This window comes from Nomascus leucogenys, chromosome 23, assembly GCF_006542625.1.
Source record: "Nomascus leucogenys isolate Asia chromosome 23, Asia_NLE_v1, whole genome shotgun sequence".
Classification (NCBI taxonomy): Eukaryota; Metazoa; Chordata; class Mammalia; order Primates; family Hylobatidae; genus Nomascus; species Nomascus leucogenys.
Genome location: NC_044403.1, coordinates 34029788 through 34151683, shown reverse-complemented (window position 1 = coordinate 34151683; position 121896 = coordinate 34029788). Strand labels below are relative to the sequence as shown.

General features: G+C 55.6%; 9 protein-coding genes and 1 long non-coding RNA gene across 25 annotated transcripts; 7 read left to right on the top strand and 3 right to left on the bottom strand.

Moving 5' to 3' along the window:
- The first annotated feature begins 9637 nt into the window (after positions 1–9637).
- SPATC1 (spermatogenesis and centriole associated 1) lies at positions 9638–46102 on the top strand. Of its 2 annotated transcripts, XM_030804658.1 has the most exons (5): positions 9638–10785; positions 38805–39359; positions 39463–40002; positions 40127–40266; positions 45614–46101. In XM_030804658.1, exons 1-5 carry the CDS (start codon positions 10575–10577, stop codon positions 45941–45943), a joined length of 1776 nt encoding a protein of 591 aa, XP_030660518.1. In that variant the 5' UTR covers positions 9638–10574; the 3' UTR covers positions 45944–46101. The 2 variants fall into 2 exon arrangements, with proteins under 2 accessions (XP_030660518.1, XP_030660519.1); XM_030804659.1 differs by lacking the exon at positions 40127–40266 and having other exon boundaries at positions 45614–46102.
- LOC115832904 lies at positions 23584–40901 on the bottom strand. 2 transcript variants are annotated; one of them, XR_004028306.1, is made up of 4 exons: positions 40674–40901; positions 40099–40283; positions 38022–38145; positions 23584–23999 (listed from the first exon to the last, which is right to left on the bottom strand). It is a non-coding gene; the product is annotated as an uncharacterized LOC115832904 (long non-coding RNA). The 2 variants fall into 2 exon arrangements; XR_004028307.1 differs by lacking the exon at positions 23584–23999 and adding an exon at positions 36171–36210.
- Positions 46103–46951: 849 nt separating the features above from the next.
- LOC115832896 lies at positions 46952–50180 on the top strand. The gene is made up of 4 exons (XM_030804611.1): positions 46952–47037; positions 48106–48245; positions 48369–49076; positions 49319–50180. The coding sequence occupies exons 1-4, from the start codon at positions 46952–46954 to the stop codon at positions 49363–49365; spliced, it is 981 nt and encodes a 326-aa protein (XP_030660471.1). The 3' UTR covers positions 49366–50180.
- An 87-nt stretch (positions 50181–50267) lies between these two features.
- OPLAH (5-oxoprolinase, ATP-hydrolysing) lies at positions 50268–63176 on the bottom strand. 7 transcript variants are annotated; one of them, XM_030804652.1, is made up of 27 exons: positions 62847–63176; positions 59010–59233; positions 58747–58938; positions 58121–58220; positions 57914–58037; positions 57637–57832; positions 57195–57360; positions 56967–57105; positions 56820–56887; positions 56412–56677; positions 56172–56284; positions 55910–56080; positions 55579–55716; positions 55346–55484; positions 55108–55220; positions 54748–54899; positions 53984–54144; positions 53747–53848; positions 53497–53671; positions 52146–52330; positions 51920–52066; positions 51704–51838; positions 51424–51573; positions 51155–51312; positions 50902–51062; positions 50715–50812; positions 50268–50474 (listed from the first exon to the last, which is right to left on the bottom strand). In XM_030804652.1, the coding sequence occupies exons 1-27, from the start codon at positions 63079–63081 to the stop codon at positions 50328–50330; spliced, it is 4155 nt and encodes a 1384-aa protein (XP_030660512.1). In that variant the 5' UTR covers positions 63082–63176; the 3' UTR covers positions 50268–50327. The 7 variants fall into 7 exon arrangements, with proteins under 7 accessions (XP_030660512.1, XP_030660515.1, XP_030660511.1 ...); XM_030804655.1 differs by lacking the exon at positions 62847–63176 and adding an exon at positions 59766–60274; XM_030804651.1 differs by having other exon boundaries at positions 51155–51573.
- An 11821-nt stretch (positions 63177–74997) lies between these two features.
- On the top strand, positions 74998–78917 carry EXOSC4 (exosome component 4). 2 transcript variants are annotated; one of them, XM_030804528.1, is made up of 4 exons: positions 74998–75735; positions 76774–76980; positions 77073–77399; positions 78832–78917. In XM_030804528.1, the coding sequence occupies exons 1-4, from the start codon at positions 75565–75567 to the stop codon at positions 78895–78897; spliced, it is 771 nt and encodes a 256-aa protein (XP_030660388.1). In that variant the 5' UTR covers positions 74998–75564; the 3' UTR covers positions 78898–78917. The 2 variants fall into 2 exon arrangements, with proteins under 2 accessions (XP_030660388.1, XP_003281213.1); XM_003281165.4 differs by lacking the exon at positions 78832–78917 and having other exon boundaries at positions 75001–75735; positions 77073–77479.
- Positions 78918–79199: 282 nt separating this feature from the next.
- GPAA1 (glycosylphosphatidylinositol anchor attachment 1) lies at positions 79200–83074 on the top strand. Of its 2 annotated transcripts, none has more exons than XM_030804527.1 (12): positions 79200–79660; positions 79983–80162; positions 80248–80359; positions 80572–80719; positions 80797–80898; positions 80992–81188; positions 81271–81467; positions 81580–81733; positions 81901–81996; positions 82147–82337; positions 82431–82601; positions 82740–83074. In XM_030804527.1, the coding sequence occupies exons 1-12, from the start codon at positions 79587–79589 to the stop codon at positions 82981–82983; spliced, it is 1866 nt and encodes a 621-aa protein (XP_030660387.1). In that variant the 5' UTR covers positions 79200–79586; the 3' UTR covers positions 82984–83074. The 2 variants fall into 2 exon arrangements, with proteins under 2 accessions (XP_030660387.1, XP_030660386.1); XM_030804526.1 differs by having other exon boundaries at positions 82416–82601.
- A 7783-nt stretch (positions 83075–90857) lies between these two features.
- LOC100604545 (cytochrome c1, heme protein, mitochondrial) lies at positions 90858–93805 on the top strand. 2 transcript variants are annotated; one of them, XM_003281179.4, is made up of 7 exons: positions 90858–91491; positions 92096–92292; positions 92387–92513; positions 92600–92757; positions 92847–93007; positions 93298–93398; positions 93503–93805. In XM_003281179.4, exons 1-7 carry the CDS (start codon positions 91363–91365, stop codon positions 93605–93607), a joined length of 978 nt encoding a protein of 325 aa, XP_003281227.1. In that variant the 5' UTR covers positions 90858–91362; the 3' UTR covers positions 93608–93805. The 2 variants fall into 2 exon arrangements, with proteins under 2 accessions (XP_003281227.1, XP_030660323.1); XM_030804463.1 differs by lacking the exon at positions 90858–91491 and adding an exon at positions 91516–91936.
- Positions 93806–93908: 103 nt separating this feature from the next.
- SHARPIN (SHANK associated RH domain interactor) lies at positions 93909–100359 on the bottom strand. 5 transcript variants are annotated; one of them, XM_030804459.1, is made up of 9 exons: positions 99860–100359; positions 99368–99542; positions 96217–96357; positions 95988–96129; positions 95795–95903; positions 95562–95715; positions 95366–95490; positions 95151–95279; positions 93909–94359 (listed from the first exon to the last, which is right to left on the bottom strand). In XM_030804459.1, the coding sequence occupies exons 1-8, from the start codon at positions 100055–100057 to the stop codon at positions 95163–95165; spliced, it is 1161 nt and encodes a 386-aa protein (XP_030660319.1). In that variant the 5' UTR covers positions 100058–100359; the 3' UTR covers positions 93909–94359; positions 95151–95162. The 5 variants fall into 5 exon arrangements, with proteins under 5 accessions (XP_030660319.1, XP_030660320.1, XP_030660318.1 ...); XM_030804460.1 differs by having other exon boundaries at positions 93909–94356; XM_030804458.1 differs by lacking the exon at positions 93909–94359 and adding an exon at positions 94920–95073.
- Positions 100360–100765: 406 nt separating this feature from the next.
- Positions 100766–103911, top strand: MAF1 (MAF1 homolog, negative regulator of RNA polymerase III). Its single transcript, XM_003281144.3, has 8 exons — positions 100766–101158; positions 101948–102074; positions 102176–102304; positions 102383–102548; positions 102650–102771; positions 102855–102974; positions 103136–103264; positions 103389–103911. Exons 2-8 carry the CDS (start codon positions 101992–101994, stop codon positions 103408–103410), a joined length of 771 nt encoding a protein of 256 aa, XP_003281192.1. The 5' UTR covers positions 100766–101158; positions 101948–101991; the 3' UTR covers positions 103411–103911.
- An 85-nt stretch (positions 103912–103996) lies between these two features.
- Positions 103997–113639, top strand: WDR97 (WD repeat domain 97). Its single transcript, XM_030804464.1, has 24 exons — positions 103997–104161; positions 104358–104494; positions 104615–105243; positions 105348–105469; positions 105634–106333; positions 106413–106555; positions 106640–106876; positions 106948–107038; positions 107162–107294; positions 107401–107522; positions 107726–107786; positions 107932–108081; positions 108188–108445; positions 108516–108626; positions 108724–108807; positions 109717–109794; positions 109934–110158; positions 110251–110436; positions 110552–110749; positions 110831–110952; positions 111026–111188; positions 111617–112140; positions 112225–112295; positions 112375–113639. Exons 1-24 carry the CDS (start codon positions 104053–104055, stop codon positions 112575–112577), a joined length of 4857 nt encoding a protein of 1618 aa, XP_030660324.1. The 5' UTR covers positions 103997–104052; the 3' UTR covers positions 112578–113639.
- The last annotated feature ends 8257 nt before the right edge of the window (positions 113640–121896 follow it).

Sequence of the window (121896 nt, the reverse complement as noted above, 5' to 3'; positions counted from 1 at the left end):
AAAAGGAATATAACAGAAAAGCTAACAATAGAACCACACCCATTTTAAAGATGAAACTGGGTAACTACTTCAAAATAAAAATCCACCATTGTTGGATGAAGAATACAAATCTCAAAAGCAAAACTTTACAACTTCTGTCTTGAGACACACAAAAGCACTAATTACAAAAACATTTAACACTATTTAAATTAAGAATTTCTGTTCATCAAAAGATACCTTAAATAAAATTGAAAAATAAAAAAAATAAGGGAGGCCAAGGTAGGAGGATCACTTGAGTCTGGGAGTTTGAGACCTGCCTAGGGAATATAGCTAGACCCCATCTCAAAAATGAATTAATTAAATTGAGAAAACAAGTTAAAAACTGGGAGAGATATTCATAATACATGCCATAGACAATGGATTTCCATCAAAAATGTAAAAAGAATTCCTACAAACCAATGCAGGACAATCAATTTTTAAAATAAATATGGAGACTTCCGGCCACAAAGGACTGAGACAGAACCAGGATTTACACGCACACTCCACTACAAACAACTAAAAAATGTTATGAAACAGCCGGGCACGGTGGCTCACGCCTTGTAATTCCAGCACTTTGGGAGGCCAAGGCGAGTGGATCACTTGAGGTCAGGAGTTTGAGATCAGCCTGGCCAATAAGGTGAAACTCTGTCTCTACTAAAAGTACAAAAATTAGCCAGGCGTGGTGGCGCATGCCTGTAATCCCAGCTACTTGGGAGGCTGAGGCACAAGGATCGCTTGAGCCTGGGAGGCGAAGGTTGCAGTGAGCCAAGATTGAGATCGCACCACTGCACTCCAGCCTGGGTGATAGAGCAAAACTCTGTCTCAAAAAAAAAAAAAAAAAGTTATGAAACAGTGATTTTCAGAAATTATACAAACATTTTGTAAAACTGTCCTGTGATGCAACAGGCAGCACAGGACTGTGACCCGGAGATAGGAGCACTATGATCATCCTGGCTTTCTGCCTAGAGGCACATTTCAGGCCACGTGACAGAAAACAGTCCCAGGCAAAGCAGTGGCATCTCCCTGAGATAAAAATCAGGTTGGAGAAGCTGAAGAAGCTAAACATAGTTCCAGGACAGAGTTCTGGAAAGGAGGCAACTCTACATAAAAAGAGAGCAACAGAAATCTGCATAGGGGCCGGCGCAGTGGCTTACAGCTATAATCTCAGCACTTTGGGAGGCCAAGACAGGAATAGCTTGAGCCCAGGAGTTCAAGACCAGCCTGGGCAACATAGTAAGACCCCATCTCTAAAAAAAAAAATAAAATTTTTTTTAATTAGTCAGGTGTGGTGGCACATGCCTATAGTCTCAGCTACTCAGGAGGCTGAGGCAGGAAGATCATTTGTGCCTTGGAGGCCGAGGCTGCAGTAAGCCATGATTGCACCACTGCACTCCAGCTTGGGCAACAACAACAACAACAAATGCCAGCGTGGTGGCTCATGCCTGTAATCCCAGCACTTTGGGAAGCCAAGGCAGGAGGATCACTTGAGGCCAGGAGTTCAAGATCAGCCTGAGCAATATAATGAGACCCTATCTCCACAAAAAATAAAAACAAAAAATTAGCTGGGTATGATGGCGCTTGCCTGTAGTCCTCAGGAGGCTGAGGCAGTAGGATCACTTGAGCCCAGGAGGTTGAGGCCCTGTCTCAGAAAAAAAAGGAAGAAATCTGCATGGTGTCCCCCTTAAGTCTTAAGAGACAGAAAGTAGAATGGTGGGGGCCAGGACTGCAGGGAGGGGAAGCAGGAGTTATTGTTTAATGGGGACAGTTTTAGTTTTACAAAAATTAAATCATGACCAGGCATTCACTGGCCTCAGTGCCTACCAGATGTCCTCTGTCTGACCCTTAGGACAAACTGAGTGTAGGTGTCATTGTCCCCACGCCCACAAGTGAAGTAGCCCCACCTGCCGGCACCTCACACTGCCAACTCCACACAGCAGATGGAAGACTGGGCTAGATTTAAACACCACTCCCCAGGCTAGGGCCTAAACCAAGCCCCTCTGTCTCCTTCCCTATGTGCACAGAGATTCCTGATGAAAATTCCTTTTTTGGAGTCTATGCTGATTCAGTTGAGCTGAGGACTGGGGAAAGGACCAACTCACTCTCCACTCAGGAACAGACTGTCTGAGAGACGGTGCCTCACAGGTCGGCGCTCAGCTGTGGGGTCCAGCAAGGATAGGACAGAGGCACCAAGTCAGACCCAGTGTCCCAGAGCAGGAACAAGGCACAGACTGGGAGCAGGGCAGGCTCCTGGGGTGAATGGAGTGGGCACAGTTGAAAAGCTACCAAGAGGCCAGGCACGGTGGCTCATGCCTGTAATCCCAAAACTTTGGGAGGCCGAGGCAGGCTGATCACTTGAGGTCAGGAGTTCGAGACCAGCCTGGCAAACACGGTGAAACCCCATCTCTTCTAAAAATACAAATATTAGCCAGGCGTGATGGCGGGCGCCTGTAATCCCAGCTACTCAGGAGGCTGAGGCACGAGAATCACTTGAGTCGGGGAGGCAGAGGTTGCAGCGAGCTGAGATCACACCACTGCACTGCAGCCTGGGTGACAGGGCAAGACTCAGTCTCAAAAAAAAAAAGCTACCAAGAGAGGAGTAAGGAGAGCATCGAGGAGGGACCAGCATCCACCACGTCCGAGGTGAGCTGCTGAAGGTGGATAGAGATACAGGAAGTGAGAGGAGAAAGCAAGGAGGCCTGGAATTTACCCTGAGGCCTCAGAGCAAGGGAAGCAGACAGGCCCAGGCAGAGCACGTGTATTTGCTCCACAAACATTTACCAAGCGCCTACAGAAGTGCTGGTAGTGGACTTGAGCCACCTAACAGAGGCTACTATCCTGCAGCCCCAGGGCTTGCCAATCATAATCATATGAACTGGTTGTTAAAAATCAGGACAGTTCTTTGAATGAGGATAGCTCCTCCCACTCCCTAGAAACCCTCGTAGCCTTTCCATGTCACTGAATGTAAAATCCAAAACCTCATCTCAGCCTACAGACTCCATCCCATGCTTCTCTGGCCTGGCCGTCCCCTCCCCACAGTGGCTGATTCCCCTCCATCTCATTGGTCTCCTTGACGGTCTTCAAAAACACACCAAGCCTGCTACCCACCCCAGGGCCTCTGCACTGGCTGTCCCCTCCGCCTGGAAGGCTTTGCCCCTTCTCATTCCCTGCTTTCTTTCAGGTGTGCTCCCAAGCAGCACCTTGTCAAGGAGGCCTCCCAACCACTCCATACCAGACAGCCCCCTCCGCTCTTGCCCCTGTCCCCTCCTCCACCTTCCGCACGGAGCACAGGCCACCACGTTGACCATCTTCCAAGTACCCACTGTCCTCCAGAATGTCAGCTCCAGAGCCTTTACTGTTCTCCCCGCACTGGTAAAAGATGGTGCTCAACACTGACTGAGTGGGGACCCTCATTCAGGCCTGTCAGATCCTGGGGCCCCCCTAACCCCAGTGCTCCCCAGTCCTCTGATCAACTTCCAGCCTGGCTGCCTTGGGCATTTCCTGGCAATATAAACAGAGCCAGAGAGGCCGGGCGCGGTGGCTCATGCTTGTAATCCCAGCACTTTGGGAGGCCGAGGCGGGCGGATCACGAGGTCAGGAGATCGAGACCACGGTGAAACCCCGTCTCTACTAAAAATACAAAAAAATTAGCCTGGCGTGGTGGCGGGCGCCTGTAGTCCCAGCTACTCGGAGAGACTGAGGCAGGAGAATGCCATGAACCCGGGAGGCGGAGCTTGCAGTGAGCCGAGATTGTGCCACTGCACTCCAGCCTGGGCGACAGAGCGAGACTCCGTCTCAAAAAATAAAAATAAAAAAATAAAATAAATAAATAAACAGAGCCAGAGAGAGAGCAATGGCTCCCACATGTCTGGCTGTTCCCCACTGTGTCCTGCGGGACCCGCGATGTGCCTGGCACCTAGCAGGTTTTCAAGATCTATGGGTTGAAGAGAAAGTGTGTTAAGCTTTACTCTGCCAGCCAGTGCCTTCTCTGTCTTCCACGCAACACCGCATCTCACACTCACAATGACAGCAGGAGGAGGGAAGGTATCCCCACTTGACGGATGAAGAAACAGAGGCACAGAGAGGTTGGGGGCCTGCCCCAGGCCTATAGCGAGAAAGCTGGGAAGTGGTGCTTCTAGTTCCCCTGTGCTACAGCTGAAGGGTGGGCACCAGTCTGATGAAGACTGATGAAGACTTTGGGGGCCCTGAGGGGCAACACACAAGCAAAGGTCTGAAGGAAGAGTAGGAATTAACCAAAGTTTGGGGTCAGGGGGTAACATGGTCTGAAGTTGGGGCTCTGGAGTCTGCTGTGGACTAAATGTTTGTGTCCCCCTCAAAATGCATGTGTTAAAATCCTAATCCCCAATATAACGGCATTAGGAGATGATTAGGTCATGAGGGTGGAGCCTTATAGAAAGATCACTGAGAGCTTGCTTCCTCTCTCTCTCCACTCCACCATGTGAGGACATGAGAATGCAGACATCTGCGCGCCAGGAAAGGGTCCTCACGAGACACTAGGTCTGCAGGCACCTTGACCTTAGACTTCCCAGCCTCTAGAACCATGAAAAATCAACGTTTATTGTTTAAGCTGCCAAGTCCATGGTCATTTCCGGAGTCTGAGGGGCTGGAAGCCCAACCACACACCTCCAGCAGGCCTTGGTGTCCACCTGCTCTCCATTCCACCCTTCCTGGTCTTCGACTCCCAGCCTGAATGCCGCCCCCCTGCTCTGCCCCACCAAACATTGTTTGCTGCCCTCCAAACAATGCTGTGTAAACAGCAGAAAGGAACCAACAACACAGAGAAGTTAGCAAGGCTCCAAAGCCTGACAAAGCCCTCCTGGTCTCTGTCCCTGGCTTTTAGTCCCTGAGCCTTTTATGAAGGGTACCTGGATGACCCCTGGGGTTGATGACCAAGTTCATATTACCAAAAGTCTCTACTTCTAGCAAGACCTCAGGAGCCTTTCCTCTGAGGCCACTCTTCCCAGCTCCTGGCTGGCAGGGCCCGGGTAGACAAGCAGATATCCCTCCTCTTGTGGTGACTGTCTGCCTCCCCAGGGCCCTCCAGACTAATCAAAGGGATATTGGTTTCCTCAGAAACCAGGGGCATGTCCTCAGACACTCAGAAGCCATTTATTATCTTGTCTGTTTCAACTGCTGGTATACAGCAGCTTCTCCAGCTTCATGGTGCAATTCCTTTAGAAAAAAGAAAAAGGTTGAATAAAAATGCATTCCTATATTTACTGAGCACCTGCCATGTGCCGGGGCCTGTGCTGAGCTCGGGGATGTAGAGCAGAGTTTGCTGTGGCCCTTGTCCTCTCCTGAGATATCACTCTAAGCCCTTCCTCCGGGCAGAGCCTAGCTCCAATGGGGTGTCCGAAAGACACACCCCCCACTCTTGGCAGCTGTGCAGAGAAGCAAAAGAGGTGAGGCTAGAGGCGAGAAGAGCAAATGCAAGACTAGGCTGCCTGCACCAAGCCCTGACCTTGACAGCTGGGAAAATGTTGAAAGACCCAGGGCCCATAGGAGAGCCCAGGTACTTGACATGGCCATACCTCAGTGGCCCTGCCTGCTGGATGGGGTACTACCTGCCTCAGGGGCTTGTTAGGACTGTCACAACAGTGCCTGGTATACAATAAGCGCTCAATAATGTCGGCCATGGCCCTTTCATCATCTGAAGTGTAGGAGAGCAATGAAGAGGAGTCACTGCCAACTTCCCGGAGGGCACTGGAAGTCAAATGCCAGCTGAATCTGTGGGAGCACAGACTGGACAACTCCCTCCCAGCAGCTCCTCATCAGCAACAGGCAGACCCGGAGGTTCAAAAGGGCCACAACAGGCAGGATTGAAATGTTCGCATGGCCAGTACTGCTAGGACATGTAGCTGATGGCTGCTTCCCAGGAGGTGCCTCTCAGTGCACCCAGCATGGAGGCAACACGTTGGGGCCTGTCAGGTGGATGGAACAGAGGGCTCCCGGCTGCAGGCCCCCGTTCTTCGGCAACTTTATGCCTTGAAAAGACGGCTTCAGAAGGAAACTTGTTAAAAAGATCCCTGAAGGCTTTGCCAAGCTGAAATGCTGAGCGGAATCAAATGAGGCAAATTTGAATGGGGACAAATTGTGCAAAAGCCAGTGACCCAAGACGGGAAGGAAGAGATCTGACTCAGCAAAAGCAAGTGGGACAACACTGGAGGTTTGTTCACAGTGAGCCCCTAATGGGCCAGGAGGAACGCAAACCCTGAGTGCACCCCAGGAGGTTCCTGTCACTCCTGCGGGCCCAGCCTCCCTGCAGCCAAGAACCGGGACTGTTCCCAAGTGACACTGTCCAAGAGCTCAGAAGGGCAGGACTGAGAGCAGCATAGAGAGGCCCAGTGTCTCTCACTCCCCAGACTCTAGCCCCCAGACATATCATCCAAATGGATGTGGATACATTTTTGGATGAATCTCACTCCCAAACTTGTGGTATTCTTTATACCAAGCTCAAACCCAATAGACTTGGATACCAAAGGACACTTTGTATATACAACATAACAAAAAGAAAAAGAAAATGCGAATGAAGAGGAAACAAAAGTAGGGGGAGGAGAGGTAGCCTGGCAGAGGCTAATTCAAAGAAAGGAGCAGGAGGCTGCAGCTTAACATTCTGGGGGACCCTGGGGGTGTTTTGAGGGCCTCTACTGTGCACTGTGACTCTAAGGAGGGGCTGGAAGCAGCAGAGGCATGGTGGGCCACAGTCTTCCCTGGCACCAGGCTACAAGAGGAGGAAGAGAACAGTGAAGGAGGAACCTGCCTGCAGCTCTGCCGGCACTTCTCCATACAAGCAAACCTCTGGGAAGGACTGTGTGTGCCCTCTCTCCACCTTACCCTCCCACTCACTTTTCAGACTTGTGAATCTGGACTTGGCCAAACCACTTCACCCAAACAGCCCTTGATACATCACCAATGACTTCCAAGTCCCTAAAGCTGACACACATTTTTTCGGTCTTCGTCTCATCTGACCTCTCAGCCTCACTAGATACCACTGCTGCTTCACATAACCGTGAAATATCCTCTGCCTGTGGCCTCCCAGCTCAGCCTTCTCCGGTTTTCCTGTCGCTGTGGGCACTTCTGCTCTATGTCCTCTGCAGCTTTGTCCTGGCTCTACTAGGCACAGTGGGATGAAGGCTTATTCTCTCTCATTCATTCCCAATTCCTGGGCAACCTCATCCGCTCATACGGATCCAGTTGCCATCTAGGAGTTGATACCTCTAACGTGTATCTTTCCAGCCCACATAGTAGGTTCTCATCTAGGAGCTGGAGCAGTACCCCCTGCCTCCTGGCTCATCTTCTTAACATCCTGATCTCAGCAGCACATCCAAACCTGACTCCAAATATTCGCTCTAAACTTGGTTTTCCTTCCAATTGGGTTGGTATGACCAGAGGCTCCACCACCCACGCCAGAAACTGCAAGGCCATCCTGCCCTCATTCTCGCCTTCATCCTCGCATCCAAGCCAACTCCAAGACCAGCCCATCCAGTACCACCAAACATTTCTCAGCTCTGGCCACTCTCTCCACCTCCATGGCACCACCTGTGAACCAGCCACCCTCATTGCTTGCTTGGATGACTGCAGTGGCCTCCTTACTGTGTGTCACTCAGTAGTTTCTTCCCTTTAATCTGTTCCCACATGCCCTTCCCTAAAGATCAATCAAGATCACAGCCACAGGCCCTGTCCCAACTGGGCCCTCCATCCCTCCCCAGCACATACATCCACCCCGCTCATTCTCTGCTCCACCACACTTTTGGTTTCTTTGGTGAAGCACACTCCCCGACTGGATCTGGTCCACTTGCTGTACCCTCTCCCAGCACCAGTGCCTCTCCCAGGCAGCATTTATCACAGGGTAAACTCAGCATTTATATATGATCATTCAATTCATGGCCACTCCCCACTAGCTGGTAAAGTCAATAAGGTGGGGACAATGCCTGCTATGACTAGCATTGAACCCCCAATTCCTAACACAATGCCTGCCACAGTTGGTGGCCAACATATGTTTTCAGACGAAAGAACACTGGCATATACAAAGGGAAACAGAGATGGTGCATCAACCCGAGTTCTTTTATATTAGGAGATTTATTTTAAGGGCTTGGTCACATAATTGTGGAGGCTGGCAAGTCCAAAATCTGTAAGGCAGGCTGGAAACTCAGGCAGGATTTCTATGCTACAATCTTCAGGCAGAATTCCTTATTTTCCAGAAAACTTCAGGTTTTTTTCACTCTTAAGTTTTTCTGCCAGGCACAGTAGCTCACACCTGTAATCTCAAGCACTTTGGGAGGCTGAGGCAGGAGGATTGCTTGAGCCCAAGAGTTTGAGGCCTGCCTGGGCAATGTGGTAAGACCCCCATGTCTACAAAAAAAATGTTTTTAATAAAAATTAGCCGAGTGTGGTGGCACACACTTGTAGTCTCAGCTACTTGGGAGGCTGAGGCAGCAGGATCGCTTGAGCATGGGAGGTCGAGGCTGCAGTGAGCTATGATGGTGACACTGCATTGCAGCCTGGGCAACAGACTGAGACCTTGCCTCAAAAAAGTAAATAAATAAATAAACAAATTTAAAAATTAAAAAAATAAATTTTTAAAAAGTTATTCAACTGAACAGATGAGATCCACCCAAATAACTGAAGGTAATCTCCTTTAAAGTCAACATCTTGTAGCTATTAATCACGTCTAATAGACGTCTAATAGACGTGATTAATAGCTACAAGTATATAATTGCTTCACAGCAATATCTAGGCTAGATTTTGACCAAACACCTGGACACTATAGCCTCAAAAAATTGACACATAAAATGTAACCATCAGCCAGGCGCGGTGGCTCACGCTTGTAATCCCAGCACTTTGGGAGGCCGAGGCGGGCGGATCACGAGGTCAGGAGATCAAGACCACGGTGAAACCCCGTCTCTACTAAAAATACAAAAAATTAGCCGGGCGTGGTGGTGGGCGCCTGTAGTCCCAGCTACTCAGAGAGGCTGAGGCAGGAGAATGGCGTGAACCCAGGAGGCGGAGCTTGCAGTGAGCCGAGATTGCACCACTGCACTCCAGCCTGGGTGACAGAGCAAGACTCCGTCTCAAAAAAAAAAAAGAAAAAAATGTAACCATCACAGACTGCATCAACCCAAGAGGCCAACAGTGAAATAAGACCATGATAAGCTAATTTTCACATGTTGAAGGAAAGCCCAACAGAGACACTCTACAAAGTTAGAGGGGTGACTGAAGAGACCTCAACTCTGGTTCTTGGGGCCTCTGGTCCCTGGGGCCAGAGTGACTGAGCCAGGATTGCAGTCTGAAGCATTAGAGGAGGGGTGGGGGTAGGCCCCCCATTGTGAGGTCCAGGTAGAATGCTCAACTCAGACCGATCCCAGCCCTGGCTGACCTTCTTCCCCTTCCTCATTCCCACATTCTACCAGGAGTCTGTCCTCTGGCCTGCACCTGGACTTCGCTATCCTCTCCCTGCCCCAAAAAGAGGTTTGAGGGAGAACAGCCACAGAGCCAATGGAGGCCACGAGGACACGGCCTCACTCAGTACTCAAGGTCAGTACCATAGAGTTATCTGTAGATAGCTCTAAGAGAAGGGTAGAATCATGAGGACTGAGTCCTGAGTTCTTAGAACCAAGTGAGGGATGCAGTCTTTGGTTCCTGAAGGACTAAAGTCAGGAAAATTCAAGGAGCTGGGGAATAGAGATCCAAGTGCGGAGAAGGCAGCGATGGGAGATTTGGAATAGGGAACGCTGAGTCACCAGAAATGGAAACTCCAAGTTATAGAGAAGCTCCTGGACCAGCGGAAGATAGAGACTCTGAGCACCTGGGTCAGAAGAAATCATGGGCGAGTGTCCAGGCCTTCAAGACACAGCAACCAGGAGAAGGCTGAGAGGCCAAACCCAGGCATGTTCAAGATCACCAAGAAGGGGCATCCTGGCCAGGAAGGTGGAGTGGTGGGTTTTCATTCAACAAATATTTACTGTTTACCTACAAACATTGTGCCAAGCCTTTGCTGGACACTGGGGTTTCCAGGAACGTGTTACAATCCCTGACCTCACTGTAAAGCCAGTGGACAGTGTTAAGGAGCTAGCACAGAACTGGAACCAGGGGAAGTACTATGACGCAGGACACATCTGCTAAGCCAGTGGACAGCGTTAAGGAGCTAGCATGGAACTAACTGGAACCAGGGGAAGTGCTATGATGCAGGACACATCTACTGGGGAAACCCAGCGGGCAGCAATTAACTTGTGGTCGGGGAGAGGAAGCTTCACAAAAGAGGCACCATGAGGGTGAAGTTGGCCAGACAGAGAAAGGGTCAGGACATTCTAGGCCGAGGCAAGGCCTGTGTACAGGCCTGGTGGCACGGAGAGCTGAGTGTGTTAGAGCAGAGAGGGCAAGGAGGAGAGCACAGCCTCTGACCTCACAATACCCAGGGCCTGCTGGGCCAGCCTTGCAGACTCTGCACCCTCCTTCAGCCCGGGGAAGGCCTGGGGCCCTGGGCAGCCTCCAGGTGCAGTGCCCTCCCGTGGGCCGCACCCTTCCCACTGCCCCAGGGCATGTCTCTACTCACCAATTATGAGGGGCTTCGGCATCAGATAGAGAGGCTGGTGCGGGAAAATGAAGAACTGAAGAAGCTGGTGCGGCTCATTCGGGAGAATCACGAGCTCAAGTCAGCAATCAAGACTCAGGCAGGCGGGCTCGGCATCAGCGGGTTCATGAGTGGGCTTGGTGAGGCAACAGCAGGTCTTCCCTCACGCCAGAACAATGGTAAGAGGCCTCGGTCTCAAGAGAGTGGGGAGGGAAGTGGGGACTGCACCAGAGAGGAGAGACTCAGTGTGCTGAGGTCTCAGGAGGTCATGGAGGGAGTGCCCTTCTTGCCCTCTCTGCTCTAACACACTCAGCTCACCCGACAATGTGCTTCCTGTCCTGGAAGAGACTGCATTCCCTCCTGTCCAGGGTGGACCTCTCCACAGGTGCTCAGTCCACCCCTGCAGTGACCTGCCTCCATCACAGGCTCTGTACCTTGCCCTCCTTACCTGGCCCTCTCCTCTGTCCACCATCAGGTATGAAATCTTCCTCCTTCCCTGAAAGGACACCTCTGCTCTTTCTGGTCTCTGCCTATTTAAGCCTCTACAGCTTGGCAACGAACCCTGACACCACTGCTCTAGAACAGTCACAAGTAGCTTCCTAGGTGCTGCATCCTTCTCCACCTCTGCATGGCATCTGAGATCGATAGCCCTCCTCCATGACCCTCTTTCTGAGTTCCCAAACCATCTTGTCCATCCCCCTGGCTCATCTTAATTGAGGCTGCTCCCAGGCTCTGGGTCCAGGCCCTATCCCTCCACCCTCAGCCAGCCTACCCACAGCGCAGCTTCAACACTCCACTAGAAGTCAAGATCCCCTCCAGATCCTGCAGGCTCAATGAGTCACTGGAACTTAGCTCACTCCAAACTAGACATGTTTCTGACTGATCACTTGGGTCTTTCCAGCAGCTAAAGCCCTACAGGCTTGTGCTCACTCCCCTCCTGTCTTAATTCCCTGCTCCCTACCCACTGGGTTCCCTGCCATACAACCTGAAATGTGGCATAGGGCTGGTATTCAGTTCCCCCTTACTGATCATGAGCACACAGACACCTCTAGGTTTAAATGTTATACCTCCAATGACACAGAGACAACAGACAGGGTAAAAAAAAAAATACACATGGGGCCAGGTGCGGTGGCTCACACCTATAATCCCAGCACTTTGGGAAGCTGAGGCAAGCAGATGACCTGAGGTCAGGAGTTTGGGACCAACCTGGCCAACATGGCGAAACCCTGTCTCTACTAAAAACACAAAAATCTTCTGGATGTGGTGGTTCATGCCTATAATCCCAGCTACTCGGGAGGCTGAGGCAGGAGAATCACTTGAACCTGAGAGGTAGAGTTTGCAGTGAGCCAAGATCACACCACTGCACTCCAGCCTGGTTGACAGAGCGAGACTCCATCTCAAAAACTAATAATAGGCTGGGTGCAGTGGCTCAGCCCATAATCCCAGCACTTTGGGAGGCCAAGGTGGGTGGATTACCTGAGGTCAGGAATTTGAGACCAGCCTGGCCAACATAGTGAAACTGCATCTGTACTAAAAATACAAAAAGTTAGCCGGGCGTGGTGGCACATGCCTGTGGTCCCAGCTACTTGGGAGGCTGAGACAGGAGAATCCCTTGAACTGGGAGGCAGAGGTTGCAGTGAGCCGAGGTTGCGCCACTGCACTACAGCCTGGGCAAAAAGAGCAAAATTTTGAAAGAAAAAGGAGGAAAGAAAGAAAGAGAGAGAGAAAGAGAGAAAGGAAGGAAGGAAGGAAGGAAGGAAAGAAAGAAGGAAGGAAGGAAGGAAGGAAAGAAAGAAAGAAAGAAAGAAAGAAAGAAAGAAAGAAAGAAAGAAAAATCTTCCTGTTTAAGAAGCTAGACTCTGTTTTCGTGCTCCCAGGCAAACCAAGCAAGCCCTCTCCTCCCACCTTTCATTCTTTTTTTTTTTTTTTTTTTTTTTGAGACGGAGTCTTGCTCTGTCGCCTAGGCTGGAGTGCAGTGGGGCAATCTCAGCTCACTGCAAGCTCTGCCTCCCGGGTTCACACCATTCTCCTGCCTCAGCCTCTCCGAGTAGCTGGGACTACAGGCGCCTGCCACCACGCCCAGCTAATTTTTGGGAGGCTGAGGCGGGCGGATCACAAGGTCAGGAGATCGAGACCATGGTGAAACCCCGTCTCTACTAAAAATACAAAAAAATTAGCCACCTTTCATTCTTAAGGGAATCCTTGGACCACTTACTTCAGATCTTCCAACTCCCAAAAGGTCAAGCTTTGAGGGTTAGGAAAGACTTCCTGGAGGAAGCCAACTGGTTGTGAAGGGGAAAGGAGCATGCCACAAGTAGAAGTGACTCATACAAATGTCTGGCCCTAGGGATTGCAGGAATGAGAAACAGATGTGCAATTAAAGCCCCGACCCGTGTGTGTGTGTGTGTCTAATGTGGGTGTGTGTGTGAATGTGATATGAGAGTATGTGTGGTACACACTTATGCACCGCACATACTCTGTAGTGTGAGTATGGAGTGTGTGGTGTGGGTGTGTGAATGAGTGTGTATGAATGTGTGTAGGAAAATGTGCATGATGCTGACTCTGGGCATACTGCCTAGGAGTTAGCCTTGCTCTCAAGGAGCAGTGCTGTAAAAAGAAAATTAAATGTAATTTTTAAATATTTAAAAATTTTTAAAAATAAAACATATATAAAAAAAAAAAAGAAAAGAAAAAGAAAATGTGGGCCGGGCGCAGTGGCTCACGCCTGTAATCCCAGCACTTTGGGAGGCTAAGGTGGGCGGATCACCTGAGGTCAGGAGTTCAAGACCAGCCTGGCCAACATGGTGAAACCCCATCTCTACTAAAAATACAAAAATCAGCCGGGTGTGGTGGCAGGCGCCTGTAATCCCAGCTACTCGGGAGGCTGAGGCAGGAGAATGGCTTGAGCCCGCAAGTCAGAGGTTGCAGTGAGCCAAGATCACGCCCTGCACTCCAGCCTGGGCAACTGAGTGAGACTCTGTCTCAAAAAAGAAAAGAAAAAAGAAAAAATAGGCTGGGTGTCGTGGCTCACGCCTGTAATCCCAGCACTTTGGGAGGCCGAGGTGGGGGGATCATGAGGTCAGAAGATTGAGACCATCCTAGCTAACACAGTGAAACTCCGCCTCTACTAAAAATACAAAAAATTAGCCGGGCGTGGTGGGGGCGCCTGTAGCCCCAGCTGCTTGGGAGGCTGAGGCAGGAGAATGGCGTGAACCCAGGAGACGGAGCTTGCAGTGAGCCGAGATCAAGCCACTGCACTCCAGCCTGAGCTGGAGACTTTTGAGACTGTCTCAAAAAAAAAAGAAAGAAAGAAAAGAAATTAGCCGGGCATGGTGGCAGGTGCCTGTAATCCCAGCTACTTGGGAGGCTGAGGCAGGAGAATCGCTTGAACTTGGGAGGCAGAGGTTGCAGTGAGCCTAGATTACGCCATTGCACTCCAGTCTGCGCAACAAGAGCAAGACTTCATCTCAAAAAAAAGTGCATGTGTATGTGAGAGGATATGGTGTGTCTGCTTTGACAGTGTGTGATTTGTGAGTGAATGTGTGCATGTGGCTCTGTGTGAGTTGCTGTGTGTGTGTGTGAATGTATGTAAGAGTGTGTGTGGTATGTATGTGTTATGTGGGTGTTTGAATGTATTTTAATGTATGTCTGATTGTGTGAGTGTATATGGTGTGTGTGTGGTGTGTTCATGTGTGACAGAGGCCAGGGAGAGGTGAAAAATGCAGCTAGAGGGGTCAGATCACCAAGGACTGCAAATGACATGCTGAGGAGCTTGGACTTGCTCCTAAAGGCACTAAGAAGACACTGATTTTTTTTCTTTTCTTTTTTTTTTTTTGAGACAGAGTTTCGAAGTTTCACTCTTGTTGCCCAGGCTGGAGTGCAATGGTGCGATCTCGGCTCACCGCAACTTCCACCTCCCAAGTTCAAGTGATTCTCCTGCCTGAGCCTCCCGAGTAGCTGGGACTACAGGCATGCACCACCACGCCCGGCTAATTTTGTATTTTTTTAGTAGAGACGGGGTTTCTCCATGTTGGTCTCGTGTCGGCCTCAAACTCCCGACTTCAGGTGATCCGCCCACCTTGGCCTCCCAAAGTGCTGGGAATACAGGCATGAGCCACCACGCCCACCTGACACTGGTGGTTTCTAACAAAGAATAATCATGTTTGTGCTTCAGAAACGTTATCCCAGATGCTATGGGGAAAATGGATTGGAGGGAGAGTAGGCTGAGACAGGGAGATGGATTAGACTGAGGCTGTTGCAGTCATCCAGGTGGGAGATGACAGCATGAGCTACAGGTAGAGAGAAATCCATTCACGTTATTTAATAAGAAAAAAGAAACCCTAACTGCGTGGATGTGAGGGATGACAAAGAGAGCATCCAGAATGTATCTGTTGTCCCAGCCAAGGCAGATCTCTATAGTTGCCTTGGAGAATCTTTCTCTGGCCACTTCCTCAACCTGCCTGTTCTCTTGGCCATCCCTTGTGACTGGCCTCCTTCATAAACTTGGGTTCTTATTCTTGATTTGCCCTCATGACCTCGGGCCTTCAATTCCTCTTTCTGGGCCGACCCTTCTCCCTTATGCTCTGTGCACAGCCCTACCTCTGAAATCCCCCTGGTCCAGAGATCTGGCCCAACCCCATTTAGGAGGAACACAGGAGGAAACAGCTTGGGAGGTATGAGCAGGGCTTGGTCTGGTGGGCTGTGGGTGTTTATAAGCATGTGCACCAGACTCCTCTCAGTGCAGGACAGACCTCAGACGGGAAGAGAAGGGGTGCAGAAGGGCAGGGCCAGGGGACCAGCTGTCTCCAATCTACCACATCCTGGCACAAAACTCCAGAGAGTACAAGAATTTCAAATTCAAATCTGACCTTCCAGGTTGTTACAAAGGTTTATTTGTCAGGGTAGGAAAATAGAAAGTAGTGTAACAGTTAGCCTGAGTGGTAACTTTTAACTACTCTGACACTTGGTAAATGGGCTTTCATTTATACTCTTGCCCATAGCCCTGCAAATGTTAGAGGTGAGCCTGGGAGAAGGCAAGGCAGTTTTGGAGGAAGAAAATGAGTTGTATTTTGGACAAAATTATTTTAAGATATCCACACAACATCCATGTGGAGTGTCCAGAAGAAGTAGCACTATGAGCCTGAAGCTCAGAGAAGTCAGGTCTAGAGAGAGAAGATTCAAGAGTTCCTGATACTTCAAGCTGAGGTAGCGGGTGAGGCCATCTGGGAAGAGAGTGCACAGTAAGAGGCTGAAGGACAGATCCTGACTGAGGACAGGTAGAGGAGTTGGCAAAGGAGCATGCAGAGAGACAAGGGAAACTTCAAAAGCAGAATGTCACAAAAGCCAAGAGACAGCTTCGAAGGGGACAGTGTCAGCAAGGTAAAGGCTGCCAAGAGGTCAAGCAAGAAAAGTGCTAAAAATATCCATAGCAGTTAGTGGACAATTCATGACACTGGCATTCATGACCTTGGTTAGAGTGATTTCAGCCATCACAGGTGGAATGGCCCACCAGGGTGAGGTGAAAAGTCAGTGAGAAAATGGAGATAAAAGGTGATGGAGATACTTAATTCAAGAAGTTTGTCCTTGGGATGAGGGGAGTGGACAGGGAGAGGGCAGTAGCTGGGAGGGCATGGGGTCCAGAGCTTCTTTTCAAGGCGGCAGAGACCTGAGTTTGTTTATATGTGGAAAGAAGAGGCCAGAAGAGACTGTTGGAAAACACGCAAGATAAAAGAGGTACATTATGGGGTGGGGGGGGCCCTTGACTGAAGGAAGAGAGTCTCTTCCACTGTCCTGGAAGGGAAGGAGGAAGGAGAGCATGAGTGTGAATGTCAGGTGGTGGGAAGCTAAAGGAACTCCAGACCCGTGGCTTCAATTTTCTCTGTTCAAATGTTCTTCTCTGAGAGCAAGGATGGAGCAGGGAAGGTCTGAAATAGAGTAAAAATAGGGGGCTGGGCACGGTGGCTCACGTCTGTAGTCCCAACACTTTGGGAGGCCAAGCCAGGCAGATCACCTGAGGTCAGGAGTTCGAGACCATCCTGGCTAACATGGTGAAACCCCGTCTCTACCAAAAATACAAAAAAAAAAAAAAAAAAAAAAAAAAAAAGAAGCTGGGCATGGTGGCAGGCGCCTGTGGTCCCAGCTACTCAGGAGGCTGAGGCAGGAGAATGGCGTGAACCTGGGAGGCGGAGCTTGCAGTGAGCCAAGATCGTGCCACTGCATTCCAGCCTGGGCAACAAAGCGAGACTCCGTCTCAAAAAAAAAAAAAAAAAAAGGGAAGGGGAAGGAACTGAAAGGAGAACTTGGAGGGTCTGTCTGGATGTATAGTGGGCTGAATGGCGCAACCATCTATGGGATTTGCAAAGGCAGCAGCCATCAATCTGCCTTCTCCAGCAGCATTTGGCAACCTGAGGGCAGGCATGGGGGAGGCAAGCAGGCAGTGCTGAGGATGGCGCAGCAAGAGTTCAGGCACAACAAAGCTGCTCTGGCTGAGAGGGCAGCCAAAACCAGGAGTGCTGTCAGATGGAGAGAAAATAAAGAGGCCAGTGGACTAGCGATCTGGAGAGGCTCAGAGACCAGGTGGCCAGGAGTGATCTCTGACCGAGACAGAAGGTACAACTGTGTGGTCAGAGTGGGTAATCTGAAGAGGCAGGAAATCAGAAAATGTTGGCCGTTGGCCGAATTAACTTCACCGGGACAAAACAGGCGCCAAGAGCTTCAGACTTGGCCCAGTGCACAGGGCAGGTGGGAGGTGCAGCATTCAGACTGCAGGGCGGCCTGCTCCTGAGGGCTCAGGGGCTTGCAGGGAGATAGGGCTGCTGGAGTAGCTGGGGAGACAAGAAATGAGGGCCAAGATGGGAGCTCAAGACACTAAAACAGTAACGGCCCTGAAAACTGGCTCCTGCCCCTACTGGTCAGACCTGGCTCCTCCACACAGAGGTCAGGTGACAGGTGGGACAGCCGTCAGCATGGGACAGGCAGTCAAGAAAGGAGGAGTGAGGGCCTGCTCTAGCCACCAGCATCCTCCTCATCCCAGCCCTCACCACCCCTCCCTCACCCGAGCCCATTCCCCTACCTGAGGATCCTCTCCCCTCAGGGCCACCTTGTCCTGCTCTCCCACTGCCTCCCCCACGGGCTGCAGCAGGTTTCCTCCGGCAGGGGGCAGTCTTCCCTTAGTTCCGGGGGGCCTTCCAGCACTAACGCCCGCCCCCATGTCACAGTTTCCCTCACACGAGAACCTGTCTTGAATTCAGGACCCGCAAGCCCCACAGATGCGTCCGGCCCCTCAGGACCCATCAATACCCCACAAGACTCTACCCCACAAGAAACACGTTCCCGCTCAAGATCTGTCCCTCCCTGGCCGGGCGCGGTGGCTCACGCCTGTAATCCCAGCACTTAGGGAGGCCGAGGCAGGCGGATCACGAGGTCAGGAGATCGAGACCATCCTGGCTAACACGGTGAAACCCCGTCTCTACTAAAAATACAAAAAATTAGCCGGGCGTGGTGGCGGGCGCCTGTAGACCCAGCTACGCGGGAGGCTGAGGCAAGAGAATGGCGTGAACCCAGGAGGCGGAGCTTGCAGTGAGCCGAGATCGCGCCACTGCATTCCAGCCTGGGCGACAGAGTGAGACTCCGTCTCAAAAAAAAAAAAAAAAAAAAAAAAAAAAATCTGTCCCTCCCTACTCAGGACACATCCCTCCCGTCTCAGGACCCTCCCCGCTCAGGACGCACTTCCCTCAGGACCATTTCCCCTCAGGACGCTGTTCCCTCAGGACACTCTTCCCTGAGGACCCTCTCCACTGAAGAACCTCTCGCCTCAGGACCCTCTTCCCTTGGAATCTCCTCCCCTCAGGACCTTCCCCCTCAGGACCTTCCCCTTCAGAACTCTCTCCCCTCAGAACCCTTTCCCCTGACGACGACCTTCCCTCAGGACCCTCTTCCCTGATGACCCTCTCCCCTCAGTGCCCTCTCCCCTCAGAACGCTCTTCTCTCAGGACCACCTTCCCGCAGGACTCTCTTCCCTCAGGACTCTCTTCTTTGAGGAACCCCTCACATCAGGACCCTCTCCCCTCAGAACCCTTTTCCCTGAAAACCTTCCCCCTTCAGGACCCTCTTCCTTCAGGATCTTCTCCCCTGAGGACCCGCTGCCCCAGGACCACCTCCCAGGACCCCTCCCCTCAGGACCTTCTTCCCTCAGGCCCCCTCCCCTCAGGACCCCCCCCCCCCCCCCCCCCCCCCCCCCCGACCCCTCCCTCAGGCCCCCCCTCCCCCTCCCCCCCCCCCCCCCCCCCCCCCCCCCCCCCCCCCCCCCCCCCCCCCCCCCCCCCCCCCCCCCCCCCCCCCCCCCCCGGCCCCCCCCCCCCCCCCCCCCCCCCCCCCCCCCCCCCCTCCCCTCAGGACCCTCTTCCCTCAGACCCCCTCCCCTCCTCAGGACCCTCTTCCCCTCAGGACCCTCTTCCCTCAGGACCCTCTCCCCTCAGGGCCCCCTCCCTCAGGACCCCCTCCCTCAGGACCCTCTTCCCTCAGGACCCTCTTCCCTCAGGACCCTTTCCCTCAGGACCCTCTCCCCTCAGGACCCTCTTCCCTCAGGAACCCCTCCCCTCAGGAACCCCTCCCCCAGGACCCTCTTCCCTCAGGACCCCTCCCCTCAGGACCCCCTCCCTCAGGAACCCTCCCCTCAGACCCCTCCCCTCAGGACCCCCTCCCCTCAGGAACCCCTCCCCTCAGGACCCTCTTCCCTCAGGACCCCCTCCCCTCAGGAACCCTCCTCAGGACCCTCTTCCTCAGGACCCCCTCCCCTCAGGACCCCCTCCCCTCAGGACCCCCTCCCCTCAGGACCCTCTTCCCTCAGGAACCCCCCCTCGGACCCCTTCCCCGGCCCTCCCCTCAGGACCCCCTCCCCTCAGGACCCCTCCCCTCAGGACCCCTCCCTCAGGACCCCCTCCCCTCAGGACCCTCTTCCCTCAGGACCCCCTCCCCTCAGGACCCTCTTCCCTCAGGACCTTCCCCCAGGACCCTCCCCTCAGACCCTCTTCCCTCAGGACCCCTCCCTCAGCCCTCCCCTCACCCCCCTCAACCCCTCCCTCAGGACCCTCTTCCCTCAGGACCCTTCTTTCCCTCAGGACCCTCTCCCTCGACCCTCTTCCCTCAGACCCCCCCCTCAGACCCCTCCCCTCGGCCCTTTCCCTCAGCCCCCCCCTCCCCCCCTCAGGACCCCCCCTCGGCCCCCCTCAGGACCCCTTCCTCACCCTCTCCCCTCAGGGCCCCCCCCCCGGCCCCCCCCCAGGACCCTCTTCCCTCACCCCTCCCCTCGCCCTCTCCCTCACCTTCTTCCCTCGGACCCTTTCCTCCCCTTCCTCAGGACCCTCTTCCCTCAGGACCCCTCCCTCAGGGCCCCTCCCCTAGACCCCTCCCCTCAGGACCTCTTCCCTCAGGACCCTCTTCCCTCAGGACCCTCTTCCCTCAGGACCCTCCCCTCAGGACCCTCTTCCCTCAGAACCCTCCCTCAGGACCCCTCCCTCAGGACCCCTTCCCTCAGACCCCCTCCCTCAGGACCCCCTCCCCTCAGGAACCCCTCCCCTCAGGACCCCCTCCCCTCAGGACCCCCTCCCCTCAGGAACCCCTCCCCTAGGACCCCTCCCTCAGACCCTCTTCCCTCAGACCCTCTCCCTCAGGACCCTCTTCCCTCAGAACCCCTCCCTCAGACCCTCTTCCCTCAGGACCCTCTCCCCTCAGGACCCTCTTCCCTCAGGACCCCCTCCCCTCAGGACCCCCCTCCCCTCAGGACCCCCTCCCTCAGGACCCTCTTCCCTCAGGACCCCCTCCCTCAGGACCCCCTCCCCTCAGGACCCCCTTCCCTCAGGACCCCCCCCTCAGGACCCTCTTCCCTAGGACCCCCTCCCCTCAGGACCCCTCCCTCAGGACCCCCCTCCCCCTCAGGACCCCCCCTCAGGACCCTCTTCCCTCAGGACCCCCTCCCCTCAGGACCCCTCCCTCAGGACCCTCTTCCCTCAGGACCCCTCCCCTCAGGACCCTCCCCTCAGGACCCCCTCCCCCAGGACCCCCCCCCTCAGGACCCTCTTCCCTCAGGACCTTCTTCCCTCAGGACCCTCTTCCCTCAGGACCTTCTTCCCTCAGGCCTCTTCCCTCAGACCCTCTCCCTCAGGACCCCTCCCTCAGGACCCCCTTCCCTCAGGAACCCCTCCCCTCAGGACCCCCTCCCCTCAGGACCCTCTTCCCTCAGGACCTCTTCCCTCAGGACCCTCTTCCCTCAGGACCTCTTCCCTCAGGACCCTCTTCCTCAGGACCCTCTTCCCTCAGGACCCCCTCCCCTCAGGAACCCCTCCCCTCGGACCCCCTCCCCTCAGGACCCTCTTCCCTCAGGACCTTCTTCCTCGGACCCTCTTCCCTCAGGACCCTCTCCCTCAGGACCCTCTTCCTCAGGACCCCCTCCCCTCAGGACCCCCTCCCCTCAGGACCCCCTTCCCTCAGGACCCCCTCCCCTCAGGACCCCCTCCCTCAGGACCCCCTCCCCTCAGGACCCCCTCCCCTCAGGACCCCCTCCCCTCAGGACCCCTTCCCTCAGGAACCCTCCCCTCAGGACCCTCTTCCCTCAGGACCCCCTCCCCTCAGGACCCCCTCCCCTCAGGACCCCCTCCCCTCAGAACCCCTCCCCTCAGGACCCTCTTCCCTCAGGAACCCCTCCCCTCAGGAACCCTCCCCTCAGGACCCTCTTCCCTCAGGACCCCCTCCCCTCAGGACCCCCTCCCCTCAGGACCCCCTCCCTCAGGATTCAGGACCCTCCCCAGACCCCTCCCCTCACGGACCCTCTTCCCTCAGGACCCTCCCCAGGACCCCCTCCCCTCACGACCCTCCCCCAGGACCCTCCCCTCAGACCCTCCCTCAGCCCCCTCCCCAGGACCCCTCCCTCAGGACCCCCCCCCCCCCTCCCCACCCCTTCCCCAGACCCCCTCCCCTCCCCCCCCCCCCACCCCTCCCTCGCCCCCCCCCCCCCCCCCCGCCCCCCCCCCCCCCCTCCGCCCCCTCCCCCAACCCCTCTTCCCCCACGACCCCCCCCTCAGGACCCACTTCCCTCACGACCCCCTCCCTCAGACCCTTTCCCCAACCCCCTCCCTCAGGACCCTTCCTCCCCCCCTCCCTCCCCCTCCCTCAGGACCCTTCCCCTCAGGACCCTCTTCCCTCACGACCCCTTCCCTCAGGACCCTCTTCCCTCACGACCCCCCCCCTCAGGACCCTCTTCCCTCAGGACCCCCTTCCCTCGGACCCCTTCCCTCAGGACCCTCTCCCCTCAGGACCCCCTCCCCCAGACCCCTTCCCTCAGACCCTCTCCCCTCGACCCCCTCCCCTCAGGACCCCCTCCCTCAGGACCCTCTTCCCTCAGGACCCCCTCCCCTCGGACCTCTCCCCTCAGGACCCTTCCCTCAGACCCTCTTCCCCGCCCCCTCCCCTCACACCCTCTTCCCTCAGGACCCTCTCCCCTCGGACCCCTCCCTCAGACCCCTCCCCTCAGACCCTCTCCCCTCAGGACCCCCCCCTCAGACCCTCTTCCCTCAGGACCCCTTCCCCTCAGGACCCTCTTCCCTCATGACCCTCTTCCCTCAGGACCCCTTCCCTCAGACCCCCTCCCTCAGGACCCCCTTCCCTCAGACCCTCTCCCCTCAGGACCCTCTTCCCTCAGGACCCTCTTCCCTCAGGACCCCCTCCCCTCAGGACCCCTCCCCTCAGGACCCCCTCCCCTCAGGAGCCCTCCCTCAGGACCCCTCCCCTCAGGAACCCCTCCCCTCAGGAGCCCCTCCCCTCAGACCCCCTCCCTCAGAGCCCCTCCCTCAGGACCCCTCCCTCAGCCCTCCCTCAGGACCCCTCCCCTCAGGACCCCTCCCCTCAGGACCCCCTCCCCTCAGACCCCTCCCTCAGGACCCCTCCCCTCAGGACCCCCTCCCCTCAGGACCCCCTTCCCTCCAGGACCCCCCCCTCCCCCCCCCCCCCCCCTCAGGACCCCCTCCCCCCCCCCCTCGGACCCCCTCCCTCCAGGACCCCTCTCCCTCAGGACCCCCTCCCTCAGGACCCCTTCCCTCAGGACCCCTTCCCTCAGGACCCTCTTCCTCAGGACCCCCTCTCCCCCTCAGGACCCCTCCCCTCAGGACCCTCTCCCTCAGACCCTCTTCCCTTAGGACCCTCTTCCCTCCGGATCCTCTCCCCTCAGACCCTCTCCCCTCAGACCCCCTCCCCTCAGGACCCTCTCCCCTCAGGACCCTCTTCCCTTAGACCCTCTTCCCTCCGGATCCTCTTCCCTCAGGACCTCTCCACTTGAAACTCCCCTCAGGATCCCCCTTGGGATCCTCTCCCCTCAAGACCCCCTTCCGTCAGGACCCTCTCCCCTCAAAACTCTTTTCCCTCAGAACCCTTTCCCTAAGGACCCTCTTCCCTCAGAACCCGCTCTCCTGAAGAACTTGTCCCCTCAGGACCTTCCCCCTCATGACCCTCTCCTCTCAAGACCCTCTCTCCTCAGGAAACTTTTCTCTCAGGACCCTTTCCCTGAAGACCCTCTTCCCTGACGACCCTCTCCCTGAAACTCTCCTTCCCTCAGACCCTCTCCCCTCAGACCTACCCTCTCCCCTCAGCACCCTCTCCCTGAGGACCCTCTTCCCTCAGGACCCTCTTCCTGAGAACTCTTCCCTGGACCTTCCTCAGGACCCCCCACCTCAGTCCCTCCCTAGGACCCTCTCCCCTCATGACCCACCCTCTCTCCTCAGGACCCTCTTCCTTCAAGATCCTCTTCCCTCAGGAGCCTCTCATTTCCGAACCCTCTTCCCTCAGGACCCTCCCCCCCTCAGCAGCCTCCCCGCTCAGGACCCTTTTTCCTGAGGACCCTCTCCTCTCAGGACCATCTCACCTCAGGACCCTCTCCCCCTAGGACCGTCTCCCCCTAGGACCGTCTCCCCTCAGGACCTACCTTCTCCCCTGAGGAACCTCTTCCCTCAGGACCCTCTTCTTTGAGGATTCTTTTCCCTGAGGACCCTCTCCTCTCAGGATCATTTCACCTCAGGACCCTTTCCCCTCAGGGCCCTCTCCCCTTAGCACCCTCTCCCTTCAGGACTCTCTTCCTTCGGGACCTTCTCCCCTCACAATCCTCCCCTTGGCTTAAGTGATCCTCCCATCTTGACCTCTCAACGTGCTGGGATTACAGTCATGAGGCCAGGGGTCTAGCTTTTGCTTTTCTTTTTAACTTCAATTGTTTGATGTAACAAACCTTGCTGAGAGACCTAAATAATTAAATAATCATATAAATGCAGTGAATCTGAAGTCCTCTTCAATGTTCTCTTCAAGTTCTTTTCAAGGTGCTTGTACTGGAGCCTAAGATTTTCAACTCACAATTCTAAATAAATTAAACACAATTATCAAAAGGTTAAGAAATCACTTGTACATATTGCATTGGAATATCACGCGATGGGACTGAAATCTCTTAAACACAAGCTAACAGTGGGTGTCTGTTAGCTGAGGACTCTCCCTCCACCCATGGCATCCTGCAGTCGTGAACCCAAACCCCTGTCTCCTGACCAGGGACCTTGGTAAGGCAGCTGCTGAGATCTCATCAGTGATTCTGATGGGTCGTAGACTGAGGCCATCCCAGTGTGAGCAGGGCATATACTCCTCATGGTCTGTGCCTGCAGAGCCTGTAATGCCTCCCAGGTATGCACTAGATTGGCCCCTGAACCATAAATGTGCCTTTTCTGCCACAATAAATGCCTGTGACCCCAATGAATCTTTTTCAAATGACAGCTTCACTGAGATGTAATTCATATAACCATACAATTCACCCATTTAAAGTGCATAATTCAGTGGTTTTTAGTATAATCACAGGTATGAACAAACATTACCACAGTCAATTTTAGAACACTTTCATCACCCCAAAAAGAAACCTCATCCCCTTTAACTATCACACCCCTACCCTCTCACCACCCCCTCCCCAGCTCTAAGCAATCACTAATCTACTTTCTGTTTGTATGAATTTGCCCATTCTCAACATTCCATAAGCATGGAATCACGTATGCGGTCTTTTGTGACTGACTTCTTTCACTAAGCATAATGTTTTCAAGGTTCTTCCATGCGGTAGCATGAATCAGTACTCCTGGCTACAGTTAGGGTTTTTTGTTTCGTTTCGCCTTTATGGCTGAATACTATTCCAGTGTATGGCTATACTACATTTTGTTTATTCATTCATTAGTTGGTGGACATTTGGGTTGTTTCCTCCTTTGGGCTATTATGAATAATGCCGCTATGAACATTCATGTACAGATTTTGTGCAGACGTTTTCATTTCTCTTCGATATATCTAGGAGTAGAATTACTGGGTAATATGGTAACTCTATGTTCAACTGTTTAAGGAACTGCCAGATTGTTTTTCAAAGCCACTGCACCATTTCACATGCCCACCAGAAACGTATGAGTGTTCCAATTTCTCCAAATCCTTGCCAATATGTGTTATCATCTGATTTTTTAAAATTATAACCATCCTAGTGGGTGTGAAGTGATATTACAATGCGGTTTTGATTTGTATTTCCCTGATGACAAATGATGTTGAGCTTCTTTAGGTGTGCTTATTGGTATATCTTTAGGTGTGCTTATTTGTATATCTTTGAGAAATATCTATTTAGATCCATTGCCCATTTTTATTTTTTTAATTTCTTTTTTTTTTTTTTGAGATGGAGTCTTGCTCTGTTGCCCAGGCTAGAGAGTGCAGTGGCGCGATCTTGGCTCACTGCAAGCTCCACCTCCCAGGTTCATGCTATTCTCCTGCCTCAGCCTCCCGAATAGCTGAGACTACAGGCGCCCACCACCATGCCCGGCTAATTTCTTTCTTTTTTTTTTTTTTTTTGTATTTTTAGTAGAGAAGGGGTTTCACCCTGTTAGCCGGGATGGTCTTGATCTCCTGACCCCATGATCCGCCTGCCCCGGCCTCCCAAAATGCTAGGATTACAGGCGTGAGCCACTGCGCCCAGCCTATTTTTTAATTTCTGTATAAAAATAGAGACAAGGTCTCACTATGTTGCCCAGGTTTGTCTTAAACTCCTGGACTCAAGTGATCCTGCCACCCCGGCATCCCAAAGTGGTGGGATTTTAGGCACGAGCCATCCTGCCCAGCCCATTGCTCATTTTTAAATTGGGCTGTCTTCTTATTGTTGACTTGTAAGATTCTTTATATACACTGGATATAGTCACTCCTCAAATATATCACTTGCAAATATTTTCTCCAATTGTTTGGGTTGTCTTTTCACTTTCTTAATAATGTCTTTGAAACATAGAAGCTTTTGATTTTGATGAAGTCCAATTTATCTATTTTTTCTCTTGTGTTCATGCTTTAGGTGTTATAGCTCAGAATCCACTGCCAAATCCAAGGTCATGCAGTTTCATCCTAAGTTTTATTCTAAGAGTTCTATAGTTTTAGCTCTTACATTTAGGCCTTTACTCCATTCTGATTTAACTTTTGTATATGGTGTGAAGTAGGGGTCTAACATCATTCTTTTGTAACGTGGATATCCAGTTATACCAGCACCATTTGTTAAAAAGATTATTTTCTCAGGCCGGGCACAGTAGCTCATGCCTGTAATCCCAGAAATTTGGGAGGCCAAGACAGGCAGATCACTTGAGGTCAGGAGTTCGAGACCAGCCTGGCCAACATGGTGAAACCCCATTTCTACTAAAACTACAAAAATTAACTGGGCGTGGTGGCACACACCTATAATCCCAGCTACTCGGGAGGCTGAGGCAGGAGAATCACTTGAACCTGGGAGGCAGAGCTTGCAGTGAGCCAAGATGGTGGCACTGCACTCCAGCATGGGTGACAGAGCGAGACTCCATCAAAAAGAAAAAAAAAAAAAGATTATTTTATCAATTGAAACTGGACCCCTTAAACCTTATACAAAAATTAACTCAAGATGGATTAAATACTTAAATGTAAAACCCAAAACTATAAAAACTCTAGAAGAAAATCTAGGCAATGCCATTCAGGACATAGGCACAGACAAAAGATTTCATGACAGAAACTTCAAAAGCAATTGCAACAAAAGCAAAAATTGACAAATGAGATCTAATTAAACTAAAGAGCTTCTGCACAGCAAAAGAAACTATCATCAGAGCAAACAGACAACCTATAGAATGGGAGAAAATTTTTGCAACCTATCCATCTGACAAAGGTCTAATATCCAGAGTCTACAAGGAACTTAAACAAATTTACAAGAAAAAAAAACCATTAAAAAGTGGGCAAAGGACATGAACAGACGCTTCTCAAAAGAAAACATTTAAGCAGCCAACAAACATATGAAAAAAAGCTCATTATCACTGGTTATTAGAGAAATGAAAATCAAAACCACAATGAGATACCATCTCACACCAGTCATAATGGCAATTATTAAAAAGTCAAGAAAAAACAGATGCTGACAAGGCTGTGGAGAAATAGGAATACTTTTACACCGTTGGTGGGAATGTAAACTAGTTCAACTATTGTGGAAGGGAGTGTGGCAATTCATCAAAGACCTAGAAAATGAAATACCATTTGACCCAGCAATCCTATTACTGGATATAAAGGAATATAAATCATTCTATTACGAAGAATTCATGCACGCATATATTCATTGCAGCACCATTCACAATAGCAGAGACATGGAATCAACCCAAATGCCCACCAATGATAGACTGGATAAAGAAAATGTGGTACATATATACCATGGAATATTATGCCATAAAAAGGGATAAGATCATGTCCTTTGCAGGGACATGGATGGAGCTAGAAGCCATTATCCTCAGCAAACTAACCCAGGAACAGGAAAGCCAAACACTGCATGTTCTCACTCATAAATGGGAGCTCAACAATGAGAACACATGGACACAGGGAGGACAGCAACACACACTGTGGCCTGTCGGAGGGGTTGTGGGAGGGAGAGCATCAGGAAAAATAGCTAATGTATGCTGGGCTTAATACTTAGGTGATGTGTTGATTGGTACAGCAAACCACTGTGGCACACATTTACCTATGTAACAAACCTGCACATCCTACACATGTACCCCAGAACTAAAAAAAAAGATTTTCTCCCATTGAATTGTCTTTGCACACTTGCCAAAAATCAGTTGGTACAGGACCAGGCACGGTAGCTCACGCCTGTAATCCCAGCACTTTGGGAGGCCGAGTTGGGCAGATCAGTTGAGGTCAGGAGTTCTGAGACCAGCGTGGGCAACATGTTGAAACCCTATCTCTACTAAAAATACAAAAATCTGACAAGTGTGGTGTGTGCCTGTAATCCCAGCTACTCAGGAGGCTGAGGCAGGAGAATCACTTGAACCTGGGAGGCAGAGGTTGCAGTGACCAGAGATCGCACCACTGCACTCCAGCCTGGGTGACAGAGTGAGACTCCATTTATTTCTGGACTCCCAGGCTATCTCATTGATCTATATGTCTGTCCTTATGCCAGTGCCACTAAGATTACCTAGCTTTGTAGTAAGTTTTGAAATCCAGAAGTGAGTCCTCCAACTTTTTCTTTTTTCTTTTTTCTTTTTTTTTTTTTTTTTTGCACTGTTGCCTAAGCTGGAGTGCAGTGGTGCGATCTCGGCTCACTGCAAGCTCCATCTCCTGGGTTCACACCATTCTCCTGCCTCAGCCTCCCAAGTAGCTGGGACTACAGGCGACTGCCACCACGCCTAGCTAATTTTTTGTACTTTTAGTAGAGACGGGGTTTCACCCTGTTAGCCAGGATGGTCTTGATCTCCTGACCTTATGATCCGCCCACCTCGGCCTCCCAAAGTGCTGGGATTATAGGCGTGAGCCACCACACCAGGCCAACTTTTTCTTTTTCAATATCACTTTGGCCACACTGAGTCCTTTATAACTCCATGTAAATTTTAGGATATGCTTGTCAATTTCTACAAAGAGGTCAGCTGGGATTCTGAGAGGGATGGCACTAAATGTGTATATCAATTCAGGAAGTATTGCTCTCTTTACAATGTTGTCTTCTAATCCACGAACATGGGTTGTTTTCCCATTTATTTATATCTTCTTTAATTTCTTTCAACGTTTGTAGTTTACAGAGGGTAAGTTTTACATTTATTTTGTTGTTTATTCCTAACATTCTTTTTGATGTTGTTTTCTTGATATAATTATTAGTTTATTGCAAGTGTATACAAATACAATTGATTTTTTTTTTTTTTTTTTTTTTTTTTTTTTAGATAGAGTCTTGCTCTGTCGCCCAGGCTGGAGTACAGTGGTGCAATCACTGCTCACTGTAGCCACATGCTCCCAGATTCAAGTGATCCTCCCGCCTCAGCCTCCCGAGTCTCTGGGACTGCAGGTGTGCGCCACCATACTCAGCTAATTTTTGTATTTTTTGGTAGAGACAGGATTTCACCATGTTGGCCAGGCTGGCCTCAAACTCCTGACCTCAAGTGATCCACCCACCTCGACCTCCTCCAGTGCTGGGATTACAGGTGTGAGTCACCACAACTGACCATGCTGCATTTTCATTTTCACTTGTATCAAAGTATTTGCTAACTTATCTTATGATTTATTTGAGCTGTTGGTTATTTAAGAGTGTGTTGGCCAGGTGCGGTGGCTCACACCTGTAATCCCAGCACTTTGGGTGGCCGAGGCAGGTGGATCACCTGAAATCAGGAGTTCGAGATCAGCCTGACCAACACGGAGAAACCCTGTCTCTACTAAAAATACAAAAAAGTTAGCTGGGCGTGGTGGCGCATGCCTGTAATCCCACCTACTCGGGAGGCTGAGGCAGGAGAATCACTTGAACCTGGGAGGTGTAGGTTGCAGTGAGCTGAGAGCGCACCATTGTACTCCAGCCTGGGCAACAAGAGCAAAACTCCGTCTCAAAAAAAATAAAAATAAAAATAAAGAGTGTGTTGCTTAATTTCCACAGTTGTGAATTTTACAGATTTCCATCTGTTATTGATTTCTAGCCTCATTCTTATGGTCAGAGAAGATACTTTATATGATTTCAGTATTTTAAAACTTAGAGACCTTTTTTCGTGATCCATCCTGGAGAATGTTTCATGTGCACTTGAGAATAATGTATATTCTACTGTTGTTGGATGGAAATGTTTTGTATATGTCCATTAGAGCTAGTTGGTTTACAGAAAGGTTTGAGTTCTCTGTTTCCTTACTGATCTTCTGTCTAGTTCTATCCACTACCGAAAGTGGGGTGTCCAACTATTATTGTAGAACTGTCTATTGCTGACTTTGATTCTGTCAATTTCTGCTTTATATATTTTGAGGATCTGTTATTAAGTGCATGAATGTTAATAACTGTTACATTTTATTGTACTGAAACTTTTATTAATGTATAATGTTCTTCTTTGCCTTTTGTAATAACTTTTGATTTAAAGTCTATTTTGTCTGATATCAGTATAGCCACCCAGCGCTCTTTTGGTTACTATTTGCATGGAATATCTTTTTTTACCCCTTCATTTTCAACCTATGTGTGTCTTTCGATCTAAAGTGAGTCTCTTTTAGGCAGCATATAATAGGAACATGGGAGTGCTTTTTGGTTGACTGTTTTATCCATTCTGCCAATCTCTTACCTTTTGACTGCATATTTTAATCTATTTAAAGGAATTCCTGATAAGAAAGCACTATTTCTGTCACATTGCTGTGTATGTATGTATGTATGTATGTATGTATGTATGTATGTATGTATTTATTGAGACAGGGTCTCACTCTTTCACCCAGGCTGGAGTGCAGTGGCACGTCTCAGCTCACTGCAGCCTCCGCCTCCTGGGTTCAAGCAATTCTCCTGCTTCAGCCTCCTGAGTAGTTGGGATTACAGGAGTCAGCCACCATGCCCGGCTAATTTTTATATTTTTAGTAGAGACTGGATTTCACCATGTTGGCTAGGCTGGTCTTGAACTCCTGACGTCAGGTGATCCACCCGCCTCAGCCTCCCAAAGTGCTGTGATTACAGGCATGAGCCACCATGCCTGGCCTGCTGTTTATTTTCTGCATGTCTTATGTCTTTTTTCCCCCTCAATGTATCTTTTATTGTCTTCTGTGTTTAATTAATTTTTTCTAGTGTATCATTTTGATTCCTTCTCCTACTTTTTTTTCCTGTACATTTTAAAGTTATTTTCTTAGTGGTTACCCTGGGGGTCACAATAAACATCTTAAATTTATAACAGTCTAGTTCAAATTAATAGCAACTTAGCTTTAATAGTATGCAAAACATACATACAGTATATAAATAATATATAACCCTGTCCTCCCCCTTTATGTTATTATTGTCACAAGTTACATCTTTATACAGTATGTGCACATTAGCATAGATTTATAATCAGTTTTATACATTTGTCTTTTAAGTCATATAGGAAAAATGGGAGATACAAACCAAAAATACAGTAATACTGGCTTTGACATCAGCATATGTAGTTACCTCTATTGGTGTTATTTTTTCATATGGCTTCTAGTTACTGTCTAGTTTCCTTTCATTTCAGCCTAAAGGACTCCCTTTAGTATTTCTTGTGGGCAGGTCTACTGGCAATAAATCCCCTTAGCTTTTGTTTATCTGGGAATGTCTTAATTCCTCCTTCATCTTTGAAGGATAGTTTTATGGAATATAGAATTCTTCTGTGATCTTTTTACTTTCAGCAGCTTAAATATGTCAAACCACTACCTTCTGGCCTTCATAGTTTCTGATGAAAATTTTGCTGTTAATCTTATAGAGGATCCCTTGTACATGATGAGTCACTTCTCTCTTGCTGCTATCAAGATTCTTTTTTTTTTTTTTTTTTTTTTAGAGAAATAGGGTCTCACTATATTGCCCTTGCTGGTCTTGAACTCCTGGCCTCAAGCGATCCTCTGGCCTCAAAGATTCTGTCTTTCAACTGTCTGATTGTAATGTATCTCAGTGAAAATCTCTGTAAGTTTATTCTACTTGGAGTTCATTGAGTTTCTTTGATATGTGGATCCATGTCTTTCACTAAATTTAGAAAATTTTCAGACATTATTTCTTCAACTATTTTTTCTTTTTCTTTTTTTTCCTTTTTTTTTTTTTTTCCTGGAGACAGGGTCTCACTCTGTCACCTATCATGCAGTGGCATGATCTTGGCTCACTGCAACCTCCACCTCCCAGGCTCAAGCAATTCTCCCGCCTCAGCTTCCTGAGTAGCTAGGACCACAGGCATGTGCCATCATGTCCGGCTAATTTTTTGTATTTTTGGTAGAGACAGGTTTTGGCCATGTTGCCCAGACTGGTCTTGAACTCCTGGGCTCAGGTGATCTGCCCACCTTGGCCTTCCACAGTGCTGAGATTACAGGTGTAAGCCACCATGCCTGGTGGATTTCTTCAAATATATTTTTTTTCTGCTCCTTTCTCTTTATCCTCTTTCTCCTTCCAGGACTTCTATTAGAGTATGTTGCTATGCTTGATGGTGTCCCAGAGGTCCCTTAGGCTCTATTCATTTTTCTTTCTATTCCTGAAACTGGATTATCTCTATGGACTTAGTTTCAAGTTTGCTGATTCATTCTTCTGCCTGCCCAGATCGGTTGAATCCCTCTCGTGAATTTTTCATTTTAGTTATGGTATTTTTTATTATTTTATTTTATTTTCTGAGATGGAGTCTTGCTCTGTCACCCAGGCTGGAGTGCAGTGGCACGATCTTGGCTCACTGCAATCTCTGCCTCTTGGGTTCACGCCATTTTCCTGCCTCAGCCTTCTGAGTAGCTGGGACTAAAGGTGCCCGCCACCGCACCCAGCTAATTTTTGTATTTTTAGTAGAGACGGGGTTTCACCATGTTAGCCAGGATGGTCTCAATCTCTTGACCTCATGATCCACCTGCCTCAGCCTCCCAAAGTGCTGGAATTACAGGCCTGAGCCACCCCACCTGGCCTTTTGAATGCTTTTTAGCTTTTTGAAAACTAGACATTTTAAATATTATAATGTGGTGACTCTGGAAATGAGATTATTCCTCCCTCCCCAGGGTTTGTTGCTGCTTGTTATGGGCATACTTGTTTGTTTAGTGATTTTTCTAAACTGTTTTCTGTAAAATATTGTATTTTTTGTCCATATTGCCATATTGCTCCCCCTCATGCCAGCAAGCCACACCAGGAAGGCAGACCAACAACCTTATGGCCATCACTGATCCAAAGAGTGGGAGATATTAGGTGTCTGTGAGGATAGTGACTTCTGTGTGTCATATGCACAGACAGGGATTTCCATGAGCACACACAACAAAGAATACAGTCTTTATAAAAGTAGTTTAGAAAAGTCACTAAACAACAACCAACTACAACCCACAAAAAGCAGCAACAACAAAGCCTGGGGAGGAGGTGAATCTCATTTCCAGGGTTACCAAACTATAATATTTCAAATGTCCAGTTTTCAACAAACAGCAAAAAAAAAAAAAAAAAAAAAAAATTACACGGCATGAAAGAAAAGTTAGTCTGTGCACAGTGGCTCACGCCTGTTATCCCAGCACTTTGAGAGACCATGGCAGGCAGATCACCTGAGGTCAGGAGTTTGAGACCAGCCTGGCCAACATGGTGAAACTCTGTCTCTACTAAAAATACAAAAAAGTTAGCTGGGCATGGTGGCACGCACCTGTAAACCCAGCTATTTGGGAGGCTGAGGCTGGAGAATCGTTTGAACCCAGGAGGAGGAGGTTGCAGTGAGCTGAGATAGTGCTATTGCACTCCAGCCTGGGCAACAAGAGCGAGACTCCATCTCAGAAGAAAAAAAAAGAAAGAAAGAAAAGTTAAAATGCCTATGTTTTCCTCCCAAAATTTAGTAGCTTCATTAAGCATTCCCCTGGTTATTGTAAGATTTTTATTAGATTCTGGAGACCCAAAAAAAGTTTACTCTGATCATTTTTGCCAGCTTAATTGTGGCTTTGGTGGAGGGCTGAAATTGTGGAGCTCTCTAATCCTCCATTTTCAGCTGCTACCTGTCTGGCTAGTTTGAGTTCAAAGGGAAAGACAAATGCAGCACACACATCCTTACCCATGGGCAGTGAAAGCAGATGTGACTGGCCCTGCAGACTGGTGTGGGTGGCATGCACTGGCCTCAGTGACTTTGCGTGTCCAGTGCCTCATCTGGGGTTTGGTTTTATGCTAACATTGGCTTTTCTCAGTCCATGCTGAAATATGTTGGGAATCACCACCAGCAGAGGCACAGGGACTTGGGAGAGGGGACCACATCACTGTTCAGCACTGGCAGGCAAATCCCATCTGAAAAGGAAGGAGAGGCCAAGGAGTCCTGATAGGGAGGTAGTCCTTGGGCTCTCTGCTCTACGTGAAAGAGCTGAGGTTGCATTTGTGCTGGCGGGATGCAGCCAGGCCACTTGGGTTTGAAAATCTCCTATTTTTCAGGGCCTAAGCTTTACTTCTATCAATCTGAGTTCTTCCCCTCTCTCTTCTGCAGTTGGCCTATTTACAGGGCCCTGCCCAGTTGACCACAAAGGCCCAGCATTGGCCAGGGAAGGCAGGAGGGCTCCTGGGAAGGTGCACATTGTAGAGGAAGTGCCGGAGGACAGGGAAGCCAAAGGTGCCACAAACACGGGCACGCACGGGCCTCCATGGCACAGGCCGGGAAGGAAGCACAGACCCCTCTCCACATGAGGCTGGGCTGCCCCTGGACCAGCCTTGCCTATAAGGGCCTGGCTTTGTTTGCTAAGTGTGAGCAGGGCTGTGGCCCCTCCTGGTCTCAAGACAAAACCAGGCAGAAATGCATTTTTTTTTTTTTTTTTTTTTTTTTTAGAAAACACTTTTCTTCATAAAGTTTGTTTTTTAAAATACATACTCATATTGTGAAAATTTTAGAAAGTACACGAAAATATAAAGAAGAAAATAATTAACTTGACATTCACATACACCCCTTAAAAGTCACCACCAGACCCATGGGGAGTATTTACCCACCTCTTTTTCAGAGTGGAGAATGCAACTCTCAGCTTTTATTTATTTATTTATTTATTTATTTATTTATTTATTTATTTATTTATTTTTAGACGGAGCCTCACTCTGTCGCCAGGCTAGAGTGCAATGGCACGATCTCGGCTCACTGCAACCTCCGCCTCTAGGGTTCAAGCAATTCTCCTGCCCCAGCCTCCTGAGTAGCTGGGACTACAGGCACGCACCACCATGCCTGGCTAATTTTTTGTATTTTTAGTAGAGACGGGGTTTCACCATGTTGGCCAAGGTGGTCTTGATCTCCTGACCTCCTGATCCACCTGCCTCGGCCTCCCAACGTGCTGGGATTACAGGCATGAAACACCGCGCCTGGCAACTCTCAGCTTCTAATCCACATTTCTACACTTAATGTTACAATTTTAATATTTACTATAAGCATTTCATTGTGTTCTCATATTTTCTTTACAAATAGTACTGTAAATTATTTCACATCAAGCTATTATACATTTGAACATTTCATGATTTGCTGAACAATTTTTCAGTGGTTGGTTGTGCCAGGTTTTATCATTAACAGACAAACAGGATGAGTCTTTCTGAGGCCTGGCATCTGCCCCCTGCTCTCACAGGCCCTCCTCCCCAGGCCCGCCTGCCCTCCCCCATCAACTCTGTCCACATTCTTCTGTCTCTGATCTGTACTTGGCCTTCCCTGGAGCCCTCATTCCTGGAAGCATGAGGGCAGCATGGGAAGAAAGTGGGTAGCACTTACTGTATTTGGGTGAGGGGTAGAGGGTACCAATAGCATCCAGCTCACGGCAGCCACACCACCCTCTCAGTGTGCAGCAGCACATTAGACAGTAGACTGGCTTTGTAATTCCACCATCTGTGTCTGCACCATTGTTCCTTCTGTCCTGGACCTTGACAAAGCTACCACTCCAGTGCCTCCTGGGAGTCCCCGTGGCTTCTGCTTTATACATTTTGGTGTTAGACTTTCTGTGAATTGCTCCCTCGGTTACCTTCTGTGTGCTACGTGATGGTTCTGCCTGGAATCCAACTTGGTTGAAAAACAGACTGGGCCATTTCCCTCTGGGGACGAGGCCACGGCCTGTCCAGTGCTGTGCTCCCTCTCAGCCCTGACCGGCTGGTCCCTCCACAGCGGTCATCTTCCCAGAGCAGGCGGCAAGAGGAAACATTTGTCCTGTCTTCTCGCCTGACCTGGCTGCTTCAAACATTAGGACCACCGGCGCTCCTTAGGCTGCCCTGGCTGTGTAGGGACAGTGGCCCCTGACTGCCTCTCCCCAGCCATCCTGGAGATGTTGCCCCCAAGTGGTCCTTTCCCACATCACCCAGACCCTGGGCTCTTCTAAGGAAATGGAGGCCAAGCAGGACAGACAGCCGCACTCTGAGCTCCATCCTCCACCTCACACATGCAGCCCATCCCTCCTGTCTGCCCCACTCTGTGCTCCCTCTCCTTCAAGTCTGTCCTCTCCATGGACTGCTTGCCTTTGGCCTGCAAGCTTTATTGTCTCCTGGGTCCTAAAACAAAATTTCCTAAAAAGTCAAAAAAAGAAATCATAAAAGGCCAGGCTGGGAGTGGTGGCTCACAACTATAATCCCATCACTTTAGGAAGCTGAGGCAGGAGGACTGCTTGAGGAGTCTGAGACCAGCTTGGGCGACAGAGTTAGATTCCCATCTCTAAAAATAAAAATAAATACATAAGTAAAAGAGCAGTTGATTGGATTGTGCAATTTTGATTTATTTGTTTGGAAAGGGGAACTTAGAAGTTTTTGGGTTTTTATGAGACAGGATCTCATGCTGTCACTCAGACTGGAGTGCAGTAGCACGATCACGGCTCACCACAGCCCCGACCTCCTGGGATCAGGTGATCCTCCCACCTCAGCCTCCCAAGTAGCTGGGACTATAGGCGCACGCCACCATACCCGGCTAATTTTTGGATTTTTTGTAGAGACGGAGTTTCACCATGTTGCCCAGGCTGGTCTCAAACTCCTGAGCTCAAGCGATCTGCCCATCTCAGCCTCCCAAAGTGCTAGGATTACAGGCATGAACCACCACACCCAGCCCAGAACTTAGAATTCAAAAGGCAAATAAAGTGGCAGAACATCTCACCACATATCACAGAGGATTAGCTCTGAAGAGATAGAAGTAGTGCACCGAGAGACTTCCTGGGGAACATCACAACACTTCTGAGGAAGCCTCTAAAATGTCTATTTCCAGGAAAAAAATCAATTATCAAGACTTACGTCATAGGGCTTTTGTCATGCGGAACACGGGAATCAATTTAAATGCCCAATCACTGAGATAAGCTCGGTAAAAAAACAGCATGTCCGTAAGATGAGGCCTCTGCAGCTACAATAGTGTCATTCGCAAAGAATCATGATGCCAGAGCTGCCATGGTGTGGGTCCCGTGAGAAAAGGCAAAGTACAAAAGGACATGTGATCTATGCCACCACCACCTTTGTACACAGCCTGTTAAGAATGAATTTTACGGCCAGGCACGGTGGCTCACGCCTATAATCCCAGCACTTTGGGAGGCCAAGGCAGGCAGATCACGAGGTCAAGACATCAAGACCATCCTGGTCAACATGGTGAAACGTCGTCTCTACTAAAAATACAAAAATTAGCTGGGCGTGGTGGCGCACACCTGTAGTCCCAGCTACTCAGGAGGCTGGGGCAGGAGAATTGCTTGAACCCGGGAGGCAGAGGTTGCAGTGAGCTGAGATTGTGCCACTGCACTCCAGCCTGGGCAACAGAGCGAGACTCTGTCTCAAAAAAAAAAAAAAAGAAACATGAATTTTACTTCTTTAAAATTATTATTTTGAGATGGGGGTCTCACTCTGTTACCTAGGCTGGAGTGCAGTGGCATGATCATGGTGCAATCATGGCTCACTACAGCCTCAACCTCCCAGGCTCAAATGATCCTCCCACCTCAGCCTCCCAAGTGACTGGGGCTACAGGTTCATGCCACCATGCCTGGCTAATTTTTGTGTTTTTTGTAGAGACAGGGTCTCTCCACGTTGAGCAGGCCGGTCTGGAACTCCTGGGCTCAAGCGGTTGAATTGTACATTTTTAAATGGTTAAAAGAAGACTACTATTACGTGACACATGAAATCCAAAATGTAGTATTCATCTATAAAGGTTTATTGCCATACACCCTCCCTCATTCACCTCCGGGTTGCCTGTGGCTGCCTTCTCAAGGCAACGGCAGGCTTGAGCGGTTGCAACAGAGACCATATAGCCGGCAAAGGTGGAAGTATTTACCTCCAGACCTTCACAGAAAATGCTTGCCAACTCCTGATCTATATACACATGGTAGAGAAGGTCTCCAAGGCAACAAGCGGCTCCTCAATAGAGACTAACTGTGGGGTGATGGAACTATCTGTGGCTTTTCATCTTTTTTTTCTGTATTTCCATTCTTTCTCTATAATGAGCAGGTACTGCATTTATAACAACAAAAGTGGAAGTTTTCAATGAAATTGCATACTCACAAAAACCTTCTCTGCACTCCCACCACTCCTGCCAGCAGCTGCACCCCCAGGGGATCAGGGGGCTTCTCCCCCAAACAGTGGCCAGTAAAAGGAGCACTCCTCCAGGACCAAGGAAAGCAGGCTCCTAGGGGCAGGGAGAGAGCATAAAGCAGTGTCTGGGACCGGGGTGTGTGACCGGCTCTGACTGCATCCCTGTTTAGGCCACAGCAAGCCCCACAGGGCAGGGACCATGCAAGGGTGCCAGGCCACACGAGGCTCTGCCCATTGCAGCACGGACCCCCTGAGGAGCCCCCACGTGGTGGGGCTTATTCCCCACCACAAAGACAGTGATCAGGAGGCCTGGGCCCTCTTCCGTCCACCGAAGAACAGAGGGGCCAACTTGGTGACCTGAGAGTCCAGCTGCTTGGAGACCCTCTACTGGGCAAGGGGTGGGCATGGTTGAGGAAAGGGCAGCGGGACGTCCCCATGGCTGGGGGCAGTGGGCAAGTGGTCAGAGAAGTGAGCCTGGGAGAACTGACCCAAAAATCAGGGCTGGAGATGAGGCCCTGGGGAGCCACTCCCAGGCTCCTCTGAGCAGACACAGACTCCCCACAGAGGCAGAGAGGCCATCACCCTGGGCTGCCTAAGAAGTGAGGCTCAGAGAGGCCAGGTCAGACCAGTCAGCTCATCGGGGACAGATGGGCACTGTGGCCAGGCCCTACCACAGTGAGAGAGCCTGCGACCACCCTCCCCTTGGTCTGAAGGGGCTACCCTGGGGTCTCAGTGCTTTCTCTATGTTCCCAGGTGTCTTCCTGCCCCCGTCCCCAGCAGTGGCAAACGAACCAGTCCTGGAAGAAGTGGGGATCATGGCCTTGGCCCCCCTGGCTGAGATGCTAACCAGCTTGCAGCCCAGTGCCACGCCGGGCTCACTCATGAGCCCCCTGACAGGCACCCTCACCAGGCTGCTGTCCGGCCCAGCACCCATGTCACAGAGCAGCCCCCTCACCGGCTTCCTGACCAGCCCCATGGCGGGGCCCCCAACGGGCACACTGGCCAGTTCCCTGGGCCTGCTCTCCACTGGCCCCCTGCCTCCCAGCAGCCCCCTGGCAGGCCCTGTGGCTGTGTCCCAGAGCAGCCCCCTGATAGCCCCTGTGACGGGCACGGTGGCTGTCTCTCTGAGCAGCCCCCTCCTCAGCTCCACTGCCACCCCACTAGGGGTCTCTCAGAACCTGCTGGCCAACCCCGTGAGCAACGTGGTCCTGCCAGAGGCCCCAAGGCTGCGGCTGGCTGAGCCACTCCGCGGAGGCCCCTCTGGGCCCCACTCCCCAGCTTGCATGGTACCTGCTGCCACCACCAAAGGTAACGGGTGTGGTGGGTGGTGGGTGGCAGAGTGGGGGGGGCAGAACCCTCCTACCTCACTCTAATCCCCCTCTTTTCATTTCTGTCCCCTCCACATCACTAGTCCCACTCTCCACTGGGCCCCCCCGGTCGACCCAGGACCCAATGCCTCTCAGCATGGCGTTTGCAGGCGCACCCCTCCAGACCTCCACCCCTATCGGAGCCATGGGCACACCTGCTCCCGAGACGGCCTTCTCCTTCAACACTTCGGACACACAGGCCCAGCCCAGTGCCGCCCAGGAACAAGTGGTCCCTGCATCTGTCCCCACCCCCCCCACCACCTCTCCCACAGTCACCGTCCTTGCCTCTGCCCCTGCCCTTGTCCCCCAGGTTGCCACCAGCTACACACCCTCAAGCACCACCCACATCGCCCAGGGTGCCCCCCATCCCCCTTCCCGAATGCATAATTCCCCAACCTGGAACCTGCCTGCCCCCCACTGTCCTCCACACAACCCCCACTCCCCACCTCGTACCTCATCCTCCCCAGCTTCAGTCAATGACTCTCGGGGTCCACGCACCACAGAACCGTCGAGGAAGAGCATGATGGAGGTGGAACGGAAGCTGGCCCACCGCAAGACCAGCAAGTTCCCTGAGAGCCCCCGAGGTCAGTGACACTGCGGGCTCCACGTGGGTTGGGCCCCCAGGCCCTCTCCCTGCTGCCTGCCTGGGCTGCTGAGCCCGGCTCCTCTCACCCTCTCACCTGGGCTGACGAGACCCTGTGTCCCCAGAGTCGAAGCAGCTGGCCTGGGAGAGGCTGGTGGGTGAGATCGCCTTCCAGCTGGACCGCAGGATCCTGTCCAGCATCTTCCCAGAGCGTGTGCGGCTCTACGGCTTCACTGTCTCCAACATCCCGGAGAAGATCATCCAGGTGTGTGGCCAGGGATCCTGCAGGGACAGGGGGCAGGCTGGCCCATGAGGGGCCGTGGGGACCCTGCACTCTGGCCAGGACAAACGTGCCAGGACCTGAGGAGTCCCTGCGATAGAGGAAGCTGACTGCTCAGTGCCAACAGCCGGCAGGTGTTGGGGCGTCTGGCAGTGGGAGCCCACGGTCCCCTCCGAGGAAGGCAAGGTGGGGGCTTTCAGCATGTCGGGCAGCTCTCCCCCTTTGCCACCAGGATGGCCTCCTCTGTGGACGCACATGGAGGATGATGCTTTGCCAACACGCCGGAGTGTGTGCGTCTGTGCCATGCATGTGGCAGGCTGTAGAAGGCACGGGGAAGCTGGGTTGGGGCTGTGTGGCTGCTGGGCAGGGAGGGCGGCTGCATCCCTACCTACCACTTGGGCTTCTCTTGAGAAAACAGCCCAGCTGCATTCCCGGCCGCTTTTTCTCTCCAGCTGTGTTTATCTGTGGATTGCAGGCCTGTGTGTAGCCTGAGCAGGAGCTACTGTGAGCTGCGTGGGTCCAGGTTGGAGCTTTGCCTCTGGTTAAAGCATCCTTGGGTTAGTTTTGTGTGTGTGGGTTTTTGTTTGTTTGTTTTCAGATGGACTCTCGCTCTGTCAGCTGCCCAAGGTGAGCTGAGATTGAGCCATTACACTCCAGCCTGGGCAACAAACGAAGACTCCACCTGAAAAAAAAAAAAAAAAAAAAAAGTACACAATAGTGAGTGTACCCAGCTCACTGCAACCTCTGCCTCTCATTTCAAACAATTCTGCTGCCCCAGCCTCTTTTTTTGACACAGCCCAGGCTGGAGTACAGTGGCATGATCCTAGCTCACTGCAACCATGAAACTCCTGGGGGTTCAAGCCTCTCAAGTAGCTGGGACCACAGGTTTACACCACCACGCCCAGCTAATATATATATGTGTGTGTATATATATATATATATGTGTGTGTGTATATATATATATATATATGTTGTTATATATATATATATATATATATTATATATATATTTTTTTTTTTTTTTGAGATAGTGTTTTGCTCTTGTCGCCCAGGCTGGAGTGCAATGGTGTGATCTCGGATTACCACAACCTCTGCCTCCTGGGTTCAAGCAATTCTCCTGCCTCAGCCTCCCGAGTAGCTGGGATTACAGGCATGCGCCACCACGCCCAGCCAACTTTTTGGTATTTTTAGTAGAGACAGGGTTTCTCCATGTTGGCCAGGATGGTCTCAAACTCCCAACCTCAGGTGATCTGCCCGCCTCAGCCTCCCAAAGTGCAGGGATTACAGGCGTGAGCCACCGCGCCTGGCCCTGAAAGGCAAGCTTTTAAAGACACAGGCATCCATGTAAGCTGCCTTGAAACCAAGTTCAGAGGTCACAGAAGCTCACTGCAGTGGCCTTGTTCATTGGTGAAGGCCACTGCTAGGCAAGTGGCCCTGAGCAAGCAGTGTCTTGGAATCCTGCACTCCTGAGGACGTTTTTATGATAAATCCTGTTACAGGCCTGTGTGCGAGAGGACCTCTTCACGGCCTTTCTCGATTGCAATTTTTCTTAAGATGAGGTCTCACTCTGTCACCCAGGCTGGAGTGCAGTGGCATAATCATGGTTCACTCGAGTGGCCCTCCCATCTCAGCCTCCCTGCTAACTGGGACTACAGGCATGCACCAACACACCTGGCTAATTTTTATTTACGTATTTATTTATTTTTATTTATTTATTTATTTTTGAGACAGAGTCTTGCTCTTGTCACCTAGGCTGGAGTGCAGTGGTACAATCTCGGTTCACTACAGCCTCCGCCTCCTGGGTTCAAGCAATTCTCCTACCTCAGCCTCTCGAGTAGCTGGAATTACAGGCACCCGCCACCACACCCAGCTAATTTTTATATTTTTTTGGTAGAGATGGGGTTTTGCCATGTTGGCCAGGCTAGTCTCAAACTCCCTGCCTCAAGTGATCTGCCTGCCTCTGCCTCCAAAAGTGCTGGGATTACAGGCGTGAGCCACCTCGCCCAGCCTTAAATTTTTTTTTTTTTTTTTTTTTGGAGACAGAGTCTTGCTCTGTCACCCAGGCTAGAGTGCAGAGGCCCGATCGCGGCTCACTGCAACCTCCGTCTCCCGGGCTCAAGCGATTCTCCTGCCTCAGCCTCTCAAGTAGTTGGAATTACAGGCGCACATCACCACGCTCAGCTAATTTTTGTATTTTCAGTAGAGATGGGGTTTCATCATGTTGGTCAGGCTGGTGTTGAACTCCTGACCTTGTGATCCGCCTGCCTCAGCCTCACCCGGCCTTAAATTTTTTATAGAGATGAGTTCTCACTGTGTTGCCCAGACTAACCTTGAACTCCTGGGCTCAAGTGATCCACCTGCCTCGGTCTCCCAAAGTACTGGGATTCCAGGTGTGAGCCACTACACTGGCCTACTGACATTTTTTTTTTTCTGACATAAGTAACTGTTTTGATACCAGCAACTTTCACAGGGGTTTTTGGCTGTCTTTGGATTGATTTGTAATGCACCCGCCCTGTGTTCAGACAGTGATTCTGTGACACCTGCTGCCACTCCCTTGCCGTGGAGCACGTGGCAGTGTCCCGGGTGCTGCATAGGAAAGGTCTGGGTGCTGAGCACAGGCACACGCCTCCGAGGACAGTGTGGACACGGTCACGTGTGCACTCCTCCACATCCCATTGACATTGGGTCCTACAGACTCTCCCGCTGCTCACTTCTCTCATCCTTCACACCTTCCGCTGGTCCAAACTGCTGTCACCTGCTCCCTGGTCCACAGCCGCCTTCTCCCTGCACCCACTCACTCCTGACTAGTATCGAGCCAGGTGTACACCAGGCAGTCCTGAGTCAATCCACTCTCTCCTGGGGGCGGGCATTCAGTAAATGCATAAAGCAATACATCGATAATAGAGGTGATGCATGCTCTGGGAACAGGGGAGCAGAGAGAAGGTGGTCCTGCCTCGAAATCTCCCCACCCAGACCCTGGCCTCATACCTGAGCATCTTGGAGGCCCTGCCTTCTCTATTCCTGGAAGGAATTTTTTTTTTTTTTTTGAGACGGAGTCTTGCTCTGTCGCCCGGGCTGGAGTGCAGTGGCGCGATCTTGGCTCACTGCAAGCTCCACGCCACGGGTTCATGCCATTCTCCTGCCTCAGCCTCCCAAGAAGCTGGGACTACAGGCGCCCGCCACCACGCCCAGCTAATTTTTTTTTTTTTTTGTATTTTTAGTAAAGACGGGGTTTCACAGTGTTCGCCAGGATGGTCTCGATCTCCTGACCTCATGATCCACCCACCTCAGCCTCCCAAAGTGCTGGAATTACAGGTGTGAGGCACCACGCCCGGCTCTTGAATGAATATTTTTAAGACAGGGTGATACTTGTAAGACACAACTGACACACCTCAGCCAGGCGTGGTGGCTCATGCCTGTCATCCCAGCCCTGTGGGAGGCTGAGGCGGGCAGATCACCTGAGGTCAGGAGTTTGAGACCAGCCTGGCCAATGTGATGAAACCCCTTCTCTACTAAAAATACGAAAACATTAGCCGGGCGTGGTGGCATATGCCCGTAATCCCAGCTACTTGGGAGGCTGAGGCAGAAGAATTGCTTGAACCTGGGAGGCGGAGGTTGCAGTGACCCGAGATCGAACCACTGCTCTCCAGCCTGGGCAACAGAGTGAGCCTCCGTCTCAAAACAACAACAACAAAAAGACACAACTCGCTGCACTGTGAGATGTGACTGCACTGCCATCCCCCATGGTGGGGGCCCCTGCGTGACCTGGTGCTCAGTGCTCACTGGGGCCGCCGCCTGTAACCCCCAGTACACTCCTGCAGGTGGCACTGTGATTTCCTTCACATCCCAGCAGGGAAACTGAGGCTCAGTCCCAGTGTGATGCAGAAGCAGCCGTTGAGCATGGCTGTCCACGGGCCCTTACTCCTGCACTGAACCTCGATGGTGCCTTCCTGCACCCCACAACTGTGCATATTACTCGTTTGCCTAGAAGGCTCAGGGGCCAAGAATCTCCAGCTGGGGAGAGACAGGCGCATCCCAGGCACGTCTCAGGCAACAGGGGTGCGGAGCGCAGGCCCTGGGAGCACCTAGCAGAGGTTGGCATCACATTAACTCTGTGCACACGACCGGCCTGGAGCCTTCCCCGAGGGGTGGTGCCTGAACAGCTTGTCCGGGCAAGGAGTGGGGAAGAGTATTCCCTGCAGGTTGGGGACCACCACGTCAGGCATCTGGGACACAGTAGGACGTAGCTGGAAGAGGGGTGCAGAGACAGATCGGGGGACAATGGAGGGTGGCCCTCCCCCAAGTCTTGGAGCAGCGGAAACTGCAGGAGGAGCTCGGGTAGGGGATAGCCCATCCAACTCCACCTCGGACCCGTGGCTCTGTGGGCCTGTGCAGAGAGCGGGCAGGGCCAAGCCTGGAGGCAGGGGCAGCTGCACCTGAGACAGGCTGCAAGATTGGCAGGGCCCAGTGCAAAATGAAAATAATTCAAAACTTAGAACTTCAGGATGGTGCCAAGAGAGCATTGAGCTGGGCACTAGGCTTCCCACAACTGCCCAGGTCACACATCCAGGGGGCAGTGGCAGGCGGGCTGGGAGGGGCTGCCTTCATGATTACATGCCTTAGGGTGGGACCCAGTCACTGCCTGGCTGGTGGGAGGACACAGGGCATGAGGAAGTGAGTGGAAACTGACCCAGATGTGCTGGTTCCCAGGCCCTGGCCCCAGGCCCAGGAGGAGGCAGATGAAGGGGACAGGCCCCTCAGCTCTGGGGCCAACACTTGGCTGGGGTTGTCAGTTCAGTGATGGGGGAGGAAAGGGAATCCCCTAGGGGGTGTGCAGGCTAGAGGGTGCTGAGGATGGAGGCCAGGGTAAGGAAGGGGGGGGCCTTCAGACGCTGAAAGGGAGCAGAGCCGGGAGCCAGGAGGAGGCCTGGGAAAGACCCCAGACTCCTGGGTCCGGGGACCCTGTGCACCTCCAGATGCCTAGCCACGCCCCCTGTCCTCAGTCCCTGGAGGCCTCAGCCCAGTTGCAATCCCTGGTGGTGGGTGGAACAGATGACAGGGTTAGGGCATCCTCTTCCACCCTGTGGCTGAGGCCCCACTGGGGAGCTTTGAGAGCCACCTGCCCTGCCCAGATCAGGCCTTGGGGACCTGTCAGGCTCTGCCCACTGGGTTCCCCTGTCCTAGACCCTTGAGGTCTCTCACAGAACCTCCCCACCGCACACCCCTCGGATCCTGGCCGTCTTGCAGCCTCAGCTGCCCCTTGGTCTTCCCCTTACCTGCCTGTGTGTGGAGGTGTGGCAAGGGAGGGTCCCTGATGGCCACTGTCCCCGCAGGCCTCTCTGAACCCCAGTGACCACAAGCTGGACAAGGAGCTGTGCCAGACGCTCACACAGCGCTACGTGAGCATCATGAACAGGCTGCAGAGTCTGGGCTATAATGGGCGGGTGCACCCTGCGCTGACCGAGCAGCTGGTGAATGCCTATGGCATCCTGCGAGAGCGCCCGGAGCTGGCGGCGTCCGAGGGCGGCTCCTACACTGTGGACTTCCTGCAGCGTGTGCTGGTGGAGACTGTGCACCCTAGCATGCTCACCGACGCACTGCTGCTGCTCTCCTGCCTCAACCAGCTGGCGCACGATGATGGCAAGCCCATGTTCATCTGGTGACGCTGGAGCTGGGAGGTCCAGGCTCGCTCAGCCCCACAGCCCTGTGCACGGCCATTAAAGCTTCCCACAGACACTGGTCGCTGGGACTGCGCCAGCACTCCTGGGTGGTGCTGCCTCCTCTGGGGTGGCTCATCGGGCCCCTGCACCGTACCCCTTCAGCCCTGCCTGCCCTGGAGGTCAATGCCCATCCCGGACCCTCTGCGAGAGCCCGAGAGGCCAAGGGTCAGCAGTAGTCTGCAAGGGGTTGGTCTGAAGGCCCCCAGGCTCCCCTCCCATGGCACTGAGAGCAGTGGGAGCTCCTGGGACTGGGATGGGAAAGGGTAGGAACCAGGAAGGGGTGGAGCACGGAGGGAAGGGCCGTGGCTCTGTGCCTGCCACAGTGGTGAGGGGCATGCAGCTGGCAGAGGGGCATGCAGAGGCAGCTGGGAGGAGACAAGGATGTGGGTGTGGGATCCCTGCCCCCATACTAGGCAGGGGCTGGGTGAGGGGCGGGGGCGGGGGGTCTTCCAGGCCTTGAGGACAAGAGGACATTCAAGGGAGAAGAGGCAGGAGAAAGCAGTCTCACCCCAACCTGGGCATAGGGCAGCCCAGCGAAGTGCCGGCCCCTTCCCAAGACAACCAAGGCCATCCCACACGTCCTGGAGACGCTGAGAGGGATTCAGAGCTGGCAAGGACAGACCCCACCTGCTGCAGGAGCTGAGGAGCACAAGCAGGATTTGGGGGCAGGCCAGGGGCCACCCACAGTGCACTGAGGGCAGATGGGGTGCTGGGAAGGGCTTGTGGAGAGTGCAGGAAGCTGAGGGGGCCAGCCAGGATAGGAAGTCCCTGGGGAGGAAGACATGGGAGGGGAGAAGTGCAGTATGGGAAAGCCCAGAGGGGCCGCGGCCACAGGCTGAGACAGGAGCAAGCCTGCACGCAGGAAGGCAAGGAGGCCGGCTGCGATGGGAGGGGAAGTAAAACCCCAACTGAGGAGGGTCCTGGAGCACCAGCGCTTGCCAGCCAGAGAGGATGGCAGGAGGCAACAGTGGACCCACAGGGTCTGAGTTCCAGTGGGAATCTTTCAGCAACCAGCAAGGAGTCCGGGGACGGAGAGGGTATGCCAGGTGTGCCGGGCCCTCCGGGGATGCCTGGGATGCTGAGCTTCCTGCCTCTGCCCTCCCCACTCCCAGACCTCCAGGGAATCCAGCCAGACACCAGCCTCTTAGTCCCTGGGAAGGGCAGGGAAGAGCTCCTGCCAGAAGCCCCTCCACCTTCCTGCCCTCCAGCAGGAAGGGCAGCCCTGACCCAAACTCCTAAGGCTATTTAAGAGACGCTTGCACCCAGCTGACCGCGGAAGTGTGTGCTGGTTCACAGGCCCAATTAGAAAGATGGGAGGCGAGCAGAGCCTGGGAGCTACTGGCCGCCCTGTCCTGGGAGCTCCTGAGGGGATGCCAGAGGGCTCCACGAATGGGGAAACGCTTCCGTCGCGTGCCCAGGCAGAGCTGCGCGCAGGGCAGAACCAACGGTCCCTCCCCTTAGATTGGAAGCTCCATGGGGTAGGGCCACAGGGCCGTCACCACTGCGGGCTGGCCTTTTGGGGTACTTTGCGGGGCGCTGGGCGGGAGTCCATCCCTCCTCAGGTGTCAGGTCTTTGAACTCAGGCGCCCGACACCGCGGGGCCGCAGAGGCGCAGAGAGACGTGTAGGGGGTGGGGTGGATTCTACCGTCTGGGCAGCTGGAGTGCGCGGCCTATTCCATGCTGACCTGCGTCGGGGCGGGTACAGGGGAGCCGGAGGCAGCGCACACTGTTTAATCCTCACCAGCGCTGCGCCGCCCGCACTCAAGAACGGTCGTCCTCCACGTGCCGCTGGCTGCATCCCGATCCCGCTTGCGTCCGGCAGGGCTCAGAGGTTCCCGGTGCGACCTTCGCGGGTGGATGGGGCGGGGCAAGGAGGATCCAGGGTGGGGATTTGAGATCAGGTCCCTTTCGGGTTTTCTTTTTGGAGCGCCCCTCTGCCTCCGCCCGCGCCTCCGCCAGGCTCGCTGCGTCAGCATCTCACCGGCTTTGCACACAGGCTGTGCCACGCGGCCTTCACCCCTGTGACTCCCCCGCAGGGGATGCACCGACGAGTCAGCTTGTCCTCTGGAAGCCAATGAGTCTCCCCGGCGCCCCGTGGCCGAAGAGCTAGGTATACCGCCGACTGGCCCCCGGCGACCGACGCCTTGCGGCCCTCGCCCTTCCTGCCCCCGGCGCTGCACGCCCTCCACGGCTTGGCCCGCGCGCTGCTCTTCCCGGCCTACTGGGCCCTGGACCAGCTGCTGGGTGGCTGAGGAGGGCGGCGGGCGGCGGGCGGCGCTGCTGCTGCTGCTGCTGCTGCTGCTGCTGCTGCTGCTGGTCGGCCTGCCCCTGGCGCTACCCGGCCTGCCGCTCTGGGTGGTGCTGCAGGTTTGGCGCCGCCCCTTCTGCTACCGCCCCCCTCCGCTGTGCTGGGCGCCGCCCGCGCTCTGGCGCCCGACTGCCGAACCCGGGCGCTGCTTCGTCTTCCTCACAGCCAATCTGTGCCTGCTCCCCGACGGGCTACCGCGCTTCAGCAACCTACCGCACAGCCAGCGACCGGCCGAGGCCATTGTCGCCGCGCTGCTGGCCGGCGCGCGGCCCGCGCTCCACAGGGCTACGGACTGCAGCCAGCCGTGGCCCAGGGCGCCGCGCAGGGCGCTGGTGGCCTCGCTGCCCGTGGGTCTGGACTTCGTGTGCCTGCAGGAGGTATTCGATCTGCGCGCGGCTCGTCGCTTGGTGAATCGCCTGGCGCCCAACCTGGGCCCGTTACTGTACGCGTGGGCACGCTCGGCCTACAGCTCGGGCCGCACCTCAAGCTGCTGGACAGCGGGCTGCTGCTGGCCTCAGGCTACCCGCTGCTGCGCGCCACCTTCCGTTGCTTCCCCCACGCACGTGGCGAGGACGCTCTGGCCTCCAAGGGACTATTGTCTGCACAGGTACTGGCCTACCCGGTGCGGCCCGCAGAGGGGGCAGAGGTTCGGCCGAGAAGGCGGAGGAAGCTGGGGCCGTCCGTTGTGTTGCGGGCGAGGCTGGGCAGCCTGGACGGGCGCCGCATCGTGGGATTCTCGCACTGCACGCATTTGCAAGCACTGGCTGGTGAGCCGTGCGGATGGGTCCTCGGAACAGGTCCCGCCTCTTCGTAGCGGTTGCTGATCCCTACATTCGCCTGCACCCCGCCCCCCACCTCCCACCCTTTGTTCACTGCTCCCAGGCACCGGAATTCCTGAGAAGTGCCTGTCGGGGCTCACAGATCAGGAACTGGGGAGACGGGAGCTGACTGTCCAGGATGCGGGTCCGAATCTGGAGCCAAGCCCACCCCACCCCCCTCCCCCGCGCAGAGGACGGGCCTTTGCGCAGCAAACAGCTGACGCTGCTGCTGGACTGAGCCAAGTTTGAGGCCGACAGAGAACAAAGTGGAGAGGTCGTGGCTTTCAGCGTGCTCCTGGGCGACCTAAACTTCGATAACTGCTCGAAAGGTCCAGCAGGAGGAGAGGGCGAGAGGGAGGGGCGGAGCCAGGAGGCCCGGCCCCACCCACCGCGTGCCCGCCTCTCTCTGCAGACCACCGGCTGGAGCAGGAACACGAGCTCTTCCGCTGCTTCCAGGATCCCTGCCGGCTGGGAACGCACCAAAAGCAGCCCTGGGCCCTGGGTATCGCGCTTAGGGGGAGGGTACCCCCACCGGCTGGGCACCCGCCAAGAGCAGCCTTGGGCCCTGGGTATCGTGCTTAGGGGGAGGGTACCGGAGCGGGAAGTGGACCTGGGGAGCGCCGTCGGCCGAGGCTCTGGCTGATGCCGCCCTCCCCCGGATCCCCCAGGGACCGCGCTGAGCACCTCCGTGCTCCACCACTCCGTGGCCTCCTCCCCCAACATGCCGAGGCGGTGAGTGGCGACCTGGAGGTAGGCACTGCCCGCCCGAAGCGCGCAGAGGGGCCCTGGCCTTGATGACACCGCCCCCCCCAACAGGGCCCTGGAGCAGGAGAAAGGGCGCCACCTCTACCTGGCCGGCCCTCCCTGCAGAAGCCGCCGAGCTAAGCCCTGGAGAGGTCGGCGCCTGGACTACATCACGTACCGCGGAGTTCCCGGGTGGCTGGGCCTGCGGCACTGGGACGACCCTCAATCTGAGTCCCGCCCCCAGAAGGTGGAGCAGGTGACATTCAGTACCGCCCTGGCGGGGCTCACGGACCACCTGGCAGTGGGCCTGCAGCTCCGAGTCTCAGTGTCCTCCTAAGGCAAGCACAGATGACAGGCGCGCGGCAGGCGCGCACAGACACGACTCGGAGCACGAACTAGGCGCGGTAGCCGCGTCCCCAGAACCGGACGACTTAAGGCATCTTTATTGCGGGATTCTCACACGGCCTCCTGGGCCCGACGATACTCATAGACGCTGCCGTGCTCAGGAAAGGCCAGTGCTTGAGGGGGCGACCCCGGCGGTGGGGCGGGGTCCTCCGGGTCCCCATAGCCACCGCCGCCGGGCGTGTGGAGACAGAACACATCCTGTTGGGGGGGGCGCGGGGGAGGGCTCAGTGCAGGCGTGGCCCCTCCCTGTCACCTGCGCAGTCCCCTCCCCACCGGGCAGCGTCCATCACCCGCCCCCATGGACCACGGAGGCCGGGTACACGCCCCCTTTCCTTCCGGGGCCAAATTAAACTCGGCCTCTGGTCATGTCTACAACTGTTCCCCCTCTGTGGGATGGGGCCGGGAGGGGAGGGGGACAGGACAGGCCGCGGCCCTTACCCCGGGGTACACGGTCACCGACGTCTTGCCGCCCAGATTCACCGTCCGGCCGTTTTTGCGGATCAGCAGGTTTAGGCCGCGGGCGCCAGGCTCGCCCCCTGCGGAGGGAGGCGAGGAGTCTAGAGAGACCAGGGGTGGGGGTGGGGGTGGGGGCGGGGAGGGCCGCAAGGGCTGGGGAACCGCGCACCGTGGAGCCCGTATGGCCGAAAGGCGCGGCGCTCGGTCAGCACTGACAGCAGCGCCTCCTCACGAAAGAGCAGCTCGCGGGTGACGCCGTCACCGCCCCGGAAGCGGCCTCTGCCCCCCGAGCCCCGCCGCAGCTCGAAGCGGCGCAGGATGACCGGGTACCTGCGAGGGCGAGGGCGAGGGCAAAGACTCAGTGTGGCCCGAGCCCCGGCTCCCACCCGGCCGTGCCCCCAGCCTCTGCGCACGCCGCTCACCGGCTCTCCAGGATCTCAGGGTCGGTGATCCGTGTGTTGGTCATGTGGCTGTGCACGCCGCTGCGCCCGTGCCAGGTGGGACCTGCGCCCGCGCCGCCCGCCACCGTCTCGTAGTAGCCCATGTGGGCGTTGCCCAGGGTCACGTTGTTCATGCAGCCCTGGTGAGGGCACCTGGTCGCTGCGCTGGGCTGGGGCAGGGCGTCCCCACCTCGCCCGCCCGCTCCTACTCCAGCCTGCCCACCCGAGCCGCGCCCACCCCACCCCCGCACCTGGGAGGCGGCGCAGGCCCCAAAGGCCCCCAGGATGACATCCACCACGCGCTGCGACGTGAGCACGTTGCCGCCCACCACCGCGGCCTCGGGCGACGGGTCCAGGATGGAGCCTCGGGGAATTACCACGCGCACTGGCGCCAGGCAGCCCTGTGCGGGGCGGGCGGCTCTCAGGGGCTCTTGGGGTGGGCTCCAGGAGAAACAGCACCCCACCCCCCGCCCTAGCACCTCTGGGGTCGGTCCGTGGCTGGGCCCCCCTCGCGCACACACCCCTGCGAACCTGGTTGAGTGGGATGTCGCGGCCCACCAGACAGCGCAGGCAGTAGATGAGGGCGGACAGGGTTATGGCCCGCGGTGCATTGAGATTACCAAACACCTCCGGCCCAGTGCCGCTGAAGTCAAACACAGCGCTGCCCTGCGCGCCCAAGGGAAGGGAGAGGCTGTCAGCGGCCGCGCCATGCCCCTGCCGCCCAGAGGCGCTCTCCCCAAGGCCCACCTGACTCAGGTTGATCTGCACACGGAGACGGATGGGGGAACCGTCGTCCATGTGGTCTTCCGAGGACACCTCCAGGGACAGGCCCCGGGCCTGCCGGGACGTTCCAAAGGCACGCAACATGTCGCGCACGGCCAGCTCAGCGTTTGCCTGGCAGGAAGCAGGATCAGTGGCGGCCAGGTCACCTGCAGGATGGCCCCGCCACCCACACTCCTGTGCCCAGGCCCACCTGAATATGGCCCATGTAGGCCTGCACCACGCCCAGGCCGTACTGCCCAATGAGCTCCCCCACCAGCTGGATGCCCTTCTGGTTGGCTGCCACCTGGGCACGGAGGTCCGACAGGTTGTCGTGCAGGTTTCTGGTTCCACTACAGTTGGGGACTTTGCCTGGCGCCCGCAGGGCCTCCGTCACCGCTGGATGGACAGTGTCATCACTGAGCCCCTGGCCAACCCTGTCTGCACCCCCAACTCCAGTTTCCCAGATCCAGACAAGGTCTCTGGCCCCTAGAAAGCAGTGAGGCCTGGCCTGGGGCTGCTCAGCACCCCAGGAAAGCCCTCTCCTTGAGCCTGGCTCAGGGTCCTGTCTGAGGCAGCCACAAAGGCCTTCTGCAGTGTGCCTGTGCATGTCCCTCTGTGGTCCACAACCCCTGCCCCAGCTCACATTGACTAAAGGAGCAGCCAGAAATGGGCCACTCTACTTGTGTCCTCAACACCCAGAACAGCCTGTGGTTCCGTTACACCCACCCTCCGCCCCCACCCTCCACCCTGGCCAGGCCACTTCCCCCAGCCTCCCACACCTGCGGCCTCAGACCAGGGCTGTTTTTCCCTGCCTCTCCTACCCCCCACCCCCACCACAGGCACCCCTGCAGCCTCCATCCCACCTTCCCTGCAGCTGCTCAGTGCCAGAGCCTCCACCTCCAGCTGCCCAAACTTGACCCCTGGCCCCCTCTCCCAAATCCCTCCAAATACCCACCTCCACCTCCAAAACAATCCCCCACCCCCTGCCCTTGCTCTCCACTCGGCCCAAGACTCAGCACCATCCAGGGCAACTGCAGCTGCCCTCCCCCTTGCTCCCCAGCCTCCAGACCACTCTCAGACCCCGCATCCTCTCTTCACGCGGGCACAGCGGGAGTTCAGCGCAGGCCCAGCTGAAAGCCCTTCACGGCCACCCACCACCCAGAGACTCAGACCTAGGCCCAGAAAACTCTACAGGGGCCTTTGGGCCCTGCCCCTGACCTGCTGTTTCTCTGCGGACCCCACCCAGTATGACTGCACACACCACAAGCAGCCACCCACCTTGAAACAGGCTTCTCTCTCCAGCACCCTGACCCTCCACGTCTTGGCTAACTCTCCACCCGCAAAACCACCCCTCAGGAGGCCTTCCTGGGCCCAGGCTGAATTCATCTCAGCTCCTGGGATCCGATCTGCAGCTGCTCTTTGGGGTAACCACCTATCTCCTCCCAGCCTCATGGCAGGCCTGGGCCTATGGGCTGCATCCCATAGTCCAGCCAGGCCTGCTTGCCAGCAGTGGCCACGTGTCCCAGCCTATAGAAGGCCTGCCCCACCCCACTCCCACTCACCCTCCTCCTGGAAGACGCCCCCCTGGACGAGTTTGAAGGACAGAAAGACGGCACCCTCCTGTTGCAGCGTGGTGGAGTGGGGGGGCATGGAGCCTGGTGTGATGCCCCCGATGTCTGCGTGGTGCCCTCGGCTGGCCACATAGAACACAGGCCGCGTCTGACCCGGCCAAAACACCTAGCGGGTGGAGAGCCACAGTCAGCTGCATCGGCCACCCCTGCCCCAGCAGAAGCAGAGGGCAGCACCCCTCACCGGTGTGATAACAGTCAGGTCTGGCAGGTGGCTGCCCCCAGCACTGGGATGGTTGCTCAGTAGCACGTCGCCAGGGTGGAGATCGGCCCCCAGGTGCTGAATCTGAAACCAGGAGATGGGTGCAGAGTGGGCACAGGGGAGCAGGGGCCAGAGCGGGGTGGGGGGCGGGGTGGAGGGCGAGGGACGGGGATGGAAGGGTGAGGCGAGGGAGGGGTGGGAGTGTGGGGGAGGGGCCACCTGGAACTGCACCGTCTCCTGCATGGCACCCAGGTGCACAGGGATGTGGGGGGCATTGGACACCAGCCCCCCATCGGGCCCAAAGAGGGCACAGGAGAAGTCGAGACGCTCCTTGATGTTGGTGGAGATGGCTGTGCGCTGCAGGATACGGCCCATCTGCTCTGGGAGCACAAAGTGACCAGGCCCGCTGGCCCCACCCACCCACAGCATGGCCCCGGGAAAGGGAGGAACAGGCCACCAGGGCTCAAACCCAGGACCCAGGAAAAACCCAGCAGCTTTTTCCTGGGGAACACCAAGGTGACGGTGTGCCCACTTGGCCACATGTGAAGGACACCACCTTCTTCCCCAGCCCGCCTGGAGCCCCCAGCAAGAACCCGGTGCCACCCCTCGACCCTCCCACCCTGCCTGGCACAGCGAAAACCTGGTCCCTAGGCTCTTGACCCCTGGGCTCCCAGCAAGCCGCTGGCCTGACCCTGCACAGATGGGTTCCCTGTGCTGTCCTCAGTATCCCTTCTTTAGCTAGGAGGGCACTCCCCGGATCACATGGCTGCAGGTAAGAGGGGGAAGGTGTCCTCCCTGCCCAAGGCTTGTTCTCATGGCCAACTGCACCATGCCAGTGCTGTGGCCACACTGCCCGCCCGGTCACCAAGGGATCTTGCTTCTGCCTCTCCCTTTGGGCACAGGCCTGCCAGCCACCCATGACACAGCCGGCGCCTTATCCCACAGGGAGCCAGGCAGTGGGGAGCCTGGCAGCAGCCACTCACCAGCAATGCTCATGAAGCGGTGTGAGAAGATGGACAGCTGGATAGGGTCCAGCTGGGTGCCCACTGTGCCGGGGACTTCGGCCCCCACAGAGATGCGGATGTCCCCTGTCTTGGTCACCTCTGCCTGGCAACCTGGCTCCACCAGGATGGTGCTGGGGAGCAGAGGGCACAGAGGGCCTGCATGGGGCCAGGCGACACCCCTCCAACCAGAGATGCCACAGCCCTGGGCCAGGGGACACCCCAACGATGGTGGGATACAGAGTCCTGCAGGCCCCTGCAGCCTTGGGCCAGAGAACCCTGCACCAGGGGCCCCGCAGTTGATCCGTCCACATCCTCCACCCTGGCCGGACCTCAGCCCACCTGTTACTGTCGATGATGAGGCAGGGCCCATGGAGCTTGTGCCCATAGCCCAGCTCTGCCAGCAGGTACACAGGGGTCTCCTGGTAGCCCCCCTCAAAGTAGCACTGGGTCATCTGCAGAGGGTGTGGGTGAGTACAGTGCCCGGGCCCAGCACCCTCCCCGATGCCTCTCACAGGGCTTGGTCCCCATCCCGGTGCCCCCTGGGTGCTGTCAGGCTGGCACGGGCAGGACCACCAACCTTGTCCACCCGGGGAGGCCCAGTCTGGGCTTTGGGGGCATCCTCGAGGCGAAGACCACTGCGGCCAGTTCCCCGCACTCGTACATCGTCCACGACCACCGGCCGCTCAGGGATGACAAAGCCAAACTCCCTCCTGTACCTGCACTCCCCACGGGGACCCAAGGAGTGGTCAGAGTGAGGCAGCCAGACAGGAAGGCCCCTTGCCAGGGATCCGGAGTCAGGAAGTCACGTACCGCTCCACGAAGGCTGCCCCAAAGTCCCCTGCACGGGGCGAGCGGGCTGTGGCTGGGTGCTGGTGGGCAGACACCATCAGAGCACAGTCCGTGCCCCGGTAGCGCAGGTGCAGGAAGCTCTCAGTGCTGATCTGGGACCTGCAGCAGGTGGTTGGGGGCACTCACACCAAACCCCCTGCCCTGACCCCACCCCACCCAGTGCCCCGGCAAGGACACCCGTTCTGCTTCTCACGCACCCGGAGGCCACCTGGAAAGTCATCAGGCAGAACACCCCCCAAGGGGGTGGTGAGGACAATGTGAGCCCTCTGTCCAGGGCACCCTGGGAGCCCACCTGGGGAAGCCCTGGGCCCGCAGGGCATCCACACACTGCTCCTCCAGGCGGCTCAGCCTCTGGTCCAGCTGCATGAAGGTCTCAGGCACATAGAGCAGGGAGCAGGGCTCTTGTGCCTCGTGCACCACGTCAGCCAGGGCCAGCCCCAGGGCCGACAGCAGCCCACTGTGCCTGCAGGGATGGGCAGCATGGCAATAGGGGAGTCACCTCCCAAGCCCAGCGCAGATCACACGCACCTCCGTGCACCCACACCCAGGCCCACCTGTGGATGTGCACGGTGTCCATGCCCAGGGCCCGGGCGATGGCACATGCATGCTGCCCACCAGCTCCCCCAAAGCAGGCCAGCACATGGGCTGAGGGGTCATGGCCTCTTGCCTAGGGAGACAGAAGGGGTCAGTGGGCTCTCCTACCCTACCCCATCCAGTCCCCGGCCTGAGCAGGAGGCGTGGGGCAGGGAGCAGGGCTGGGGGCAGGACAGGCGGGCGAGCAGAGGGGGACATACCTGCGTGAGTGCGCGGATGGGCCGGCACATGGCCTCATTGGCCACGCGCACAAACCCCATGGCTACCTCCTCCAGGCTCAGCGGGGAGGCCGGGCAGGGCCCGTTGGTCAGGAAGCTGTTGACCTCAGTGGCCACAGCCTCCAGGGCTTTGCGGGAGGCCTCAGGGGAAAGTGGTTGGTCCTCTCCCGGCCCAAAAATGCAGGGGAAGGAGGCAGGCAGCAGGCGACCCAGGACCAGATTAGCATCCGTCACTGTCACAGGGCCCCCTGGGAGGTAGACAGGGTGTGGGGCTTGGGGGCTGGAGGCAGGGGAGCAGGAGTAGGCAGCAGGGATAGGGCTGACAGGAGGGGCTGGGCCTGGGGCAGCAAGTGGAGGGCAGGGCCAGGCCGGGCAGATCCTGACTCTTACCTTTGCGGTAGCAGGCGGGTCCTGGGTGGGCTCCTGCTGACTCGGGCCCAACTACAAAGAGGCCAGACCTAGGGGAAGGAAGGGCTGGGGTTGGACACGAGGAGGGAGACAGGGCTGGGGTCCCGCCTGGGAAGCAGGAGAGCTGACCTGAAGAAGAGGCGGGAACCCCCTCCCGCTGCCACGGTGTTGATGTCCAGCTGTGGGGCCTGGAGGGTGATGCCAGCTGTGCTGGCCTCGAAGACGTGCTCGAATTCCCCAGCGTAGCGACTCACATCTGTGGACGTGCCTGGCAAGGTGGAGCGCTGGTGGGTCACTTGAAGACCCAGAGGCCCAGCAGCTGGGCCTCCCCGATACCCCAGCCCTCGGCCCTCATACCTCCCATGTCAAAGCCGATGACAGGCTGGCCACCCTCCTGCTGGTAAGTGGTGGCTGAGTAGCCCACCACGCCGCCGGCCGGGCCCGAGAGCACAGCACGGGAGCCGCTGAAGGTGTCCATGGGCGCCAGGCCGCCATCGGAGCGCATGAACAACACCTGCACATCCTGTGAGCGGGCAGCAGGTGGGTCACGAGGGGCCGCGAGCGGGCAGCAGGTGCGCCATGAGGGGCCGCGAGCGGGCAGCAGGTGGGTCACGAGGGGCCATGAGCGGGCAGCAGGTGCGCCATGAGGGGCCGCGAGCGGGCAGCAGGTGGGTCACGAGGGGCCGCCAGCGGGCAGCAGGTGGGTCACGAGGGGCTGCGAGCGGGCAGCAGGTGCGCCATGAGGGGCTGGACAGGCCCAGGCCCAGGAGTGGGCGGTGGAGGGGCCTCACAGCCTCACCTTGAGTTGGCCCTGGAAGCCACGGCAGAAGCCCTGCACGTAGCGTTGGATGGCGGGTGTGAGGTAGGCATCGGCACAGGCCGTGTGCCCCCGAGGGACGATGCGCACCATGGGCATGGCCTCCGAGGACAGTGACACGTGCGTGAAGCCCAGCTCCCGGGCCAGCGCACCCACCTGCTGCTCATGCTGGGCCCACCTATGACAAAAACCCAGTGGCACTTCATCTCCCACCAGGCCCGGCACCTGCTCCCGCGGCCCACAGCCCCACCTCACTCACGTGTAGGAGTGCATGAGCACCACGGCTAGGCTGCGGATGCCTCGAGATAGCAGCCCCTCCAGCTTCCCACGCAGGGCCCCCAGGTCCACAGGCTGCTGCACTTCCAGCAGGTCCCCCGTGCGGCCTTCCAGAAAAGTCCAGGAGGCCCCGTTGAAGGCCAGCAGGACCCTCCCGCCCCAGATCCCACAGCAGTGGTGGCACACACACCTTTCACAGGCGTCCCGGTGCCCGCCTCTCCACGGTGCAGCACCACACGTTCGTCTACCTCCAGCACCTCTTCATACAGCACCTCAGGCATGGGCACGGCCTGGGGGCGGGCAGAGACTGAGAAGAGGCCCAGGCCTGAGGGTCCATGCTGGGGTCCTGTGTAAGTGGGTGGTACAGGTGAGTGGCTGTGTCCCAACAGGCCAGTTGGCAGGCCCAAGACAGTCATACCTGGCAGCCCCAGCAAGGCTCACCAAGGAGGCAGCTCTCCAGCCCCTAGGCAGCTGAGTGCAGCCAACTGTTCCACCCCCACGAAGGCCGCTTCTTCTGGAAATGCAGCAGTAGGTGCAGGGGTTCCACCCCTCCTCTGCCTGAATAGGGCTAGCTTGGGTGGCCCCACACCAGCGTCCAGGGCGGGCATGGCGGCAGGCAGGAACAGGGCATCCTGTGCCCACTCCGAGGGCTAGGGGAACTTGGGGTCCCACTGGGAATTCCGGGAGCTTCCTCTTTCTTTGTCGGCTGGTGCCCATGAGCCATCACTAATTCAACAACTGCTCTCCCCACAGGGTCAAGGCATCCCTGGGGGGTGTACGCCACACAGCCTGGTCCCCAGCCAACATGGAGCTCACCAGGTCAAAGAGGCTCCCACGGGCTTGGGTGCCAATGTGCAGCAGGTCTCGGAAGCCACGTGTTACCAGCAGCGCCACCCGCTCCCCCTTCCTCTCCAGCAGTGCGTTGGTGGCCACTGTGGTGCCCATGCGGATGCTGGCGATATGACTGGAGTCCAGAGGCTGGTCCCGGGGCAGGAGCATGCCGGCCTCCTGGGGACCACGTGGTCAGTGTGGGGCTTCTGGCCGTGGGGTCCCTGTCCACCCGCTCCGCCCTGGCCCACCTGCTCCAGGATGCGGCGGATCCCTTCGGTTGGCGCATCTGCATAGTTGGCAGGGTCCTCTGAGAGCAGTTTTAGGACCCGCACATGCCCCCCTGGGCACTGGGCAAAGACGTCTGTGAAGGTACCCCCACGGTCGATGGCAAAGTGGAAGCGGCCCTCGGGGCTGCCCATGGTGGTGGGGCTGGGGTCCCACGGGAGCTCTTCAGCTGGTAGCCCTGGAAAAACTGGACAGAGGCGGGGTCAGCTCCGGCTCACCAGCGAGCGGGACTAGAAGCTCCCCAGCCCTGCGCATGCGGGGGGGTTCCTGAGGGATAGACCCACGGGCATGACTCTGGGCAGAGCCAGAGCCGCAGGCCCAGCTCCGAGGGCAGCCTGGGCCCGAGCGAGAGCCTGGCCAGCGGTCAGCGGCCTGATGCCCCCATGCCCCGCATCGCGCTTCTCCGGGCCCTGGATTGGGCTGAAACCCAGGCAGTGGAGCAGGCACGGAAGGTGGGGGCGCCGCTGGACCCTGGAGCCCTCGGGCGGGGTCTCTCAGCACGAAAGAGGCACGGGAGTGCGGGGAGGGGGTTTGGGGCGAGCTGGCCAGGGGACCCCACTTCCCGCTTTGCTCGACCTTCAGCCCAAGCCTGGCGGGCCCCGGGACAGGACGGAGCCTGAGCACCGACGGGGCGGCCCGAGGCGGGGACGCGTGAGGAGCAGCCCGGGAGGCAGCGGGGAAGGGGCCGCGGAGGGGAGGCCGCCCGGCGCAGGCCCCACCTGGCGCTCGGCTCCGGATCCGGCTCCGGCTCCGTCGCTCGCGGTCGGCTCTGGCTGCGCTCCCAGCGGCCCTGCCCGCACCAGCCTCGCCTCGGGGAGGAGCCTACAGGGCCCGCCCCCCGCGCCACTGGTCCGGGCACTCGCTGTTACATCAGGCCAGGCCCGCCCCCCGCGCCTCCGTCCTCGCCCTGCGCCTCCCCGGGCCGCCCGCGCAGGATCAAGGGCACCTTGGCTTTGCGGCCCTCGGGTCTCCAGCGCCGGGCCTGGGCTCGCCTAGCGTGGGCGCCCCGGGATCCCACCTCCAGGTGTCCTGGGCAAGGGGAGCTGGCAGCCCAGGCCACAACAGGGCTTCCCACTGGCGGACTTCCTTCCCCGTGGAGGGGGCATTGAAGGACGGAGAGGAGAGGGAAGGAGGCCCTGTGGCCTTCTCTACCAGCCCCAGCTCCCGGCCTCGTGGGCCTCTCCTGCGCGGTGTCTCTGGCCTTCTTCACCGGGTCTCCCTCCCCTCCAGCCCTCCTTGTGTCAGGGGCATGTGAACCAGAGCAACTCCATCTTGAATAGGAGCTGGATAAAAAGAGCCCAAACCTACTGGGCTGCATTCCCAGACGATTAATGCATTCTAAGTCACAGGATGAGATAGGAGGTCAGCACAAGATACAGGTCATAAAAACCTGTATCTCCCAGCCTGGCCAACATGGTTGAAACCCCGTCTCTACTAAAAATACAAAAATTAGTCAGGCATGTGGCATGCGCCTGTAATCTCAGCTACCGGGAGGCTGAGGCAGGAGAATCACTGGAACCTGGGAGGCGGAGGCTGCAGTGAGCGGAGATCGTGTCACTGCACTCCAGCCCAGGCGACAGAGCGAGACTCCGTCTCAAAAAAAAAAAAAAAAACCACACACACACACAAAAAAAACCTGTATCTGAGTTGCAGTAAAGAAGCTGACCAAACCTACCAAAACCATCATCCTACACTCCCCCCAGCGCCATGACAGTTTACAAGGGCCACAGCAACAGCAGGAAGTTACCCTATATAGTCTAGAAAGGGGAGGCATTAATAATCCCCCCCTCGTTTAGCATATCCTCAGAAATAACCATAAAAATGGGCAACCGGCCCAGCACGGTGGCTCACGCCTGTAATCCCAGCACTTTGGGAGGCTGAGGCGGGTGGATCATGAAGTCGAGAGATCAAGACCATCCTGGCCAACATGGTGAAACCTGTCTCTACTAAAAATACAAAAATTAGCTGGGTGTGGTGGCGCACACTTGTAGTCTCAGCTACTTGGGAGGCTGAGACAGGAGAATCGCTTGAACCCAGGAGGTGGAGCTTGCAGTGAGCCGAGATCACACCACTGCACTCCAGCCTAGCGACAGAGCGAGACTCCGTCTCAAAAAAAAAAAAAAAAAAAGGCAACCAGCAGCCCTCGGGGTGCTCTGTCTATGGGGTAGCCATTCTTTATTCCTCTACTTTCTTAATAAACGTGCTTTCACTTTAGGCACTCGCCCTGAATTCTTTCTTTCAAGAAATCCAAGAACCCTCTCTTGGGGTCTGGATTGGGACCCCTTTCCTATAACATTTGTGCCAAGGGCAGCGGACTCCAGCTCCCCATAGACAGGGATGGAGCCCAGGATCAGGCACTCAGGAGCCCCTCCCCATGGATGGGCTGCTGCTCATGTTCAGATGACTGCCCTCTAAGTGGCACATGCCCGCTGTGATGCCACCCCCAGACCCCATGCCCATGGACCTCCTAGTGCCTTCTCCATCCTGAGGCCCAGCTGAGGCCCCAGATGATCATGCCACGCCCACATGCAGGAGCTCCACCTGCCTGCTCTGAGCAGTCTGTGGGAAGCAGCTCTGGTCAGCAACCCCACTTCAGCACAGGACCTTCCCACTGGCCATACAGCCTCGGCCCGGCCAGCCCACACTCCTGCGGGACTGCCCTGCCTTCTGGTTTCCACCTGTCCCCAGCACAGCCTCTTGGTCCTGCCTGTCAGCCCAGGATCTATCAGGAGAGATTCCCGCACCCCACCCACCCACACCCCCACCATCTGCTGCCCTGTATGCACTCAGGCTGCCCGCCGGGCCTGTGCTGTAGACCCTAAACTCTCTCACCGCCCAGCACCATCCCCAGCCACCCCCTCGCCCCTCTGTTCACTCCAGGGTCCTGTGCTATCCACTCACAGACGCAACCTCTAAGGGCCTGTCCCCACGCTCCCTAGTGGCACCCCACTGCTGTGCACCTCCAGGTGTCCACCTCCCACCTCCACCTGCCTCCTGGGCTCTCCTGACCCCACTCCACTGCACGTCTCGGGGGCAGACCAACAAAAGCCAACTCCCACCCACCCAGGCTCAGGCCTCCCCTGGCTGCCCCAGCTGCCTAGCTGCCCTACCTGCCTCCTGCCCCACTGGGCCTTTATCTCTGTCCCTCCATGTTGCTGGGTCCCAGCTTCCCCTTGGCAATGCCACACAGCCCCTCCACAGCGACCAGAGGCAGCTCCAGGCCTGCAGGATGGCCCGGCCCCTACTCTCTAGTTGCGCCTCTGACTGCATGGCCAGACACTTCCCAAAACCAGGCCCCAGGCCGCCTACCAGTGGCCCACTCCAGCAGCGGCTCCCGCACCCAGCAAGCTGCCCCAGCCCCATTCTCATCCCCACACCCAATCTGCCAGAAGTCCTGTTACTTCCACCTTCAGAACACAGAGCCGCTACTTCTCACACCTCCACCCCGGCCAGACTTCCATCACTTTCCCCTAGGGATGTGGCTGTCCCCACCGCCAGAGAGCGCAGGGCTGGGAGGACAGAGTCTGCCGTTTCAGTGGCTCTGACAGCTTCAGGCACAGACAACTTGCACCACCTCAGGGCCTGGCACAGGCTGTTCCCTGGGCCTGGAAAGCCGTGCCCCAGCCTGGCAGCTCCCTCGCCCGCTCAGGCTCTGCTCAGAGGTCACTTTCCCAGACCTGGCACCTTCTCCCTGCTGCACGTCCTGAAAGCCCCAGGGCCCTGGCTTTGCTCCAGATGCGCCGCAGCACCCAGCGGGTTTGCCCAACTCCACAGAGTCTTGGGGACCCGGTACGGCTCACCTCTCTCAGCATTCTTGAATTTGATCGTTCTCCTCCTGGGCAGCCGGGGACTGGCAGCCACCTCAGCCAGGAACCCGGAGCTGCAGAAGCCCAGGCTGCTGCCGTGGTTCCTGAGCACCAGCTTCAGCTCCTGGTTCTCCTGGATGAGCTGCACCAGCCGCCGCAGCTCTTCGTTCTCCTGTGCCAGCCGCTGGATCTCCTGCCGCAGGCCCTCATAGCTGCTGAGGAGGGACATGCCTGGCAGCCAGGGGCGGCAGCTGGCGGGGGCCTGCAGGCTGGCCAGGGACAGCAGACCCTGCTATTGTGAGGTCAGCAGCTGCCCCTGCCCCCACACTTCAGCCACATTCCGGGCCTTCAGGGTCAGGACGCAGCAGGTCCAACTACCCCCTTGGCAGGGTTGGCCTGACCTCTGACCTCCGGTCCCCTACGGGCCAAATGACCAGTGGGTGCCCAGAACTGTCCCAGGTCTCTGGCTCCCTCCAGGAATCCTCCTCCTAGAAGATGGAAGCTTCTTTGACCCAGCCAAGCCCAGGTGTGTTGTGGGGGAAGGGATATGAGATTCAGGCCTCCGCACCCACCCATCTGACTGCCCACTGGCCACCAGCCACAGCCTCCAGGCCTGGCCAACCGGGCGTGGTATCTCAGCAGTCACGGTTGGCACAGCTTCTGAAGGGATCAGGAAGGGTGGGTGCGTGGCTGCCCTGCAGGATGGGGCCCAGAACAGCAGGAGCTGGACAGCAGCAACCAGGGCAGGCCAGGGCTACAGGGGCAGAGCTAGCCGAGAGCATGCTAGGAGAGCACGGGAGGGGGCTGCAGGCAAAGGGATGCACCAGGCAGTGCTGGAGCCACCACAAGGGAGGCTGGGCCTGTTTCTGGGGGGACAGGGCCTTGGCATTGTCACATGGAGGGCGCAGCAAGCAGACAGGTGCCCTGGAAGAGGCACCACATCTGGGCCATAACCTCAAGGAAGGGGATGGGGCAGGCGGCCCACCAGAGGCTGAGGACCAGGACCTAAAGACACACCTCCCCAGGGACAGGAGAGCCACCCTCAACAGTGACAGTGGCTTGCGTTTTAGACCACATAAAGGACTTTCTTCTTCTATCCAATCTGTCTTTGAAGGGACACTTCTGCACAGTTACTTTGGTTTTCTGGCTTTTTCTTACATTATGATTATTATGTATTTTACATCATTTTTCTCTTTTGCTTGTTTGATGGGCCTAGTTTCCACTTGCTGATTTGTAGACTGTCCTGGGATTCTCATACTCCCTTCCCTGGCTACTTGAGTGGAGCCATCGCAGGGCCCCTCACCTGTGCGAGTAGGGACAGCGCCCCTGAGACTAGTGCTCCGGGAGACTGGGGGCAACTGTACTGAATCCCAACAGAAATCGTGACAATTTAAGTAATTCTCGGCCGGGCGCAGGGGCTCACGCCTGTAATCCCAGCACTTTGGGAAGCCGAGGCAGGCGGATCACCTGAGGTAGGGAGTTTGAGACCAGCCGGACCAACATGGAGAAACCCCATCTCTATTAAAAATACAAAATTAGCCAGGCGTGGTGGTGCATGCCTGTAATCCCAGCTACTCGGGAAGCTGAGGCAGAAGAAGCGCTTGAACCTGGGAGGCGGAGGTTGTAGTGAGCTGAGATCACGCCATCGCACACCAGCCTGGGCAACAAGAGTGAGACTCTGTCTCAAATAAAAAAAAAAAAAAAAAAAAGAATGAGAGGCTCAGTCAGTCAACTTTCAACTCACACAATCAAAGCCAGAGGGTAGAGCATGATAGGCAGAATTCTCAGAAAGCTTCCAGGATTTCCTGCTGTACATGCTGTGCATAATCGTCAGGACTGTCAATAAGACGGACTTTACTCCCACGATTAGGTTATGTTGTTTGACACTGCTGGGCGATAAAGGAGATGGTCTTGGGTGAGCCTAACCTAATCATGTGATCATTTCAAAGGACGGGTCTCTTTCCAGTGGAAAAAACTCAACGCATGAAAGAGATTCCACACAGGGGAGAGTCTCCACTGCTGGAGGAGTCTCACAGCAAGGAATGTGGGCAGCTTCCAGGAGCTGACATACTATGGTAAAAATACTGGAAAGCAAAGACAAAGAGAGAGCTTTGAAAGTGACGAGATAAAAAAATGACTCATCACATATAAGAGAACCCCAAATAAGATGAACACCTGACTCCTCAGAAGCAGCAGTGGAGACCGGAAGACAATAGGATGGCATACTCAAAGTCAGAAAAACACTGTCAAGCAAGAATCCGGTATTTAGGAAAACCACTTTTGAAAATGAAGGTGAAATAAAAACAGTTCAAGATGAACAAAGATAGAAAATGTGTTGGCCGGGCACAGTGGCACACGCCTGTCATCCCAGCACTTTGGGAGGCTGAGGCGGATGGATCACCTGAGGTCAGGAGCTCGAGACCAGCCTGACTAACATGGTGAAACCCCATCTCTACTAAATACATAAATTAACCAGGCATGGTGGCAGATGCCTGTAATGCCAGCTACTTGGGAGACTGAGGCAGGAGAGTCGCTTGAACCTGGGAGGCGGAGGTTCAACCTGCCGAAACAACCTGCCGGCCTGCATTCCTTCCTGATAGAGACCACTGGCCACAGAGTGGCTCTATGGCTATGGAGGAAGCACAGAGAGGGGTTTCATGTCCTCTGCTGCACCATTTGATGCTGGAAGCCTGAAAACCCCACCCTCTGATCACAATAATGCCACCATTTTTTTAACATGAGTCTCATGGGGAGGTGTGAAGCTCAATTGTGCGTTTGTGTGCTCCCCTTTCATAAATATTCATGACTCCTCTTGCAGCTCATTGAATATGTACATTTGGCCACTCCCTTCAGCATAAATTCCCGTTCCCCTTGCCCCTCCCATGAAGTGTCTGTTTTTGACTTCTGACTGGAGGCTACGCTTCCCTGCCTGTCAGAATGGCCACCCTGGAGACTGCAACCCTTTATGAGAAATAAAGCTCTCCTTTCCAAATGTATGAACCTCGCCATTCTTCAGCTGACACCACCACCATGGCTGCCACTTTAGATGAACACGCTGCCCTGCCCCTTGGGAGGCAAGTCCAGTTCTCATGCTTGGGAATCTGACTGGCCTGTGTGGGAAGAGTGTGGGGAAGTGATGCTCTGTGTTCTCCGGGCCTCCACCTGAGACCCCACACAGGGCAGGACGCCCAGCGGGCTGTGTGGCACTCTCAGTTTGGAAATTGACCAAGGGGCATACAGCAAAGCAAGAAGCATTTATTCAAGAAGATCTACTAAGTCTTGGTCAGAACAGGGGGAATCTGTGGTGCTTGAGCTCAGCCTGCTCCCCCTGGTCCCTGGCTCTGCCATAAAAGCTCTACTCTAGGAGGTACAGCTGAGAACACGGGTTCCTTCCTCCCAGCTCCTGGCTGCAAGGCAGAGGCACCACACAGGGAGGGACACGCAGAGAAGACGAGGCCTCCCGTCCCCCAACACCTGCCACAGCACAGGGGTCTCACTCTGGGAGAAGCAGGCCACCACGCCCACACCCAGGTCCACAGATGCTGCCCCAGTGAGAGGCGGTGGCAGGGCTGGCGGCTGCATGGGGCCGCCTTCCTTAGGAAGCACAGTGTGGGAAAGTCATGCCTAAGGTGCGTGGCAGGCTGTGGGAAGCTCAGTGGAGAGCAATTAGGAAAAAGTGGACAGCTGTGTGAAACTGATAGCAGCAAATGAAATGGCAGGCCAGCCTGGAGTGTAGCCGAAAACCAGGGACAAAGACGACAAAGAAAGGACACTGCAGATACTGCATCCACCCCGGGCGTCCAGAAGCCTCTGCACCGGTGCCAGGCTGCACCCAGGCTGAGTGGCTGGGCGTGCTGGCTGTCTATTGCTGCCCTCACAAATCACCACAAACTTGCAGGTTTAAAACAACAGAAACTTACTATCTTACAGTCCTGGAGACCAAAAGTCCAAGATGAGTCTTATGGGGCTAAAATCAAGGCTTTCACAGGGATGGTTCCTTCTGGAGGTTCCAGAGGAAAGCAGGTACCCTGCCTCTTCCGGCTCCTGGTGTGTGCCGGCACTGCTTGGCTTGCAGCCGCATCACTCTGATCTCTACCCAGGTGGTCCCACAGCCTTCTCTTCTCCTGTAGTCCAATCTCCCTCCATTTCCCTCCTAAAGGATGCTTGGAATGACATTCAGGGCCCACTGGGTCACCCAGGATCACCTCCCCACCTCAGGCTCCTTAACTGCATCACATCTGCAAAGCCTTTTTTGCCAAATGAGGTACATTCATAGGCTTCAGTGATTCGGGCCTGAGTATCTTTGGGGTCATTATTTAGCCCATCATGCTTGCTGAATCCGGAGCAGATTGGAAAGCTTTCCAACCACACACACATCCATCAGCAAAGGATGGAGCTGCTTCATCCCACCCAACCCCACGCTGGAATCACCCCAAAAACAGCAGCATGGGGGTTCCCCCAAGGGAGTGCCCCAAACTGTCACAAGATTGAGCCTATTGGGATTCCAAAGAAAGAAGCACTCAACGCCAGAGTGACTAGTCCAGAGCATTAATTAGGGGAACTCAGGGACAGAGGGCTGCAGCAGTCCTTGAAACAGCGAGAGAAAAGGGCTGTTCTGCCTGGGTGTGCCCAAAGCAAGGGGGCTGGGGAACAGAGTTTATGTGTGGGTTTAGGGCATTTGGCTCAGGGCCAGGCCAGTTTCTTTCTAGTAAACCCAGATAACTTTATTAGTGCCTGGGAAAGTTCAAGGTCCCGGTGCGGGTTCAAACGTGCTGGAAAAAACCTGAGGCTGATGAGTCACAAAATGGTCAAGGCCCTCTGATTTTTGGTCACGACACAGAAGGAAATTGGGAGAAGGTTGGGGGTGGTGGCTCACGCCTGTAATTTCAGCACTTTGAGAGGCTGAGGTGGGTGGATCACAAGGTCAGGAGTTCAAGACCAGCCTGGTCAACATGGAGAAACCCCGTCTCTACTAAAAATACAGAATTGAGCTGGGTGTGGTGGCGGGTGCCTGTAATCCCAGATACTTGGGAGGCTGAGGCGGGAGAATCACTGGAACCTGGGAGGTGGAGGTTGCAGTGAGCCAAGATCACACCACTGCACTCCAGCCTGGGCGACAGAGCAAGACTGCATCTCAAAAAAAAACAAAAAACAAAAAAACAAAAAAACAAAAAAAAAAACTGGGGCTGGGCGTAGTGGCTCATGCCTGTAATCTCAGCACTTTGGGAGGCTGAGGCAGGTGGATCACCTGAGGTCAGGAGTTCAAGACCAGCCTGACCAAAATGATGACACCCCATCTCTATTAAAAATACAAAACATTAGCCGGGCATGGTGGCGCATGCCTGCAATCCCAGCTATTCAGGAGGCTGAGGCAGGAGAATCCCTTGAACCCGGGAGGCAGAAGTTGCAGTGAGCCGAGGTCACACCATTGCACTCCGGCCTGGGCAACAACAGCAAAACTCCGTCTCGAAAAAAAAAATTTTTTTTTTGTTTTTTTTTTTTCAGAGAAATTGAGAGACCTACAGTAGCCTCGTTGGCTTGGGGAGGTTAAACACAACCTTTGACCAATTGGTGGCAAGCGCTAAACTAGGCTGACCCAGGCGTGATTTCTAGGAAGCCAGAAGTTTTTAAAAATGAGGGGGTAGCTGAGCAGAGACATTAGAAGCTACACACTGTGGGGCAAACAGACACATGGAATTGGCCCAGGCAAGCCAATAAACAACATGAAAAAACAGCAGCAAAATCACAAGGGCCATCGGCCAATCCTAACCCAAAGTTGATGTGATATACGCTCTAAAGTGTCCAGTTTTCTTTCTTTCTTTTTTTTTTGAGATGGAGTCTCGCTGGGTCTCCCAGGCTGGAGTGCAGTGGCGCGATCTCCGCTCACTGCAACCTCCACCTCCTGGGTTCCAGTGCTTCTCCCGCCTCAGCCTCCCAAGTAGCTGGGATTACAGGCATGCGCCTGGGATCACAGGTGCACGCCACCACACGTGGCTAATTTTTTGTATTTTTAGTAGAGACAGGGTTTCACCATGTTGACCAGGCTGATCTTGAACTCCTGACCTCCCGCCTTGGCCTCCTAAAGCGCTGGGATTATGGACGTGAGCCACTTCACCCAGCCTAAAGTGTCCAGTTTTCTACAAAAATGATGAGACATGCAAAGAAAGAGGATAGTGTGACTCTTTATATTTTGTATTGATACATACATACTGTACATATTGGTCAGGTGCAGTGGCTTATGCCTGTGATCCCAGCACTTTAGGAGGCCAAGGCGGGAGGACCACTTGAGCCTAGGAGTTCAGGGCCAGCCTGGGCAACATAGCGAGATCCCATCTCTGCAAAAAAACACACAGAAATTATCTGGGGGTGGTGGCATGCACCTGTAGTCTCAGCTACCAGGGAGGCTGAGGTGGGAGGATCGCTTGAGCCCATAAGGTCGAGGCTGCAGAGAGCCAAGATCGTGCCACTGTACTCCAGCCTGGGTGACAGAGTGAGATGTTGTCTCAAAAAAAATTAAAAAATAAAATAAATTTGTACATATTTATGGGGTACAGGTGATACTTTGTTACATGCACAGAAAGTGTAAAGATCATGTCTTAGGGTATTTAGGACATCCGTCACCTGGGTATGTGTCATTTACGTGTGTCGGGAACATTTCAAGTCCTCGCCTCAAGCTATTTTTAAATGTATAATGCCTTGTTGTTAACTATAGTCACCCTATTCTGCTATTGGACTTTAGAACTTATACCTTCTTTTTTTTTTTTTTTTTTTTTTTTGAGACGGAGTCTTGCTCTGTCGCCCAGGCTGGAGTGCAGTGGCACAATCTCAGCTCACTGCAACCTCCACCTCCCGGGTTCCAGGGATTCTTCTGCCTCAGCCTCCCAAGTAGCTGGGATTACAGGCATATACCACCACACCAGGCTAATTTTTATATTTTTAGTAGAGATGGGATTTCACCATGGTGGCCAGGCTGGTCTTGAATGCCTGACCTCAAATGATCTGCCCGTCTCAGCCTCCCAAAGTGCTTGGATTACAGGCGTGAGCCACCGCGCCCGACCTACAATTTTTACCTTCTATCTACCTGTATGTTTACCTACCCATTAACCAAACTCTCTTCACCATCGCCCCGCAACACACACACGCACAACTCCCAGTCTCTGGGGACCATCGTTCCATTGTCTACCTCCGAAAGATCAACTGTTTTAGCTCCCACATGTGAGTGAGAACACTCCATGTGTGTCTTTCTCTGCCTGGCTTATTTCACTTAACATTATAACCTCCAGGGTGCTGCAAATGACAGGATTTCATTCTTTTTGTGGCTGAAGGGTATTCTATTGTGTATACACATCACATTTTCTTTACTCATTCATCCACTGATGGACACGTAGGATGAATCCGTATCTTGCCTACTGTGAATGGTGCTGCAATAAACAAGGGGGTGCAGGTGTCCCTTTGATATGTTGACTTCAGGATGGTGTGACTGTCACACAGGATGAAGAGCAGGCAACAGTAACTGCCTTTGAAGGGGCCCAGACTCTGGGCTTTGCAGGCAAAGATGTCAAAGCTTAGCTTATGCAAAGGCCCATGAACAGAGTGGCCATGGTGGCAGGGATAGTGGCTCTGTATGGTCCTACTGACTGCTGAATGTCCAACCCACAGCAGCAGAAACCAAAGACCTCAAGTGTGGCCGGCACGGTGGCTCACGCCTGTCATCCCAGCACTTTGGGAGGCTGAGGCGGGTGGATCACGAAGTCAGGAGATCGAGACCACGGTGAAACCCTGTCTCTACTAAAAATACAAAAAAATTAGCCGGGCGTGGTGGCGGGCGCCTGTAGTCCCAGCTACTCGGAGAGGCTGAGGCAGGAGAATCGCGTGAACCCGGGAGGCGGAGCTTGCAGTGAGCCGAGATTGCGCCACTGCACTCCAGCCTGGGCAACAGAGCGAGACTCCGTCTCAAAAAAAAAAAAAAAAAAAAAAAAAAAAAAAAAAACACAAAAATTAGCCAGACATAGTGGCACACGCCTGTAATCCCAGCTACTCAGGAGGCTGAGACATAAAAATCGCTTGAACACGGGAGGCGGAGGTTGCAGTGAGCCAAGATCGTGCCATTGCACTCTCGCCTGGGCGACAGAGTGAGACTCAGTCTCAATAAAAAAAAAAAAAAAAAAAAAAAATCCTAACAACCCACCTTAGAGCCTACTGTGTGGCAATGAGCTCATGTTCCCGGGACTCATTGTCTCCCAAACCCTTGTCAGCCCAACAGAATAGTGGCAAAGCCTGCTGAAGGCCCTGCCCCGCTGCCAGCTGGATGTCAGCCCCTTCCAGGGTGGGGCACTTCTGCTGGGATGCGCCTGTGCTGCCGTAAGGAGTTGGGGCTTGAGAAACAGGCTCACCAGGAATCTCGGGGATCAGTTCCAGGATCCTCAGTCCCACAGCCCCTTCCCGGCTTGGGCCCGAGCAAAGCATTTACAGAGTCATATATTTCGTAAAATTTGCAAAAGTGAAATATTTTAACCACAACCAGCTAAAACTCTCTCTTCCCCCTGCCACCTGCCATCAGTTACCCCCATCAGTTACCCCCTCCCCTGCTGCACAGAGCTGGAGGGGGTGTTGTAGGGTCCAGCTCCTGGGAGGTTGAGTTGAGGCTACGTTTTGCTTGGGCTTAGCGGGAACAGTCACTTCCTGATACAGTTATGCTATCGCTAGTCATTCTGGTGTAGAAATGGCTTCCAGAAACACCCACCTCCCTCGGCTGCATGTCATGACACAACAAGCTGACGAAATTGGCCAAGTGTCAACTCAAAGAGGATCTAAGATTAGTCACAAACAAGAAAACCCAAACTCAAATTCATTTTTTTTGCAGGGGGGTGGTTCTGGGTTTTTTTGTTTGTTTTTTGAGACAGCCTCACTCTGTGGTACGGGCGGGAGTACAGTGGCGCTATCATAGCTCACAGCAGCCTCGAACTCCCTTGGCTCAGGCCAACCTCCCGTCTTAGTCTCTCAAGTAGCTGGAACTACAGGTGTGTGCCACCATGCCTAGCTAATTTTTAAATTTTTTTTGTAGAGATAGCGTATCACTATGTTGCCCGGGCTGGTCTCGGACACCTGGCCTCAAGCAATCCTCCTGCCTCAGCTCCCCAAAGTGTTGGGATTACAGGCATAAGCAACCTCACCCAGCCAAGCCCTGAACTGTTATGGCTCATATGTGGAAGAAATTTGATAAGCGGTTTCCTCAAATTTAATGACAATTCTAAAAATGTACATATTACCCAAAGGAGCTTTTACCTGAAAGCAACTTAAGTAATAAAATTAAATTTTGATCAAACATGTGAGAGGAGAAACTAAATCATTTTCTTTCTTGGTTTTTGTTTATTTGTTTTTTGACAGGGTGTTATTCTGTTGCCCAGGCTGGAGTGCAGTGGTGCCGACATAGCTTACCGCAGCCTTCACCTCCCGGGCTCAAGTGAGCCTCCCACCTCAGCCTCCCAAGTAGCTGGGACCATAGGTATGCACCACCATGTCCAGCTAATTTTTTGCATTTTTTATAGAGACGGGGTTTTGCCATGTTGTCCAAGCTGATCTTGAACTCCTAGGCTCAAGTGATCCACCTGCCTCTGCCTCCCACAAGTGCTGGGATTACAGGCGCGAGCCACCGCGTCTGACATCTTTTTTCTACATATAGAAGGTTACGTTATAAAAAGTGTTGTCATCTTAAGAGAGCATCAGAGAATGCATCAAAGAAATGTGAGGGAAACCTGTTGGAGTCAAATATGTCAGGCAGGTTTTCTGCATTTTGTGATGTTTGTAGTATTTGTCAACTTTTAAAATGTTTGTTATGTGTTGGGACTTCTTTTCTCACTAGTCACTTAGTTTTGGATATAAATTTTGTCTTATGTTTCAAAAGGAGACTGCTAGAAGAGTTAACGGCAGGCCTGAGAAGCTCTTCTTCACAGGCAAGTTTGAAGAGTGGGTGTCTGGGAACTTGGGTTTTGGGATGGTTCCCCCACTCTCTGGTAAGCGTGTCTCACTGTGCCTAGACTGTTTGTACAAACATGGCTCATGCTGAACACCTGTGTTGCTTCTAGGGGTCTGGAATTTGGGCACATGCTTGGCACAGACTGTGTATGTGACCAGCCCTCCATAAAACCCCAGGGCGCTGAGTGTCTAAGAAGCTTCCCTGGCAGACAGCATTTCACACACACAGCTCCAGCTTCTTCCTGTAGAGTCCACCAGGAGAGGACATGGCCAGCTCATGCCTGATTTCCTGTGGAATTCATCCCATGCCCCTTTTCTCTTTGCTGATTCAGACTTATATCCTCTCTGTGTAATAATCTTAGCCGTGAAGACAAGTCTATAGTGAGTCCTTCTAGCCAATTGGTTACTCTGGAGGGGTCTTGGGGATACTTCTCATGGCCCCTGAATTTGTATAAGCTTTAGGCCTCCAAAATTTGAATCGACCCATGTGTGTACCCTAAAGCTGGAGTACGAGGGTCAGAGAACCAAAGGTGTGAGGTAGGAGTGGCCCCATAATCCTAAACCTGGAATGCTGCCAGGGTGGAGGCCTAGTTCCTGAAGGTGAATAGTTCCACCAGGGAACACAGCAAAGGTTCCACTGATGTTGAAGTAGCAGCTATCACTGGCCCACTTTGAACTCCTTAGGCTGAAGACCAACATCGTCCTCATTGTCCTGAGTTGCTACAGTCAATGCTACACAACTGGGGTGGGCAGTCCACAGAGCTCCCTGGGCGTCTAGTCTTCCCTCATGCAGCAAGGACTGTCAGTGGACAGCCGAAACAACAACCCAGTAATGGCCAGGCACGGTGGCAGGAGGCCGAGGCAGTTGGATCACCTGAGGTCAGGAGTTCAAGACCAGCCTGGTCAACATGGTGAAACCCCAACTCTACTAAAACTACAAAAAAAAAGTTAGCAGGGCATGGTGGCGCGTGCCTGTAATCCCAGCTACCTGGGAGGCTGAGGCAGGAGAATCGTTTGAACCCAGGAGGTGGAGGTTGCAGTGAGCTGAGATTGTGCCACTGCACTCCAGCATGGGTGACAGTGAGACTCCGTCTCCAAAAAAAAAAAACCTTAGCCAGGCATAGTGGCAGGTGCCTGTAATCCCAGCTTCCCAGCTACTTGGGAGGCTGAGATAGGAGAATCACTTGAACCCAGGAGGTGGAGGGTGCAGTGCGCTGACATTGTGCCACAGCACTCCAGCCTGGGTGACAGAGTAAGACTCCATCTCAAAAAACAAAACAAAACAAAGAAGCAAATGAAAAAAACGATGACTCAGTAAGAACAGGGACAGTAAGAGCTCAGGCTGCAAGGGGAAAAGGGCCTGGGCTGCTCCACAGTAAGCAGAGTGGCTGTAGAGCAGAGGGTGGGGAATCGGGGGTGGCCAGTGGCAGAGGATGGTGACCCATCATGGCCTCAGACCAGCTGCAGCAGCAGGGCTGTGGCTTGCTCACTCACCCTCATGCCTCTCAGTCTTTCAGGAGAGCATAACCACCTTGGAGGGGATGCTGTGACAGCTGAACTTGGGCCCCTGCAGCAGACCGCATTTCCCTAGCCCACCTGCTCTTCCTACAGTCTAATATTGACACTCCTCCCACTGAAGGGTGGGGTCCCTGTCCCCATCCCTTAAGCCTGGGCAGATCTGTCTGACTGCCTTGACCCACAGAGTCTGGCAGGAGGGACACTATGTGACTTCTGAGGCTAGGTCCTAAAAATACCATGCACATGTTGTCCATCTTGTTGTCCTGGAAGGCTACCCTTGGAACCCAGATGCCATACTGCAAGGAAGCCCTGGTTGCATGGAGAAGCACATGTAGGTGTGCTGCCTGACAGGCGCAGATGAGGTCCTGGCCCGCCACCAGCATTAGCCACCAAAGATGCGAGGGAGAAAGCTTTAGGATGGCTCCAGCCCCAGCCACCATCTGGCAGCAACTGTAGGAGAGATCCAAAGTGCAAACTACCTAGCTGAGCCTAGACAACCCCAGATTGCAGGACATAATAATAGAATGATTGGTATTATTTGAAGCCGCTGAGGTTAAGTGGCAAGAGATAAACAGACATACAACCCCTCTCTGGAAAGGATGAGGAAATCTGCATCCTCAAAGGGAAAAGGGAGGCCCACCTGACTGCAGTGTGGAAGCTCGGTGTAAAGGGAGGGCATGAGAAGGCTGGAGAGGTGCCAGGTGTGGACCATCCGGGGACACCAGCCTGGTCACTTTCCTAGGACCGCTCAATGCCTTCTGTCAGTGTCGCAACCCACTGGGTTCATCCTTCCACTTTCACACTTGGGGCGCGGGGAAGGGCTGAATGCAGGCACCACTGGTCACGAGGGCGTGACTGGGGAATTCCTCCTTCGGCGGGCGCCCACCTCCTTGCACCCGTGGCACAGCTCCGGGAACGGCTGCGGGCCCAGCCGCTGCTTCCCCGGAGACAGAAGTGGAGCCGGACCGCCGGAAACCGTAGATCCGGGGAGGTCGGGGCCGCGGTGAACTCCAGTTCCCCGGGACCGGAAGTGACAGCGGACCGCCGGACACCGCAGATCCAGGGAGGTTGGGGCCGCGGAGAGCTGTAGTTCCCCGGAACCGGAAGTGATGGCGGACCGCCGGAAACCGTAGATTCGGGGAGGTCGGAGCCGCCGGGAGCTGCAGTTCTCCCGCGGCTCAGAGAAGTACGCAGAGAGCGGAGCTGGCGGCCGGGCAGCATGGCGGGGCTGGAGCTTTTGTCGGACCAGGGCTACCGGGTGGACGGGCGGCGCGCCGGGGAGCTGCGCAAGATCCAGGCGCGGATGGGCGTGTTCGCGCAGGCTGACGGCTCGGCCTACATCGAGCAGGGCAACACCAAGGCGCTGGCGGTGGTCTACGGCCCGCACGAGGCGAGTGGGCGTGCGGGATGGGGAATCGTGTGGCCGCGGGAGCTGCGGGGCAGCCGGGCTGAGCACAGGCTCGGGGACTTGAGGGGCAACGGCCGGCGCGCCTCAATCTACACAGCCGATGCTCAGCACCGCATCTCACTCGGAGTAAACGCAAGTCCTTAGTGTGCTGCGCGGTGGCCCTGCCTTTCTCGTCAGGCTCTGTCCCTGCGCCCTCCTCCTCTTTGCGGCTCTTCAACGTGCCAGGCACTCCCCCACTCGCTCCCTCTCCTCTCAGCTCTACTCCGACGTCACTCCTTCCCAGACGACCTTATCCACGCGGTACTTCTCTCCCTGCAATAAACCCTTGTCTTTTGTGCACCTACAATCTCAAATGCCTATTTTGCTTAAGCATTTTCCCCTTTGTTTCCTCGCTGGAACATAAGCTTCCTAAAGACAGGAACTTTACATAAAACTATCTGGTTTCATTGCTGTGTTTCCAGCGCTGTAACTGTGCCTGGCCAGCGAAGGTATTCAAAGAGTGTTTGCTTAGCGCATGAGTGTGGGAGCTCAGCTTTCCAGGCGGAGGGAACCAGGAGGGCGAAGACCACGGTGGTGAAAACAAGCAAGGCACTTATGCAGAGCAGAAAGACTGCTGGTGGGGAAAGAGGGGATAACTCCAAATCAGGTTGAGGGTTCCCGGGGAGGTGAAGACTTAGGGTTTTGTAGACCAGGGAAATGATTTGGGATCTTATTTCATATGTAATGTGAAGCCTTTGTAAGGTAATTAGGATTTGAGTGTGTAGGTGAGACACTCAGCCTTGATGTTTGTAAACTTAGGTTGGCAGGGAATGGGGCAAGGATGGACACAAGGAAGCCAATTAAAAGGTGCCAGAGGGCGACACATGCAAGACAGAGTGCAAAACAAGGGGCTTTGTTTTGGAGGTAACTTAGCTGCCCGTTGCTGAGGCATTGAAAGTGGAGGGAGAGGCAGACCCACAGAGGACAGTGGAGTGTGAGCTGGAAGGAGTGGGCCTGGCTCATGTGTCTGTCCTCTTCCAGATCCGGGGCTCCCGGGCTCGAGCCCTGCCGGACAGGGCCCTAGTGAACTGTCAATATAGTTCAGCGACCTTCAGCACAGGTGAGCGCAAGCGACGGCCACATGGGGACCGTAAGTCCTGTGAGATGGGCCTGCAGCTCCGCCAGACTTTCGAGGCAGCCATCCTCACACAGCTGCACCCACGTTCCCAGATTGATATCTATGTGCAGGTGAGCCAGCTGCAGCCGTCAATCCAGGGAGGGAAGGGTACGATGGGGTTGGGGAGGGAGTCTGATAGACTGACACCCTGGGTTCCCTGCAGGTGCTACAGGCAGATGGTGGGACCTATGCAGCTTGTGTGAATGCAGCCACGCTGGCAGTGCTGGATGCTGGGATACCCATGAGAGACTTTGTGTGTGCGTGCTCAGCTGGCTTCGTGGACGGCACAGCCCTGGCGGACCTCAGCCATGTGGAGGAAGCAGCTGGTGGCCCCCAGCTGGCCCTGGCCCTGCTGCCAGCCTCAGGACAGATTGCGCTGCTTGAGATGGATGCCCGGCTGCACGAGGACCACCTGGAGCGGGTGTTGGAGGCTGCTGCCCAGGCTGCTCGAGATGTGCACACCCTCTTGGACCGAGTGGTCCGGCAGCATGTGCGTGAGGCCTCTATCTTGCTGGGGGACTGACCACCCAGCCACCCATGTCCAGAATAAAACCCTCCTCTGCCCACACACCCCTCACTGTACGTTATCACCCAACAGCACTTCAGAGCCATGTGAAGCCTGGCAGAGCCTGGTCTGGTGCTGGCTCCTGGGGATGATCAGGGACCCTCGCCCACACATGAACTGCCTATCTCTGTGTAGCCTGATTCAAACCCTGAAGAGAACAGTGGATTAGGGGGTTGCTGTGGGGGAGGCCCTGGGTGGAAAAAGCAGCATGTCCCAGTAAGGACTCAAGGCAGCTGAGCAGGAGACAGGGCCTGGCAAGATGAGCCAGGCCATTAGACTGAGGAATCTGTTACCCTTATTCCAGCAGATCGGGGGCCCTGAGCAAAGGGCCGAGGAAGAACTCGGCCAGCTCTGGGTACCCACCCTAGAGATGTGGGGGCCATGTCCCACAGCCTTTGGACTATGGCTTGGAGCCCCTTGGGCTTTTCCTACTGCTTACCTTGGGCTCTAACAGTACAACAGCCAGCCATGGTGGCTCACGCCTGTAATCCCAGAGCTTTGGGAGGCTGAGGCAGGCGGATTGCTTCAGGTCAGGAGTTTGAGACCAGCCTGGCCAACATGGCGAAACACCGTCTCTACTAAAAATACAACATTAGCTGGGGGTGGTGGCACATGCCTGTAATCCGAGCTACTCAGGAGGCTGAGGCAGGAGAATCTCTTGAACCTGGGAGGCGGAGGTTGCAGTGAGCCGAGATCGTGCCACTGCACTCCAGCCTGGGTGACAGAGCAAGACTCCATCTAAAAAAAAATAAAAGTACAAAAATTACCTGTTCTCATGGATCACTTGAGGTCAGGAGTTCGAGATCAGCCTGGCCAACGTGGTGAAACCCCATCTCTACTAAAGATACAAAAACTAGTGTGGTGGCAGGCACCTGTAATCCCAGCTACTAGGGAGGCTGGGGCAGGAGAATCACTTGAACCAGGAGTTGAAGGTCGCAGTGAGCCAAGATTGCACCACTGCACTCCAGCCTGGGTGACAGAGCAAGACTCTGTCTCAAAAAAAAAAAAAAAAAAAATACCTGTTCTCACATGGAGTCTTCAGCTTTGACCCTTCTCTCTGCCCACCACGATTTTGTTTGTTGAGACATGGTCTTGCTCTGCTCAGGCTGGAGTGCAGTGGTGTGATCACGGCTCACTGCAGTCTGGATCTCCCAGGCTCAAGTGATCCTCCCACTTTAGCCTCCTGAGCTGAGACTACAGGCATGCCCCACTCACCTGGCTAATTTTAAAAGAAATTTTTTTTGTGTAGAGACTGGGTCTCATTTTGTTGTCCAGGCTGATCTCAAAGGATCCGCCCACCTCACCTTCCCAAAGTGCACCCTCTTGAGCAAACTCTCCATTCACCTCTGGCCCACAGACCTACCTGCCTGAGCCCCGACTACCAGCTCCTGCAGTCTGGACCCTGGGACTGCTTCTCCCCTAATATTCCAAGGATCTCCTGGCCTGGACAGTAACAGTATGCTCCCCCACTTTATAATGCACACACCCCAGCTCCAGTGAAGCCCGTTTTGGCCAGTAGTGCCATCAGCATCTTCTCTGCAGTCATCTGACTGAAAACCTCGGTGCTGGGCTCACTCTGTGACTCCACTGGGACGTCCTGAGTCATTGGCAGTCTCGCGTGGCATCCATTCTCTGACCGCCGCCGGCTTCCCACACACCTGCCCGGCTCATCACCTCTGACTCCTGCGGGCCTTCCAGCCGGCGCTATCTCGCTGCCCCCGACCAGCTCGGCCTGCTGTCGGGCATCTCTGCTGTCCTCCGGCTGTAGGGCTACCTAGCTCCCTCCGGGGCGGTGCACTGCGGGTCCGACTCTCCTGGGGGCAGCGCCTAGCGGACTCCCAAACCCGTTCAGGTCCTGCCGGCCTCACCAGCACCGCCCACCCTGCAGCCGGCCGCTGCTCTGGGCTTGCGCGCCGGCAGTACAAGGTGTTAGGGGCGCGCCCTCTGCTCTGGGCATGCGCGCCTTCGCGAGCGTCTCTGGGACCGGAAGTGCGAGCGAGCGTGGGTCCCCGGGTCTGACAGGAGCAGCCTGCGGGCACCGCGGCGGTGGTTGGAGGCGGGAGAGGGTCCGGAGGTGGGAGAGGGTCCGTAGCCGCGCCGCCCTGCCCCGCCATGGGCCTCCTGTCGGACCCGGTTCGCCGGCGCGCGCTCGCCCGCCTCGTTCTGCGCCTCAACGCGCCGCTGTGGTGAGGACAGGGCCCCGGGAGGCGGGGACCCGAGGGCCCTGGACTCGCGCTGCCGGCGGCCCCATGCGCGGTCCCCGTCGAGGGCCGGGGCCGCTCCAGCTGCTCGCGCCCCTCCGGCTGCTCGCGCCCTTCCGCTCCTGCTCTCTGGAAGCACTGAGGGTATCAGGCCCAGGCTTAGCCCTTGGGTTCGGCGTCTCGATGTAGGACTCCGGGTTTAGGTCTCTTAGACCCGCGCGATCGACCCCGGGTGCGGAGGTTGTGGCCTCGGGTCGGCGTCTCAGGACCCGCTGACGCTCCGGTGCCCCTCCGTCCTCTCTCACAGCGTGCTGAGCTACGTGGCGGGCATCGCCTGGTTCTTGGCGCTGGTTTTCCCGCCGCTGACCCAGCGCACTTACATGTCGGAGAACGCCATGGGCTCCACCATGGTGGAGGAGCAGTTTGCGGGCGGAGACCGTGCCCGGGCTTTTGCCCGGGACTTCGCTGCCCACCGCAAGAAGTCGGGGTGAGCGGCAGAGCAGGGCGTATGGGGCGAGCAGAGGTGGCTAAGGCCGGGGAGCTCTGCTCAGAGGCTCCCTTCGTGTCTGCAGGGCTCTGCCAGTGGCCTGGCTTGAACGGACGATGCGGTCAGTAGGGCTGGAGGTCTACACGCAGAGTTTCTCCCGGAAACTGCCCTTCCCAGATGAGACCCACGAGCGCTATGTACTGGGGGAGTGGGGTGTGCCTGGGCCCAGAAAGCACCTTGGAGGGAGGGGTCTGGGCTGGGTATCACCTTGGGAGGGTGTCATGGGGCCAGGAAGCTCAGTGGGAGGGAAATCCCTGGTGGGCATTGGAGGGCTAGGAAAGTGGGGGGGGGCCTTCAGCCCCCTACCACAAAGTTACACTGAGGCTCCTCCCACCGATACTGCATACAGATGGTGTCAGGCACCAACGTGTACGGCATCCTGCGGGCCCCGCGTGCTGCCAGCACCGAGTCGCTTGTGCTCACCGTGCCCTGTGGCTCTGACTCTACCAACAGCCAGGCTGTGGGGCTGCTGCTGGCACTGGCTGCCCACTTCCGGGGTGAGTCTCAGGGCTGCTGGCCATGGAGGGGTTTGGTCAGTGCCCCAGACCCTGCTGATCCTGCTTCTGGCCTCCAGGGCAGATTTATTGGGCCAAAGATATCATCTTCCTGATAACAGAACATGACCTTCTGGGCACTGAGGCTTGGCTTGAAGCCTACCACGATGTCAATGTCACCGGTAGGTTCTCTTGTCCTGCCTGCCCTGGTCCCCCTCTCAGGGTCACTGTCCTCATCAGATCCCCCATTAGCGCTCATTCACTTGCTCCTACAGGCATGCAGTCGTCCCCCCTGCAGGGCCGAGCTGGGGCCATTCAGGCGGCCATCGCCCTGGAGCTGAGCAGTGATGTGGTCACCAGCCTCGATGTGGCTGTGGAGGGGCTCAACGGGCAGCTGCCCAACCTTGACCTACTCAATCTCTTCCAGACCTTCTGCCAGAAAGGGGGCTTGTTATGCACGCTTCAGGGCAAGGTGGGGCTGCCTGCCTGCCTGAGGGCTGAAGGGCACAGGGTCTGTGGGAGGGGCTGTCTCATCCTGTCCTGCACCTCTAAAGCTGCAGCCCCAGGACTGGACATCATTGGACGGACCGCTGCAGGGCCTGCAGACACTGCTGCTCATGGTTCTGCGGCAGGCCTCCGGCCGCCCCCACGGCTCCCACGGCCTCTTCCTGCGCTACCGTGTGGAGGCCCTAACCCTGCGTGGCATCAATAGCTTCCGCCAGTACAAGTATGACCTGGTGGCAGTGGGCAAGTAAGTAGTCTCTGGTCCCCCCCTTTCCATGCCCAGGATGGGGTCTAGCTGGAGCGGAGTGGGGGATGGCCTGGTGGCTCTGGCCAGCTGTGAACCTGCCCCATACTGACAGGGCTTTGGAGGGCATGTGCCGCAAGCTCAACCACCTCCTGGAGCGCCTGCACCAGTCCTTCTTCCTCTACCTGCTCCCCGGCCTCTCCCGCTTCGTCTCCATCGGCCTCTACATGCCCGCTGTCGGCTTCTTGCTCCTGGTCCTTGGTCTCAAGATATCCTCTGCCCCTTGCCATCTACTTGTGATCAGCCTCCAGTCTCCTCAACTCTAGGCTGGGGAGAGTCTTCCATCCTGAGAAGGGGTGGGGTACGGGGGTGAGCCCTGGGTCCCCCTCTGGGCAGATCCCGTTACACCTCTTGTTGGGGTCCTTGATTGGGCTACGCTCTGGAACTGTGGATGCAGCTGCATGAGGCCGGAATGGGCCTTGAGGAGCCCGGGGGGACCCCTGGCCCCAGTGTCCCCCTTCCCCCATCACAGGTGATGGCATGCCCTTCTGTTGTTGGAATGGGCTTCCAGGGTTTGATTGGTGTTTAGTGTTGCAACTTAGCCTCAGCTAGTGGGATGGTGGTGGTTTTTGGGGATCCCCTGGCCCCAGGGCCCATCTCCAAGAGCCTGTGTGCCCTGCAGGGTGTGGGGCTGGCCTCGCTCGTGGCACCTCTGCTGATCTCGCAGGCCATGGGACTGGCCCTCTATGTCCTGCCAGTGCTGGGCCAACACGTTGCCACCCAGCACTTCCCAGTGGCAGAGGCTGAGGCTGTGGTGCTGACACTGCTGGCGATTTATGCAGCTGGCCTGGCCCTGCCCCACAATACCCACCGGTGAGAGGCTCGGCTGGTTGTGGGGGGCAGGGGTAGAGGTCCCCTGGACATGCAGACAGCTTGTGGGTTGCCTCTGAGCCCTTTGTCTTGCAGGGTGGTAAGCACACAGGCCCCAGACAGGGGCTGGATGGCACTGAAGCTGGTAGCCCTGATCTACCTAGCACTGCAGCTGGGCTGCATCGCCCTCACCAACTTCTCCCTGGGCTTCCTGCTGGCCACCACCATGGTGCCTGCCGCTGCGCTTGCCAAGCCTCATGGGCCCCGGTATGTATGGATCAGCCCCACTTCCCCCAATGCCTGTGCCCTCGTCACACACCACACCCTCATTCAATAGCCCTTTCCCCCAACCTGGTGCCCATGCCCCCACCATGGAGCCTACCTTGATGTTGCTTCTCCACCCAGGACCCTCTATGCTGCCCTGCTGGTGCTGACGAGCCCAGCAGCCACGCTCCTTGGCAGCCTGTTCCTGTGGCGGGAGCTGCAGGAGGCGCCACTGTCACTGGCCGAGGGCTGGCAGCTCTTCCTGGCAGCGCTGGCCCAGGGTGTGCTGGAGCACCACACCTATGGTGCCCTGCTCTTCCCACTGATGTCCCTGGGTCTCTACCCCTGCTGGCTGCTTTTCTGGAATGTGCTCTTCTGGAAGTGAGATCTGCCTGTCTGGGCTGGGACAGAGACTCCCCAAGGACCCCATTCTGCCTCCTTCCGGGGAAATAAATGAGTGTCTGTTTCAGCAGCTATTTGAGCTCCTGGCCCACTGTCCATGTAGGGCCCCAGGGCATGGGGGTGAGAAGCCTCTGTCTGCAGGGCTTGGCATTCCTCACATCTCCTCCCTGGCAAGGGCTGCTGTAGTCCACTTACTGGGTAGCATTCCTGCCAACCAGGGCTCTGCTGCTGCATCAGCCCTGGGAGGTGAGCCTCAGGTGCACTGTCAGCCCTGGAGGGTGCCATGCAGGCTCAGAGGGCTGTGTGCGTTGCTGTGTGGTACTGTGCCAGGAGTGGTGCTAGGAAGGAGAATACACCATGGCCATGGTTTGAGGGCCTGCCAGGAGCTGAGGCACACAGAAACCACCTGACACCATCTCTACTGCTAGGACTAAGAGGCTGGAGCTGGAGCCCTGCAGAGGCGGCCCAGGGTGCATGGCATGGGGCCCAGGCAAGGCCAGCACCTTGGTGTGGGATTGGGATGAAGCAGGGAGGAGCACCTGGCCTGGTGTTGGCCTCGGAGTTGAGTCAGCCCAGGTGAGATGCCCACGAGAGGCTGGGCAGGCAACACAGTGGAGCCAGCACCCAGGAGCAGGCGGGGCACAGGGACAAGAGCCCCACAGGAGAGGGCACTGATGGGCCAGCAAGGAGAGAAGCAGGCTGTTGTACCAGAACTCTGAAAGGAACTGGGAAGACCACCGTCTGTTCCAAAAGAAAGGAAAAACCTGTGGCCTTTAGGTGATGCCAGGGCCATGTCAGAGACCTTGGTGCTGCAGCTAGAGAGCCCTCTGGTCACAGGAAGGCAAAGGTGCCGCAGCCACACAACCATGCACAGGCCTCAAGAATCAGAGCTGTGCTGCCTGGAGAAGCCACAGCATCTTAGAATCAACTGAGGGCCAGGGGTCTGTCAGTACAGTGTCCCCAAATGGCCTGTTGTCTGGGAGGTCCCGAGGAGGGTGCCCTCCCTGTGCCCCACTCTAGGCCACTGCCTCTTCACTGGGGCATGTCTTCCTGCGGGAGGCTTCCCTTGACACGAGAACCCTGGTGTTGGGGGTTAGTCTATTGATGGGGCTCCACAGTTGGGGGATGGGCGGAGGGTTCCCAGGGTGAGCACCTAGGTGATTTCCAGAGTTTCTGCAGAGGAAACACATGTCTGCTGGGTGGGCTTATGTTCTCTGTGTCCAGCATTGTTTGAGGCTCAGTGGGAATGAGGGGGTATCGGGAACCCCACTGTGACTGGTAGCCTCATCATTAACTTGCCTGTCTTCAGCCCCCTTGTCCCAGAGGTTGGAGCCTCTAGTCACTTTCCCCAGTGAATACTTCCTCTGAGGTTGGGTGGATGCCTGCAGTCCCCACCCTAGCCTGGCTGGTTTCCCCTGCCTCTCAGTACCCCTAGGAACACCTCCTAGGTGGGCATCACAGGGGCCTCCCCTGCTAATCAGCAAGGGAGACTCACCTGTCAGTCTGCTATTTTCCAAGAAGAAATCTCTGTTGTGGTCTCCTGTTCTCTTTGTAAGATGACATCTGATGCAAAATCACCCTCCAGGCATTTTAGCTGGGCTTTGACCTCAATTGTTTTGTTTTTGAGATGGAGTCTTGCACTGTAGCCCAGGCTGGAGTGCAGTGATGCAATCTCTGCTCACTGCAACCTCCACCTTCCTGGTTCAAGCAGTTCTGCCTCAGCCTCCCAAGTAGTGGGATTACAGGTGTGCACCACCATGCCTGGCTAATTTTGTATTTTTAGTAGAGACGGGGTTTCACCATGTTGTCCAGGCTGGTCTCAAACTCCTGACCTCAGATGATCCACACACCTAGGCCTCCCAAAGTACTGGGATTACAGGCATGAGAGCCACCACACCTGGCAGCCTCAATTGTTTTTTAACAGGACTTTGGCAGTCACTTAAAGCACAATCATGAAAATACATACGTGGGGGGAAAAGCTAAAGGATACCTTGCTTGTGTTCTGAGTAGTTTGTGCAGAATTCTCCCTACCTATACAAGTGTTGGAAAGGAACCATAGGAATGGCAAGGTTGCTTTGTTAGGGAGGTAGGATTTCTGTTCTGATTTTCAGTAATGACATGGGCTCAGGCTCCACGTTTCTCCCTCCCTGATTTTTTTTTTTTTTTTTTTTTGACAGAGTCTCACTGGCGCCCAGGCTGGGTGCTATGGCAAGATCTCGGCTCACTGCAACCTCCTTCTCCTGAGTTCAAGTGATTCTCTGGGCTCAGCCTCTGTTATATGTAAAATGTTTATTTAGAAGCAGAATGTTTGTTCCCTGGTACCGTAAGGAAAGATCAGCGTTCAGACAAAAAGTTCTCTCAGCAAGTAAATTTTACTTTCTGCAGAAAGGGTGCTCCTTGCAGATGGAATGATGGCGAGAGCATACCTGAATAAAGGAGGGAAGCAATTTTTATCTCTTAACGCAGCTTGTCCCTGCTACTGTGTCCTGTCTCTGTTGGCTGGAGCCAGACCTGAACCCGATGGGCTAACAGTTTAAAAACTTTTTTAAATAGGTAAAAGCAATGGAGAACAGAGGAAAAGAGGAAGTTGCTTACTAAAGGACTTACAAAAGTAATAATATTCCCAAATAAGGAAGGGGCATAGGCTGTAAGCTGAGACATGCCTGTGAGCACGTCCAGCACAAATATCTTGGTTAGAGTACAAAGACATAGAATGTACTACGTGCCTGTGAGCATGTTTAACACAAGTATTTTGGTTAAAGTACAAGGACATAGAATGTCCTTATTCCTTTATACCTAACAGCTACATAGGATAGGGCTTAACAAAGAGTTATTAGCACAAAGCAAGGAGGCTTGAAGGAAGTTAGTCTTTAAAAGAAACATTTATAATTTATTTTTTAACAAGAAGGGAAACTTTGAAGAGGAAACTTTTTACTTTCTACAGCCTCCCGAGTAGCTGGGATTACAGGCATGCAGCACCACGCCCCACTAATTATTTTATATTTTTACAAATATTTTGGCTTCTTCCAATGTCCACGTTCTTACCAACACTTGCTAGTGTCCATCTGTTTTTTTTTTTTTTTTGAGTTGGAGTTTTGCTCTTGTCACCCAGGCTGGACTGCAATGGCACAATCTCGGCTCACTTCAACCTCCGCCTCTCAGGTTCAAGCGATTCTCCTGCCTCAGTCTCCTGAGTAGCTGGGATTACAGGCATGCACCACCACTCCCGGCTAATTTTGTATTTTTAGTAGAGATGGGGTTTCTCCATGTTGGTCAGGCTGGTCTCAAACTCCCGACCTCAGGTGATCCACCTGCCTCAGCCTCCCAAAGTGCTGGGATTATAGGTGTGAGCCACCACACCCAGCCCTGCTAGTGTCCATCTTGTAGATTACAGCCACCCTAGTGGGTGTGAAGTGGCATCGCATTTTCGTTTTGATGTGCATTTACCTAATGATTAATGAAACTAAAGCATCTTTTCATGTTATTATTGGCAACTGGTGTATATATACACGTGTACATCTACATCTATATCTATATCTATATATATATATAGATATAGATATAGATATTTTTTTTTTTTTTTGAGACAGAGTTTTACTCTTGTTGCCCAGGCTGGAGTGCAGTGGCGCGATCTCGGCTCACTGCAACCTCCACCTGCTGGGTTCAAGTGATTCTCCTGCTTCAGCCTCCTGAGTAGCGGGATTATAGGTGCGCGCCACCATGCCCAGCTAATTTTTGTATTTTTAGTAGAGATAGGGTTTCACATGTTGGCCAGGCTGGTCTTGAACTCCTGACCTAGTGATCCACCCACCTCAGCCTCCCAAAGTGCTGGGATTACAGGCGTGAGCCACCATGCCTGGCCTACCTATGTTTTATTCTGAGAATTTTCTGGTTTTAGGTCTTAAACTTAGATCTTTGATTATTTTTCAGTTACTGTAAATGGTGTATAAATAGTGTGAGGTAAAGGAGTCAACTTCATTCATTGACATTTGTTTTGCAAATCATTGTTGGCTTTTTGTTTTTGTTTTTTGGTCCTTTTGTTTTTTTTGGGTTTTTTTTTATCCTTTTGTTTTTTTTTGTTTTTTTTTTTGAGACGGTGTTTCGCTCTTGTTGCCCAGGCTGTAGTGCAATGGCTCGATCATGGCTCACCGCAACCTCCGCCTCCCAGGTTCAAGCGATTCTGCCTCAGCCTCCCGAATAGCTGGGATTACAGGCATGCACCACCACGCCCAGCTAATTTTGTATTTTTAGTAGAGATGGGGTTTCTCCATGTTGGTCAGTCTGGTCTCGAACTCCCAACCTCCGGTGATCCACCCACCTCGACCTCCCAAAGTGCTGGGATTATAGGCATGAGCCACCGTGCCCGGCTGTTTTGTTTGTTTTGAGATAGGGTCTCAACTCTGTTGCCTAGGCTGGAGTGCAGTGGCATGATCACAGCTCATTGCAGCTTTGACCTCCCACCTCACCCGCCTGAGTAGCTGGGACCACAGGCGTGCACCACTCTTGGCTTTTTTAAGACAGGGTTTCACCATATTGCCCAGGCTGGTCTCCTGGGCACAAGCAATCTACCTGCCTTGGCCTCCCAAAGTGCTGGGATTACAGGCATCAGCCAGCATGCCCGGCCCTGTTTGCAGTTGAATACACGGTTTTGCCATATTGGCCAGTCTGGTCTTGAACTCCTGACCTCAGGTCATCTTCCTGGCTTGGCCTCCCAAAGTGCTAAGATTATAGGAGTGAGCCACCGCGCCCAGCCAAGAATTATTTTTATGTGATGAGTCACTTCTCTCTTGCTGCTTTCAAGAGTCTTTGTCTTTCAACAATTTGTTATGTGTCTCCTTTAGTTTATTCTACTTAGTGTTTGTTGAACAAAAAAACTAGATGTGCAGATTCATGTTTTTCATGAAATTTGGCATGTTTTTGGCCTTTTTTTTTTTTTTTTGAGACAGAGTTTCGCTCTTGTTGCCCAGGCTGGAGTGCAATGGTGCAATCTTGGCTCACTGCAACCTCCACCTGCCAGGTTCAAGCAATTCTCCTGCCTCAGCCTCCCAAGTAGCTGGGATTACAGGTATGCACCACCATGCCTGGCTAATTTTGTATTTTTAGTAGAGACGGGGTTTCTCCATGTTGGTCAGGCTGGTTTCGAACTCTCGACCTCAGGTGATCTGCCTGTTTCGGCCTTCCACAGTGCTGGGATTACAGGCGTGAGCCACCACACCTGGCTAATTTTGTATTTTTAGTAGAGTCGAGGTTTCTTCATGTTGGTCAGGCTGGTTTTGAACTCTCAACCTCAGGTGATCTGCCTGCCTCAGCCTCCCAAAGTGCTAGGGTTACAGGCATGAGCTACCGCGCCCAGCCTTGACCATTATTATTTTTTTAAGTATTCTTACTCCTTTCTCTGTCTAGTCTACTCCTGGGACTGAAATTATGCATATGTTGGTATGCTTAATAGTGTCCCACAGGTCTCTGAGGCCCAGTTCATATTTGTTTCTTTGTTTAAATTTCTCTTCCTCAGACTTCCCTTTGTATAGAGCCTCAAGGTCAGCCAGAGGTGAGAGTTTAGGGCTTTTTCAGGTCTCTCCTGAGTATATCCATAGTCCTCCGTGTGTATATGACCCGTATTCCCAAAAATGTTTTGGGCTTTTCAAAGCCCCTGTGGACGTCTCATTCCTTTGCTCTTCCTTTTTAGCTTTTTGTTTAGTCTATTGTTTGTGGCAACTGTTATCCATCACCTCAGGCAGCTGGCACTGGGCAAGCCCTGAGCTGATGTGGTAGGAGTCTTCCGGGAGCCGTCAGACACGTTCAATAACGGACGTTCTATGCGAATGAGGGCATTTTGCTCCCACAGTAACCGGGAATGTAGCTTCTTATTTCCAAGATTACCACTGAGCTGGAGGGCAGGGTTGAACCAGGGAAAGCTACAACCCACAAAGGCCACTGTTCTTACTGATGGTCACCCGTTTAATTGAATAACACCCCCTGGGATGATGAAAGGCTTTGATTAATTTCCATAGCTCTGTAAAAGTTGATTCTGATCATTTTTGCTATGTTTTTCCTGCCCTTATTGGGCGAGGGGTGGGCACATTTTTTAGGGGTCTTTCTCCATTTTCACTGACAACTAGTTTTTGATTTTTATTTTATTTTTTATTTTATTTTTTTCTTGAGACAGAGTTTCGTTCTTGTTGCCAGGCTGGAATGCAGTGGTGTGATCTCTGCTCACCGCAAACTCCACCTCCTGGGTTCAAGTGCTTCTCCTGCCTCAGCCTCTGGAATAGCTGGGATTACAAGCATGTGCCACCACACCTGGCTAATTTTGTATTTTTAGTAGAGATGGTGTGTAGAAAATAAAAAGTTTCCTTTTCAAAGTTTCCCTTCTTGTTAAAGAATAAATCATGTGTTAGAAATAATAGTTTCTTTTACAGACTAACTTCCTTCAAGCCTCCTTGCTTTGTACTAATAATTCTTTTTTTCTTTTTTTTAAATTATACTTTAAGTTCTAGGGTACATGTGCACAACATGCAGGTTTGTTACATACGTATACATGTGCCACGTTGGTGTGCTGCACCCATTAACTCGTCATTTACATTAGGTGTATCTCCTAATGCTATCCCTCCCTCCTCCCACCCCACAACAGTCCCCGGTGTGTGATGTTCCCCTTCCTGTGTCCAAGTGTTCTCATTGTTCAATTCCCACCTGTGAGTGAGAACATGCGGTGTTTGGTTTTGCTAATAATTCTTTAAGCTCTATCCTATGTAACTGTTAAACATGCTCACAGGCAGGTAGTACATTCTATGTCCTTGTACCTTAACCAAAATATTTGTGCTGGATGTGCTCACAGGCACGTTCCAGCTCACAGCCTATGCCCCTTCCCTATTTGGCATAAGCAACCTCCTCTTTTCCTCTGTTCTCCCTTGCCTTTATCTATTTAGAAAAGTTTTAAATTATTAGCCAGTCGAGTTTTAGTTTAGATTGTGCAGTCTGGCTCTAGCCAATGGAGACAGGACACAGCAGCAGGGACAAGCTGCATAGGGGATAAAAATAGCTTCCCTCCTTTATTCAGGTGTGTTCTCACCATTTTTCCATCCGTGAGGAGCACCCTTTCTGCAGAAAGTAAAATTGCCTTGCTGAGAGAACTTTTTGTCTGAATGCTGATCTTTCCTTATGGTACCAGGGAACAAGCATTCTGTTTCTAAATAAACATTTTACATATAACACAGGGTTTCTCCATGTTGGTCAGGCTGGTCTCAAACTCACGACCTCAGGTGATTTGCCCACCACGGCCTCCCAAAGTGCTGGGATTACAGGCATGAGCCACCGCACCCAGCCTAGTTTTTAAATTTTATTTTTTTATTTTTATTTTTGAGATGGAGTCTCCCTCTGTCATCCAGGCTGGAGTGCAGTGGCACGATCCCTACTCACTGCAACCTCTGCCTCCCGAGTTCAAGCGATTCTCCTGCCTCAGCCTCCCAGAGTAGCTGGGACTACAGGCACGTGCCACCACGCCTGGCTAATTTTTGTATTTTCAGTAGAGACAGGGTTTCACCATGTTGACCAGGATGGTCTCCATCTCTTGACCTCGTGATCTGCCCGCCCCACCCCCCCAAAGTGCTGGGATTACAGGCGTGAGCCACCGCGCCCGGCCTTTGCTTACTTTTTAAATATTTTATAATAAAAATATTCCCATATAACAAGGTCACATTTACCTACTTTTTTGACACAAGGTCTCGCTTGATATCGCCCAGGCTGGAGTGCAGTGGCGATCTCGGCTCACTGCAGTCTCCACCTCCAGGGCTCAAGCGATCCTCCCGCCTCAGCTTCCCAAAGCGCTAGGACCCAAGGCGCGCGCCGCGCGTCGAGTCATGAGGAGTCAAGGGAATAAAGAACAGGGTGCTCAGCCCGGGGGCCCAGCCTCCCGCTGTCAGGCGCTGCCTGCGGCCGAGACCCCCGCCCGCGCCTTCTGCCGGGCTGCCCTACAAGCCGCCCTTTCTCTGGAGGTCCTCAACCTGGAGGGGCAGCCTCCACCCGGCCATCGCACAGCCTGAGAACGTGGAGAAAAGGAGCGTCGGGGTCTCACAGGCGGCGTGGGAAACGCCGGGCGGGGCGGGGCGCTGTCACGGCAACAGAGAGACGCGACGGGGCCCCGCCCCACCGCCAGTTTCCACGACAACCCGAAGAGCGCGGGGAGGCAGGCGGTGCCCCGGCCCCTGACTGACGGGACCCGGGCCAGCGCGCTTCGTCCCCGCCCACCCGACAGGCCCCGCCCCCACGCCCGGCCCCGCCTTGCACTCCCCGGCTGTCGCGAGGTTTTGACTCTCGTGGCGCCCCACGGGCCGACGGGAGTGGCGGCCGCGCGAAGGAGGCCAAGATGGCGGCAGCTGCGGCTTCGCTTCGCGGGGTAGTGTTGGGCCCGCGGGGCGCGGGGCTCCCCGGCGCGCGTGCCCGGGGTCTGCTGTGCAGCGCGCGGCCCGGGCAGCTCCCGCTACGGACACCTCAGGTGAGCGCTGGGCCGGGCCCCGGCCTCCGCGCGGCCCCGCATCTCCGTGAAGGTCACGGCGGGGAGGCTGCGGGCGTGGGCCGGGGCAGCGCGGAAGCGGTCCCGGCCACCCAGCGCCGCCGGTCCCCACTGCCTGCCGACCTTGAGCGTGTGGGATCAGGGCTGGGCGCCCACCTCTCCGAACGGCAGGGCGCCCGTCCCGAGCGTGGGGGTCGGCGGGACGGGCTAGCTGCCGTGGCCGGGCTGGGGCTTTCCCGGATGGCGCGCCCCGGACGGCTCTTGCGGCTGGCTGTCCAAACTGGGCCCGCGTCCTGAAGTGACCCCAGCCTGACCTCGGCCAGCTGCTTGTGACCTTGGCCTGTCCCAGCACCCTTGGTCACTTCGGTCTGATCCCCGGCTCAGGATCCAGGAACACCCTCTCCTGAGAGCGAATCACGGTCTAGGGGTCAGCGGCGGAGAGGGATGGGGTGGGTAGTGGGACAGGGTGTGCGTCTGGTGCCCTGCAGGAGGAGGCCATTGCTGGGTGGAGAGGTGGGCGCTGAGAGTCGGATCCCCAGGTACGGCTGGGTGGTGTCCTGGCAGGCGCTGAGCGGAGATCTTGCAGGCAGTGGCCTTGTCGTCGAAGTCTGGCCTTTCCCGAGGCCGGAAAGTGATGCTGTCAGCGCTGGGCATGCTGGCGGCAGGGGGTGCGGGGCTGGCCGTGGCTCTGCATTCGGCTGTGAGTGCCAGTGACCTGGAGCTGCACCCCCCCAGCTATCCGTGGTCTCACCGTGGCCTCATCTCTTCCTTGGACCACACCAGGTGTGCAGCTGGCTGGCTGGCTGGCAGGGGGAGGTTCTGGGTGGAGCTGGTGAGGTGGAATCTTCAGCGTTCCTAACCCTTTCCCTCCCTCCAGCATCCGGAGGGGTTTCCAGGTATATAAGCAGGTGTGCGCTTCCTGCCACAGCATGGACTTCGTGGCTTACCGCCACCTGGTGGGCGTGTGCTACACGGAGGACGAAGCTAAGGAGCTGGCTGCGGAGGTGTGGCGTCTGGGAATGCCTGGGACCCAGGGCTCAGGGCTCCCACTGTTGAGATGGCAGGGTTGTGATGAGGCTCTCCGTGGCAGGTGGAGGTGCAAGACGGCCCCAATGAAGATGGGGAGATGTTCATGCGGCCAGGGAAGCTGTTCGACTATTTCCCAAAACCATACCCCAACAGTGAGGCTGCTCGAGCTGCCAACAACGGAGCATTGCCCCCTGACCTCAGCTATATCGTGCGAGCTAGGTACACGGGCTGCCCGTGGGGTGGTGCCGGAGAGGTGGGGGAAGGGCTGACTTGTGCTTGGAACTAAGGAGCCATGGATCTGGTCCTAGGCATGGTGGTGAGGACTACATCTTCTCCCTGCTCACGGGCTACTGCGAGGCACCCACCGGGGTGTCACTGCGGGAAGGCCTCCACTTCAACCCCTACTTTCCTGGCCAGGCCATTGCCATGGCCCCTCCCATCTACACAGATGTCCTGGAGTTTGACGATGGTAAGAGGCCTCTAGTCTGGCAGTGGGCATGTGGAATACTTCTCCACTACCCCCAGGGATGCTTTCCCTGCTTAACTGCGTCCAAGAGGTCCTGCCCACTTCTTGTCTGGGGCATCTTATGTTCATGTCTCAGGAGGCTTTTGGGTTCCTTCAGTCTTGCGTATGTCCGGTGGAGGGTACTGTCCCTTTGATGCCTTGGGTAGGGGGCAGTGTCTGCTCCACAGAGGGGGTGCATTATCCCAGTTTGGACATGAGCCTGAGAATAGCCCTCACTGCTTGTCCTTGGCCAGGCACCCCAGCTACCATGTCCCAGATAGCCAAGGATGTGTGCACCTTCCTGCGCTGGGCATCTGAGCCAGAGCACGACCATCGAAAACGCATGGGGCTCAAGGTAAAAGGGTTGGGTGAAGGCCATGGTGGGTATCAGAGAAGGGCTGGGAGCTAGCTGGGCAGGGCTCCTCCCCACTCCCTTCTCTGAGCCTTCCTTGTCTGCAGATGTTGATGATGATGACTCTGCTGGTGCCCCTGGTCTACACCATAAAGCGGCACAAGTGGTCAGTCCTGAAGAGTCGGAAACTGGCATATCGGCCGCCCAAGTGACCCTGTCCAGTTCTGCTTGCCATCCTGCCACAACAGGCCCTCAGGCCCAAGAGCCATCCCAGGCCTGTTCAGGCCTCAGCTGGCTAAGCCCCTCTTCATCTGGAAAAAGAGGCAAGGGGGCAGGAGCAGGAGACCAGGCTCTAGCTCTGGGCCCTCCTTCAGCCCCCATCATGGGAATAAATTAAGTTTCTCAATGTACATATTTGAGCTATTATATGGAAGGAGTGCAGGTTTGCAAGGGACTCTTGATACCAATACTCTTGCCTTCACAAGGCTCCCAGGATGTCCCATGCAGTGTGGCCAGCAATGCCCTGCACTAACTGGTAGCTGAGAGTCCAGACAGTGGGTGTGGGACAGAAAGCAGAGAACTGCATGTTAGAGGAAGTGGCAGCATTTGGTGGGGTGGGGTGTGCCTGAGCACAGAGCTGAAAAGGGCCTGGCCAGGCAGGATGTGGCCCAGGGACCTGTTGGAATGAACAGCCAAGTGTTAAGGTGTTGAAACACTTGGCCCCCATTCTGATGGCAGCAGGGAACCTCGGCAGCATTTTAACAGGGGAAAGGCCTGGTCTAGGGCAGGGGCTATTGCTGGGCTGGGTTGAGAGGATGGGGATGGCTCCCAGCCAGGTGAAGGAGTCAAGTAGACAGGCAGGATGTGTGTCATGGAGTGGCCCCTCCTAGCAGTCCACAGGGCAGCTGGGTGGTGGGTCCTGGCCAGAAGCTGGCAGTGGCTGGGTTCCCACAGGAGCATGCTGCTGAGGGAGGGAGACAGTGGATGTTATCTAGGAGGGTCACAGAGACATGACCCAGCACTGGCCTAGTGACCTGGTGCAGGACTCAGCTCCTGAGCTTCCCTCGTCCCTACGAAGGGAAGGAAGACACCCATTTTCACTGCTGGTGTCCTGGCTGCAAGAGCTGAGGGGAGTGCTGGCTAGAGTCCAGGGAAGGCAAGAGCTGAATGGGAGAAAGGTGATGCCAATAGGGCTGCAGGCAGGAGAGGCGCAGGCCTGGGGGACCAGGGTGGACAGTAGGAGACAAGGTCAGCGATGGGGGCTGCAGCTCAGTATGTGGCACACCCCAGCGGCCTCAGCCCAGTGGTGGGCAGCTGGGTGGGGGGCTCTGTAGGCCTCTGGGGTCTGGGAAGAGATCCCCATGCCATGCTTTCCTGACCATCAGGCTCAGGGTCTGGGTCCACTCTTCAGTACCACCGGGGTCTGGCTGGGGGAGCCCCACCTGCTGATGAGGGCCTGTCTCCCTGTATCGCTGGCTAGGTTGGGGCAGGTCTGCCCCATGATACCATGAAAGGGACACTTGCTGGCTCTTAAGTGTCTTTAATAGTTTCAGTTTGTGGCCCTTCCCCCTAACCCTGGTGACTCTGTCCCAGCAAGCAGTCAGTAGAGGTCCCCTGTGTTCAGCGGGGGCCTGGAGATGTCGGACCTGTGAGGGAAGGGCCACTCTCCCCTTGTATCCTGTCGGGGAGAAGCTGGGTCATTCCTGTGGATTCTGCCCTGCCCCCCACCTCCCCTGCTTGTGCCACCTCTGGTACCTCTGGTGGCTGCTAGGTGGAAGCTGCAGCAAGGGGGTCCCAAGTGCAGGGCCTCTGGGTGCTACACATCTCACAGCCAGGGCGGCTTGGGGCATTGATGAAGGTGCAGGAAGGACAGGGCCAGCTGGGCTAGGGGAATAGAGACGGCTGTTGCTTCCCTGCTCTTTCCAATGCCCATGGCTGTCCTGGCCTTCCCTGCCCAGTCCTGTGCCTACCTGGAGAGAACTGGGCAGGCTGGAGGCAGCTGGCTGGGGGCCTGGGGGTAGCCCCAATGATGGGGTAAACAAGCGTCCAAGTTCCCCGTCCATCTTCTGGGGGCGCTGAGGGCTAGGTCCTGTGGCTGAGGGGGTGGAGCTCAGGACTGTGGGGCTGTACCCCACCTCCCACACCCCACCCCCATTGAGGACTGACCTGGGGCTTCTCGAGGAGCTGACAGCAAGTAGAGGAAAGCAGGGTCCCCATCCTGCTGAACCCCATAGGAGGCAAGGCTGCGCTCAGGCACACACAGGCACCGTCCGATGACCCAGCGTTGCACGGCTGGCGGGAAACCAAGCTCTGAGAACACCTGCGGCCAGAGCATCAGGGCAGGTGATGTCACCTAGGCTCCCCTGCCCCTCGCAGGGCTCCCTAGACCCTGTGCCCACCTGCTCCTGGAGAGCCGCAACAGTGCAGTGGGGGTGGACCTGCAGGATAACGTGCACAGAGGATGCGGTGGATGCGGCAGAGGCAGCGTCTTCAAGTGTGACCTGCAGCCTGTGCCAGAATGTGTGTTGAGGGATGGATGGAGGACCTGGGAGGGTCACGAGGACAGGGTGAAGAAGAAGCCCCAGGCCTCACCTGATGGGGCCAGGTGGGAAGCAGGCCTCCTGAAGCTGCACGCTGAGGGCCACACGATGCTGGGCCAGGATTGCTGCCGCTTGGGCTGCCCCCTTCTCATCTCCACCTGCAATAGCCCGGGCCAGGCTCCCTGCCAGCTCTTCTGCAGGGCAAGGAAAGGACAGCTGTCACCGCTGGGGATGTCTGCTATTCCCTCAACCCCCTAACCCCCCCACCCCCACACCTGTACCTCTCTCCATCAAGTTTCCAGAGCTCCTAGGAAGATCTGCCTCAGGTTGAGGGGCCTTGAGTGTGGGGGCTTCCGGGGGACTGGGCAGGGAGACAGGGCATGCTTCTGGGCCCAGGGCTGGTGGTGAGTTGCTGCTGCTGCCTAAAGGTAAGATATGGGTATGCTGTGCTGTGGCCTCTGGCCTCTGGGCCCTTGGTTTTCCAGGACCTTTGCCTTCTCCCTCACCTCAACCCATGCCAGGGCCCTGCCTCAGGCCACACTTCAAGCCACACCTTCTCCCAGCCTTGGCTCTGGCAAGCCCCTCAGAGGCCCCTGCCAGACTTCTGTTACTGCTGGAGCTGCACTTAGTTCGTCTTGGGAATTAGAGCCCTTTCAAACCCTTTTGTGCCTGGCTAGGCCACCTCTCTTGGCCCTTTCTGCCAGCCAGGGATGCCTCACAGCAGAACCAAAGCAGGCCCTCAGTGGCCCTGCAGTCAGGGTGGCCTCTTGGAGCCCTTGGGGACCTCCCCTCTCCAGGCTCCCTGACGCACACTTGGGCTGGCAGCACTCCAGACAAGCCACTGCCCTGGGTGTCTTCAGAGCTGGGCACCCTGCTGACTCCCCTTACCCCACCGTGTGAGGCCCAGCCCACTGCAATGGGGGGTCCCCACCCAGTGCTAACACAGCTCCTGTGATGACCTCAGGCCCACTGTATTCATACTGTCTCCCTACTAGGATAAGCAGGGCCTTCCATGCACCCAGCACTGGCCCTGGCCCGGCCGCGGCCCCCACTGAACCTCAAGGATCACTTGCACATGCTCACCTCAGGGTTTTTTTTTGTTTTCTGCTTCCTTGGTCACATGGTTCATGCCATGACCTTCAAATTTCACTCCGGTGTCGCCTCAATGAGGCCTTCCCTGACACCAGTTTTTTTGTTGTTGTTGTTTTGGTTTTTTTTTTTTGAGATGGAGTTTCACTCGTTGCCAAGGCTGGAGTGCAATGGTGTGATCTCGGCTCACCGCAACCTCCGCCTCCTGGGTTCAGGTGATTCTCCTGCCTCAGCCTCCTGAGTAGCTGGGATTACAGGCATGCACCACCACGCCTGGCTAATTTTTGTACTTTTAGTAGAGACAGGATTTCTCCATGTTGGTCAGACTGGTCTTGAACTCCCGACCTCAGGTGATCTGCCTGCCTCGGCTTCCCAAAGTGCTGGGATTAACAGGCGTGAGCCACTGCACCTGGCCCAGGCTACTGTTTTAAACAGCAATCCTCCCAGCTCCACCATTCTCATTTCCACACCATCTAACAGACTTTCTTTTTTAAAAAACTCTACAGTAATTTTATTATTATTATTATTATTTTTTTTTTTTTTTGGAGACAGGATCTCGCTGTCACCCAGGCTGGAATGCAGTGGCACGATCACAGCTCACTGCAGCCTAGAACCCCTGGGCTCAAGTGATCCTCCCATCTCAACCTCCCGAATAGCTGGGATTACAGGCAGACACCACTACACTCAGCTAATTTTTTTTTTTTTTTTTTTTTGTGAGATGGAGTCTCGCTCTGTCACCCAGGCTGGAGTGCAATGGCATGATCTCGGCTCACTGCAAGTTCCGCCTCCCGGGTTCACGCCATTCGCCTGCCTCAGCCTCCTATGGGTCCCCGCCACCACGCCCGGCTTTTTTTTTTTTTTTTTTTTTTTTTTAGTAGAGTCGGGGTTTCACCGTGTTAGCCAGGATGGTCTCGATCTCCTGACCTCATGATCCACCCGTATCGGCCTCCCAAAGTGCTGTGATTACAGGTGTGAGCCACCGTGCCCGGCCCACTCAGCTAATTGCCCAGCCCTGTGCTTATTTTATATGTCTGCCTCCCCCCCTCTAAAAATGCAAGCTCCAGTAGGATGAGGATTGGGGGTTTTGTTCATGCCAAAGGAGTACCTGGGACAGAGCAGCTGCTGAACACATATGCTTGGTGAATGACTGACTAAAGAGAGCCTAGCTCCTTTTATAAACACTGAGTTGCTTGAGCCTCTCTTACATCACTGTCTCGCTGTCTTCCTAGCCCTCTGGCAGCTCTGCTTATCTCGTTTGTGGGCTGCCCTCTATCTGGGAGCCCCATACTACCTAGTCCTTCATGTTTCTCAGTCTCAACTGCTAACTCTTCTAACTCTTCCATTTAAGCAGCCATGTGAGCCAGGGGCAGTGGCTCACGCCCATAACCTCAGCTCCTTAGGCTGAAGCAGGAGGATCACCTTAGCCCAGGAGTTCAAGGCTGCAGTGAGTTAGGATCACACTACTGCACTCCAGTCTGGGTGATAGAGGGAGGCTTTGTCTGCAAAAATCCTCCCAAGCAGCCATAAAACTCAGCTAATAACATCTTTTTTTTTTTTTTTTTTTTTTTTTTGAGATGGAGGTCTTGCTCTGTCACCAAGGCTGGAGTGCAGTGGCGAGATCTCGGCTCACTGCAACCTCTACCTCCGGGTTCAAGTGATTCTCCTGCCTCAGCCTCCCCAAGTAGCTGGGACTACAGGCACACACCACCATGCCTGGCTAATTTTTGTATTTTTAGTAGAGACGGTTTCGCCATGTTGACCAGGCTGGTCTCGAACTACTCACCTCAGGTGATCCACCCACCTTGGCCTCCCAAAGTGCTGGGATTACAGGCGTGAGCCACCCACCCAGCCACTAATACCATCTTCTAAGCCTCTCTGGAAAGACTCTTCTCCCCAACCCTATCTGCACCAACCCTTGCCACTGCAGAACTCTGTCTTAAGCAGTAGGTATCTGAGTCTGTCACTCTCCCATTCCTGTCACTCTCCTGCTGCTCTTGGGATGATGTCTTCTCACACAGGTCCTGACCCTGCCTGCTCTGCCTCTTCATGCTTGCCTCTCATGCTTCCTGAGGGTTAAGGAAGTGCAGGCTGAGGTTCCAGGGCTTCCTGGTGGAAGCTGCAACTTGTGCTGGCTGGGGCCTCGGAGGGTGTAGGAGACTGACTCCAGGAGCCACTCCAAGTACTCCGAGCCACTCCAAGTACTCCAAGCTACTCCAGACTCCACCTACTCCCTCCTGGGAGCCTTCCCAGACATCTAGCAGTGGGGAAGGTGGATCCAACTTCCCCAACCAGGACTGGGGGGCCAAGGCTATTCCAAATGAGTATCCATTACAGGGCACTGACCATTCTGTCCTTCCACGGTGGCACCTCGGACTAGGACTGCCCACCGCTGAGCTTCCTGAGGGTTGAGGAAGTGCAGGCTGAGGGTTCCAGGCCCTCCTGGTGGAGGTTGTAGCTCGTGCTGGGTGGGGCCTCGGATGGTGTAGGAGACTGACTCCAGGGGCCACTCCAAATTAACCTGAGAAGAGGGAGAGTCCAGGCTCAGGGCGTCCCCCCGCCCTACATCGCACGATGAGCAAAGAAATACAAGGTAACATTTACAGGCCATTTACACGGTCCTAAGCCCTGTACGCCTATCACCAAATCCTCACAATAGTCCTGTAAAGTAGGTCCAAGTAGGTCCCAGCATCAACCCCATTTCACGGACGAGAAAACAGAAGCAAAGAAACATAACTGCTTAAGGGCACTCAGGTGGCAAGCGGAGGGGCCTGGCTTTGGGCTCCATGCCCTGCCCGGGCCAAGAGGACTGACCGCGCGCCCTCCGCCCCCACTCACCGCCCCGGGTCCCGCGCCCAGCAGCTCCAGCCGGAAGCGCCCAGGCCGCTCAGGGTCCGCGCTCAGCTGCAGCCTCCGCAGCTGTGCCTCGGTGTCTAGGCCGGCGCCCAGCGGCCTCACCGCGGCGTGCACAGCCAAGAGCACTGCGGCCGAGCCCAAGTCCGAGGCCGCCGCCGCCCCGCCCGCTGGCGGCGCCATCTCCGGTCCGGCCGGGTCCCGGCCCTCCGAGCACGCTTCCGTGGGATCGGGCCGCTGAGCGCCTCCGCCGGTCGGAAACTGGCGCCGCGAGCCTGGGGTTCCGGGCGCGCCCAGAGCGTCGGGCCTGGGACGGCGCCGAGTGGTGCACTCTGGCCAAGCCTGCCCCACTGGCTTTGCCCACAGATGGACACAGCCCGAGGGTGTCCGGACACCGGCTGGGCGAGGCTGGCGGCGTGTACGAGGCTGGGAGCAGGGCGGCGGAGGCGCTCACGTTAGAGCTGGTCTTTGGGGGCGAAGGGTCAGGGACCGAAGCACCGGCCACAACTGAAGGCGGACGCGGCCTCTTCGCCCCAGGGGCTCGGCGGACGTAGATGCAGCCGGCAAGCGACTATCCCAGCACCTGGCGGCACCTGGACATCGCTCCCGGGACCTCCAATGGGCTGCCACCTTCGCCCGCGGACCGCAGCCCCCGCCACGCCCACACGTCGCACTAGGTTGGCCCGCGCCTCTCTGGTTACGGGGTCGATCCCCCTAGGGGGCGGAGCTAAAGAGGCCACGGCCAAATGAGCGCTGGGAGTAGGCGGGTTAGTACGGCGAGAAGAGTGACAGACAGGCTCCAAAACCAGTAGACGTAGAAGGCAGAACTGAGTGGCGGGTAAGGCAACCGATGGCTATTTGAGCTCTCGATCTAGGAGACTGGAGCGGGCCATTCAGAGGCGCGGGGCCGGGCCTGGCGGACGCTTGTTGTTGTCCGGCCGGGGGAGGCGGAGGTCGCTCGCTCGCTCGCTCGGCTCGCTGACTCGCCGGGGCGCTCTGTGGCGGTCGGCGGCAGGTCGGTCGCGAGAGCGGGCTCTGTGCAGGGGGGCGAGGCTATGTCGCGGTGGCAGCCCGGATGGGCCGGCAGGGCCGGGAGTAACGGGACGTCGCCGCGGAGCTTCTTCCCCCGGATACAGTGCGGCCCGAGCGGAGGCCGCGGCGCCGCCCTCCGATCTTGAGGAGCCCGCGTTGCGCGGAGCCCGCCCCAGCCTGCGCACCGGCACCGACGCGGAGCGACCCAGCCCAGCCAGACCCGGCCCGGCCCGATCTAACCCAGCCAGGCAGGTGGGTGTCCGCCCTGCGCCGCGCGCCGTCTCGGGCCTTCGGAACCACAGCCCCCAGCAGGCCTCGCGCGGCGCGCTGCCTCCTGGGATTTGTAGTTCCACCGCGGCTCGGCTGGTGCCCGACCCGGCCCCGGCAGGCGCTGCCTGGCGACTCTGCAGCGCCCCAGCGGGGCCGAGGGACCGCCCTCCTAGGCGTCTGGAGAAACTAGGCGCTTTTTCCGGGTAGAGTGGAGGAACTTGTAGTTTTCCTCTCCCCCGGCCAGAAAGCAGCCAAAACGAAAGAGCGCCCGCCCAGGTGACCGCAGGGCCCGGAGCCCTAGGTGTCCTAGTTCCTAACCGGGATGCAGCCTCTTACCCTGGCTGAGGAGCCCAGCCAGCCTGAGGGAGACTGCAGGAGTCATGTCCCGTTGCGCACTCAAGAGTTACCCCCATGGTGGCTGGAGCTCTTTTTTCGGGGGTGGGGGTGGGGATGGGGAATGGGAATGTTGAGCAACAAACTCAGCCAGCAGCCCCAGGGTGAGCAGGGTCCCCGGTGGTCCTAGCCTAGTCCCAGAACTCGCGTGTTCTGCAGGAGGTGTGGCTGGCCTGGAGCCTGGACTTGCCACCCTCAGGTAAAACAGGATCTCTGTCACCTCTCCTGGCCGGGCAGAGAGGGGAGCTCCTGATGTGCAGCCTGGACAGAGGCCAGACTCAGCTTGTTCCCAGAGGCTCCACTTAATGGGTAGGAGGGCTGAAGGCAGGGCCCCAAGGGGCCAGATAGATACCCATGGTCTGGTCTCTCACTCCCCAGGCAACACTAGCCCCTCTGGAGCACGGAGCTCCTTCCCCAAGGACATGAAGCTGTTGGAGAACTCGAGCTTTGAAGCCATCAACTCACAGCTGACTGTGGAGACCGGAGATGCCCACATCATCGGCAGGTGAGGCAGGCCGGGGGTCTGGCATCTTGGAGGTCACACTGCCCCGCCCTTCAGTGGAACCTGGGGGAAGCATGCTTCATAGTCCTCCCTGCATCCTATAGGATTGAGAGCTACTCGTGTAAGATGGCAGGAGACGACAAACACATGTTCAAGCAGTTCTGCCAGGAGGGCCAGCCCCACGTGCTGGAGGCACTCTCTCCACCCCAGACTTCAGGCCTCAGCCCCAGCAGGTGAGCCATGGTAGGGCCTACCTGGGGCTGGGGGTTGAGGGGAGGTGATGGGCCCAGCTAATGGTTCTGTCTGTGCAGACTCAGCAAAAGCCAAGGCGGCGAGGACGAGGGCCCCCTCAGTGACAAGTGCAGCCGCAAGACCCTCTTCTACCTGATTGCCACGCTCAATGAGTCCTTCAGGCCTGACTATGACTTCAGCACGGCCCGCAGCCATGAGTTCAGCCGGGAGCCCAGCCTTAGCTGGGTGAGGGTCAGGTGGAGGGAAGGGACCCACAGCCACCCCACTGTCCTTCCCCACTTTTGGTAGCCCTGGGCTCCTGTCACCCTGACTGTGACCTGCCCTAGGTGGTGAATGCAGTCAACTGCAGTCTGTTCTCAGCTGTGCGGGAGGACTTCAAGGCCCTGAAACCACAGCTGTGGAACGCGGTGGACGAGGAGATCTGCCTGACTGAATGTGACATCTACAGGTGGGCCGGCATCCCTGCAGGTGGGCCCCCAGGTATGTGTGGCACATGGCACCTCACACCACCTGTCACCCGGTACTCCCCAGCTATAACCCAGACTTGGACTCGGATCCTTTCGGGGAGGATGGTAGCCTCTGGTCCTTCAACTACTTCTTCTACAACAAGCGGCTCAAGCGAATCGTCTTCTTTAGCTGCCGTTCCATCAGGTGGGCACCACCCGCCTCCTCCCCCACCTCCCTGTTGGGCCGATACAGCTTCCCCAGCTGTGCCATATCCACCCAGCTTTGTCCTCCCTGAACATCCTTCCTGGGGCCAGCAGCAGGCCTGGGTAGGGGGTCCTAAAGCTGGTTTCCCTGCCTCCCCTCAGTGGCTCCACCTACACACCCTCAGAGGCAGGCAACGAGCTGGACATGGAGCTGGGGGAGGAGGAGGTGGAGGAAGAAAGCAGAAGCGGAGGCAGTGGGGCCGAGGAGACCAGCACCATGGAGGAGGACAGGTGTGTGATGGGGACCATGACCCGGGTCCCTGAAGCCAGGAGTGGGTACAACAGGGTGGGGGCCTCCTCTACTTGGTCTAAGTGGTGGCTCCTGAAGGCCCACTGTGTGCCAACCTCCGCCCAGGGTCCCAGTGATCTGTATTTGATGAGGAGGAGCCGAGGCCCCAGCTTCATCCAGCTTCAACCAATGCCTGGACCTGCCCACCTGAGAGGCCCCTGGGGCCTCCCCAGCTGCTGGCCAGACCCTGGCGCTGCCACAGTCCTGGCATTGCCCGAGGCCATACCTGCCTAGCCCTTTGGCTCCATCCTGTGGATGCCCACTCACCCGTCAGACTCCTGCTGCCCGTGCTGTGGCCGGACTTGGCAGCAGGGGGCCTGGTGGGAAGAGCGACTGCCCTGCCCAAATGAACTGCCACAGCAGGGACAGCTGGACCACAGAGTTTATTTTTGTATTTCTACTGGGCCTGCACACTCCAGCCCAAAGGGTCTGTGGCCAGAGGCCCCGCAAGCAGGCCCCAGCGTCACCGGCTCTGGTCTTGGGCCGGCCCCTGGTGCCCACCTGTACCCCCACCTCGCCCATTTGGCCGCGTGCACTGAGTGTCACTTTGCTGCAGCTCATTTCTTTCCAATAAAAGTTTCTGTGACTTGGTGTGGACCTGGATGCGGTGTGGGGGCGGGGCCTGCGGTGTGGGAGTGGCCGGCGGCATCTGGTATCCTAGCAACTGCCGCTGCCCGCCGTGACCACTAAGTCCTGGGAGCTGTTGGGCTCTGGGACCGCAGTTGCTGAAATGGAGGCAGAGGCGTGGGAGGCACGTGGGAACCTAGTTCTGGACTCGGACCTGTATGATGCAGATGGCTATGATGTCCCGGACCCTGGGCTGCTCACCGAAAAGAATGGTGAGGGGGCCTGGCCTCGCCCCCCAGGCATCCCGCTAGGAAGTGGGTCTCACTCGGGCTTGGGTTCCATCCCCTGGAACGAAACTCCCCTGGGCAGTGCCTGGCAGGGCAGGGCCCCTGGAGGAGGGCTCCCCATAACCGTCAGGGTCGGGGACCTGGGGCTGTAGGTGGCAGAACTTCCAGTTCCCGCCCGCAGAGTTGACTTTCACGGAGCCGTCGCAGGTCCTGCCCTTTTTGACCAGCAGCCAACAGTGGCAAAGCCTGACCCCGCGCGCGCGCGCCCGCCAACTGTGGCTGCTTCTGCGCACCAGCCTCCAGGAGGTCGTGGAAAAGGTGCGGTGTGCCCGTCCTGCGCCTCCAGGCCTCTTTCCGGATCTGGCCCTTCCCTTAGAGGTCCCCTAGGCCAGAGCAGCCCCAACCTTTGATTGCGGGCCCGCCCACCCTGACCCACAGGAGAAGAGAGCCGAACTGCGCGTGGCGCGCCTGACGCATGGGCTGGAACCACTGCGCCGCCTGGAGGTGGCAGCCGGGCTGCGCTCGGTGGCGCAGGACCCGGTGGGTGGACGCTTCGTGGTGCTGGACGGCGCCGGCCGCCTGCACCTTCACAAGGAAGACGGCTGGGCACAGGAGACGCTGCTGGCGCCTGTCGGGCTTACGGGGCTGGTGACCGTGCTGGGCCCGCTGGGTGCCGTGGGCCGTTTTGTAGGCTGGGGCCCCGCAGGGCTGGCCATCCTGAGGCCCAACCTCAGCCTGCTGTGGCTGAGCGAGCAGGGGGTGGGCAGGGCCCCGGGTTGGGCGCCCACCTGCTGCCTGCCGGTTCCTGACCTCAGGCTGCTGCTCGTTGCGGAGATGGACAGCAGCCTGGCGCTCTGGCAGTTCCGCTCAGGTGGTCGCCGCCTGGTGCTGCGAGGGTCACCACTGCACCCGCCCCCGAGCCCAACGGGCAGGCTTATGCGTCTGGCTGTGGCGCCGGTTCCTCCCCACCACGTCCTGCGCTGCTTCGCGGCCTATGGCTCGGCCGTGCTCACTTTCGATCTGCATGCCTGGACTCTCCTAGATGTGCGCCGGGATTTGCACAAAACGTGAGGGAGATCCCCCTAGGGAGGGCCAGGCATGTAGGGGCTCACGGCCCTCACACACAAGGCGATGTTAAGTCCGTTGGGCTTCTCCCATTCCCCACCTGTAGCACCATCTCGGACCTGGCTTACTGCGAGGAAGTAGAGGCAATGGTGACAGCTTCCCGAGACAGCACCGTGAAGGTGTGGGAGGCTGACTGGCAGATCCGGATGGTGTTCGTGGGCCACACAGGTGCTCTGAGTTCTCTGCACCCCGAGCCTCGGCCCTTTGCCTCCAGCCGCTCTAGGCTGTCCAGCATCTCTGCAGCTCTGGCCAGACCTTGCTGCACTGACTGCCACACAGGCTGAAGGCTCCCCTACCTTCGGTCAGCCAAGTGACCTGCACCCCTCCCACAGGCCCGGTGACGGCTATGGCTGTGCTCCCGAACACGAACCTGGTGGTGTCGGCCTCGCAGGACGGGACGCTACGCACCTGGGACCTGCAGGCGGCGGCGCAGGTGGGCGAGGTAGCGCTGGGCTTCTGGGGCCAGGACAAGCTGTCCCGGCGCGTGGGCCGTCTGCTGGCGCCGGTGCGCCCGGGCTGGCCGGTGCTGTCCCTGTGCGCGAGCAGCATGCAGCTGTGGCGCGTACGCGAGCTCTACTCGCCGTTGGCGCAACTGCCCGCCAAGGTGCTCCACGTGCAGGTGGCGCCCGCGTTGCCCGTGCCCGCGCACCAGTCGCTGCCTATGCGCCTCGTGTGCGCGTGCGCTGATGGCTCGGTCTACCTCCTGTCGGCTGCCACCGGGCGCATAGTGAGCTCACTGCTGCTGGAGCCGGAGGACTGCGCGGCAGCCGTGGCCTACTGCCTGCCGCGCGAGGCGCTGTGGCTGCTGACCAGGGCCGGGCACCTGGTCCGCGCCAACGCAGCACGCTGCCCCATGAGCGTGCTGCACCGCGTGTGCCCGCCGCCGCCCCCTGCGCCGCAGCCTTGCTGTCTGCACCTGTACAGCCACCTCACGGATCTCGGAGGCGCCTTCTCCTCCTGGGAGGTCGTGCGCCAGCACTGGGGCGAGTTGCGCTGCAGCGCTGTGGCCTGCGCCTGGAAGAACAAGAACCGGTGGGTGCGGGAGCCGGCGAGGGTCTGGCGGGCGGAAGGAGCGGCAGGGTCCGCGCCAACAGGCTCGTCCCACTCGCAGGTACCTGCCAGTGGTGGGGCACACGGACGGCACGCTGTCGGTGCTGGAGTGGCTCTCGTCGAAGACTGTCTTCCAAACGGAGGCGCACAGCCCGGGCCCGGTTGTCGCCATCGCATCCACCTGGAACAGCATTGTGTCTTCGGGTCAGTAGCTCCCCTGCCAAAGGCCAGGCCGCCACAGAGCCCCCTCCCCTCCGACAAGGCCCAGCCAGATTCCGCTGCCCACAGGTGGGGACCTGACGGTGAAGATGTGGCGCGTCTTCCCCTACGCCGAGGAGAGCCTGAGCCTGCTGCGCACCTTCTCCTGCTGCTACCCGGCCGTGGTGCTCTGTGCTCTAGGCAGACGCGTCACCGTGGGCTTTGAAGACCCAGACAGCGCTACCTACGGCCTGGTGCAGTTTGGCCTGGGCGACAGTCCGCGATTAGACCACCGGCCCCAGGACGACCCCACGGACCACATCACTGGTGAGGGGGCAGCACGGGTGAAGCCCAGCCACCGCCCGGCTCCGGTTCCTGACCCTGAACGCTGCCCCCAGGCCTGTGCTGCTGCCCTGCGCTCAAGCTGTATGCCTGCTCCAGCCTGGACTGCACCATTCGCATCTGGACCGCTGAGAACCGCCTTCTGCGGTAGGGTGGGAGGTGGGGAGGGCTGGGGTCTCCTACCTCTGCCCCTCACCAGAGCCCAGTGGCTGGACTGAGTGGAGAAGGCCTTGTCCTGCTGAGCCTCGGTTGCCCTGGGTGCCTCTCCAGGCTCCTGCAGCTGAATGGTGCCCCTCAGGCCCTGGCTTTCTGCAGCAACAGTGGAGACCTGGTGCTGGCACTGGGATCCCGCCTCTGCCTGGTGTCCCATAGGCTCTACCTGCCTACATCCTACCTAGTTGAGGTGTGTGGTGAGGACAGAGTGAGCAAGGTGGGCCCCCCCTTGCCCACCTTGGGGGGCAGACCCGGGTTCTCCCAGCCAGGGGATACAGGCTCCTTCCCCTATTCAGAAGATGTGCCAGAAGGCCCCAGACGTGGTGGACGACCCTCCGCTGCCACTGATGAGCCAGGAGTCACTGACTTCCGCCCAACTGCAGAGGCTCACCAACCTCCATGGGGCAGCCGGCCTCAGGTCCCATGCAGGCCTGCTCAGCCCTCCCACAGGCCCTCCTTTCCCACCCTGGGTGGGAGCCTGGCAGTGTGGGGCCCTCTGGAGTTGATGCAAGCCTGCCTGAGCCCTGGCACACCCATTTGGGGTTGGTCTTTGTCCCAGCCTCTGCCCCAGCCCACTGGCAGGCCACCCAGCATCCCACCTGTGCCTGTCCCTGTTTGCAGCAAGGCCTTGTCTCTCATCCATCGTCGGAGAGCAACATCTCAGCACCTGGTGCCGAAGGAGGTGGGGTGGGTCCTCCTTAGCCCGCCCTGCCCAGGTTCAGGCCCCAGCCCTCAGCCCTGGGGCAGGCCTGGGATCCCCGTGGTTGCCCGGGCAGCACATAGCAAGGCTCAAGGAAGAGCAGGCTGATCCCTGAACCCTGACTCAGGACTTGGACGCCCTAGTGGCTCGGGACCGAGACCTTCAGCAGTTGAGGCTGGGGCTAGTGGTCCCGGCAGCCCGGCCCCCACCCTCCTGGCAGCAGCGCCAGGAAGGCTTTGACAATTACCTCCGTCTGATCTACGGCTCTGGCCTGCTGGTAGGTGTAGGACCTCTCCCAGCCCAGCCCTGACCCTGGCCCCTCCTCTCCACCCACCCCTCCCACCTGGTCTCTGATAGTCTGTCTGCTCCTGCTACCCTCCCAGGGCATGCAGTCTGGAAGGGAGTCCCAGCAGTGGAGCGCCAGGACCCTCACAGTGGAGAGAGAGACCCAGGATGTGTGTGCCCTACCCCAAGCTGCCCACCGTCTTGCCCGGGCTGAGGTCAGCACTGCAGCCCAAACAGTGCCAACAGCCCTGTCCCCATGGGACCTGGGGGCCCTGGGCCAGCACTTCTCCCAGCCTCCCCGAGTCACAGTGCCGATCCCACCCACCCACCGTAGGGTGCACAGCAAGGCATCCCAGGTGAGGCTTCCCACCCTCACACATGCCTGCTGGGCCCCTCTGCCACCCTGTGACTCCTCCTGTGCTGCAGCTTCTGGCCCGCTCCTCACTGAGCCACTACCTGGGCATCAGTCTGGATCTGCAGCTCCGAGGGAGGACAACCATGGCCCTGGACCTGCCATCCTCCCACTTGCAGTGCAGGGTGAGGGACCCAGGCAGGTGGGGTACCACCTACTGAGGGGCAGAGCTGCAGGGGTGCTGGGGGCTGTGTTATTCTGAGCCCCCATTCCATCCCCCAGATCCCACTGCTGCCAAAGAGACGGTCCAAGGAACCTCTCTCTAGCCTCAGAGGCTTCTTTCCTGCCACCGTACAGCCCCACAAGGTGAGGCCCCCTCCCAGCTCCTGCAAAGCCACTCCTCTCCAGGCGTCACTCTTGTGCCTGCCATCTCCCCTTTGCTACAAATCTTTGTGTCCAAATCTGACCCAAGGGCCATGCCCACCTACAACCAGAGGGCCAGGCTGCAGCCTCCCACGCACCCCTCACCCCTCACCCTTCACCCTCTATCTAGCCCTGTTCCAGTACAGCTGTGTTTGTGGCCACAGGCTCCTTGCTTCTCTGGGAGCTGACATCAGGCAAAGCCAGGCCCCTCAGCCGGTTATGCCACACACCCCTTTCCCCCATGGAGGTGCTGGGAGGGCAGGTCCCCTAGGGACTTTTCCTGTAAGATCAGAGTCCCTGCCCTTTAGAGGAGCAAAGGCAAGGGAACCTGGCCCTTTAGAATCCACTGTCTTCCCACCCTCATGTACACCAGGTGCCCAGGCAGGCCTCAGCCCCTCCCCCAGCATATGCCTGGCACTGTCACCTGCCCAGGTGGTTACTGACTCTTTGGACCTGGGTGCCACCATCGTGCTCTTCGTTGCCCTCTCTCCAAGCTCCTTCCTTCCTCCCTGGCCCCTGTGCTGCTTTTAGACTTTCTTGTCCCAGGGCTGGGGCTAAGTCCTGTGAGGAGCTTGCGGGGTGTCAGGGCCCCTAGAAGCCAGCACTTCCCCAGGTTTCCCTTCTCGTTTGTCAGAGCTGATGCTCACTGAGGGCCTCGCCCCTGGTATCTCAGGGTTCTCCTGCCATCTGTGTTGAGAGTGGGGGTTGCCAGCTCAGCCAGCTCTCGGAGGCCTGGCAGGCAGAGCTGGACTGGCGGCTGAGGGGCTCTGAGAGGTTATACAGGTGACCAAGGGTGGTATCCAGGCTGGGCAAATCCAGGTTCCCAGCATTCCCTGCTGTGCCCACCTCCAGCACTGCCTGAGGCCCATCTGCTTCCCTGGCTATGTGCCAAACTCTGTGGTGCTACAGCAGATGTGGCTAAATGCGGAGGTCAGCAGCCTCGGATCCCTGACTCAGCTCGCCTCCCAGAGAAAGCTCAAGGCAAGGGGCAAGGCTGGGGGTTTTGCTGGCAGGGGAGGGCTCTGCTGTCCTTGCAACCCATCAGGCACCATCTCTTGCCCCTCTGCAGCCAGGGGCAAGCCAGGATGCCCTGTGGTTGTGGCGCCCCAGGCCATCCCAAGCCCAGTGGCAGAGGAAGCTGCTCCAGTGGATGGGGGAGAAGCCTGGGGAGGAGGCGGAGGAAGACCAGAAGAAAGAGGAGGAGGAGGAGGAAGACGAGAAGCTGGACCGGGCCTCAGCTTCCCTGAGCCCACACTCCAACCAGCAGCTGGATTCCTGGGAACTGGAGGATCAGGTAGAGGCTCAGGCAGAGCCCCCAGGCCACGGGACGTGGGCTCACACTGAGACCCAGACAGGTGGGACCTGCAGCTGCTGTTGCTCCCCTAGAGTGCTGTGGACTGGACCCAGGAGCCCCGGCAGCACACCTGCGAGGCTGCCAGGACCCACCCTCATCCCTGGCACCGTCATGGGAGTTTGCTCTTGGATGAGCATTATGGGCATCTGCCCAAGTTTCTGCATTTCTTCATCCACCAGACCTGGTTCAAAAAGTTATTCCCCATCTTCAGCCTGCAGGTTGGAGGGAATTGGGGATGCCTGAGAAGCATGGGTTAGGGTGAGGGACAGGGGAGAAGGTAGGGGCTGGCTTGGGTGTGACATGGGGGCGGGGCCTCAGCACGCTACCCTGCAGGTGTACCCGGAGGCGGGCACGATGGAGGGCCTGGCCTCGCTGTTGGTGGCCCTGCTGGAGGAGACCATGTGGGTCGACCGTGTGCACATCCTGCGGGTGCTACTGAGACTGCTGCCCAACATGAGCAGTGATCTCCAAGGCCAGCTGCAGGGCCTGCTCGTACACTTGCTCAACCTGGACCAGCCCCCTCGCCTCCAGGTGTGCCCCTTGTCCTGCCCCCAGTTTTCCTCCCCGCCCACCGGCCCTCAGCAACCACATCCCCCCGCCCGCCTGCCTTAGGACCAGACGCAGAAGAAGTTCGTGATGCTGGCACTGCAGCTGCTCCTGGCCTGCTCCCTGGAGTCCCGGGATGTGGTGCTGGAGCTCATGTCCTACTTCCTCTACTCCCCGGTGCACTGCCGGTGAGTCGCGCTCCGGCCCAGCCCTCCCTGCCACTGGGAAAGCCTCTGGACAAGCCACATGCATCTGTCCCAGGCCAGAGCTCAAGAAGCTGCTGCACAGGCTGGGCCTTCAGGACCCGGAAGGCTTCCTGTTCAAGGAGATGATGACCTGGGTCCAGGGCCCAGACCTGGAGTCCAAGGCCGGCCTGCGCACTCGCTGCTGCCAGAAACTGGAGGACATGATCCAGCAGCTTCAGGTTGGGCCGGCGGGGGCCGGGGGGGCCTTGGGAACCCTGTTGCCTTCTCTGGTTTTCTGCAAGTTCTGGGGTCAAAGCCAGCTGAGGCCACGGGCTCCTCCTGGCCTTGCCCAGTCCTGGGCCTCCAGCCTCCCTGCCCTGAGCATCTCTGGGGATTTCCCTGTGCAGGTGGAAGTCAACAGGGGGTGTCTAGCCCGAACCAGGGACAGCCCTGGGACCTCCTTGTCAGGGGAGGGGCAGCCCCTGCCTTGGGCTGAGGGTCGCGCAGAAGGGAGTTTCAGTGGCCATGTGGATGCTTGAGGAGCCAGGGTGCTTGGCCATGGGTCACCTCCTGACAGATGGAAAGTTCGCAGCCACTGTCTGCAGCCAAGTTGCTGGTGGTGCTGCCCAAGGTCTCCCAGACCTCAGCACTTTCCTCTCCTCCCAAGGAGACCCAGTCGCAGACGTCAGTGGTCTCTGGGGCACCCACGCGCGCCTCTGTGATACCCTCGGGCACCTCCCGGTCGCCCTCCAGCATCTTCGGGAGGCTGTCGCGCGTCTCAGAGGTGCCTGTGATGGTGGTCTCATCTGCGGAGCTGCACTCTTTAGCCCCGGAGCTCCAGCCCCAGCGGACGCTGGCACCCACACGCAGCTGGGGGACCCGCCAGCTCCGTCTCGGAGTGCTCTCCGAGACGCTGAAGAACTTCTGCCCGGAGGCCGAGGCCCGCCTGCACCCTGCCGGGCCTGCTCAGCTGCCCGGAGAGCCGCCGCCGCTGGAGGAGACCGACTGGTCACACTCGCAGCTGCTGGACTTGGGCCCCATCGATGCGCTCAACTTCTTCTGTGAGCAGCTGCGGGCGCGGCAGCGGAGCTCGCTCCAGGAGGAGGCTGCGCACCCACATCCGCACCCACCAGTGCCCGACACGGTGGCGCCGGTGCCCAACATGGTGGTGCCACCTCCACGGGAGCACTGGTGCGCGGGGCCTGCGCCGGCGGGGCCTGCGTGGGGCGGCCAAGCGTGGGGCTGGGCCAGCTGAACCCTCCTCTTCGCCTCCAGGTACCACCCCATCTTCCGGCTGCAGGAGGCCAAGGCGCAAAGGTCCGCAAGGTCCGCGAAGAGACTGAGGGGTGAGTGGGGCCAGGGGTGGAGACTGGGCCCGCACCCCACCCCAGCCCCCGGGCCTCACAAGCCTCCGCCCGCCCCCAGGCCCGATGCCGTCCCGGCTCTGTGCCGGCCGCACCCTGGACGGCCCCATCCGGACGCTGAAGCTGCCGCTGCCGCGTGTGGAACCTCAGCCTTTCCCCCTGGACTGGCCCACGCCCCCGCGCCCGCTGCCCCCGCGGCTCCTGCAGCCCGCCCTGCAGCGCTACTTTCTGCCAGAGGACGCGGACCCTGACACCTACAGCTGACCGGGCTGGTGGCCTCAGCCCGCCTGGCTCCGGGGCCTGTCGTTGGTGTTTGGCCAAGGCCTGCATCGGAATAAAGTCCAGACAATTTCTGTCTGCAGGATGCCGCCTGCTTTGAGGGCCCTGGGGTACTCGGGGCGTGCGGCCTCAGCCCACAGCGGCGGCGGGAGGCAGGAGCCGGAGGCCTGGCGGAGGTGGCCGTCGTGGGCACCAGCGTTCCCGGAGGGGTGGCCGGCCTAGGGCAGAGGAGACCCATAGCGGGGCACCATCCGCTAGGCACTGAGCAAACGTTTCCTGGTCACGTACTAGGTGTTGAGATGCGGGCTGACCCTAGAGAACGCGCCCTGGGCCAGCCCACAGTCTGGTGTGGAGGGGTGTCCGGGAGGGCCTGGGCGGTCACGGGACGAGCCTTCCAGGTCGATGCAGGTGAGACCAGGAGTTTGCGGACCTTGCTTTCGTTACTTTTATTCTGGAAAAGAGAAGAATTGACAAAGGCACCAGGAGCTTTTTTCTGAGCGGCAACGAAGAGGATCCTCTGACCCCTTTAGCCTGAAAGCCGCCAGGGGAGGGGCTTGGTCTGGAAGGGCTCGGCCTCTGGGCCGGGCTCCCCTGCCCTGTGTGGCCTGGCAGGGCGCAAGACCTGTGCACAGAGCTCTTGGGGCGGCTCTGGGGGAAATCCCCGGTTTTTACACCTGTCTTTTGTGTTGTCTGAGCAGTGATTTCCCTTCTGTATTTCTAGCCTCTGACTTTACTAGTTTCTTCTCGATGGCTCTGGTTAGAATCGCTCCTCCACACCTTCCCTGTCACCCCAAACTGTGCGGTGGCTCTTGTTATGGGGCCACCAAATGGCTGCTCTTTCCCAGGCCGGTGCTTGACACGGTGGTGCCACCATCCCAAGAGCATGGGTGTGCAGGACCATGTGGGACAGCCCAGTTGCTGGGCCCAGCTGAACCTGCCTCTTCACTTCCAGGCACTACCGCATCCTCCCACTGCAGACGGCCGAGGTTCACAAGTGTGCGATGAGGCTGAGGGCTGAGTCTGTCACTAGAGGACTTGACACCTTTTATAAAAAATGAGTAAACCTAGATACCTCGATCAGTGTCTAGCAATGCCAAGGCCCTCTGATTTTTGGTCAGGACACAGAAAGATAGCAGGGCACTGGGGGGATCTGAGGGACTGCACATGACCTACAATCAGACAAGGTAGGTCAGAGGATTTCTTTATGGCTTTTTTTTTTTTTTTTTTTTTGAGATGGAGTTTCGGTCTTGCTGCCCAGGCTGGAGTGCAATGGCGTGATCTTGGCTCACTGCAACCTCCGCCTCCCGGATTCAAGCAACCCTCCTTCCTCAGCCTCCTGAGTAGCTGGGATTACAGGCATGTGCCACCACGCCCGGCTAATTTTGTATTTTTAGTAGAGATGGGGTTTCATCACGTTGACCAGGCTGGTCTCGAACTCCTGACCTCAGGTGATCCACCTGCCTCAGCCTCTCAAAGTGCTGGGATTACAAGCGTGAGCCACTGTGCCTGGCCTTCTTTATGGCTATCTCTAAGACAGCAAAGGCAGGGGAAAAGTCCTGCCTTGGGGAGAAAAAGGAGGGTGGGAAAAGGTCAAAGAGAGAGATTCTGTTGTCTGAGTCTTGCCTCTGAGGCCTAAGTGCCCCAACATTATAACAAAGGATATGGGAGTTATAAGCCAGGAACTGTGGATGAAAACCAATAGACAGATATCATAATATCACACCCACACATCAGGCAAGAGACTCGTTCCTTAAAAATTATCTAGTTTAGGCCGGGCGCGGTGACTCACACTTGTAATCCTAGCACTTTGGGAGGCGGAGGCGGGCGGATCACGAGGTCAGGAGATCGAGACCACGGTGAAACCCCGTCTCTACTAAAAATACAAAAAATTAGCCGGGCGTGGTGGCGGGCGCCTGTAGTCCCAGCTACTCGGAGAGGCTGAGGCAGGAGAATGGCGTGAACCCGGCAGGCGGAGCTTGCAGTGAGCCGAGATTGCGCCACTGCACTCCAGCCTGGGTGACAGAGCGAGACTCCGTCTCAAAAAAAAAAAAGAAAAAAGAGAAAAACTTTCTGTGGTGTGATTACCTCTCCTTTATGGAAACTCATTTAGATATCCTGGAAGTCTAACCTGATGAAAAAGAGTGCTTGAATTTAATAAGACACAGGAAGAATGCGTGTCTAAGGTTATAAGGCTACACTACATTATAGAGGAATGTAAACAAGAAAACTAGTACCTTGAGGAGAACACATGGCTCTCAGCAACAGCTCTGTGACACTGCTCTGACACCAACACCTGGCCCACCCAAGTGGTCCCCAAGCAGTAGGGGCTCTGCAGGGGGAGCTGACCATTGCAGTGACCAGATGGCACCAGAGGGAATATGACGGGGAAAGAGCCAGGGGGAGCTACTGCCTACCTTCATAAGTTGGCCTCTTCCTTTTGTTCTTCAGGCCTACCAGTGGAGCCGCCCCCTCCAATTTTTCCCTTGCTGGTTCCTATTTCTGTTACTCATCTGTCACCTGTGTAATCAAGTTCCTGAATTGAATTTTGTCTGTCAAAAGGGTGGTCACTATATTTCTGGCTAGGGGATCCTGATGAATCCTGGGAAAGCTGTTGTTCCTTTGGATGCTAGACTCGTATGTGTAGTTGAACCTACTTATTCATCCAAACAATATCTCAACTCTCTTGTATTTCCTAAGCAGACAATCACAGCTTTGGCAAATAATGATGATTTCTCCTTTTGTAAAATATACATCTTATTTCCTTTTTGCATTGGCAAGGACTACCAAAATAATGTAAAGAGTATCAATTAGGGCCGAGGCTGGCAGATCATTTGAAGTCAGGAGTTTGAGACCAGCCTGACCAACATGGTGAAACTCCACCCCTACTAAAAATACAAAAAAATTAGCCGGCCATGGTGGCGCATGCCTGTAGTCTCAGCTACTCGGAAGGCTGAGGCAGGAGAATCACTTGAACCCAGGAGGCGGAGGGTGCAGTGAGCCGAGATCTTGCCACTGCACTCCAGCCTGGGTGACAGAGCGAGACCCTGTCTCAAAAAAAAGAAAAAAAAAAGTATCAATTATAGCAGCTTTTTTTTTTTTTTTTTTTTTTTCTTAATGAGACAGGGTCTCACTGTGTTTCCCAGGCTGGAGTGCAGTGGTATGATCACGTCTCATTGCAGCCTTGACTTCCCTGGGCTCAGGTGACACTCCCACCTCAGCCTCCCAAGTAGATGGGACTATGGGCATGCGCCATCGTGCCCAGCTAATTTTTTTATTTTTTGTAGAGACAGAGTTTCATCATGTTGTCCAGATCAGTCTGGAACTCCCAGGTTCAAGTAATCCTCCCACCTCGGCCTCCCAACATGCTGGGATTACAGGCATGAGCCACTGCACCCAGCCTAGCGACTACTCTTGTAATGGGACACAGAGTGAGTAGGGAATCTCTTATGAATAGTTATATTTACTATAAAGACACTGTAATCAAAATACTATTGATATAAAAATGGACAAACCCAGGCCAGGCATGGTGGCTCACGCCTGTAATCCCAGCACTTTGGGAGGCCGAGGTGGGCAGATCATCTGAGGTCAGGAGTTCAAAACCAGCCTGGCCAACATGGTGAAACCCTGTCTCTAATAAAAATACAAAAAAAATTAGCCAGACATGATGGCATGCACCTGTAATCCCAGCTACTCAGGAGGCTGAGGCAGGAGAATCACTTGAACCCGGGAGGCAGAGGTTGCAGTGAGCCGAGATCTTGCCATTGCACTCCAGCCTGGGCAGCAAGAGCGAAACTCTATCTCAAAAAAAAAAAAAAAAAAAAATGGACAAACAGCAGTGGTACAGAATAGACAATCCAGAAATACATCCATTTATATCTGGACACTTAATATACATACAATCAGGCATTGCGATTCAGGGGGAAGATATGGTTGACTTAATAAGTGGTGCTGGCATAAGAGGCTGCCTGTGCAATGGGCAATGTGAATGGGTAAGTGAAGGCACCCTGAGGTTGACTCTTTGTGTTCAAATCCCAGCTCCTCTACCTTTTAGCTCTGTGAACTTCAGCAAGTTACCTAAGTTCTCTAAGCCTCAGGTCCCCTGTTTCTTTTTTTTTTTTTTTTTTTTTTCAGAGTCTCGCTCTGTCGCCCAGGCTGGAGTGCAGTGGCACGATCTCGGCTCACTGCAACCTCTGCCTCCCGGGTTCAAGTGATTCTCCTGCCTCAGTCCCCCAAGTAGCTGGTATTACAGACATGTGCCACCATGCCTGGCTAATTTGGGGTTTTTTTTTTTTTGTATTTTTAGTAGAGATGAGTTTTCACCATGTTGGCCAGGCTGGTCTTGAACTCCTGACCTCAGATGATCTGACCGCCTCAGCCTCCCAAAGTGCTGGGATTATAGGCATGAGCCACCACGCCCGGCCCCAGTCCCCCATTTCTGAGAGGGGAATAAAAATGCAAAGACGCCTCACAAGGCTATTGTGAGAAATAAATGAATTATTATATCTACACCATTTAAGGAAAGTGCCTAGCACAGAATATACTGATTAAAAAAACAAGGCTGGACTCCCACCTCATGTTATTTACAAAAGTAGTTTTCAAATGATTTGAAGATTGGAATGTAAAAAGTAAAACAATAAATATATCAGAAGACAATATAGAAAATATGTTAATATATTCATAGCACCTAGAGAAAGAAAAGATAGATGTATTTACGGATTTTATTTATTTTTATTTATTTTTTAAGACAGCGTCTCTATCTATCACCCAAGCTAGGGTGCAGTGGTGAGATCTTGGTTCATTGCAACCTCCACCTCCCAGGTTGAAGCGACTCTCGTGCCTCAGCCTCCCGAGTAGCTGGGATTTCACGCACCTGCCACCACTCCTGGCTAATTTTTGTATTTTTAGTAGAGACAGGGTTTCACCATGTTGGTCAGGCTGGTCTCCAACTCCTGACTTCGTGATCCGCCCACCTCAGCCTCCCAAAGTGCTGGAATTACAGTCATGAGCCACTGCGCTCCACCTGGATTTTTAAAAATATGGCAAAAGTGTAAAATCAAAGACAAAACTAAAAATGATCATATATTTAAATGTAAGATGTAAAACTATAAGCATTTTGGAAGAAAATACAAAAAAATCTTCTGGACCATCACTCCTGCAGTCCCAGCACTTTGGGAGGCTGAGGCAGGTCAATCACCCGAAGTCAGGAGTTCGAGACTAGCCTGGCCAACATGATGAAACCTCATCTCTACAAAAACAAAAATTAGCTTGAGCCTGGGAGGTTGAGGCTGCAGTGAGCTGTGTTCTTGCCACGGCACTCCAACCTAGGTGACAAAGTTAGACTCTGTCTCTAAAAAAAATAAGAAAAAAGTAAAAATCTTCTGGACCTCGAGATTGAATGAGTTCTTAGACTTGACACCAAAAGCACCATTTATAAAAGAAAAAAATCAGTAAATTGGATTTCGTCAAATTTAAAAACTTTTGCTCTGTGCAAGACCTTGTTCAGAAGATGGAAAGATAAAGCTACAGACGGGCAGGAAATGTCTGCAATCTATCCATCTGAAAAGGGATTCATATCCAGAATATACAAGAAACTCGAACATCTCGACAACAAAACAATCTGATTTAAACATGTTATACAAATGAGCTGAATGACATTTCTCAAAAGACATACAGATGGCAAACAAATATACGGAAAAAATGCTCAGCATCGCTCATCATCAGGGAAATACAAATCAAACCACAATGAAGTATTGCCTCATCCCAGTTAGGATGGATATTGTCAAAAAGAAAAAATAACAAATACTGGTAAGGATATGCAGAAAACAATGTACTGTTGGAGGGAATGAAAACTGTTACAGCCACTATGGATAACAGTGTGGAGGCTCCTCAAAAAACTACAGATAGGGCTGGGCGTGGTGGCTCACGCCTGTAATCCCAGCACTTTGGGAGGCCGAGACGGGCGGATCACGAGGTCAGGAGATCGAGACCATCCTGGCTAACACGGTGAAACCCCGTCTCTACTAAAAACACAAAAAATTAGCTGGGCGCGGTGGCGGGCGCCTGTAGTCCCAGCTACTCGGGAGGCTGAGGCAGGAGAATGGCGTGAACCCGGGAGGCGGAGCTTGCAGTGAGCCAAGGTCGCGCCACTGCACTCCAGCCTGGGCAACAGAGCGAGACTCCACCTCAAAAAAAAAAAAAAAAAAAAAAAAAAAAAAAAAAACTACAGATAGAACTACCAGATGATCCAGCAATTTTACAACTGAGAAATTTATCCAAAGGGAAGCAAATCCGTCTGTGGAAGAGAATCTGCGCCCCATGTTTATTGCAGGACCATTCACAGTAGCCAAGATATGCAGTCAACCCAAGTGTCCAACAACAGATTAATGCACAAAGAAAACATGGTACATATATACAATGGAATACTATTCAGCCATGAAAAGAATAAAAAGCAACATGGATGGAACTAGAGGACATGATGTTCGTGAAATAAGCAAGGAACAGAAAGTTAAACGCTGCATGTTCTCATTCACATGTGAAAGCTAAAAAACAGCTGATCTCATACAAGTAAAAAGTAGAACAGAGGATACTGAGGCTGGGAAGGGAGGTGGGAAGGAGATAGGGAGAGTTTTGTTGAAGGTTGCAAAATTACAGCTAGATAGGAAGAATAAGTTTTAGCGTTCTATGCTACTGTAGGATGACTACAGCTGACAATTATATAGTTGCAAATAGCTAGAAGGAGGATATTGGATGTTCCCAACACAAATAAATGATATGATGGATGTGCTAATTACCCTGATCTGATCACTATACATTATATGTGTTGAAATATCACTATGTACCATACAAATATATATAATTATTATTTATAAATTAAAAACCATCCCATTAGAAAATGGGCAAGTATCCCAGCACTTTGGGAGGCTGAGGCGGGTGGATCACGAGGTCAATAGATCAAGACCATCCTGGCCAACATGGTGAAACCCCATCTCTACTAAAAATATAAAAAAAAATAGCTGGGTGTAGTGGCGTGCCCCTGTAGTCCCAGCTACTTGGGAGGCTGAGTCAGGGAAATCGCTTGAACCCAGGAGGTAGAGGTTGCAGTGAGCAGAGATCATGCCACTGCACTCCAGCCTGGTGACAAAGCAAGACTCCGTCTCAAAAAAAACCAAACCAAACCAAACCAAACAAACAAACAAAAAACCAGAAAAAAAGAAAATGTGCAAGTTGGGGCATGGAGGCGTGTGCCTGTCGTTCCGGCTACTCAGGACACTGAGGCGGTATGATCGCTTGAGCTCAGTTCAAGGTTGCGGTGAGTACGTAATGGAGCCACTGCACTCCATCCTGGGTGACAGATCGAGACCCTGTCTCCAAAAAAAAAAAAAAAGACAAGGCCGGGTGCGGTGGCTCATGCTTGTAATCCCAGCACTTTGGGAGGCCAAGGCGGGCGGATCACGAGGTCAGGAGATCGAGACCACGGTGAAACCCCGTCTCTACTAAAAATACAAAAAAAAATTAGCCAGTCGCAATGGCGGGCGCCTGTAGTCCCAGCTACTCGGGAGGCTGAGGCAGGAGAATGGTGTGAACCCGGGAGGTGGGGCTTGCAGTGAGCCGAGATCGCGCCACTGCACTCCAGCCTGGGGGACAGAGCGAGACTCTGTCTCAAAAAAAAAAAAAAAAGAAAAAGAGAAAGAAAGAAAATCACCATTTAGCAATCATCATGGTAATAATTAATTCAGAGATATAAACAATCCAAAACTAGTGGGAGAAAGTTGGAAAAGGAATAGGTATGCAAAGTCTCAAAGTATCTCCCCATAAACTATGCATTCAATACAAAAAGCAGAAGAATGACTTGGCAGTGGAAAAGCCTGGCCAGCTCCACTTTAATCAAGGGATCAAGATGAGCATCACCAGTCCTGGCACAAACTGGCATCGCATGCCACCTGGTTCTTTTGTGATGCCAAAAAAAAGAATCCAGCTTCGCCCCTGGGTTGCTCCTGTCTAAAATGTGCAACCTGAACAAGACTGTGGGGCAACCAGACAGCCTGCAGTCGAGGAATATTCTACCAGCAGCTGGTCGGTGATCGTTAAGAGTCAAGAGAATGAAGTCAAAGGCTGAAGAACTGCTCCTTACTGAAGGAGACAGAAGAGACTCAGACACACTTTTTGCTGAAAGGTCATCATCATGGTAACATGATTTGGAAACTTCATTGAGGTCTCTGGGCCAAGGGTATATGGGAGTTCTTTGTACAGTTCTTGTAACTATTCTGTAACGTTTTTTTTTTTTTAAACTGGTCTCTCTCAGTTGTCCCGGCCGGAGGGCAGTGGTGCAACCACAACTACTGCCACCTCGACCTCCTGGGCCGAAGCGATCCTCCCTGCCTCAGCCTCCTGAGTAGCTGAGACTACAGGCACGGGCCACTATGCCCAGCCTGGAACTTTGAAATTAGCTCCAAAAAGTTTGGATCTTTCCATTTATCTCGGGAATTTTTAAGGCTCCCCACCTGGTGGTGATTGTGGACACTCCTGAAACCATCAGAGCCAGGGCTTGCTCATCAGCTGTCGGACACCAGCGGCCCTGAAGGTGCACACTTTTGTCTCGGTGAAAAGTATCCACCAGAGGGCACGATTTACCTAATTATCCATAATACATATTCCCTGGGTCTGTGTGTCTCAAGCCTGTGCTTTCCTTTGGAGGGGCGGGCACTGCCTTGGACTCAGACCCTCTTCCTCAGTTTCCATGGGGCTTTCATGCAAATTGAAATCGGGATTGAGACGATGAAGTGCCCTTCCTCGGTCTTCCCCAGGGGTGAGGCCCAGCTCTTGGACTGTATGATGTGCTGCTCTGTGAGTGGCTTCATCCCAGTCTTTCGTGTGAAATAAAAATAACATCAGGCCGGGCACGGTGGCTCACGCCTATAATCCCAGCACTTTGGGAGGCCAAGGCAGGCGGATCACCTGAGGTGATTAGCCACGTGTGGCACACTCCTGTAGTCCCAGCTAGTCCGAAGGCTGAGACAGGAGAATTGCTTGAACCTGAGAGGCAGAGGTTGCAGTGGGCCGAGATCACGCCACTGTACTCCAGCCTGGGTGACAGAGCAAGACTCTGTCTCAAAAAATAAAAAATAACATCAAGCTGGTAAGGGGATTATAACCTATGTAAAAGTAAAGTACAACAAATAACCCATAAATCAAGGCATAAATGGATAAAAATAACAAGCCTACATTAGAATAGAAGGAAGGTCTCAAATCAATGACTTCAGCTTCTACTTTAAGAAACTAGAGGCCGGGCGTGGTGGCTCACGCC

Bases quoted from the DNA above. Each gene is read 5' to 3' on its own strand.
- SPATC1 (XM_030804658.1), top strand. From the start codon at position 10,575: ATGTCTCTACTCACCAATTATGAGGGGCTTCGGCATCAGATAGAGAGG. The intron at 39,360-39,462 runs GTAACGGGTGTG...CCACATCACTAG, and splicing joins ACCTGCTGCCACCACCAAAG to TCCCACTCTCCACTGGGCCC. The intron at 40,267-45,613 runs GTGTGTGGCCAG...CTGTCCCCGCAG, and splicing joins TCCCGGAGAAGATCATCCAG to GCCTCTCTGAACCCCAGTGA.
- LOC115832896 (XM_030804611.1), top strand. From the start codon at position 46,952: ATGGCAGGAGGCAACAGTGGACCCACAGGGTCTGAGTTCCAGTGGGAA. The intron at 47,038-48,105 runs GTATGCCAGGTG...CCGTGGCCGAAG, and splicing joins GGAGTCCGGGGACGGAGAGG to AGCTAGGTATACCGCCGACT. The intron at 48,246-48,368 runs GTGGCTGAGGAG...GTGGTGCTGCAG, and splicing joins GGCCCTGGACCAGCTGCTGG to GTTTGGCGCCGCCCCTTCTG.
- OPLAH (XM_030804651.1), bottom strand. From the start codon at position 63,081: ATGTCCCTCCTCAGCAGCTATGAGGGCCTGCGGCAGGAGATCCAGCGG. The intron at 53,672-53,746 runs GTGAGGGGTGCT...TCCACCCGCTAG, and splicing joins ACCTGACTGTTATCACACCG to GTGTTTTGGCCGGGTCAGAC. The intron at 52,067-52,145 runs GTGGGCCTGGGC...GCTTCCTGCCAG, and splicing joins CCTACATGGGCCATATTCAG to GCAAACGCTGAGCTGGCCGT.
- EXOSC4 (XM_030804528.1), top strand. From the start codon at position 75,565: ATGGCGGGGCTGGAGCTTTTGTCGGACCAGGGCTACCGGGTGGACGGG. The intron at 75,736-76,773 runs GCGAGTGGGCGT...GTCCTCTTCCAG, and splicing joins TGGTCTACGGCCCGCACGAG to ATCCGGGGCTCCCGGGCTCG. The intron at 77,400-78,831 runs GTGCGTGAGGCC...TCTGGCCCACAG, and splicing joins ACCGAGTGGTCCGGCAGCAT to ACCTACCTGCCTGAGCCCCG.
- GPAA1 (XM_030804526.1), top strand. From the start codon at position 79,587: ATGGGCCTCCTGTCGGACCCGGTTCGCCGGCGCGCGCTCGCCCGCCTC. The intron at 81,189-81,270 runs GTGGGGCTGCCT...GCACCTCTAAAG, and splicing joins TATGCACGCTTCAGGGCAAG to CTGCAGCCCCAGGACTGGAC. The intron at 82,602-82,739 runs GTATGTATGGAT...TTCTCCACCCAG, and splicing joins GCCAAGCCTCATGGGCCCCG to GACCCTCTATGCTGCCCTGC.
- LOC100604545 (XM_003281179.4), top strand. From the start codon at position 91,363: ATGGCGGCAGCTGCGGCTTCGCTTCGCGGGGTAGTGTTGGGCCCGCGG. The intron at 92,758-92,846 runs GTACACGGGCTG...ATCTGGTCCTAG, and splicing joins AGCTATATCGTGCGAGCTAG to GCATGGTGGTGAGGACTACA. The intron at 93,008-93,297 runs GTAAGAGGCCTC...GTCCTTGGCCAG, and splicing joins TGTCCTGGAGTTTGACGATG to GCACCCCAGCTACCATGTCC.
- SHARPIN (XM_030804459.1), bottom strand. From the start codon at position 100,057: ATGGCGCCGCCAGCGGGCGGGGCGGCGGCGGCCTCGGACTTGGGCTCG. The intron at 99,543-99,859 runs GTGAGTGGGGGC...CCCTCTTCTCAG, and splicing joins TGGGCGCGGGACCCGGGGCG to GTTAATTTGGAGTGGCCCCT. The intron at 96,358-99,367 runs GTCAGTGCCCTG...TCTTACCTTTAG, and splicing joins CACCGTGGAAGGACAGAATG to GCAGCAGCAGCAACTCACCA.
- MAF1 (XM_003281144.3), top strand. From the start codon at position 101,992: ATGAAGCTGTTGGAGAACTCGAGCTTTGAAGCCATCAACTCACAGCTG. The intron at 102,305-102,382 runs GTGAGCCATGGT...CTGTCTGTGCAG, and splicing joins TCAGGCCTCAGCCCCAGCAG to ACTCAGCAAAAGCCAAGGCG. The intron at 102,549-102,649 runs GTGAGGGTCAGG...GACCTGCCCTAG, and splicing joins GGGAGCCCAGCCTTAGCTGG to GTGGTGAATGCAGTCAACTG.
- WDR97 (XM_030804464.1), top strand. From the start codon at position 104,053: ATGGAGGCAGAGGCGTGGGAGGCACGTGGGAACCTAGTTCTGGACTCG. The intron at 108,627-108,723 runs GTGAGGGACCCA...TCCATCCCCCAG, and splicing joins CCTCCCACTTGCAGTGCAGG to ATCCCACTGCTGCCAAAGAG. The intron at 112,141-112,224 runs GTGCGCGGGGCC...CTTCGCCTCCAG, and splicing joins CCACCTCCACGGGAGCACTG to GTACCACCCCATCTTCCGGC.